General features: G+C 39.4%; 5 protein-coding genes and 1 long non-coding RNA gene across 15 annotated transcripts; 2 read left to right on the plus strand and 4 right to left on the minus strand.

Annotated features, from left to right (window-relative positions):
• Positions 1–2645: 2645 nt before the first annotated feature.
• Positions 2646–18997, minus strand: SLC40A1 (solute carrier family 40 member 1). The gene is made up of 8 exons (XM_018071853.3): positions 18808–18997; positions 18561–18628; positions 14200–14359; positions 13256–13371; positions 12802–12928; positions 9436–9678; positions 6933–7592; positions 2646–5935 (listed from the first exon to the last, which is right to left on the minus strand). The coding sequence occupies exons 1-8, from the start codon at positions 18845–18847 to the stop codon at positions 5616–5618; spliced, it is 1734 nt and encodes a 577-aa protein (XP_017927342.1). The 5' UTR covers positions 18848–18997; the 3' UTR covers positions 2646–5615.
• Positions 18998–36253: 17256 nt separating this feature from the next.
• On the minus strand, positions 36254–44232 carry LOC108639489. Its single transcript, XR_001920543.2, has 3 exons — positions 44158–44232; positions 39686–40007; positions 36254–36285 (listed from the first exon to the last, which is right to left on the minus strand). It is a non-coding gene; the product is annotated as an uncharacterized LOC108639489 (long non-coding RNA).
• A 4115-nt stretch (positions 44233–48347) lies between these two features.
• ASNSD1 (asparagine synthetase domain containing 1) lies at positions 48348–53104 on the plus strand. The gene is made up of 3 exons (XM_025895016.2): positions 48348–49854; positions 51463–51644; positions 52778–53104. Exons 1-3 carry the CDS (start codon positions 48373–48375, stop codon positions 53037–53039), a joined length of 1926 nt encoding a protein of 641 aa, XP_025750801.2. The 5' UTR covers positions 48348–48372; the 3' UTR covers positions 53040–53104.
• A 1371-nt stretch (positions 53105–54475) lies between these two features.
• OSGEPL1 (O-sialoglycoprotein endopeptidase like 1) lies at positions 54476–59490 on the minus strand. 2 transcript variants are annotated; one of them, XM_018071862.2, is made up of 8 exons: positions 59285–59490; positions 58886–59135; positions 57871–58258; positions 56809–57013; positions 56579–56727; positions 55888–56018; positions 55669–55740; positions 54476–54622 (listed from the first exon to the last, which is right to left on the minus strand). In XM_018071862.2, exons 2-8 carry the CDS (start codon positions 59095–59097, stop codon positions 54532–54534), a joined length of 1248 nt encoding a protein of 415 aa, XP_017927351.1. In that variant the 5' UTR covers positions 59098–59135; positions 59285–59490; the 3' UTR covers positions 54476–54531. The 2 variants fall into 2 exon arrangements, with proteins under 2 accessions (XP_017927351.1, XP_017927352.1); XM_018071863.1 differs by lacking the exon at positions 59285–59490 and having other exon boundaries at positions 57871–58253; positions 58886–59058.
• Positions 59491–60463: 973 nt separating this feature from the next.
• Positions 60464–66886, minus strand: ORMDL1 (ORMDL sphingolipid biosynthesis regulator 1). Of its 5 annotated transcripts, none has more exons than XM_018071828.1 (5): positions 66804–66886; positions 66547–66609; positions 65287–65480; positions 62812–62963; positions 60464–61379 (listed from the first exon to the last, which is right to left on the minus strand). In XM_018071828.1, the coding sequence occupies exons 3-5, from the start codon at positions 65458–65460 to the stop codon at positions 61244–61246; spliced, it is 462 nt and encodes a 153-aa protein (XP_017927317.1). In that variant the 5' UTR covers positions 65461–65480; positions 66547–66609; positions 66804–66886; the 3' UTR covers positions 60464–61243. The 5 variants fall into 5 exon arrangements, with proteins under 5 accessions (XP_017927317.1, XP_017927315.1, XP_008927244.2 ...); XM_018071826.1 differs by having other exon boundaries at positions 65287–65467; positions 66804–66884; XM_008928996.3 differs by lacking the exon at positions 66804–66886 and having other exon boundaries at positions 65287–65467; positions 66547–66672.
• Positions 66837–110374, plus strand: PMS1 (PMS1 homolog 1, mismatch repair system component). Of its 5 annotated transcripts, XM_018071819.1 has the most exons (14): positions 67102–67128; positions 68138–68281; positions 69103–69256; positions 71661–71843; positions 73829–73931; positions 75055–75218; positions 86319–86435; positions 90112–90234; positions 92114–92257; positions 93465–94363; positions 98844–99299; positions 99851–99981; positions 108208–108368; positions 109951–110374. In XM_018071819.1, the coding sequence occupies exons 3-14, from the start codon at positions 69125–69127 to the stop codon at positions 110137–110139; spliced, it is 2802 nt and encodes a 933-aa protein (XP_017927308.1). In that variant the 5' UTR covers positions 67102–67128; positions 68138–68281; positions 69103–69124; the 3' UTR covers positions 110140–110374. The 5 variants fall into 5 exon arrangements, with proteins under 5 accessions (XP_017927311.1, XP_017927309.1, XP_017927310.1 ...); XM_018071822.1 differs by lacking the exons at positions 67102–67128; positions 68138–68281 and adding an exon at positions 66837–66853; XM_018071820.2 differs by lacking the exon at positions 68138–68281 and having other exon boundaries at positions 67026–67128.
• Positions 110375–143215: the final 32841 nt, after the last annotated feature.

Raw genomic sequence — 143215 nt, forward strand, 5'->3', positions numbered from 1 at the left:
TCCCGTGTGCTGTTTGTCCTGTCAGGTGGCCCATCCGTCCCTGAGCACTCACGGGCCCAGAGCACACGTGTCGCCCCTGAGGACCAGGCAGAGCACGTGCTCTACTTTGCTCTGCTAACACAACAGGTGAGGGGGGAGCACTGCAGGACCACCTCCTGGAAGAGGCAGGATTACACAAGACAGGGGAGGGAGCTGCAGTTATTGCAGCTGGTGGTGTGTACAGACCAAGGACATGTAGATAGAGACCACCGCACTTCGTTAGTTCTGCTGCTCAAGGAGGAGCTTGTTTTCAGCCTCTGGCACGGGGTCACCGGGGTGCAGATTTCCTGTGTATTGACTCTCCCCTGACTGAAGCAGACAACAGCTTATCATGCACAAAGTGGGGGTGTTTCCTGAGCCAAACTTACAGCTTTAACACATTTTGCTCTCGTAGGTTTTTTGATCCTAATGTGTTATGCTTAGGTATCTACTGAAATTCTAATAGCAGCATCTACTGTACATTCCCTTACCCTTATCTGCCAAAGGAGGAGACTCAGATTTTCTAAACATAAGTAACTTCCCATGCATTTACAAAAGATTAAGAACTCTTAACTATGCACGTGTGAAAACAGATTGCTCCATCACTCTATATGAAGACTAAGAGTGGAAAGCACATAGCTGCATGCTTCTCTTGTGACCAAATACAATAAAGTTTAACTAGAAAGACATATTGACCCATACAAGGACAAGCTGAAGTATTTGAAAAAGCATTATTGAACAGCGTGCACTTTGTCCATGCTCTTTGCAAGCCTTTAAGCAAACATCCTTGTTCAGTTTTTTCTGCCCTTCAGTGTTGCAAAATATAGTGTCTTTTTTAAAGCAGAAGCTAAAGGTATAGTCTTATTCCAGGAATAAAATAATTCTTATTACATCATGCAGTTAAGAGCACCCACAAGCAGGAAAAAGAATGTGTGAGTACAGAGAGCAAGATAAAAAGGACTGTTACTCTAATCCTACCAGCTTCTCTGGTACTAACTACTTGAGAAAGACATGAATGCAGAGTACAGCACAATATATTCCTGGAGAATCTGAAAATAGCTCAGTCTTGAGGTGGTTGGAAAGGCATTAGCCCCTCCACAGTGCTAGACTTAGAAAAGCTATTAAGTTGCTCTCTCTTCTCTAACAGGAAGTCTTTACTCTAAACCACTTCATGTTTGCTGACCTGGGACATACACATCATATACTGCATAGAAGCAGATATAACAGTGACTGTAGTATTTTAAAACTACTAGATATGAACCTACTTACTCTTTTTCTAAGAGACAATTTTCTCAATAAAGAAACAGAAAATAGTTTAAATTGAAGGGACTGATTTCCTTTAACAAGATTCAACTTCCAAGCCCCATTATCAGTGCTCAGTTTATGCAAACGCTTTTGAAAACAAAAATCAATTAAATATTCAAGAGCAAAAATAACAAAATATCTTGCCTTCCACAGGTAGGGCTGATAAAGCAAAAGCAAAGCAGTGCAACAAGCAAACAGTGGTAGATACCTCCAATCATTCTACCTTTGGCTGCTGAGCCACTGAATTCCACAGGAGCTTAAAAATCCCTGAACTTTCCAAAATGTGAACTGAGTGAAGGAAAACAGTGAAACCACCAAAGGGTAAATTGTGAAGGGTTAAAAACGTGGGGTTTATCCACTTAGCATACTTCACAGTAGTCACAGTTCTTTTTCTTTGTACTTTTGTACCTACAGAAGTGGATACGTGTAACTATATTTCCAAGTCAATATTCCAACACTTGTCTTAGTTTGTAAGTGGTAGTGATGGGGGCAAACATTGCTAAAAATGAAACTTGGTAATCTGACTTTTACATTGACATTTAGGGTAACTCTTAGAGAAACATCACTTACCCTAATGCCACAATTCTGATACATGCAATGAAGCCTGTAGTTCTAACTCACCCCATTCTAATTTGCACATGGGAACAAACAATTACTACTACTAACTCTAATTCCCACAGAAAAATAACAAGGTAGTAACACAACCAGGGACAAACCATAAAGGTGTTTTTTTAGGCAAACCTCTAGTTCAAGGATGAATCAGTTCCAAGAAATCCTAGTGAATTAACACAGTATCCTTCTAAAGATCAATTCATCATGCAAACATATCCTAACTACACATAACCAGAAGCAGTCCTGTATTTAATTTTGAGTGTTAAAAAGTATTACATTTATCTGTGAGCACTCCTACACCTAGGGTTCTCTTCCCTACAGGTTGCTGCTACAGAAGGCCATTACCTCAAATTCAGTATGGGAAAAAGATGAGTGGGAAGGTAAAATCATTTGCTTTCTGTTGCTCTGCAGGCCAAGACACAAAACTGCACAATGACCAATGCAGGACCTGGGCCGCAGTTTCAATACCACAACTTCATCTCCAAATATTGTGCCTTACATTACCACTGTGATAAAAATAAAAAGCAATGCACTGAAGAGTTATAGGGCCATTGAAAGGTTTTGACTACACTTGACATTTGCTGCTTCCTCAGTGCTTTTTGTTTGTACTTCAAGGCTGTTCCATCCCATGATGCTGAAAACCTTCATCCACAGGACCAATGCTAAATGTAGCACACCAGCATCCCCCAAACTAAATGATACAGGACAAATAAGGTTTTATGCAAATTTATTCATTAGCTTTAACAATACATAAATCAATACTATGTCCAGCATAAGGTTGTATAATAAAATATTCTGGTAAGATTAATTTCTAGTGCGAACATTTTTAAGGGCAGTTTTCATCCAATTTGGACACATTTTTTAAAAAAATAAATAAATACAAGGCCAAAAATGCTTACTTTATGAAAGTCCTGCTAAGTAAGACTTCAGGCTCCACGTTGCTCCAAAGCACTAACAAGTACAGGTGTCTGTGTACATCTTAGACTCGCACACAAATGGGCTGTGCTCAAGCAGCAAACATTTTTTGACATCCAACTCAGACCAATACATACCAGATTTCTAAAGTAGACCTCCTTATTCCTCTTAAAGCTAGCATCCACTTTTTTACTGTAGGATTGTCTTGCCTTCCAGCTGTGATCTGCACATATGAATCCTAACATACAAAGGTCCACTCCCCTCGTAATATTATGTTTTTGGCTCGAGATCCTGACTGCACTCTCTAGTGGAACTATTTATGAAACAAATTGCTACTCAATTCAAGTACACCTTAAATTGCCCTTGGAAAAAACAAACAAACAAACAAACACTAAAACATTTTGAGAATAGGCAGGTACATTACATGCTCCCAGCTTTCTTTGTTATGCTTTTGGAGCTCTCTAAACTTCAGGAATACATCCCCTGATGGGATGTTTGATGCTTAGTGCTATGGCATTAAGTTTTAGGCACGCTGGGTTCTGTGGGCTGCAGACAGTCCAGGAAAGGCTGCATTTTCAGCTTTGTTTCCCTGGTGGTCAGGGAGTCCAATTATACACAGTGGCATTCAGATGTTCAAAGTGCAGTATAGAGGCATTCGCTGACATCTGGACTGCTTTGATTTATATTTAGCAATATTAAAATCTGGTCCCAATTTAAACTAGATACACATGAGAAAACATATTTGGCACATCAAAGGTGTTTTATTTACTAGTGTACTTATACTATATAGGCTATCCTTTGGGTATATTTGTTCTACAAATCTAGATAAGCTTGTTTTGTCTTCTGACAAATTCTCCTGATGGCAAAATTCCCTTTTCCTTAAGTTACACTCAGGATTGAGTCACAAATTTTAAACCTACTCTAAATTACACATTTTACTTCATTATATTAAAAAATCCTGCCAATGCTTGGTCAAAGTATAAACACTTACAAACCTAGTGAAAACATCCCTGAGAAACTTTCAGCAACATAGAGTAATTATTGGTTTTGGTCCACTAGAGAAAATTGTTACATCCAGGTATTGAAAAATGCGGGCTACAAGTCCATTAGTTGTACACTGGATTCCCATTAATTCACTTTCACTCCCCTTACAAAACATTGTATCTGAGACAAAGACCACTAGAGGTTCTTTACATTCTATTTAGTTTGATAGAGAATGTAATTGTTAAAAAAAATTGTGATGAATGGCCTAGATTCAGCCCTGGTGTAACGCCTTTAATTTCAATGGAGTTCACACACATTCCAGGGTTGAAGTCTGGCAACAATATGACTGTGAAGGACAGTACCTAAAGTAAAAAAAAAACCAACCTTAAAAGTTAGAGGATACTTTTCACAAGCTGCTGACATTTTTTTGCATACTACTTACTTTGCAAACAAACATTTTACCAATATTGAAGTTTAGAAGTCAGACTGCCATGCCATAGGAAAACTCAAAACACCACCTGGTTCAACTCTACTGAGAAAGCAAAGTGCACAGCTTCCACAAGAGTGCACATAGGGCTAATGGCTATGGAAATACTGTGTTAGCACACATGCAGGGTAAAGAAACGAGCAAAAATGCAAGAACTTCTTGAACAGAGGGATGTGTCAGCTTTAGAGGGTCACACAGTCCACCATCTCATTGGTTTAGCGATAGTTTAGAACAAAGCCAAAACTCAGATACACATTACATAAATGCAAGTAATCCACCTTCTTTTGCCTGAAATATTAAGTATTTTCAAATACAATTGTTTTCAGAAACTCTATTAAAGCCTGATATATTGGAAAATTTATTAAAGCTGCTTGTACTCTAAGGCAAAAAACTAAGTTAGCACTAGAATTTATCTTTCTGTACCAGTACTCCTGACCTTAGCACTTTCTGCTACAAGCCTGAGCAAACCTGCAATTTGCAATTAAAAAGCCATGCTCTGTAATGTTACATCAATAGCTTCTGCTAAATGAGGCTGTTTCACTCTATGAAGTGCAACAAAAGTGTAATACAATATCTTGTACCTAACACTTGTCTAATTTGTAAGGAAACATGCAAAAAAGCCTGCAAAGGTGTTTCCATAAAGTTAAACCAAAACAGATAAAATACTATAATGGTTTTGGGGAAAACATCAAAAACTTAAGAGTCCACTTCAGGAATCTACAAAAGATGACAGAATATTCTGAATTGGAAGGGACCCACAAGGACCATCAAAGTCCAACATTAATAAAGGACATTTATACCAATTTAAAGAAGGTAGGGGAGCAGAACCGTTCATGGTATGGGAATATTGGAGAAAAACTCCAAAAAAAACCCCAAATACTGTATAACAAGTTATTATGAAGCAACTGAAAAAACCCTTCATTTTACTCAGAGAACACAAGAACTGTTCAGAATTTATGAGCAAACTGAGTAATTATAACCACCCAACAGTATCACTGTGGGGGTCAGCAACACAACTTCAACATTATTTTTGAGATCAAACACTAGACATATGACTGCTGGGGACCCTTTGATACAACAGCTGTCAAGATCCAACTGGGCTGTCCTCTGCCAAAAGTGAAGCCTTTTTACAGAGTTGCTGTAATACGAATTTTCTCTCTTGGGACAGCTTCCCCAGACAGCTAAGTTATGCATTCAACTCTAGAGAAACACCTCAGACAGGGTCATAAAAAGGGAGTATACATGCTTAACCATGATATTTGTGCAGCAAAGTTAGTAAGTGAAGTGGATCCTTTCAGACAGTAGATGTATTACCAGGTGGTGAACTGTCAGGGGCTGTTTTGGGATCAGGAGTGCGACAAACAAACAGTTGTTTTCCCAAGGTTTTTTGGGCAAATCTGAAGTACATTATGTGGCCCATTGCAACAAAAGACACAGAAATAAGCACCAATAAGCCAAAAGCTTCAGGGTTTGGGGCCAAGATGACCATGATGAAGTGCAGCAAATCAAGAAGATAATTCATGGAGTTTTGGACACCATTTATGATGCCTCTTTCAGATTCTACCACATTTTCCTGGAGTAACTGTGTGACAGTCAAATCAAAGGACCAAAGGCCTATGGAGAGGAAAGAAAAAAGAAAAAAAAGAGTTATCCATGCAACTGGGATTCTCATGGTAAGCTCTCATCACTGGCACAGTACAATTCCTCCTTCCAAATGCTAATTTCTGCCAAAAATGCACAGGATAAGATATCCTCTTGTATGACTAGAATTGATTTCACACTCACAGTCAAGAGCAATTTACTTTCCTTTTACTAATATTTCCTGAAATAATACATACAACTGGACACATTAACTTGCCTGTCATATCTTGCTTCAACATGTCTATGAAGTTAACATTTCGCTCATCTTTTCCTTGTTTAAATAGCTGGTTTAAACAGCTATTTACTGTGTATTCATGCTAGCTACAACCACTGAGTTTTGCAAAAGATGTCTGCAAAAGAATTAAACATGTTTAAACTATGCAGAATACATAATTTAAAATGGTCTCAGTTGACACTAACTTCCATACTGTTTTAGTCCATTAATGATTCAGCTTTAAAAGTTTATCTTGCAAACAAACCTAAGACATGTGAATCAAGTATTTTATTCCTCCTCAATTCAGCAAAACCTGCAGAAATTAAGTACAAAGATTCTACAAATGACAGTTATTGTTCATTACATTCATGCATTTGACTGCTGCTATTGACAAATACTAATACTACGCTAACCAAGAGTTTGAAGGTTTTGACAGCAGACGTGTTTAGTTCTGTTTCCTAGTAACAGTTTCATTTGGCTGTGATAGAATATCATTGATATGAGCATTCCAAAAAACCAGTTACATTCATCTCCAAATGTGGTAACTTTTTCCCATTAGTGACATGCAATGTACAAGAAATTAGTACTTCATTCTTTGCCCCAGTGATCATTTTTATGTGAAGTATAAAACGTGATACAGCACTTCAACTATAGCCTAAATTCTAAATTAAAATTTGTATTTAGTTGACAGGCACTGCGATCTTTAAAATGAAAAGCAGTTAATAAACAAAATTTTAATAGAGACATAATACTCACCAACTCTAGCAGCAATGACTCCTGCAAACAGGAGACTGACAGAGATCAAAGGCACGGGCTCAGGACTCATCTCTGGGTCGCTGTTAGCAGGAGTAGTAGACCCGTTTAACAAGTTGGGCATTCCAGTTGCCAAAATCATTTCAGGTTCTGGAGATGCTATAGTAGGTAATGGCTCATTTTCAAATAGCCTGGCACTGATGTCAGCAAATGGGGAAACAGTCAAATCCATAGGACTTCCAGGCATAAATACAGAGATGACACATAAGATCAGACAAGCAAACTGAGTAACTCCAGAAATGAGGCCTGTGCGGATGAGGCCGCACTTGCGACGAAGCCAAGTGAAAGCTACTGTTCCCATGATTCCAGTGACTGCCGAGGCACCCATGAGGAGGCTTAGCACGGAGCCACTCAGCCCCTGAGTGTATGCATAGCCTGTAGTGATACAATCAAAGCCCAGAACAGTCATGTACAGAAATGCAAGACCCATGCCTGCGAGAAACACCGGCTGGTTGTAGTAGGCGACCCATCCGTCACGGAACGTTATGAAGGGCTCAGCAATGCGGGCAGCGCAGCCGACTTCCTTCTCCTGTGGGGGCTCAAAGCCAGTTACATCTTTCTCAACAATTAACTGCACTCCTTCAGCAGGTTTCATGTCACTCTCTGTGAACAGAAAGGCAGCTGTCAGATACACTCCTGCCTGGAAAGCGCACAGCGTAAACCGACAGGCAGCAAGTTCACTTCTGCAGAAGTGCATCAGTTAAACACCACGGCCAAGCTCTCTCTGAATTACCTAAATAATTTAAAAAGTGTCCTAAAAATCCCACCTGTAGGGAAGATCAAGTAAAATTTATCCCTATCAATTTCAACTCCTGCTTATTTAGTTAAACTGTGATAGAAGAAAGCACTGCCTGCTTCTAGACTTGCGACTGAATGCTCCATTTTCATAAAGAAATTATTTGTTTAACAAAAGCTAATGTTAGTCGACATTTTAACACAGCTTTGTATGCTTAAATACACTAATTGCAGAAAGAAGGGAATACTTAAACACCTGTCAATATCTCATGTCATGGTAGAAGAACTAAGGCTGAAGCCTATCCAGAGGCGAAAGTTTTCAAAGCTTGACTTAAAAAACCCCTTCAAACCAGGCTTTTCTACAATTTTATTTTCACTGTAATATAGGAAAAAGGCACCAAAAAAAAAATAAATCCAAAAACCCCATAGCAGTATTTACATTTAGTAATATGGATAGAAACTCCACAAATGTCTGGATGCCTGCGCAGTGTTTTTACACTGTTAAGCTTAAAACTAACTCCACATATAGTGAGAAAAGAAATATTCTTGATATTTTTAAAAATACAAGTCTCCTACTAAAAATCAGATACTGCAATAGCAAAGATTAAGAGGTGTTTCCTACATATTGACATTTGCTAAATGCTTCGTTTTTCAGAAGTCATTAAGAGCCAGTTCCAAAGCCATGGAGCCTTCTACACTCTATTTTGTTCCCCTACCCTGGACTGCCATCAGCCTAGTCCAAGAGCTTACTAGACCAGCCATTACCACAATGGATCTGATGGCTGGCAAGATATGTCTCTTCAGTACTTTTAATAGCAGCTTCCTATCTCACCTTATATTGAGCAAAAATTGCTAGCTAGCATTTAAACAAAAAGCAGGAATTCTTCATATTTCTTAAAAAAAACCCAAAATTGCAACCTATTGGTTTTTGGAGCCCATGAGATGAGCTTTCAGTAGCATTCACATACTGCAACCTTAAAAAATGAGAAAACACTTATGTTTGGTATTCCAGTATCTAACACTTCAAATAATTCATAGAAATAATTTGTGCTTCTGAAACAATTTTTATTGCTGATATTCAGTCTACCTGAAGTAATGTTAATACCAATTTTAAGGCTGCTTATAGGAATAGCCATAGTCATAGCCATCTACACTGTAAGCCTCATTAGCTCTGCTTGGCCAAGAAAGCAAAATTGAAGGTCAAAGTAGATTTTTTTATTCCTCCACCATTTCATGCAGCATAGCATTCAAGCCTGCCAGGCTAGACCACCTATTCTACAACCTCCTGAAAGCATGTTGGTACTATATATAAGTAGAAATGAGTTAGCAAGAAATAGTCTTACAGAGGTTGTTTTTCCCTTAGAAACTACAGAGCCAAGGGCTTTGTCCAGATTATTAGCTATGGTACAGATGAACAGGAGCATTCCTTACAATCAGTCCTAAGTTAGAGGGTATACCTACTCTAAAGGGTTAAATAAGAGGAGAGAGATCATTCTTTGGCTGTGTTTTATGGAATTCCTCCAACAGCTGCACTAAGTATTGTTACTTATATTAGAGTCTCTGGTATTTATGTCCAAAACCTGAAACCTCCAAGCTCTGAGTAGAAAGCTACATAGCCTCAAAACAGTGTCTGTAGAGAAGTCAACACTTCATTTGACTGATACAATTAATATACTGTAAATTTGAACAGTTACTTCTGTGTTTTCAGTACCTTTTGTTACATTCAGCTGTTTCAGTTCTGATTCTTCAACTTTGGCAGATTTGAGAGCCAGAGTAGGGGTTTTCTGATAAACCTTCCAGAGCAGCAGATATTCCACACACATTGACATCAGGTTCCAGCCAGAAATGAATCCACAGCCAATCATCGGGGAGCCAAACGTCATTATCTGACCAACCGCCATTGGGGCCAAGATGTTGGTCAACTGATCAATTCTTCTTATTGTGGCATTCATATCTGTCAGAAATTATGATGGCATAAAATAACTGTGGAACACTTACAGTTAAATATTCACTAGCATAAGAGTGGATTACACACGCACAAACATCAAGCTAAGTAGTCTTGCTCTGACTGTAAGTGGTTCCAACGGGAGAAACCAGAGGCACCTTCAGAGTGTTCAAGTGTTTAAGTTCACTGCCATCAACCAAGGTGTTTCTAAGCCAAATCCCTACTCCTGCCAGTTTTGCCTGCATGAGGTCTTCTAGATTAAGCATGCTGGGTTTACACTGAAAGTGTAATTCTGCAGGTAAAACTGCTGGTCCTGAGATCAGATCACCTTTACATATCACAACAATGATCTTGTGGACTCCTAAGTCTCTCTCTGTAACACTCAAACCTGCTGGAATTGTGCATGCTAATCTCATTAGGTGGAATTCTTTCCTGTAAAGATAGTAGTTGCTGAAACTATCTCCCAATACTGCAACACATATTTCTTAGTCTCCTTCACTTACTGCTAACAGCTGGTGACAACAGCACCACCACGATAGCAGCAGACCTTTGAAATGGCTTTACCTTTCCTTGTTGAGTCACACTGGTTGATGGCAGTTGTAGGCATTCTCAGATCTTACTGAGCAAAGTCCTCACTCCTTTCTGTTCCACACTTTGATGTTAACAGTCAAAACAAGCAGTCCATGCTTAGAACAAATGCATCTTCCATTTGCTGGGAGGGGATGCCTCACTCTCCTCAATCTTAGCCATTTCAGTGTCATTAAACCCTCCAGGTTCCTCTGAGTTCCCAGTTAGTAGTGCCATTGTTCCACTCCTACAAGTTGCTTGACACTCAAGGGTTTCACATATCAGGGCTTCTACACAGAAGTACATCTCAAGCCCATTTTAGAGTTCTACTATGAAATTAGAGCTTTTGAAGGACAAGTGAAACTGTACATCAGTACAAAGCTGCTTTACTGAACCTATAGAGAATTATTCCTCGCCATTCAAAGAAACATTTATGTTATTCTATTTAGAATTCTAAGTCAATTCAGTGTTAATGTAGTTAACCCTCAGTCAAATAATTTAGATGCTTGCATAATACTTTGCTTTAGAAATTCCAAGAACTGAGCTTTGTTTTTTGAGTATTTGAGGAAGGCTAATATTTCCACTCAGGAAAGGTACAAAGTAAGAGTGAATAGGAAAACTAATTAATGGCAATGAAGAAGGGGAAGCCAAGGGAATTTTTTATTTCCCTACTTCACTAACTTGCATAACTTAGGCTCCTCTTTGAGGAAAGGTAGCAGAGCAGACATGGACAACAGTATTTGCCACAAAGTCAATGCTGGCACTTCATTATTTTAAGTGAGGGAACTTCAAATCTCCAAGTTAAATCACGATTAAACGCAAAACAACCCTATTCAGCCTGGAAGGGATCTTTTAGATAAATCTGTTGAACTAAGGTGCTTAATTCAGTGGCTGTTTTTGAATGAGAATTTAGAGTAACCTCTTGCCTGATTTTTCAGTACAAAAATCTATGGGGTCATACAATTGTGCCCAGGACCATGAAGCAGTGAAGAGGCAGGACTGCCTCCCAGGCAGTTCTCTGCAGGTGTGGCCTGTGCCTTATCTCAGCTGTGGTATGCAGGACAGGCACTGGGGAGATGATTTGCTGAGTAAGATCTGACACAGGAAGAAAGGTTAATGAGAACTATTAAAACTAAGACTCTTACAGACAGCTGCTATTTTTCTACCTGTGATTCACATGCATGAAGAAAGTTCACCTGTACTGCTGCTCTACAAAAGGCATGACCTAGAAAGGGACAGCAAGGTCAGAATAAAAGACTACAGGGGAAAATTTCAATACTAAAAAATTAAAGTATGGCACTTCCAATGCATCTAAGAATTACCCTTTCCTGGATAAGATGGGTAAGTAATATTCCTTCACTGAAGATAAACATCAAGTAAAAAATCTGGAATACAGGATTCAAATCCCTAAAAGGATTCCAAAGTTTATGGGCAATTTAGCAGCTTCATACAAAATCAGAGTCCAGAAGCTGAAATGCTATCTAGGCCTGGAATTATTTCAACTGTGTCAGACTAACTTTAGTTGCAGAGCTAGTAAGCTATAAATGTCTTGGTAATGTTAAGCTGCTCTGCTCTGTGTTTGCAGTTCAGTATCAGTTCCTCTATGTGAGAAGGCTCAAGCCCCTTTATGGGGTTGATTCAGAGCCCATATAACCTGATCAAATTCACTGCAAAAGTGCTGCTTCCCTGTCTGTTACAGTCAGAGGAGCAACAGAGCCAAAGATCCATCATACACCCCTTGGGGTGATTTGTCTTGGGGCAAAGAGTACCCCCAGCAAAGGAGAGTCAGATTCAATGCATCCTTGGGCAGGTTTGGGCAGGTTCCCAAACTCCAACATCTAAGTACTGTCATGACTACCAAGCTGCAGTAGAATTTGAATGAGAACTCATTCCCTCTTCTAACAGTACCAGTGCTACTACACAAGAAAGGGTGGGAGGAAGGAAAAATATTTTCTAGGTAAAAAAAGATGATTAAGTCTGTGGTCAAAGATTAAAAGTATCAGATGGAATTGGAAGTTCTACTTTCCTTTGACAACTGAAGAAAGGTGTTCACAGCTCTGAGTTAGACATCTAATTCTAGAGAAATACAAGATTTCCAGTGTGTCTGCATGCACAGTGTTACCTACTGGCAATATCCTGATCCACCTACTTAACTGTTCTGGACTTCATTCTCATGTGCCTCTTGGATCCCTATGAGAGGAGCCCAGTTATGCAAGAGTTTTCTGTTTCATTCCAGGGACCTAAAAATAAAGTATTGCAACACTTGGCTTGTTCAGCAAGACTAGTTTTCCTGACAGATCTGCAGCAGGTCTAAAAAGAGGACAAAACAAGTTTAGGGATGCCTAAGTGAATTGTAATCACAACAGTAATTTCTGATCTCAGTCAGAGCAAAGAAGAGCAAAATAAAGGCTGCCCCTTGACTTGATGTTTTATCATAATATCTGGAACTCAAAGATGCACTAATATCTGTAAAACTCCAGTCTAGGAAAAAAAAACAACAACAAACAAAAAACCCAAGCTTGGAAAGTAAGACACGTAAAGTATTAAAAAAGCAACATATTTCACCTGCCAGTTTGCTTCTGTCTTCCCCTGCAACCACAACAATCCAGTCCCTCTGAATTGTGATTGCTGTGGCAGTGCTGGCCAAATTGGCAATATTTGCTATTGTGATAACCAGGATATAGCACACCGTCTAGAGAGGGGGGGAAAGAGTTACAACGTGAGAAAAATTCATGAAGAAAAATCTCCACCTCCTGCACAAGCAGAAAAGGATTTTACATTTGAATTCACACATTTTGGCATTATTATTCACACAAAACAAGATCAAGTCTACTTTACAATTCCTGGCAGAAAACAATCATGTCTGTTTATGCAACAAGCTCAATTTCATTTGCCAGTTTTAGCTCCCAGAAATGTCTAAACAGACTAGAGGAAAAAAAAAAATAAAAATTCATCCATCTCCCATGCTCCCCAAAGTTCTTTGTAAAATAATTTCTTATTAACAAGTTCAAGCACTCACAAGAAGCCATCCATGGTATAATGTCAAGAGTTGTGTCTTAAACAAGAAGATAACCATCAGGATAATACCACACAGGATGACAGATGCATTCTGTACGATCAAGGATGTCTGGGCCACTGTTTTAAATCAAAACAGAGAACAATAGTTATGAAATAAGAATGAGCTAACTATAACCTTAGGGAGGACATAATTAAGGAACATGCACAGTTTCCTTAAATAATTTTATTTTCCTAGTCTTCCCAAAATATGAGCAGCAAAAGTCTACTTCATATTGCATTTTAATCTTCCATTGTCTTAGAGAAACAAATTGATGTCTGATGTAACTTTGTAGCTCTTGATTCATAGTCCAAGTAGGTCTTTTCTCAATCAAAGTCTGTTTAAATGCTGATGTTATCTTTCCAGTAGTAAAAGCCTAGCTCAAACCTCTAAAACTTATCTTCAACCTACCATGGATGGATGGGATGCTATTTTGTAAACTTTTGGAAAGTAAAAACTCATATGAAGAACTTGATGCCATTTTCTTTATATAACAGGCTAGAGCATACATTTTTAAAATACATATTATGCAAATGCAGTGTGTGTTTACACTGAAGTGAAAGATGTTTGTATCCTGACAGAAGACAACAAATAATGCAAGTGTATGTTAGTGTAAGACTGTAAAGAGCCTGGTCATTAAAAGTTGTGGGCTTTTACCTTCTGCATTTCCAGGCATCTCTCCATACCACACAGGTTTAGCCTGAGTAACATAATCACCACCTAAAACTGTTTTCCTCCTGTCTTAGACAGTATCTTTGTGTAACCATCACCACTCAGACTCTACTCCACCCTTCTTGTAAAGAAATTAGCAAGCCCCATGCTCGTATGTGACTTGAGGAATTAACTCTATCAGCTTTAACATTAATTTGATCCATCCTTAAGCAAATAACCTGCTCTAGACATCTAACCTTTGAGCCTGGAGTTCTTGTCCACCCAGTCTCCAATCAGGGCCCCCAGGAGAAGAACAGATCCCGCCACAACCAGTCCATAGACCGCAGTCAGGAGTAAGCTGTTCCCATAAAGTTCCACCAGGAACACGGACACAGCAAAATGCCACATGCGATCTCCCTGTGAGAGTAACAGAGAACACACACATGCAGCATTACTGTTGGCACTCTGCAGGCACACAGGTTCACTGTTCTACTAACGCCCTGACAAAGAATCTGGATGAAAATAAAGGTTTGTTATGCATGCAAGGGTGGAGTGGGGGTGGTTGTTTTTGTTCTGGGTTTTTTTTATTAGTGTATCCTGTCACCATTGATTTTGTCCCAGTATCACTAAGATCATCTGTCCTAATCAAGTGAATCATTACAGTTTGTAACACCACATCCAAAAATCCCAGGTATTTTCTATTATAGTATTACAGGACCGAGTCTATTATCAGCCACATCCAAAAAGCCTCAAAAAGCTTACATAAATTCCCCAGCACAGATCAAATATTAACAACAGATTTACTGATTATTGACACTATTTAAATAACTTTGAGACAACAGTTTGCTCTTAGACGATCAAAGCTTAAGTGCTGCTTTAAAACACAAGAGTGAGTCGAGTGAAGGCAAGTCATACAATTTAGGGAGGACATGGAGAAATGTTAACTACAGTTTCCTAAGTCAATGGACTTCAGCTGTTTTCGTGTTAAGCATTGGCATATTACTCAGAGGTAGAATATCAGAGCTCATTTAATCTATTGTAAACTCATTGCTAGTTCAGCCTATTTAACTTATTGCTAGTTTAACCTAGTGCTTAGAATACATTTTCACATTCTGATACCACTTGCTGCAGGTACAAAAAGGGAGCCCAAATTGCTAAACATGTGCAAGTGAAGTAAATTCCATACTATTCAAAACATTTTCAGGTTTGCTAATGAATACATGGGGTTTTTCTGCTGTCACATGATGGGAGTCATATCTCACTTTATTATATTGCAAGAAATGAACGACAGAAAATGCTTTATGTAATTAGTAACAGAGCAGATGAATAGAAATCATTCATACTATTCTAAGGCACACAGGTTGTTTAATAAAGGTCCCCTTAACATTAGCCTTCTACAAACCAAACACAAAACTGTTTTCTTCTGCTGCCTTATCTTAAATAAACAATTGCTAGGTGATACAGCAAATAGTACAAATTTCTAAGGACCTCAAATATTCTTAAGGGCTGGGGGAGGTGTAAAAATACAAGTACTTTTAAAAAGCGAAGCCTGCCAAATCTAACTTACCACGTCCCACAGCAATCAAGACATACATAAAAAGCATGCTATTTGGAGAGTCAAAATAACTGCACTTTGATTAAAGTCTTCAATATAGTACAGACACAAAAAGCATTTGCCTTTTAATGTTATTCAAGTTCCCTGAAGGAGTTTTCTGTAAACATTGTAATGTGCAAACCTTCATATTTTTTTCCCTAACCGTAGGCAGAAAAAAATTATACTCCAATCATGTGGAAAGAGAAATTTCATCTGTTCAAAGCAAAACTCTGGGTATTATGTTTTTTAACTAAATCCAATGAGAAATCCTACTACAAGCATGATTATCTTTCATGTCCCCTCACACATATAATAAACCAATTTTCAGTTGAAATACACCTAAAGTCATCTGTAAATATATTCCACTTATATTCCATGGTTAGTTAGTACAAATATATAGAAAATATCCCAGCAATAAATCCACAGGGATATAATTTCCCAAGTCAGTCATTCACTTAATATAATCTGAGGTGGTACTTTAAAGTATTTCACTTAAAATACATGCAGGTGGATGAACTAAGTTTTGATCAGCCTGTATAACTGTTTATTAAGCTAGAAAAGTGAGCCAAAAATGTGCTTTCACAAGAACATTTCACAACAGAAGTTTGGGTTTTTTCTTTATGTAGAGATGTTTCAGCTGCCTAATTCTGAAAAGATGAAAAAGGCATTTAAAAAAAAAAATCTAAGCATGAGAAAGTCAGTGCCAGACACTACTGTCAGATTTAAAAACTGAATCTCACTTGAAATTCATGGGAAGGTTCCCTTGACTCCAGTGAAACCAGGATTTTTCTATACAGTTCATTTAAACATTGCTCAACCTTATCCAATTCATTTACTCAGAGTATTTTGATCAGGCCAATCCACAGAGACAATTCTTGGGGTAACCAAAGCTGTTCCAGCCTGGAAGCATGAGTTTCTTTCAAGAATTAAAAGCCATAAAGAGCAAGCAAAGATCAACAAGTGTCATAAAAGAACAATATTAGTGAATTACAGAGGCTTGAAGCAGGTACATAACCTCAAACTAGGCTCTATTGAAATTTAAACAGCAAACATTGTCCTCAGAATCAGGCAAATCCTTGATTATATATACTTAATCCCACTTCAAAATGTGGGTATTTCAAAACTTCTAAATGGCTACAGATGTTTAGCCTCACTATCCTTTTAAAGACAGCTCTTCCTCTTCTTTATTTATAATTATCCTTACAATCATCTCAAACGGAACGTTTCCAATCCCACCTCAGAACTGAAGCCAGCAAGTTCAGCAGGAGCCAGGCTACTACCTGCTGACAGGCCTCCTGATGTCTGAGGGGCACAGATAAGGCTGGGAAATTGCAACCAACTGACCTTCTGGGAAGCATTAGGCCTGGCAGCAACAAGGTAAACCCAGTTCCATCCTGTTCCCTCTTTACTGCTGAGGGATTGACAGCCATGGATTAAATGCAATAAGGTCTGAGACTCCAGCTCAGCAGAGCACATCCCTGAGGCCAAGCACAGCTCAAATGCTTTACTCAGCCAGAGCCTGACAGAGTCTAGACTTTGTTCAAGTCTCAACATTTGTTGAGCTGTGACATGTTTAATCATTTACAGGTTTTTCTTTTTATTTAGGAATAGTAACACAGAAACCTAATTAGCTCCCTCAGTTACAGTAAAACTCCATTTCTATCAGGTTTTGTATTGTGGGCAGAGCCATTCTAGAACAGAGATGACCTATTACTTGGAGTTCTAAAGATTTGGGTATTTGTTTATTTTTCCTAGTATCAAAAACCTCCAGAGTACAGGAATAGCAAAGTTTAGGAGATATAAAATAAGATGTATTTCTGTTATTTCAGCAGGTTGTTTCAGCAGGCTTGGTCAGGGGTTTTTGAATCAAGATTTTCAGCACAAAACCTACCAGACCATTACCAGGTGTACATTATTAATATTGCTAAACAGCTGAATAGATATTTTGCAGTCTAATGTTTGTTATGGTGTGCAACATTATTCTCAAACTCTGCTTTGTCACCTTTACTCATGTACTCTGAGAGCAACCCTACTGAAAAGCTTCGAAGCACTCCTCATAGAGCAGCAAGCAGGGTTCGTGGGCATGACTGACAAAAACTGCTGCAGGTAACAACCCTGACCTCTAAAAAGCAGCAAACCAAACAGAAACACTCAGCTCCTTCAGTAATATTAACAACTGCCAAAATACTGCACTTGTTTAAACATGTGTTTGATACCACTCAAAGTCTTCTTCCACCAACAGAAACATCAATAGGACCCTTTAGGTTAGTGAAAGCAAGAAGCTGCCAGAATCAGGCAGGCAGTGTTGTAACTGTAGATCAGCCATTTGCTCAATGCACACATCAAAAGAACCCAATGCAGGACTAAAAGGCAAAACAAGGAATATTAGGGGAGAATTTTTCACTTCTTTTTTTAATCAAGCCATTATATGGAGACTTAATGTTCTTAATTTTATTATATAGAATAGAACCACACTGTCTATTTTTTAATACATATTTTAAGGTGGTGTTTGGATTTTTGTAGTAGCCTTCAACTGAGTAAAAGCTGGTGAAGTGAGTTACTTTAGCACAGAAGGAAAGCATTTCAGAAGGCAAACGTTTTTACAGAAAAAGAGACATCTCCTGACAGTGTCATCAGGTTTGCTAAGAAGTAATGGGTCCATTGTAAACACTGAGTATTTCCCATTAGTAAATACAAGTCATTCAGATACATGGACTGTAATGGACTGTCTCTCTCTCTGCTCCTCTTTAAGGAGTCGCACTGGTTCTGTAGTTATTTAAAAAGTACAAAGAGGTACAGAGCCAGGCCCTCCAGAAAGCGAGTACTGCACTACTCTGCACTACACCTGAACCTACCACAATGTATCACATAAAGATTATGAAGACTTAACAGCGAGGTGTTGTAATCAGTCCTCTGTGTTTGTGCGATGTGTGTGAAGATTTTTTGGAAACTACCAGTAAAACTCAGGTAAGTCACGGACAAATTAATAAAATCCTACTTCTACCAGGCCGGTATTTTACTTACCCAAGTGGACAGTGCATGCCCAAGATAAAGAAGAAACTTTGCAGACGTAAAATAGGCAACCACAGATCCTAAACGAGAAACAAGAAACAGATGCTAAAGGAGATGCGGGCACATCCACCGCACTTCGGCACGCCCCGGGTGCACTTGGCTGCCGTGAGGGGGACCCGACGCGGTGCTCGGAGCGGGGCCGCCCCGGACACACGGCGCGGTGCGGAGCCCCCCCCCCGGCCCGAGGGAGCGCACTGACCGCCGCGCCGCCGGCCCTGCGGCTCCGCTGCCCGCGCCATGCCGGCCCGATCCGCCGCTGCCCGCTGCCGACAGGAGGGGGGGACGCGCGGCTCTCTCCGTGTTGCCTTCCCCGACTTAGCCAGCACTGTAGCTGAAGTCGGAAAGCCTTGGCCTTATGCGGCGCGGGCGCGGGGGACGCGCCGCCGCGGGCCGAGCGCCGACGACTTCTCGCTCGGGGGCCGAGATCTCGAGCGGGGGCGGCTCCGGCGCACCGCCCTTTGTATCGGCGGCGGGCGGCACGCCCCGCCCGGCCCTCCGGGCGGCCCGGCCCCGCCGCCCTGCCCGGGAGCGGGAGCGGCGCCTCGCGGCACCGCCGGGCCGGAGTGTTCGCGGCCTCGGCCGCGGCGGGGGGACCCGGCGGCCACCAGCGCCGCTCGGAAAGCGGCACAACGCCGAGGTGATATCTGCTGTGTGCTGGGCTCTCTGCTGTTGCCGCGGTGTTTACAGCGCTTCGGAAAACGTGACATTCGTGAATGGGCAGTTACGCCAAGAAGCCGGGGTTGTAAGGGAAGCGCCAAGTATCACGAGCCAGCCCTTGAAACACCTGCGAATGACAGTGCTTGCTCCCAATTTTTTTTTTTTTTCAAAAAAACCTAAGTAAAGTACCAAAATGTAAGCTATTTAACTGAAATAACATTCTGTTCTAATGAAGATGGTGCAGAATTCACTCCTTCGGTGCTGGCTCAGGCATATTTACGGCCCACCTTAAATACTTTTTTTTTGCGCACTATGTGACCTACTTTTGGTACTGACCACCACCAAAAACTGCATTTTTATAGAACTTAAAAACCAGTCGAAGTGTACAATAAGCTATTTTTTTCTTTCTTTTTCTTTTTTTCCCAGGATATACAAAAATATTTAAGAAGTATCTGTCCTTGTGCAGTTGAAAAGATAATGATTGCTCTCGGCTGCCAGATGATTTTTCATTGTGTAATACTGCAAAGTTGCCTCCTATATGTGTAAAATTGCTTTTGTTTTGGGTTGTTTTTTCGATCTTGTTTTGTTTTGGGATTTTTTTCCCCCAAGTATATAGGCCATCCCAGAAGCAAATGCCTGACATAACAGACCAAAAATCTGCTCTGGTGTTGCCATTCCTGTGATCTTGTTCAAAGTATTTCTTGCATCAATTAGATGATTTTCTATGCATGAATCATGGATTACCCTTTGCATAAAGGGAACTAGACCTTGGGAAAAAAAAATCAGAAATAAAAATTCATATAAACATGGGAAGCCTAAAATTGCTGTTTCAATGGGATTGGTTATCCTAGGTGAGTTAAGCGTTTTTTCTTACGGTATGTTTCTTAAAAAATGCAGAAAATTTTTTCTCAGATTGGCATCAACAGCAGAGAAAATTTTCTTGATGGCTTGTCTTACAAAGCCTTACTGCTTTACTAAAAGCTAAAATTATTTTTCCTAAACCGTAACATTTTTAATATTATTAGCCCATATTAAATAAAAAACCCGGCCGTGTGTCAAAATCAACTGATATTTAGTTGGTTTAAAGTCTATTAAGTGTCAGTGCTTGCATTTTTACTACAATTGCAGTGTAATCCACAAGCAGATACACTTGAATAACTCGGGTCTAACACCTGATTGTTACTCTTCTCTCAGCAGTAAGGCAGCACACAGCCTCGAGGAGCACGGTGAGATGGATGCCTGCTGTGGTCCAACACATCTGACTTGCATCTTTTCCACCCCTGTCCCTGGTGGCACTTGTGGCCACTGTTACAGTTTGGTTACTGGACTAGGTGGACCTGGGGTCTGATCTGGTCTGTCAGGTACCATACCTAATACAGCAGCACAACTGGATCCTACAGAGATTCACTGTCCACCCAGGAACACCTACCAGGACAGCACTGCTGGTTAGATCCTATTTTTATCAATAGAGAACAATGTGGATGAATTAGAGTTGAAATGATAATTTCCGATTGAATGCTCACTGAACTTTATACATGTGCATTGGATTATTTGGATGAAATCATCATCTCTGTCATTTTGTCTACTGGGTAATGATTTCTTATTTGGTGATATTTAAGGTATGAGAAAAGGCAATGAAAACATAGCTACCATCCTTCGAAATTTAAAAAGCAGTGGTTGCTATATCTCTCTGGGATTCCTTGTCACACGTCTCAGACACAAAGCCACTGCACACATGATGTAGGGTACCTACTACCTGCAGGTATCATCCAGAATTTCTTATATCCAAAGCCATATATATTATACCCTTTTCTAAGAATTTCTCTGCCGAATGCCCAGAGGTTTTAGACATAGAGCTAAAAGGCCGTTCTGGATTTATGAAGCATTTGTCTCCTTCTTAAAGCAGGGGAGTTGGCAGGTAGGGAAAATCCATAGTTATTCTCCTGAATTTGCCACCACTTTGCTGATAATCTTTCCCCACATGCTCATTAAAATAAGTCTGAGCTCAGGTCTCTTTCCCTGTCAAATAGGGGATAACAGATCATTTTTACAATACTGATGTTAAACCTAATACAGTAGCTTGAGCACTTTGATTTTTACACCTAAAAAAGTTGCCGCTAAAAAAGTCCCAAGTATTCTTATTAATACTCCACCTAAATCCAAGTTTTATTAGATTGCTTTGTGAAGCCCTTGTGAATATTTTTAAAGATGTAGCTCCTTTTTCAAGTTGACTGGCTCACCGGAGTCTTTTCACCACAACACTTACAGATTTCTGATGCATTTAGGGAGGTGTTTAATAGCTGGAAGCTACACAAGAGGAGTTACCAGTTTTACTTGGTGTAGCCCCGACTCAGCAGTCTTGCAACAATATTATACATAATGGGACAGCTACAGATTTGAGACCAGGCCTGACTAATGGTCACTGGCAGAGTGGAAATGGAGACCAAAAAGTGGGATTGGAACTAAAAAGGCATATATTTATGTTACAGTCTTCCTAGCCTAAATTTTTCAGTGGATAAATTCCATAAGCTTTCTAAGAAATATACTGTTAATGTCATCTCTCTAGTTATTATTTGAGTGAAGAAATATAACTACTGAATTAGGTTTGAGAATTGTTAAGTTTATGATTAAAATATAAAAAATCATTTCATTCGAAAAACAGAGACATTCTTCAAAATATTTCTAAAATGAGACAGCTGTCTAGAACCAAAAAAAGTTATAGTATATTCAATTTGTCAGGCAACAAGGGCAACAATTCAACTATAAGATGTAAACAACTGAAAATGTTTTAATTATTGGTAAATGCATAACTACGATGTGAAGAATATTCAAAGATACGCTTCCAGGAAAGAAATGTCTTAAAACATAAGAGAGGATATATTTTAGCTTTAAACAACTGCCCACATCAGTGGCAGGTTCTTTAAGCACTGTCCTTGTAATAGAGCTACTAAATGTAGAGCAATAGCAATTTTACAGAATAATACCCACATTTGTCATCGTGGTTTAAGCAAAGAGGTGCGAATCATAGTGAGACCTCATGCACGCTCAGATCTTACACTCAGCTGAGAGGTTTCATGAAGTTTAATTATCATGATGTTACCATTCTTCATTAAGATGCACCTCTTGGTGTGCAAAGTGGTTTTTTACTCATGTAGCTCACACAGGGCCTAGCAAAACTGGAAAGGATATATGTAATCTGTGCCTTTTGAAGGGTGAAGCACAAAAGCCCTTGCTGCACTGCCCCCTGCCATGACTCAGGCACAGAAAGCTGTGGCTCTGTTGCTCATAACCCCACACATTCGACTCTCAGAACTACCATCCCCACATCAGATGACACTCAGAGGTTGCAATGCTGTTGCAGAAAGAAACAGGCAGAGATGAGGTGGAGAAAGGTCTCCCAGGTTTTTTAGGATTACTGCTTCCTTTCAAAAGAGATGCTTTTTACTCCAAAACTGTTCATTTCACTTACATGTTAGCAATTTGAATATATATCTACTAATGGTCACTAAGCAAATGCCTACTCCCTCTCACTTGCTCTAAGATCCACAGTGTAATGCTCCTATTGGTTTTGTTTTGCTCAAAGTGACAGCCCCTGTCTCTCAGGGCTAGATGACTAGAGCACAGTCATTTTAACCTGAGCTTTTCAGGACCAGGGCTAGACTCCTGTGACAAACTCTTGTGAGAAAACCATCCAGAAGCTCTAGCAAATTCAGAATTGAGAGGTTTATTTGGAGAGGGTAAAATTACCTAGCTTATAATAAACTCCAGCTCAGGGGGGCTGACCCAGCTCTGTGCTTACATCTAAGATGTTTGTAACTGAACAGCAACAGCCTAACTAGTGAGCAACTGCTTAAAATCACATGTTCTGTGTGACTGCTTGATTCAAGAAGAGAATACTTTTGTCCAATCTTCCTCAGTCATAAGAAAACACTGTACCCTAAACAGAAATAAGGAAAACATCCTGTACCAAATGAGAAAAAAGTAATTAAAAGAAAAGAAGATACCATATCTACTTAGGGATAAGTGGATGTTTTGCACCCAAATGTCAGGAGTAACATTTCTGCAAACTCCCTATATCATATGGCACTTTCATTCTCAAGAGTGGGAATTATTTACTTGAACTGGAACACTGTGTTGAGGAAGGGGCTGAAATGAGTCTGGAGGGTCAGATAACAGTCTATCTGCAATTTGAGCTCATTTGGTTTGTTTTCTTCATTAGAACTTACTGCAGTTTGACTTCTACAGGGTGTCATTGTTCTGCTGCTAAAGAATACAACAATGCTTAATGAACAGAATTTTGTTTCCCGTGTGTATTTTAGTAAACATTATGAAAACACTGGGATTTGTTATTTTCCCCACAGTCATCTAATACCTATGAATTTTGCCTTTACTCCTTAATTCATTTTTCAGGGATTTTGGTACATACAATAAAATCAAATGTGAAAGCAAGTCAGATAGTATTTGTAACCCTTAAAGAAGAAACCCTGTTATAAGTAGTATGCATTCTTCTCTTGAACAACTCCTGTAGGAGATTATGGTTGACCTCTCTAACACAGACAGATTTTGACATCCCTGTTCACCTTTCTGCAATGTTTTATTCTGATTCTATGCCAAGAAAATACTTAAAACCACATTTTTAACTTCGGGCACATGTTTAGTTTCCATTGATTTCAATAAAATAAAAAACAAACAAAAAATTACTAGATTTAAGATACTGTTGAAAAACTTTTTTGAATAGAAGTGGACCAGGGAATAAAAGTTTCTTTTGACCTGCCCTTAGTTTGAACCGAACAATTTCTACTATCACTGGTCCCACAGCAGAAAAAAGGAAGAACTTCAGTTGCACTATCAATTTCTGTTTCTGGGTGTCTCCTAGAACAGTCTTCATAAAAACATGTTTGTCTTTGGAGACCAATATACACTTCTGTTCAAATTAGCCACAACTTGAAAGTAATGTTTTGGAAGGCACAGCATAAAGTATAGGAAGTACTTAGAATTACATGATGAAGTAAGTGTATGTCAGCAAATAAAATCATTAATTTGAACTGTTCTGCAGTTATAGAAACAACATCCACCTCAACAGCCATCAGTTTTGTAGTCCTTGGTCTTGCAGGTGGAACCCTGCACCCATAGACAGCAGGGCTCTGTGCTGGGGCAGGACACTTACCCAAATACATCTTTAGAAAACCTGCAGAGGTGATTCTGACACACAGTTATGAGTACAAGAAAAACCTCATACTGCCATCTGACTGTATTTGATGCTAGACAGTGATTAACTAGGTCGCCATATCCTATTAAGAAATAATAAGCCATCTTTTCTACTTCTGCAATATCATTAATATAATCTTTTGGTGTTAGCACTGTATTGATTATTCATAATAATAACAACAACAAAATAATCTAGTAATTAGCCATCATTGTACAATTACTTAGCTCTCAATTCTCATAAATTCTGGCCTTAGCTTTCAAAGAGTAGTTTAGCCATCAGACTCAGTCAGATACCTTCTTATAACCACTGCTATATGATTTCACTAACATAGTAAACATCAACTATTGTTTCAGCCAGGTAAACCTGTTCCCGTAGGAAGCTCTGTCCATCTTCAGGCTATTTGCTTAAAAGGTAGCAAGCATTAATAAGCAATTTAAAAATTAAAAAAAAAACAACAACACCAAACCTGAAAATTTAAGTTTGCACTGAAATTTCTTGTATAAAGGCTCTAATAAGAACTTTCATATTAGTATTGTGTTAATTTTTCGAACTTCTCTGAAGTGAAAGTTAAGGTAATACCACAGGAAGCATTCTCTCTGTTCCATTAATGACACCTGTTGGCCTGAATCATATTACAGAGATGCTGCTGAGGAGACCTCTCCAATGTCCAAAATGGTTCATGGAATCTATTTGCACCAGTATATTTATGCAGTGTGCTCCGGGACAACATACAAACTCCTCTGCCCCTGAAAGTTTTTCAAAGCCTTTGGCCACAGTGGTGCTCTCAGCCCTCACTTTCAGCTCTGTGCAAGCACTGCTCTATCAGAGATGCAAACATGGCTTACAGGTTTTTTTCACAGAGCTCTTTTTTTTTTTGTTTCCCAAAATCTTAAATACAGATCTACTCGGTACCTTAAATCGATGAACAAGAAAACACAAATATGACTGATAGCTTGCTGTTATCTAAAACTTCTCCGCCCTATTATTATGGCTAGCACTCCCAAATGGATGAAATGATCTGTTATCCTAACTCAGATAGTTGGCTAAAGTACAATTTTTCATGGAACAACCATGCTCAATGGCCTAAATCGTGATATATCTAAATAATTAGGGAAACCAGGTCCCAGTGTAAATGCCCTTTGAAAATTTTAAAAGCAAGAAGAAGTGGATCAGGGAAGGCTGCTGGACAACAAGTTGAGCATGGTCAGTTGGACATGAAACATGTCCTTGCAGCAAAGAAGGCCAAGTGACCCCTGAGCTGTTTTAACAACAGCATTGTTGGGAGGTCCAGGGAATTGACTCTTTCCCTCATCTGGCACCTGTGAGACTGCATCTGGAATACTGTGACCATTCCTCTGGACAAGAAGAACACTGAAATACTCAGTGAGTTTAGCAAAGGGTCACCAAGATAGTCAGGGAGCTGGAGCACATCATATAAGAGGAAAGGCTGAAAGAGCAGGGCCTGTCCATACTAGAGAAGGCTCAGGACATATCTTAATACTGTCAGAGGATACACAGAAGATGGAGCCTAATTCTCCTTGGAGGTGCAATAGGACAAGAGGAAACAGATCACACTAAAGATCCACCGAGCAGAGTCAGTGCATATAAGAAGAAATGGTCAAAAACTCATCCTGTTTGTTTGAGAAGACAATGTTGATTTGAATTTGGGAAGGGCTGTATATACCTAGATGTTACAGAAGAATTGCTCATGAGTCAACTCAATTTAAATCAAGGTTAAATTAATATAATAAACACAATCAGATCTCTAAGATGTTGCACATCAGGAGATCAAACATTAATAAATTAAGGGAACTGATATGGAAAGTTAGCAACATCATGGGGCCCTGGTCATATGAAGCCTGGCATGTGAGTCAAATGTGAGGTAGAAAGAATCCTTTCCTAGCATAGCAGTGTCAGGAAAAAGAGAAAATATTTTCAAACAACTTAAAACAACTATGAAGAGGGAAAAAATCTAACAAAGTCTGTATATTACTGGTACTGCAAATACCGGTGCCAGTACACTGTATATTAGGTATATTCTTAAACTACCCTGCATAGGTTCACACATAGAAAAAGTAAAACAATGGCAAGATCAATGGATTTTAAATTGTCTCTTAATGTAGTATAATGATTTTTTTTTCTGACCTCAGCTGGGGCTGAGGGAGGGCTCTTTCTTCACTGCAGAAGAGGTTGACTTAAGTTGCTTTTCAAGGTAAATTTCAAGTAAGTAGTCTTTTAAATCTATGGGCAGCTCACTAATTATGTCTTCAGTCCTATAAAACACATAATTGTCCATTACTGTATTCAGTAGAAATAGTCAAATGTTAATTATGCACGTGCTTCCAAGTGTTTTCAGGATGAGAGTCCATGCCAAAGTCAATTAAGTATAGGGCTCCAAAGTGGTTGGGAAATTACATAGGATAAACAGGCAGAGGATGTTTCTTAAGTGAAGGTGCAATTCTGGGTGTCAGACATGGTCAGGAGCATTGTTGTGATGTATTTAACCTTGCGAACAAACAGAAGAGTTGTTGTAACATATAATTATGAAAGACAACTTTGTCACAATTAAACCTCCAACTAATGTCTATTTACACAATATTGACATCCATCTTGAGGAGCACAGGTTTTTCATTTGTGAATTCCTTTCTTCTGTAGTCTTTCTGTTTTGACCACATTCTTATTGCCAGCAATCGATTTCGTGCCTCCCATTGCAAAACAAGTATTTTGTTTATGCTTTGCCAATAACAAGTTTCGAGACAGTGATTATTTTAGATGAAAAACTGCTCAGTGACTACATGTTACACAGGGTCAAAATAAACTCCTTAAACATGGGCATCTATTTCAAGAGACCTCTGTGAAACTACAACATCCAAATGGTAAATACAACATAGATCCTGAAAAGACACCTGGGCTCTTCTGAGGTGTAACTGGGTGGCAAACAGGATACCCTCTGTCATCTCAGATGACAATAGATGTCTAAATTTAGAAAAACAGAGCAAATTCTTACTCTCTGAAAACCTTACTGAGGCTGCTGGATCTTTAGGATGGCATGTGTTTATTAGTATGGTAGGTTTTTGGCTTTTTTGCAGAGTACTTTGCCAGTATTTCTATGCTGAGACTCAGCAGCACTTCTGCACTAGGTTTTACAGCGACACTGGAAAAGAGCTGAGGTTCAGGAAGATTGAGAGCCACATTCAGTTTTCCCAAACCTACTTCAGTCTTTGTGTCCAGCATTTTCCACTGGAAAACCCTACAGCTAACCAACAGAAACACTATGACTTAGTTGCAATTTGTATGGCCTGAGTTTGACCTTACACAGCTTTCTCCAACATGATCCCTTGGGGCCAGCAGAACCCTTGGATGGAGTCTTAATGGGGAACTTGTCCTGACTGATTTTTAGAAGGCACTCTGAAAGAAGAAAATGAGGTCTCTACAACATATGAGCTTTTGCTGTTGTAATGACTAACAGGTTGTAGTTGTAACTGAAGGAGCTACTCACTAGGAAGGTGAGAATCATTCCAAATTGTCCAAGGGAACATACCTGTCTTCACAATCATTATTCTTAGATAACTAAATACATGGATATGGGCTGTGGGAATCACTATTTGGAATAAAATAGCTCAGTTCCTTAGCATTTTGTATAGGTGCCTAGACTTGGTGATTTGCAGGAAGACATCAAAAGAAGTATTTCATTAACTCATTCAAGACATGAGATTCATTCTTGTGATTTGTTTGGTACAGCCATTCAATCAGCAAAATTACATAATTATGCTCTGATCTGTCAAATCAACAAATGGAAGATTCTGTCAATTCAAGGTTTATTACTTTCTCTAAAATGCAGAGGCCAAAGATAGTGGGACAAGAAGGCTGGGCATTTACTTAAGCAGGGAAGGATGAGGGAAGAAAGAAAATTCAAAACTGTACCTGCCAGTGAGCACATGATCTGATCTCCAGTGGGGCCTGCAAGAAGTAGAAGGCAAATGGGAAGAAAGCAAAGGGGAAAAAAATAAAAATTAAAGCTTGGGCACACGGGAAGACAAGACTGAGAAAGAGACTGAATGCAGCGACTGACCAGCAGCCCGGGTGCCAGGCCCTTCTGGATTTTGATCTTACTTTCCGTGCTGACTCACCACGTGGCCGCCAACCAATGGCTCCACCTTCATGCTTCAGTTTCTCATAAGCAGGCTGGCATTTATCTATTAGCCTTACGGACTGTCGTAAAGATAATTAATAAAGGTTTGGAAAGCGCTTTGAAGATGAAAGGCCAAATTCACAGTAGCAGGGCATGGAACTGAGTTGCTCATTCGTTTTCAGCAAAAGCAGTCTATTCTTACAGAAAGCACACAAAAAATTGCCATTTGCTATTGCCACCTACTCTCTTCTCTACCTGTTTTCACCTATTATTACACTCTGTGTTTAACTAATGTTTGATTCAAGCAAATCATATGTGTACAACTATTTATCATCTAAAGTTAATCATGTGCCCAACTGACTGTCAGATTAGATTCCAAGACTAAATGGTGTATAGAGGGCTGTCTATTATTGTGTATCTACAGAAACATCTGATAAACACTTTTTCAAGTACAAATAATAACAGCTGGCAAGTTATAAAAAAGTGACAAATACATTTAGCACTGGTCATCAGCTCTCTGAAGTTGGGACCATTTTTAAGGTCCATTTTTCTACCTTAGCATCAAAGTAAATGTTGATTCTGGGTGTTTGTTACAATTTTGTATTATTAAAATATACTTCTCAAAAGCACCTCAAACTGACCTTCCCTAATGATTCCTCTGCTCTAGGCTGAAGTCTTTCAGGTTGGCAAAACAGTCTTAGCTGTTAGGCCATTAGTGTTTTATGGGTGCCATAAACAAACTGTAATTTCTATCCAACTCAATATGTCTGTCTTTAATATGAGTCTATTTAAAGTTTTGTGTGTCAGGCTTTACAGATTCAACTATCTATGAAATCACAACAACTTGACCTGATTTGGTAATGTTGTGTCACAGAAGAAAGCTCAATTGAGAAAGCTCAGTAGCCATCCTGAAATAAAGTTTATTTGCAAACTATTCAAACAAATGATTTTATAAATAATTTTGAACTATATTTTTAGCATGTTGCCAATTAAGATTTGCTGTGTTTGGTCAGGCATTGGTACTGAATTATCATCACCTATTACAGCAATAGAAAAGATGGCTATTCAATGTGAATTAGTATATGAAATGTGCAATGAAGTGATTGGTCCACTTCTGCTTCTACTGTACATAATAAGTGAGTAAACTAGATTTTCATTCTAAGGAGAACTAGAAAACTCGCTGAAAGATAAAAATATTATTAAATTCTGGAAAAAAAATTGCTTTTAAGGCTTAATACGTTTGTAGTTTAGGAAAATCCAGTGCAAAATAATTTATCATCTCTGCACGGTGTTCGAATGGGAACATAACCAAGCACACAATAGGTTTTGTAAAAAAAGACAGCTAAGTTGTAATTATTTAACAGACAAAATAACAGCTAGTTTAAAAACAAACAGACTGTATCTCCAATTTCAAAACACCACATATAACATCACTTGAGAAGTTGCAAGAAGTGTCATTACATCCAAATATTCACATCTAAATAGGAAAGAAAAACAACAATGTTTTTGTGGCTTGAGTGGCTTAACTGAAAGTTGGATGGAACCACTGATAATTCACTGCTTTCTCCCTACTGATACCAAAATGAAACGATACAGCAGTTTGCTAACCAGTAATCTTGGATTCCTCCTGCCTGGGGCTCTGTCCCTGATGCAGGGGGCACCTACAATGCAGTCCCTCACACCAATCTACTTCTGGCAGCAGTGAGTTGAGCAGAAGCTACACAGCCTGGCTAGAAAATGGGGTATGTGCTCAGGCAGCCCACGTTGAGCTTTATGCTGCCATACCTACCAGTAATGCTGAACATGCTACTAACTCCAGGGAAAACATACCAATAGTATGTCACGTTTTCCTTTATCAGCAGCTCAGTGGTTGTAGAGGGAGAATCCACTGGTCAGACTCTATTTTTTGTTCTATCATGCAGGTTTTTTATGTCTTTCTAATCAAGTGCATATTTTGTCTTAGTTTCACGTGCTATAAAAAGAGAGATATTTTCTAAAGTCTCCTAAAATTTGTGAATGAATAGTGTCCTGCACAGTAAATTCACAGCACTGTCATATGCAGTCATGTCTGGTTTTATATCCTCATCTACAGAATGAGGATTATTTTATGTGTTACAATTAACAGGTCACTAAGAGGTTAAATTCCTGAATGTCAGTCAGCTATTCTGAAAACCTGAAAATGGAGACAGCATTCAACAAATCATTTTATTAGTTTCCCCACATGCACCCTGCATAAAGTTTAACTCTACAGAGAGGCCAGGGAGCAGGAGACAGGGAACAGTGATGTTATTGTGCCCAGGGTGGTATTAAACAATGACCATTATAAGGTGATGATAATTTATCAACTGAATGGAACAATAGCAGAGGCCTAGCACCCAGTACTCTATTAGTTGTGACATTATAAATCAGAGAGCTCACAAGAAGGAGGCCAGTTCTCTGGACTAATTGTGTTTGGCTATTTGTTGAGAATTGTTTTTGTAAGAAATGTGTAGTTCAGTTTACAGATCTAGTGTACTAAAAATTAGACAACCAAAAGGACTAAAACTCAGCTGAGCTCCTGTCCCAGTGGTACCAGTCAGGTTCCTTTGTGGCAGGATGCTGAGCACTTCTTAAAATCCAAGGGGAAAGCATGCAGTTTGCAGGATTCATGTGTCATGATTTGTTCTTTGTGAGGAGGAGTCACACTGTTAACATCTAAAACATGTTTCCACACTGTCCACAGTACTGGATGCTCTTCAGGAAACAAAGCAGTTGGACAAAGCTAAGTATTGGGTAATTCAAACACCATTTTTATATTTATTTATTCATATGTTTGTTTATAAAAAACTGGCTAACAGCACAGGAGCTTGTCACACTGAAAACTACTGACTAGTTAATATGCAGTGTGTCTGACCATACCATAGTTCTCCCAAGGAAAGAAGATCCTTATGCAGTGAACAAAGAGGTGCTAAGTTCAGGCAGACATCACTTTCCCTTCATAGCCCTCTCCGTGCCTTCCCACTGTGCTTTCCATGTTCTTTCTGATGTGCCACAGCTTTCTGGTGAGCAATCTGCACATGAATTGAGAGATAAAGTGAAGCCGTTAGAGCAGGGGCTGTGCAGCAGTACAGCAAAGCACGGAGCTGCAGGAGCAAAGGCTTATCTGCTGAACAGAGGGGACAAGAGGGACAGCAGGATGTGTAAAAGTCAAATCTGAAATGCAAGATGCAATTTTAGGTGTTAGAAAAAAAGGGAAATTAAAGAACTGGAGTAAAGTGGAGTAAAGTGGCTTGACTGGCCAGGTCAGAAAGTTTTTTCTATTGCAAACAGTGTGATAAAAGCATGAAAGATGGAAAACAGATTAACTGATCACACACAGTAGTACTGTCAGCATGAAAGAAGTAAGGAAATTAACTTCAGTACCTGAACATGCACAAGAAAATAAGGCTTCCTTCAAATACAGTGCAGATGGTGTATACTGTCCTTGTTCTCTCCTCTCTGCAGTGTTACTTCACACAAGTTCAACAGAAGTTCTGTTGCAGCCTTGGGGACAACTGCTAAGTACAATCTTTGTATTGGAGTCTGTGGCAGAGCAGTGAATATGGGAAATGGGGTTTAGGTAGCATCCCCCACAGATACAGATCATCTCACAGAGGCAGATGTGAGCAGGCTCACTGGGAAGAAGGGACACTGATTAAAGGAAGATGTTGCAGTTGAACATCAGGCCACATTGTGGTAGGTTTTATGGGCCTTGTGAGTTGTTAGACACCTTCAAGTTTTTTTTGATCTCAAAGATTTGAATACTAGGACAATTCATGCTGGAGAAGAGGTCAGAAGGTCTCTTGTCTAATATCCTGCTCCAAGCAAGGTCAGCAATGAGATAAAGTTACTCAAAGGTTTATCCAGTTAGGTCTTGAAAACCTCCAAGGCTGGAGACTGCAAAACATCCCTGGACAACCTGCTCCACTGCTCCACTGTTCTCATCTGCATCTTCTTCCATCTCATCTGAGAAATTAATTAATGCTTCCAGTTGCCAGATATCTCCTCTATCTGTTCCTGCTTCATCCTCATTGATAGTGGCACCCTGGAATTGCTGTGGCATTATGATGAAAATAAAACCCAAGGAAGATGATGCTGTGCTATAAACTTAACCCCCCATCCTTGTTCAGGGGGTCGTACAGCATTAGCTGATGGCACTGTCATGTTATGAACAGTCTCACAGCTGTTATATTGAAGTTCTGTAGGCTAAAAGGCTGAAGTCTAGTGATTTTAGGAGCATCCACCTGACTTCAGGACAATCTGAAAACATTCTCACTGTCATCAGAACAAGGATTTCAATCCCCAGGGATGTTTTGTGAAGGACAAGAAGCAGCTGTACAAGCATTCCTGCCAAAATAATCAACAAAACAGTAACTGGCAGTAACTGGAGTAACTGGATGCATATTTTGCACCCTGAGAACTGCAGGGAGCCAAAATAAGAGCAACTGCAATGGAAGAAGTATTTAAGTAGTCAGGGAGATAGAAAAGGACAGCAAGATACTCCATGATATGGATTTTTATTCATTTTGAGGTATGCCAATGGGCCTTCTGAGGCAGAGGTGAGGCTGCCCAGCACCTCAGCAAATTAAAAATCAGCAACGTCATTTGGGTCCCAAACAAAGCAATGATAAATGTTCTTCCCACACCTATGCACAGAGGTGTGGCACTCTAGTCTTTCATCAAATCTCTATTTGGAGGAAAACACCTTGCTAGATAAAGCTACTGCCTAGTAAGAGCCTTTCATGACGTACACTCTAAACCTGGCTGAGTAACCCAGGAGAGTTCCTCCAATTAATAATCCTCCCTGTCCCAAGTTGGTGTTTTTTAGATAATTCTGTGGACACTGCAGAGTGCTCAAGGGCAGAATATTGGCCTGATTACACCACACTCCCTCCTCAGACACAATGCAGAATTTTCAGTCAGGATGTTGCAGCTGTCCCACCGCTGTGCACTGCGGTGTTATGCAATAATTCAGGCCAGGAAATGGAGATTACTTCATACCTTTTGCAGAGTGGGTGAGGATTTATGAAAATTCTCAGAGGTAAAGTTTTATTTTACAATTAAACAATAGGCAAATAAACACATGAAGCAACGGCACTAAAGTCAATCAGGAAGCCTGCTTAATGACTTTCAAATATGAAGAACTAAAAGTACAGTCTAAGATAAAATGACAATAACATATGGAAGAAATAAAAATATCCTCAGCCTGTTCATCTCAGCTGCTGAGTTTACCAGAAATATTTTGCCTGCTATTGGATCACAGAGAAGATGCTCCACAGGCAGTAAGAACTACTTGATCCAAACACACAGGACACTCTGTTTGATGAGAAGCAAACTATAAAGAATTAAATAGTGAAATGCTGCTAAATCATTTTCTTATGGATGAGGTCATTTGAAGACAAATGCCACCTATTCTGCTAATCAGAAATTGACAGATATTTAATAAACAAACCCTTGCAAAAAGACCTATTTACTGTCTACATCTATGCTACAGTCTCACTTTTAAAGATTAACTAGTTAGAAAATCATTAAAAATTAATTGTATTAATACCTAAGGAGAATTGCTTTTAGTTGTATCTCTCAGCAAAAACTGTAGCAAATGCTTCAGTGGAAAAACAAACAAACAAAAATGTTCTAATGCTGAAATAAAAATGCAGAGAACTTCAGGGAATTCAGTTATCTTTAATTAATCGTGCTAATTAGCATAGTGGAAGCCTCAAAATTGAAGATGATAACCAAAGCTTAGCATTGCCAATTGCCTATCTTCTGATACAAGACAAGTCTGATTGCACTGGTATTTGTGAAATTGTTTTAATACTTAACAGCTAGCACAAGATACTGTGCCATTGTGTTGTTGCTGTTGATTTCTTAAAATGAACATTTGATCCTGCAGCATTTGATCCACTGCATTTATCTAAGTGCCTGACATTTTGGCCTTGCTCTGCAGCAGCCAGTACTACAGAGCAGATTCAGCAGATGTGCAACTCACTGTTGCTTTTGCACACACCAGTACAGGAGGAGACTGAGGGGCTTGAATCAGTTCCTTTCTGACACCTAATGAAGCATGAAATTTTGTTCTCCTTATTCTACTGTGCCCTATGACAAAAAATATCATTAGAGCTCAGAAAATTAGTCTGAAAAAAAAAATCAGCATTTAAAAAAAAATCAGTGTTTTAAAACTAGGAATTTCTGTGGCATTGCATTTCACCCACCGTGTGCAATACGAATATTTTCAGTTCTAAATATATTACGATCCCAGCACCCATCAGTTCTTTTTCTGCTATAAAATTAAAATTAAAAGAGGCAACAATCCCTACTATTTGGATGTCTCATTCAACCATTTTTCCAGGTCTGATACAGTTGTAAATAAATTCTCCCACACATCCAACATACACTACCAGTGAAGTGTTAGATCAGACAGATAATTACTGTCAACACTGTTAGCAATCATCTTGCCAATCATGTAGCAAGTATTTCCTCATTTATGTTCTGCATAGGGCTAGCAATGTCAGCAGAGTAGATGGTGTAACCTGTCATTAGAAGCTCTGTGGGGAAGAGGCTGAATACTACAAACCTTCTCTTCCCCCACTCCCTCAAATCACTTCCCTATCTGCATGTTAGAACACAAAACCCTTATCATCAGTAATCAGCTTTGTCCTCAGCATCAGAATATGAGACACTCACAACTTTGCAATGGCTAAAAACTGAATTGTCCAGTAACTGGAGTCAAATCTTCAGCTTTCTTCATCAGCTGTGTGCACGATGCAGCCTTGTCAAACAAAAATACCTTCAGCTTTGAAAATCTAAAAGCAGATTGAATAACACTGAGTATATTATCAAGATAACATATTGAGGTATACACTGAACACTGAACATGCTTACCAATGTAAATACTAAGACATTCTGCATGGTTTTGGAATGGAGTAGTGCCTGAAAGAAAACAGGAAACTGCAGTGATCCCAGATGCATGTTTAGGATGGATTCACTACATGTTGTATGGAAACTGCCCCCTTTGCTGTTCTGTTCATATGAGTGTTTTAATTCACCTGAGTCTGTGTTTTAATGACTTCTGCAAACTTGAAAAAACATTAGTTGAGGTATCCAAGATGATTTAAATATCCTTTTCAAAACAGCATCTGGCATCCTCAGAGGTCATCAAGTTTAAGAGAAAATTGTGTATCAGTAGGCAACACAGATCAGAAGTGGAGCAAGAGCAGCATCTTTTAAGCTAAAACTACTTATAATTCCTCCTGTTCTCCTGAAGTCTTTTTTTTAATTGTTTGTTTTTATGTTTTTTTTAAGTGCTTAGTATCACTTAACTTCCTTATTTGTCTTTATTTGACAGATACATACTTAAGAAATACGGAATTCTACAATATAAAGAAATGCTATCAACAATAAGTAGAATATCTAGGATTATTATCTAATACAGTATGCTTATGTGTATAGATATAAATTTGTATTTCAGTACTCACACACAAACTTGCACACATTTAAATTTATACAAATGAGACATTAAGTTCCATTAGAGCTAATGAAAATCCTCCAGCAGCAAGACTTTCAGGACTGTGCTGCTTATATTCCCCACAAGAAGAATGCAGTCACCCAAAAAGTTCTTCACCAGCTCCTCTTGCTTTGCAATCAACAGTCATTGAAGTTATCTACAAGAGGAAGGCAGCAGAATTTGGCTTTGTGGACTACTGTTGATTTAAACAAGAAAGATGCAGATTGCATGTCCAGGTTCTTATATAATAAGATGATAATGGCTTGAATTACAGTTCAAATACCAACTACTATAACAAACAAAAAATAAATCCTCTTACAATCCTTACTCAGAATGAGAAATGCATTTCATTTCCCAATGTCATGTATGAACAAAATTTTCCAATTTTTCAGGCATTCAAATATATATTTTATTCTCCAAGGTGTTAGCTGTTAACTCTTTCATTAAAAAAAAATAAAGCTAGAGCACTAAAGGAGGAATCATACAGTCTGCAGGAGTCTAGTCTAGTGCATTACTGAAAATAAGCCTGGCAATGTCTCCTGGCAACACTTAATAAACACAGAAAACAAGTAAGTTACATGCACAGTAACTGAATGCTAGAGCTTTCATTTCTTAGCCAAACATATTTTCAATAGTTCTATGCACTGTTGAGGAACTGTTGCACCCATTTCAGTAGCAGACAATCCATACTGGGCTATATAGTGGACTTATTTAATAGAGGATTAAACATCAATTGAATAAATCAGATAAAAAGTAAAATGAAAAACAAGAAAGAGCAATAATTGCCTTCCTCTGATTTTTAACTCCTCCTAATTAATACAATTTTTAATCAGATATCTTAATGTAATTTCTGCAGTAGGTGTATAACTAATAGAGTAAATCTGATAGCTGCAAGGGCTATGAGGCCTTTTCAGCAGGTATTGGCCAAACCTGTCTGCTCTGCTTTAATTTTGCTGGTTACTGTATAAATTCTATAACAGTTGTGACAGATTTATCACTTAAACTCTGCTCACCAATAAGCTAAACACAATCTCTGACACTACTGCTCAGGGGCTTGAATGTGGGGTTTTTTTCCTACTGGTACAGAGTGGTCAAGAACCTCTGCAGTCAAATCTTAACCCTTCTCTGTGTCTAACGGTTGCTTTAAATTTTGAATTGTCTTTTGAGCTCTGAACACTGTTCATAAGAGGATTTTGATCATTCATTATCTCCTTGATAATCATTTATAAGCATTTCATTGAGGATGGAAACCAGCAGAGAAGGCTAAGAAGATACAAAGGAAATGAAAAACCATTGCCTGTTTTCCCTTTTTTAGAGAGAACTTTCATCCTTTTGGACTGGAATAATTCTAGAAATGTATGTTCCTTCATTATAATTCATTGTCATGCCTCTATTTTTGTTCTGGTCTGGAGGGAATCAAATGTGGTCACCTCTTGCTCATGTTGCTTGCAATTTCACCAGGACTGGCTCCATAGTTTAGTTTCACATGCTCCATATGTTTAGTTTCATACTGGCCACTCCACATTTTCCTCCTTTATGCCATGTACACTGATGCTGACAGAACTGTCACTTCAACCTGTTGTGACTGTAAGGAAAATTTGGCAAGGGTTGCTTATTCTAAATTCAGTATTCTTATTTCTGACTTCCGCTGCTAACCAAGGTCACTACTTCTGAGTTTAGGTCTGTCAAGTTACCCTGATACTCTCACATTCTTTGTAAAAAGGTTTTAAAATTTTGCTTTAACAGTATTAACTGAACCTACATTGTGTGTAGGCTGAGACATTAACTTACAGGCATCTGATGTTAGCTTTGGGTTGTTTTGTTTTCCAGACAGCTACTACAGTGCCCTGATTTCAGAAGTGCTGAATACCAGTACCTTTCTTTAGAGAAATGTCAGAATATTTACAAAAAGGATGTTACTAGAATGTTCAGTGTTACAAAACTGTATGATTTATCTGTCACATATGATAATGTATGTCACTGGCAGAAAGACCTTTATTCTATTACCTAAGCTACTGGTAAATTCAGAGCCATGGGCAATGTTTTGATAGATATTCAACAACTAAAATACATGCCAGGACTTATGCAATGATACCTCTGCCTCCCTTGTGGTTATTCTTGCTGCAAACGATGAATTAACATTTTAAAAAATCAGCACTGTGAATACTAGGAAGGTAGACAAATTAGTGCATTTTCAGTTACTGTATGAGATACAGATAAGGCAAACATTCAAAGCCTATCAACAATTACATTGCTGGTTCCTATGTTTCTAGTGGTTCTGCCTTGGAAGAGAAGGAAACCTTTTGAGGGCATAAAACATGAGGTTCTTACACCTCACAGTAGTTATTGCCCACTCTTTTGTACTACTATACATCCTTCTTCCTTAATTCCAACAGCTGTAATTACTTCAAGAAGTGTGCTAAATGTAGGAAAGAGTATAGGATCAATGATGGTGTTCACAGGAGGATAGCTGGGGAGAGCAGTTAAATCCCAGTGATGTTTAGACTTCAAATACTATGACAATCATAGTAAAACTTAAGGCACAGGAACTTGTAACCAGTGAATTTTGCCTTTCCTCAGGTTTTATGTCAACATGGCAAACAGAAATGTTTTTGTTCTGTGATGAGTTAAAATAAACGTTTTATGAAATGTTTTCTGTGAGCTTTTTTGTCAGAGCTCACCCAGGTTTCCTCTCTGTGTTCATCTATCTCAGTCAGGCATTTTGAGTTCTGTGGACCCTTAAAGCACTAAGTATCATAAAAGGATGGTCAACAAGTATAACCCTCAAGACTGAAAGTTCTAGTAAGTATTCAGTTATCTGGGTATCAGGTTTTGGCCATGTGTGCAGGTTGATTTGTACAAAAGCTTCAAGCAGAGATAAAAAAAGAAGGAAAAAAAAAGCTAGAAAGGAATAATCACAATGGGTAATGGGGTAAATGGAAAGCCCTCACAGTAGCCTAAGACAGAAACAATGAAGTTTAAAAATAAGTGAAACCCAACAAGCCATTTGATAGCATGGCCTCTGGCACATTAGAACTTGAAAACCCAAGAGTTGCCTTTCAAATAACTCCCCTCTCCAAATATGGAAAAACAATCTCTATCCTTGGTGTCCAAGGTACTATATTTACTCACTAGCAAGAGCCAAGTCCAAATGTATATGACAATGAGAACAAAGGCACAAAAAGCACATGAGAGCAGCACACTTAATAAAACAATCCAGGCAAGGTCCTAATCCAGCAAGGTGTCTCAGAATGAACCTTCACTCTTGCCTTAGAGAGTCTTACAAACTTATTATGCATTTCCCTTTTCTCCAGCCTACTCAGACATGTTCTGGTCTGCTCAAGCTCACACTTAGGCAGGTCCATTTGGTGTCTGTGGAACATGCTTTATGGGACTGTAGCTGTCTCAGCTGAAATGACTAAGTCCCTGATTCCAGGAGACCCATACTTTAATAACCCATCCTGCTCAGGCCTGCCTCCTCCTTCAAAGCAATCTAATCTCTGTGCTTTATCTTCAAAAAAATATCAGTTGTACACAGTATTAAACACAATACTTACTGTCAGGGAGGCACTCCCAACAAGAAAGAGAAGCAAGCACATAATTATCTCTAGTCTTCTCCAGGCTTCCTAGCTCAGCTTCCAAAAAGAAGACTAACTGGGCAGGCTGATCTTCACTCAGAGTGTTTTTGGTGCCATTCTCTTTTCCTTTTCTCCCTAGCACTGATCTGATTTGTATCAAGATGCCCAATCCAAAGTAAAGCAAAGCAGGCATCAGTCCCTCCAGTGTCTCTGAGCAGTTCTAAGCCTCTCATATCCTTGCTCTTTGGTGGCATCAACAGAAGAGCTTCCAGCATCCAGGCACCAGCCTTCCATCTTCACACTGCAAACAAAATGTTCGTTGTTGTAAGACAGAGCATTTGATTTTTTAAGATCTCTGAACATTCACTGCCCAAAATATGTACCTGGAAATCTGATCCCATATTCAAACTAGACTGTTACTACAGTAAATGTGTGCATGGGTTCAAAAGCCTGTGAGGGACTGCCCTGCCAGGTTATAAAGTCTCTATATCAAAAGGGAGTTCATAAACAAGAGACAAATCCCCAAATCTTTTAGTTCTACTTTTCTAAGTGAAACTACCATTGATGTGAACTTAACGTTCTTTTACACTTTAACAAAGTGCACAAGTTGTTCTGCACTAAGGGAGGAAAAATTATGAAAATTAAAGGTCAAACTCTTCTCATCTACTGCAACACAGGACCTGGAGAAAGGCTCCTGTATTCATTAGAGTTACTTCAGATTTACATTGAAGAACACAGAGTGGACTTGGAAAAGTTTATTTTTAAATCCTCTCCTCATCACCAGAGGAAAGACTGATGGGAGTATTTTACAGACAAGCTGCTTGGTTCAGCACTTTTAGAAGCTTTAAGGAATGCAATCAGATTGTAAAAACTTATGAGAGACTGATGATAGTCCTCAGCTATTTTGACAAGAGCCTTGAGATGGTCCATGTGAAAGTGATGAAATTCTGCTTTTAATTAGAAAATTAAGAATTTTATGTGTGTGACCCACGCAGAAGTTTTGTGCGAAGGAGTTCTCAGGTTGCTTTAATAGTGTATCAGAACTGAATGCCGAAAAAAATGATTGTACTTCAAGCTCCTAAAAGTGCTCAGACTTCTTGTTTTACTTGCAGTGACAGGACTTTTAAAGTAGAATGATTATAGGGTTTGGAAGGTTTCTTGTGCAATTGAAAATCTAGATACTTAACCTAAGAAAACAAACCACAACTTTACCCAGATTCCAGGACACAGATACAAATCCCTGGCTGTGTAAATTAACCTAACTCCCTCCAAATCCTAACGTATCAGACAAATTAGCAGAAGGATTACCATAAAGTAAACCCAACTAATTTCAACGATTCAAGTTTTCTTAGACCAGTATGAGTTAGCAAATTATTAAAATATAGGTTCAGCTGAGAAATTAACAGGGATGGATGTTACATCTCAGAATCTGCTCACGTGGATTCTGATGTAACAACGCCTGGATACAAAACAACCCAGGATCAGAAACTGAAAATGTTCCAAAACAGGCAAAAACCTACACAAATTCAAATAACCTTTAACTGTGCTCTCCCCTTCCATTGACCTCATCCACCTGTGTTACATCCCTGGCTCCATTGTTTCTCGGACTGTCTCTGAGCAGCCAGCACAGTTCCGGCTTGCTCCCTTGTGGCCAGTGTTAGAGCTACAATTGTCCTGGTACTGCTCCGTTCCAGGGACCTCTGTGAGTGGTCCTTCTAAAGCTCGGCAGGTTTCCTCAGACTACAGTCACTTACAGCCGAGCCCATGGCTCAGATTTGAACACACAACCAGGTTGTTGTTGTTTAACATGTTACCGAGCAGGAGCTGAGGTACAGAACCGCGGCAAAGAACGGGAACCTGGCACTGCCAAGCCTCAAAGGCAACATCAGTCCTACCCTGTAGCTCTCACGTCTGTGAAGTCATCTGACACAAATGGATGGACCACAGCCTGAAAAGAGATCTTCAGGACTCGTGGTGTTTTTCAGAAGGATGGCCTCACATTTTCAGTGTGCTTTTAAAAGCCGCCTTTCAGAGCTTGCACTTGGTTATTTGAGGAAACCGTTCTGGCCGTGTGTTTGCTCACAGGTGACAGCACCTTCAAATACTTTCTGGCACTGGTGACTGTTTTGTAACTGTTTACACTGGTTGTTGGGCAATTTGTGCTATTTTATATATTTTTAAAGATGCCAGATGCTGAAAAGGTGAGGCCTTTAAAAGACTTGAAATATTCCTTGATCCTTTATTAACATTGCATCAGGCATCGTTAATCTCAAAAAAGGTAGTTTTATGGCAGTAAAAAGAAAAATAGTTCAGAACACCAGAGCTGGCACAAGAGCACAGACATAAGCAGATTGACCAGAGATGTATCCAGTACGACTGTAATTTCAGGAGTGATCTTGCTGCAGGAATCCATTCATTCTAAAAAGGACTTATCAAAAGCCCATTCCATATCAGTAGAAGAATCACCAATCTGTGGTAAGACCAGAAGCTGAAAACATTCCACATTTGCTGTTATGCCTCAAGACCATTATCAGCACTCTCCTGAAGAAATCAATAAAACTGAGTGATGGATTTTTGATTAATAAACATTAACTGCATTTATTACTGAACATAGGAAGGATAATCATTACAGACATTATACTTTGACTACTGGGTTACTTGATCATCAACCTTTGTAACATATCAGCAGCAAATAAAACACTCAGGCAGCAGAGGGTTGGGAGTTACTCAGATTAAACAAGTTACTCAACAGAACAGGAGTGACAAACTACAAAGCACACTGAACAATATCACCAGAACTGTTCTGTGTGACCCAGATATGTGTATTTCCTCTAGAATTTGAAGGACAAGCCTCAGAACCACTCCAGCCCCTGGGCAACAATTTCCCAGCAGCTTCAGTTCTTCTGCTTTTTGGGAGTGCCAGAATCACACAAGCACTGGTGCTCTGCAGAGAAAAAAGGATCAGCTCCCTGACCTGTCCCACCACACAGTCTCATACACAGCCATGGTCATGCAAGGCTGGAGGCACAAGTGTGTGGTTGCAGGTGGAGGGAAGAGCAAAGTTGACCTTTTCTGAAGATGTAACTGCAGTTTCTCTTTCTGTTAAAGGCAAATAAGCAAAGTTACTGTATTGTCAAATATTCTTATAGCCAAATTGTCTTTTTTCATGCTTCTACTAGGAGCCAAAATCTTTATTCTCCCTAAGCCGCTGTCAAAAATTTCAATCAACATCACAGACATTCCAACCAAGCTCGTGGATACCACCAAAACAAGGTATAATCTTGCCACAAGCTCTAAGAATTATCAAAATATATAATACGTATGCTTATGTGAGCCACAAAGCAGCAAAAGTCAACACTCCTACACCACTTATGAAAGTAGCAAATATTTTCAAATAATTGATCAAGATTTGAACTATATTTGCACTGCAGTTTTGGCACAAGGACTTGGGATAGATATCTCATAAAATCCTACAACTGAGCTATCGGTAGCAGTCTGTAAATTTGGAATTACTCTTGAGTGTTTAGAATAATTATACAACAATGTTTAAAAAGAAGGGATAAAAATGAGACAAAAACCCCAACTGGAATGTTCCTGCATTAGCTACCTTGACAAACTCTTACCCAAAACTCCCCACTGATATCCCCTGGTACTCATTAACAAATCTATAATCTATTTTGTGTGCAAATCAGCAGACTTCTGATTTCCTGAGATATGCATTCATTCACCAGTTGATTTAGTGATTAGAACATGTAATTCTTTTCGTAAGTAAGCCAATTTCTTAATTTTTTACTCCTCATTGGTGCGATGGGAAGATATTTTCAAAACCTTCTGGTCACAGTAATTGGCTCCTGATACCATTTCTCAACCTAAATTTATTTAGGATAGTGAATCATGATAATAGTATTTGTCCTGCTATTGTTGCTCTGTCACTTAAACTTGTCCCATGACGTGCTTATAAAGACAGGAAGAGAGATGCATCACTGTGATACAGTAGAGTGAAAGAGGCAGAGAAATGTTAAGGCCATCCTAGGCCTGAAACATCCACCTTATACAATAATAAAATCAGGTGTCTGGTTTGGGTTGGAAGGGAGCTTAAAGACCATCTCGTTCCAACCTCCTTGCCATGGGCAGGGACACCTCCCACTATCCCAGGTTCCTCAGAACTTCATCCAGCCTGGCCTTGAACACTGCCAGGGATGGGGCATCCACAGCTTCTCTGGGCAACCTGTGCCAGTGTCTCATCACCCTCCAAGGGAAGATTTCCTCCTAATATCCACTTTAAATCTGCCCTCTGTCAGTTTGAAGCCGTTCCCCTTGTCCTGTCACTACACGTCCACATAAAAAGTCCCTCTCCGTCTTCCTTGCAGGAACATATAATGATGAACATAATGAAACATATGATGCTAATATCTGTAAATAATATATCATTCATATCTCCCCTGGAATACCTTTAAGCAAACCGCCTAAAGGTGTTCGAGAGGCGGGATCAGCCCGGGGTCACACCACGCCGAGCCGTTCCTTTCCTCTTCCGGGTGTTCCCTCGCGCTCCACAAGGGACACAGTTTTCACCCAAAGCCATCAATTCCACACATACTTCCCACATTCGGCCTGTCCGAGCCCCCAGTTCGGACAAGCGGTGTGACACGAACTCCCGTGGATGTCTGTCCCGAGCGCGGGAGGACCGCGTACCGGCTGGGGGGCGCGGCGAGCGCCTCAGGGATCCTGCCAGCGGCGCGCCGCCCGGGCCGCGCGTGCTCGGGGCGCGCCCGCTGATTGGCTGTTTCTTGCGCGGCCACCGCCTTCCCGCGCCGGCGCTGTGTCGGGACCGGCCGCGCGCGCCGGGGTCCGAGTGTGTGGGGAGCCGTCGCCGCTGTCGTCGCTGTTCGACGCTGTCGCCAGCTGTCGCCGCTGTTCGCCGGCTGTCGCCGCTGTCGGTGTGAGCGGCCCCGTGCCGCGCCAGGGGGATGTCGGGCCCGCTGCCGCGGACAGGCAGGAACGGGGAGAGCGCGGCGCGGCGCCACAGGGAGGACTGAGCCGGCAGGTGAGCCTGTCCTGCGGGGAGCCGGAACCGGTCGCCCCGGTGGCGAGCAGCCCTGAGGGAGAGGGAGGGCGGGGGCTGCCGAGGGCTGCCGGGATCTGTGCCCGGCGCTGTTCGCTGTCGGGCCTCGGGAGCGCCCCCCGCTCGCGTGTAGCCAGCCCGTGTCACCTCGCTGGAAGCTTCTCGGGTTGTCACGTTGGGTCCTTCTGCTCCGAGCTGAGATCGAAGTGTTAGGTGAGGCGCAGTGAGGGTTTTCTCATAGAATCACAGAATCTCGTGAGTTGGAGGGATCCCACAAGGATCATCAGAGTCCAACTCCTGGCCCTGCACAGGACCATCCCGAAGAGTCACACCATGTGCCCGAGAGTATCATCCAAACACTCCTTGAATTCTGTCAGCCTTGGTGCTGTGCCCACTGCCCTGGGGAGCCTGTTCAGTGCCCGACCACCCTCTGGGGGAAGAATCTCTTTCTAATGTCCATCTAAACCTCCCCTGACACAGGTTCAGACCATTCCCTCGGGTCCTGTCACTGGTCCCCACAGAGCAGAACTCAGTGCCTGCCCCTCCTCTTCCCCTCCCGAGGAAGCTGTAGCTGCAGTGGGGTCTCCCCTATGTCTCCTCCAGGCTGAACAGACCAAGTGCCCTCAGCTGCTTCTCATATGGCTTCCCCATATGGTTTCTCTGTAGTACCAACTTCATCCTTACCTGCCCAAAAAGTCCCAAGAGATTCCAGCTGCAGAGCTTGGTGCTCCTATGAATTCACTCCCTCTTCTCTGGTGCCCACTATGGAATCTATCAAGCCCCATGAAACTGCTTACCCTCAAAAAAAAGCTCATTACAGCCTTCCAGTATCTGAAGGGGCCTACAGGGAAGCCAGAGAAGGGCTCTCCATCAGGAACTGTAGTGATAGGACAAGAAGTAATGGGTACAAATGGAAAGAGGGAAACTCTAGGTTAGATATTAGGAAGAAATTCCTTACTGTGAGGGTGGTGAGACACTGGCACAGGTTGCCCACGGAGGCTGTGGTTGGCACAACCCTGGTAGTGTTCAAAACCGGGTTGGACAGGGCTCTGAGCAACCTGGCCTAGTGGGGAGTGTCCCTGCCCGTAGCAGGTTTTTAATGTCCATTCCAACCCTTTAACATTCTATGATTCTGTAAAAAAATGACTTCTGAATGGCCATAATGTATAGAGCCAGTAGTGTTTTTGATTGCCTGGGAAGCTACAAAGCTGGGACATAACAGAGCTGCAGGTTGATGGTTTAGTCCTTAGCTAAGGATGGCAGTGCTGTTTTGCCTGTTGGTGTAGCTGCTGGAGAAGTGGTACTTTCAGTGTGCCATATTCAGTTTGGGTAACGTCCCTCTGCAGTAGCTTCCTACTGTGCCACCAATTCCAGGAGACACAAAGGAAAAAACCCTCAATCCGTATAGTTTGCTTCTAACAAAAACCGTTGTGTCCTCTGACCAGATTTTGTTCCAGTTTTTGGCTTTTATGACAGTCCTTCTTATTGCTTTTTGCCATTCAGAGCTGTCATAAAAGAAAATGGGAAAACCTGCCACATCTGTCAGTGCAGCATAGAGTGGAAAATCCCACTAAGGAAGTTAATGCAAAAATCCAGAGCAAGAGAAGGGCTCCCATTGTTCTTAATACAGTTTTAGTGTATTTGGATTTTCATTAATTGCATTTTGAATCTGGAGCATACCTGTGATTATAAAGTGTATTCTCGATATTATGCTAAATTTGTTTTCTAAAGTTATTTGATGTTTTATTAGTTGTGTACATGTTTTCTTTTCTTCTGGGGGAGAAAAATGTGCTCTCTGATAATAAATAGCTACAGGTACTCTGGCTTCCCAGTAACAATTGCTTTTGGGGGGAGGAGAAATACCAGTGGATGCAAGATAACCTGTTTCTAGAGCAGTTACTTTAAGTATTTCATTTTTGTATTTACTTTGTCTTCAGTGGTCCATTTGGAGAACAGCAGCTATATATGCATGTAGCTGTCTTAAAATATTGGTAAGAATGTTCACCACTAGGATTATAACACAGTGGTTTATTTTTAATAATTAAAGGGCATCTTTCATCTTTCAGATTAAAGAGCAGAAGGTTGTAGTAGATGAGCTTTCTAATTTGAAGAAGAACAGGGTAAGTATTTACAAATTTGCTTTTGACTGTTTTGTTTTAGAGGAGAAATAAGCATAGAGACAAGAGGGAAAACAAAACCAGAGCATGCTGTCTTTAATTTGTTTTAATACAGATTTTAATACACATGTGGTCTGCTGTCCTCACAATAACTTGTCCTGCAAATGATTTGGTTCTGTACCCTTGTGCAGTATCTGAGTTATTTCAGTGAGATGTTTGAGTCGATCAAAAGACTTTGTGAGGTATACTTACTTTTTCTATGCACGTGTTTAAATTAGAAAAGAGAAATGCAGAATAGTCATGGGTTGATCCTTAAATGTTTTTGATGGTACAGCATTAGAATGTTGGTGTTTTTAGGGCACAACTTGTATTTCTGGCATTAAAGTGAAGGCTTATCTTGGTAGACCCACACCAGCTTCTGCTGCAGTGTGGTTCACAGTCTGTTGCTGTGACTTAATACCTGGTTTTGTTTTGCAGAAACAAACCACTTAAAGCGTGGTTTTTGTTTTGCAGAGAGTTTATAAGCAGCAACCCAACAGCAACATATTCTTCCTTGTGGACCGAACAGAAACACTGTCTCAATGCAAAAGTAAGTTTGCAGTGTCAAAGTAAATCAAATGATTGAATATTTAAAAGCTGTATATTAAAATGAAAACCTGACAGCTGTATGTCAAATACAAAATAAACTTCAGACACCTGCTTGTTTTTCTGGACTGGATAAATGTGAAAATGTTTTCACTTGATATGGATGTGATAGAAGAGCAAGTGCTGAAGATAAAGATGGAGAACATCTGCTCCACAGAGGAGTCATTATTATCAGTGCCCTTTGGGCAGCTGTATAGCACTGTGTCCCTTAAAAAAAATTAAAATTGCACAGGATGAGGAGAAAGAAAATAACAAGTTTAAACTGGAGATTAAGTTAGAAATCTTTAGTTGAAAGAATGGGTCTATGGGATTATGAAGATAGGAGAATGGATAATAGAGGTGATGGTGGAAGAAATGTTAGAAATTTACAAACTTAGAAGTATAAATTTTATTTTCTGTATTGAACAATTGCTACTTTTGTTTTCTTTCCTTTGATTTGGGTTAATAGTGTTGACATTTTAATCAACAATCCCCTTTTCTTACTACAAATATATAAGTCATACTGATAGGATAGGCAATACTTGGCCTATGGTAACGTGGTTTTCTTTGGGAGAAAAAAATTATCAACTTTGTGTAATTAAGAGGAATAAGCTACAGTGAGCTATAGTAATGATGGTGTACAAACACAGCACTTTGGTTAATTAGCATTTCATTGAACAAGTGGCTGGAATTACTTATTTCTTAGTTTATTAAAATTACTTATTTTCTGTTTATGAAACTGATTATTTGTATAATACTCTCTTACACAGATACATTAGATGAATTAAAGAAGGCACAGCAGGAGATGGACAATTCAGAAAAAGCTAAAATGAAGAAATAGTTCATGTGAATCCCAGGTCACAATGTGTGGTATTTGTTGTGTTGTTACTTTGTGTAGCCAACGTGCTATTCCTGATTTCCTCAGCGAAGACACACTGCACCGTCTGAGAAGAAGAGGACCAGACAGTAGCCAACAGTTGATAAAAACTGTGTCAGATCTCTCTTACAGATGTCTGTTTTCTGGCCATGTACTTCACTTGAGGGGACTGGTGACTCCTCAGCCTCTAGAAGATGCCAATAACAATGTTTTTCTTTGGAATGGAGAAGTTTTCAATGGAGTGCATGTAGGAGATCTAGACAATGACACTCAAGTAATGTTTCATCATCTCACATTATGCAGGAGCAAAGAGGACATTTTGTCACTCTTTTCATCACTCCAGGGTCCCTGGTCTTTTATTTATTACCAAGCATCTAGACACAGTTTGTGGTTTGGCAGAGATTATTTTGGTCGTCGTAGTTTGCTTTGGCAGTTCAGTCCTGAGGCTGACAGTGCTTTCTGTCTCACATCTGTGAGTGGTTATTCTGAACCAGGCAACCAATGGCAAGAGGTCCCAACATCTGGAATTTTCAAAATTGATCTCAAAGCTTGTGCAGCAACTAAATCTTTGTCCTTAACATTGTTTCCATGGAAGTACTGGTACACAGAGAAAGCAGCAGAAGAAACATTCATTAATGTTCTTGACCAAGTGTCAAAAGATTTGCCAAGCCACGTACATCTTGTGATGAATGAATCAAAGCTATGTCTCAGAGCACCAGTTATCCCCTTAAATACAGCAATTTCTGAAGCTTCAGGTGAATGTCCAGGCACTAATAGTAGCAACATCATCCATGTGGTTTCTGTAGAAACCCTCCAAGGATTTCTCGCAGAGGAACACAAGAAAAAATTGGTGCGTCAGTTTATTGATGTTTTAAATGAAGCAGTCAAGAGACGAGTTTTATGTCTCTCTAGAGATCAAGATCAGGAAACCAGAGAAGTTCCAAGCATGTCTCATAAGAAAGCACATGTTGCAGTGCTCTTTTCTGGTGGCATTGATTCTATGGTTATTGCAGCCCTTGCTGATAAACATGTGCCTTTGGAGGAGCCAATTGATCTTCTCAATGTTGCTTTCATGATGAAAGAACAAGCTAAGCAGAAGGGTACCACTAAAAGACATCCCAACCATGAAGTACAGCTTGATTTGCTTTGTCCTCAAGAAACCTGCCAAGATCTTCATGCTAAAAGTGGTGCTCATTTATCTTGCTTTGATGTTCCTGACAGAATCACTGGTAGGGCAGGACTGAAGGAATTAGAAGCCATTAACCCTTCAAGAACCTGGAACTTTGTGGAAATTAATGTTACACTAGAGGAATTGACAAAGATGAGGAAACAGCACATTAATCACTTAATCTATCCACTGGACACAGTCTTGGATGACAGCATTGGCTGTGCAGTCTGGTTTGCTTCCAGAGGGGAGGGTTTTATTAGTAGCCAAGGAGAACTGAAACCATATAAAAGTCCTGCAAAGGTACTGATTTTTTGTTTGTTTATTTTCTGTCTTATGTTTGTAAAACATAAGTTATGACTTACAAATGTAAAAACAGTTCTGTTGATTCAGAAATCAGGTGGTATCTTTGCTATTCATAAGGTTTCTGAAATTCAGTGACAGAATGTAGAATAGTTCTGTAATTATAATCTTTTTGTAATTCTAGAGTTAAAAACTGCATTCAGTTCTTTTGTCATGTGATGTGGATGGCTTTCCAGAGAACTTGGATAAGCAACAACATGACTAGGAAAAAAATAATAACCATCATCTATAATTTTCAGTGTTTCAGTTCCAATAGTGGGTAACAGCTATTCAGTCCAAACTGTGTTAACAAATTTAGAGATAAATGTTAGTGAATTATTAAGTAATATTGTTTTGTGCCAGCATCCCACCACTTGTCAAAACATCTTCTTATTTAGGCATGCTATTGATGTGATAAAATAGCAAATAGCATGGGCAGAAAAGATCTTGGCATCTTTTGTCATTAGAGTCTGAATGACAGAAATACAAAAACTAGCTCTTTCCTTTTTGTAACTTATCTGCATGTATGTAGTATGAAGTAAAATATTTTTGGTAACTAGGTGATTTTCTGGGGAATTTGATTCTGATTTCTCACTTCCCTATTTCTGATGATTTTCGGAGGGAAGAATGAACTGTTTAATTTCAGGAATTTACAAGCCAACCACCACCTCTGCTTTTTGAGGCTCCTGTTACTTTTCTAATAATTGCTAGATGCTAAACCCATAAGAAATCCACCAACAACAGAAACCCAAACAAACGCAATAGTTTGCTTAAAAACTACTACTGTAGAACACAGCTGATACAGTTGGCAGATCTACTTAAGGATGTGCATCTCAGATTTGCAAAACATACAAATTCATCCTAGGTCCAGAATATGTTGAAATGGGTTAATAAAACATAAAGCAAAAGTGTCATTTTCCCATCAGTTATGTACTGCTGTGTTGGTAAAAATTTAGTTGACCCAGATTAGTAAAACACACTTGACTGTTTGTTAAAAGACTTCCACTTTTATAGTGAATTGCTGTTGAAGGCACAGCAATGGGCCAGATGTGGTAGTTGTTTTTGTACTTACTGAGGAGACAGAACATTATGAGCCATTTTTGTTTAGTGCAATGCAATGTACTAACCCAGTATCTGGTAAATTAATCTGGGTGTACATTCAGATAACTATTTAGAATATATGACATGATCTTTGGAAACAAATGTTTTTTATAAAGGCTGGTGTTTAACAAATGCTGTTTATTGTAATAGAAACTAACAAAGACATTCTTCAAAGATACTGGTGTGTTTGTGGTGCATAGGATGTTATTTTGATGTTTTTTCCTTGGATCAGTAGAAATGTTTGTGTGTACTTTTAGGTCTGATTGTGAGCCTATTGCAAGTTTCCAGTGATTTTTATTGGAAATTGTTTCAGACTTTGTAAATGTGTAAGGCAGGTCCCATTGTGATAAGTAATACCTTCAGAGGATGTGCATTAAAATGAATATCCTTAAGATGTAGTTAAACATTTAAGATTGTTACATATTAACTTGCCCAGACGCTAAGATTTGTTGTATCCTGTTTCCTTAGGTAGTGCTTACAGGAATTGGAGCAGATGAACAGCTTGCTGGGTACTCTCGACATCGTGTTTGCTTCAAGAAATACGGCTTAGAGGGTCTGAATAAAGAACTTGAAATGGAGTTGGGTCGCATTTCTTCCAGAAATCTGGGTAGAGATGACAGGATTATCGGTGATCACGGAAAAGAAGCCAGGTATTATTGTTCTAACATGAAGCAAAACTGGTTTTGCAGGTTAGATGCAGTTTCCAACACTCCAACAAAAAGCTTAATTGAAACTTCTGTGTGTTTTATTCTCTAGTTCTGTTGCAATTTTGCTAACATGGTGTATTGTGTTGTGGAGTTTTTTGGTTTTGTTTTTAAAAAGGCAGCCTGTAGTACTGTGGAAGGGTTTCTTAAGGAAATTTAGTAACTTGACTTCCATCCAGAAGTTTTAAGAAGCAGCAAAAGATTAAACAGGAGAAATCAAGTACGGTTTATCATTTTAAGTGGAAGAGTCTTGTGCACAACTTTGAGGTGTTCTTGTGTGGTCATTTAGGGATTGATTTTGGAGAATGACAACATAATGTAAAAGCTGGGTATTCTTGTCCATGCCATGACAATATCCACTGCGTTTCCTGGTGTTAAGTCTGAATAGTTAAAAAATCCTTTTATTTGTGTTTACTTCCTCCATGCTACCACAAACTTGCAAAAAATTCCCTAGTTGTTGTCCAGTAGCAGAGGCCACTTGGGTGCATGAAAGGTTTTTTCCTGTGATCTTAGTGCCAGTGTTTTTCCAAATCTGTTCTTAGTTGCACATTTTCAGTGTAGCACAAGAGCAGTTGCAGTGGTGGACAGGCAATGCTGTTAATCATGCATGGGATTAGGTATGAATGCCTGGAATTCAGAATGGTGTCAGAATTTGTTGTGTAAATATTTTTGTTTTGAAGTTACAGTGTAGCTTCACACAGTAGTTTTAAATACTTAGGAGTTATTTTGAGAAGTGTTACTTAAAGATTTGTCTTGCCCTTCCGTTGTAGTTTCTGATGTTCTTCATGATTTTTCTTCTGTATAAGCACACCATTTCTGATCCTTGTTTTTACTGTTCTCTTTGGTTGACTTTTGAAAACTTCCAGGCTTCTGAGTGTAAAATGATATATTATGAGGTTTCTTTCTCCAGGACAGTTTAACTGCTCTGGAGAACTGTCTCAGTACTGTTATACTAAGATTTAAGGTACATCTATAGTTAGGAATTGATACAGACTCTGAAATCTTTGCAGGTGGTAAAAGGGAAACCCAAAACCACTCGTATGAAATTTTTAAAGGGTCTTTCCCTATCTTTCTTTCAGGTTTCCTTTTCTTGATGAAGATGTTGTTTCATTCCTCAATTCTCTGCCTGTCTCAGAAAAAGCTGACTTGACTCTACCTCGAGGAATCGGTGAGAAGCTGCTCCTGCGCCTTGCAGCCAAGGAGTTGGGCCTCACAGCCTCCACTGTTCTGCCAAAAAGGGCCCTACAGTTTGGATCTCGGATTGCAAAACTGGAGAGCCACAGGGAAAAAGCATCTGACACGTGCAGCAGGCTGAAGTTATTTTCAGTAGGTGAATTATAGAACTACATCTTGAGATATATCTAGTCTATTTGCAAATGTAGTAAATCTTTGGAGTTTTCTTAGGATGTTTGGTCTGGTTTTTTTATGCACTTGGACATTATTATTATTAATCATCAAGCTAATACATGTAGATGTGTACTTTTACTAGAGACTCACTATGAATTCACTCCTGGAGGTGAATTCACCCCTGGAGGTGAATTCCTCTTTGGGGAAGAGGAAATAGCCAGAAGTTGGCTTTCCCACCCTTCCAGTGTTGCCAAAATGTTGAGTCCGTCCAATTTGTCACATATATTGAATTCAGTACATTGCTTCGTGGCAGAACAGGGCTGGTCCTGCAGCTGTGCTTTAGAAGAAGGTTTGGGTTATGGTTGTGGAAGGGAGGGCATGGTGAGGAGCTGGCCTGGGTTGCCAGAACCAAAAAGAGCTGAGGGTCTGGGGTCTTGTCAGCTCTTGGGAGATCTGCTCTCCAGGCATCATCAGACATCAGAAAACAGACATCACACACATCCCCTGGGTGTTTTGGGGCCATCCTGTACAACCTCCCAGAACTGTGGCCAGTTCTGCAGGGATGGGTTGTTGGCAGTCCCCAGCCCGGGGCTCCCTATGTTCCCAGAGAAACTGGGAAGTTCCCTCCAGGTTCTTCTTAGTCCATTGTTGACTCCCTAGCTTGCTCTGTCTCTTTTTAGCTTTAGCTCTGCCACTTTTGCTTTTGATTGTGTCCTTCAATGAAGATCTCTTTTAAACAAATCAAAAAAAGGTCCCCCTTGAAAAAAAAAAAAGGCACTCTGGGTGGGTATGTGGATGTAATCATGGGGTTGAAATAGCAATATGAATGGACTGCCTCTGAAGAAAAGCTCGAGTTAGCTTGTCTTTCTAATTGTGTATGGAAGGATTGCATTGTGATTAGCTTTACTGAACTTCTCTATTTAAAAAAAAGAAGAGAAATCTAAAAGGCACTATCTCTATACTCCGAAGTTTTAATTTTGTGTAAGAAAGAACAGGCTTCTTACACCAGCAGCAGAAAATTAGGTACTGCTGAAATTCAGTTGCACTGGCACAGCAAACACATTGAGATCTGTTTGAAGATCTGTGCAGTCAACTGTTCTTTGCAACCATGGAAGTGAGGATTTTTTTAACATGTAGTGTCAATTATAAACTTTATATGAATTATATATTATATTGATAAGTTATCATATATATTATAAATATATGAATTTATTATCAGTTATGAAGTGTAAACAATGGAGGTATTTTCATTTGTGTAAGTTCCTATTTATTAGAAAGTGCACTTTTAATTTTTTTTTCAGTTGTTTTAATACCAAGAACGCTTAGTTGTGGAATAGTAACTGGAATCACTTTGGTGATAGGACACAGCATTTGTTTCTCTGACAGGTGATTTTCAACACTGGTAAGCAAAGTACTGTCAGTAAACATAACAGCATTGAAACAGTTTTTATTGAACAATTTATATTTGCATTTACTAAGTTACTTTTTAAGATGCCAACCATCGTATCTGTTTTAATTTTGGCACCTTGATGGAATCTTCTTCAACTCTTTTGGAAATATCAATTCCAAGGGGAGCTCTAGAAAATAAAATTATGTAACTGTTAAAAATAACATCATTGCCATATCACACAGATGTACAGCTTCACAGACCCTTTTTACAATTACAGTATTTCTGCACGTTCCCTGCACCATTAAAATGGTCTGTCTGAAGCTGTACTTAGAAACATCTTTACACTGAAGAAATATTTGCATTTCTAGCGATGCCAAACTTGGGAAACACAGTTGTGGTTTCAAAGCCATCTTTTGGGGATGGGGATGTTGTTAGATTCTGATTTTAGTTGCTTTGCAACTAAACTGCATTTACATGCAACTGATGAATGCAAGATGCACTAGAGATCTACAGGCATCTCTTTATATGATAATCTTACATAATGTATTTTCTACAGCAAGTGAAACTTAGTATTTTATTCACTGATATGTATACAGCAAGTTATTTTTGAAGAAGAGTATCTTATAATTTTTCATGTGAAAATTATAATACTTTTTTTTTTTTTTTATTGAGACCGTCCAAGTCTGTTTTCCTGAAAATGTAAAGGGAAAAAAAAACTGAAAAAAAGCCCAAGTTTAAGACCAGCTGGTACTTTTGAAATATTAGAATTTTGTTTGGCCTTAAGTATAAGATCTATTTAAATCCATAGAGCAAGCATTACCTAACTAGTCGTTAAAAAAATCAGTATTATCAGTTAAAAAAAAAAAGTATTATCAGATGATATATGTTAAATTCTTTTTTTTAATTGATTGCTCATTATGAATACACAGTTGGACTTGGAGCATGTGGACTTATGCCTGTGGTGACTGAGAAGGTAAGGGAGAGTATTGCAGCTTAACTGGCTCCAGTTTTCCTGTACCACAGTGATAGCAGGAAAACACACAGAACTGTTGTGATGTGGGGTAATTTAAGTTTCTGAGCCAAACCGAACTTAAATGATCATTTGTATGTCACAACTACGTTGAACAGTAACTTTTATAAGTGTTGCAAAGATGCTCCTCAGCATCTTCTGCCACTTTTTAGTGTAACCTCCTTCCCCTTTCACTACCAGCCTGTGGCTGAGCAGTCACTTACTTGGGTTCGTAGCGGATGCCATCGGTCCCGTGTAGAACACCGAGTCCTGCACGTAACCTTTCAATGCCATTCCTGGGCAAGAAAGCAATTACATAAAATATTTGTCATAACCCTCTGAATATGGCACGTGGTTCAGTCCCCACAAACAGAAGTTCTTGACTCTGATGTCAGCTTTTAAACAACATTATAGAAGCACATGCAAAGAGAAACAGCTCTTACCATGCAATCATTACACCGTTATCAGTGCACAGTCTTGGAGGAGGACACAGTAAAGCAAAATCATTTGCTTCTGCCAAATTCTGTAAACCTTTTCGGATATACTGATTACTTGCAACTCCTCCTGATACAACCTGACAGCAGTGACAAAAAAAGGCATTAACTCAAAAGTACTGATGGGTCACACTCAACTAGCATCCTGTTTAAAAAAGAGGTTATCAGTTCTGAAGACAGCAATAAATAATGCATTTGAAGATTAAAACATATCAGAAAAGAGTATGCTAAGTGAGCTTGTTATGCTAAAAGACATTCCTGAATAAAAGCATGTCAGTCTAGTGGAAGGAAGGTTGGAACTAGATGATTTTAAAGGGCCCTTCCAACCCAAATCAGTCTATGGTTCCACTGGAGCTACAACAGCCATCAGTACTGTGGAGCACAAGGTCAAACTATGTGGTCTAGGGTGTTATGGGAGGTTAAATTAGATGGTAAGAAAATACCTTTCTAGCTTAAAACCCAACTGTGAAAGACTTCATTGTAAATATTTATATCACTATTACTTCAATCCTGATATTTTAACAGTGTAATGCATACTGAGATCTTCCTCACCTGTCAAGGCAGGAAGTACAACAAGGCATCTGCATCTTCAAATGATGTTACATAGTCAAACAGAAAAAGGAAGAAGAAGCATACCCACCAAGGTTGCATTTTTTGGTGGCAAGATGCTGTTTTTGGTGCAGAACAGCATGGCCCGGTAGGTGCGCTGGATGATGTGAACAGCCACTGCGTGCTGGACGGCAGCAGCGACATCCCCAACGCAGGACAGGATCTCACCTTCCTCAATACCTACAAAAATGTATGGTCAAAGGGGTTTTCCTGAGTCTGGGTCTTCAAAACCATGGTTTATACCTGACTGTTTAAAAATACCTTCTTCTTTTTCTTTTTGTGCAATGGCATTATTGACGAGGTTCAGGAGTCCAGAGAAAGAGAAGTTGCAGTTCCGATACTGGTTCATGGGCAGTCGGAACATGAGCTGTTCCTGGTTTCCAGTCTGAGCCAAGTGCTCTATGGCCTGCCCCCCAGCCATGCTGTGGCACTCTGGGTGCTTTCTTAAAGACAGTCTTCTTGCCACCTGAGGAGAGAATAAACAACAGACTTGAAATCAGTTCCTCCTGTAACTGCACCACTGCATAGGAGTCCATGGAATAAATCCAGACACCACAAAATCCGTCCAATGTGAAATTACAAACAGGGCACAGTAAGCACAAGACATAACACCAGCTGGATTTTTTTTTCCTGGAGTATTTAGAAATGCAATTCTAGAACAATTTGGGCAAACAAATTTTGTAGGAAACATTAATTACTCCATTTTCAAGCTATAGGAAACACACACAGACTGCCATACTGTACTACCAGATACACAGGAATAAAGTTGGTTTCAACTTTATACAGTCCCCTTTCTGACTCTCCCAATTTTTTACTTAGTATGCACAAATACTGTTTAAAACTCTGTGTTTGAGAACAAAACTGTAAGTGACCAATTTTACAGACTGTACTCAGTGACCCAGAAACTTACAATTCTGAAAGCCAAACCATGCTTTTCAAACTGTAAGCAATAAAACTAGTGTGAAATGTTTTAATATGTATTGTTTTAAACCTGACAGCATCCTTTAAAATAGCACTGTCAGTCTTCTCAAATTCATACAACTTGTTTGTATAATCAGTGTCAATGAAACTTCCAACACCAGTTTCAGTTGTTAGGCTGCCTATTTACTAAAAGTATAATCAATGTACATATGTTACAATTGATGTTATGTGTACATTTTTAACAGACTCTTGTGTCTGTTCAAAATAGAAAAAAATCCTGTTAAGTGAAGCTCATATTACACTGAATTACTATCCTTGGGCTGATGATAATACTACCATTACGTAGTATAAATGCAATAAAAAAAAGGGAAAACTAGGTTTACTTATGTCAGGAAATGTTACCTTATCCAGCATGTCACCTGGTGCAATATCTATGGACTGTCCAAGTAGAAGGAAATCTGACACTCCTTGTGCTACTGCCAAGATACAGTGGCCTCCAGAGACCAAAAGAACCAAGAAGGGAAATTCCAGGTGATGTGTGAGCCTGACGGTCAGCGCGTGAGCCTCCATGTGATGGATGGGTATGAATGGCTTCTGGTGCCTGTTCACCAAGGCCAGGCTGTACTCCAGCCCCACCCCAAGGCTTAGAGCAAGTCCAGGTTTCACTGTAGTTGCAACAGCTGCAAGCTCAGGTACAGAAACACCACTGACACGAAGCGCCTCTTCTACCACTTGCTCGATGTTTTCTCTGTGAAGCTGCTGTGCCACCACAGGAATTATTCCACCTGTTCTAGTAAAACCAAAGAATTACAATCCATTGGTGTTTTATAACAGATAGAATGGCGTAAAAATAGTTTTCAAGCACCTCTTAACCTTGCCATATCCTGCCTGTCTCCTTAGTGGATTCTGAAATGCCTTGTTTAGTGTAAAGGGCACTGAAGAGAGCTAAATTATCACTAGGAGGTCAGAAAATGATGTAACCTGCCCTTTTTGATACAGGTACTTCTTAACTGCATCTCAACACTGTTCCAAAACAATGTAATATCGTATTCACAACCCCTTGCTTATTAGTTCAGGTTCTTAGCCACCAATGCTTATATTTATTTTCACTTAAAAACACTGAGACATTTGGTGGTCTTAACAGTAACAGCGATTTCATCTTTACTTCAAGCTAGAAAGGTAATCTGTCCCCCTCTGAAAGAAAATAATAGAAGAAACTTTTGAAATGCACATTTCTTTCTTCCCCCTTAGTACTATCTCAAGCAGTAAGTATCGTAGCCCAAGGGATATGTCTTCCCACCCACCTACCTCTTACTGATTTTTATGGAGCAGGGAAGACTTCTGTGAATGATATTGCAAGTAATAATAAAAAAAAAAAGTTACTAAGGCAAAAGCCTTCAGAGAAGTATATTCTTACTGTAAATGGACTTCCTTCTGACAGTGCAGGGCTTCTCCCAGGACACAGCCGGCATCATCCACCACAGCGGCACCCGTGTCGTCACAGCTCGTCTCTATTCCCAAAACCAGCCTCCGAGAGCACTGTTTTCCAGGGCGAGCTGAGCTGCTTCTCAGCCACGCAGCTTGGCCGTGTTTAACCGATTTCAAAAGGCTTTTGGCAATACTGTTCATTGTTAAAAATCTACCTGGCAGTTATGTCTAGAAGAGAACTGTACAGTTTATTATTACTGGAGGGTTTTCAAGCATGTGCGCTGCTCTGATTTTCTGAAGAGGTGGCATTACTTTTACCGTTATGAATGGCCACACATCATATTTAAGGTACTAAGAAAAAAACCATCTGGGAGCAGTCTTGTTTTACCTTAAAGAGGGCAGAGTTCCTCACCAAGCTGGTTGTGTGCGGTGCTTCTGGCAGCCCTACGGGCGGGACCGAGCCCCCGCAGCAGCACCGCCGTGTGTCCGCGCCGCTGCCCGGGCAGCTCTGAGCCCTCCGCCGCTCCAGGGCCACGGGCTCGCCCGATCCCCGGAGGATGCTCCTCCCGCCCGGCGGCACCCCCGTGTCACGGCGCCCCCGCACTGTCCCCTGTCGCGCCCTGTCGCCGCCGCCGCCCCCGCTCTCCCCGGCGCTCGGCTCCGCCCCGCCGGGTCACAGGGCGGCGCTTCCCGGGCACGGCGCAGCCGCCCAGCTGCGATTCCCTATTCCAAGGGTTTTGTCCGGCCGCCCGGAGGCATCCCCGCCCCCTGACCCGCGCTCCCTAAGGTCGGTCCGTGTCTTAAAGTCCCTGCCACTTGTACAAGGCAGCGACCGTCAAAGGCAGCACAGCCTTGTGATGGCCACTACTTAAAAATCAGTTACCGCTTCCTGTCCAAATAACGCAAAGAACTCGTTACTAAATTGCTAAAGAAAATTTGTAACTCGTTGCCATTTCTTCACAGTACCTTTATCGGTAAAGTAAATAACCAGAAAATTTCCTCAGCAAGAAAAGAAGTACGCCACTGTGGGCTTGTCTTTTTTTATTTTTATTTTTAATTTTTTTTTCCAGCTCACTGGCTGTCACTGCAACCAAAATGTAAATCAAGTCTTAAATGGAGTCTTCTGTTAAATCTGAGCCAGTTTTGGCTGTCAGACAAACAGCAGACTTCAAAATTCATCCTTTTTCCAAGACAGAGAAATAAGTGCTCAGAGCTGCAGATGTACCTTCTTCACTCTAATTCCAGAGCAGATTACATACAAGAATACCCCGTACTACACGGTACCCCTAAAACACAGCATTCCTCCACATTTCCAAGACATGCAAGTTATCTTTTTCTGCAAAAGCATACAGTTAGTCCATGTGATTTGCCTACTCACCTACTTCTAGTTCAGCTTCTATTCTAACTTACAACCCACCCAGTTTCCCTTATGTGCTCTGACACAGCTGTAACAGAGCTGCTTCTCCTACACCACCAGCAACTCTTTCCCGACCCCATCACAGGCCTCTCAGCTACTGAAAAAAACCCCATCAGCCAATATCAGAGAAAATAGTCAAAAGTCCACACCTAAAAAGAAATTCCAATTTTTCAGGATGTCCCTTTTACACATAGAAAAATCAGTGTCCTGCTAAGCAAAATGAAAATAACACAACAGCGGCAATTTTCCAAAGCATACATAAACCGAGCTATCAAGTTGATGTGGAAATCCCCTGAGCTGGCAGTTAAGGACTTTCTTCGGTCATTGTGACAAAAAAAAAAAACCAAATCACAAGAACAGAGAAGGCAGGAATTACACCATCAGTTTATGCTCACTGTCACAGTACTTACTGTGAGACAAACTTTTACAATGCAATAACAAGCACAACCACCTACAATCCATACAGCAGGAACTAGCTACTTTCACTTAACCTAAGAATGCAGCCTCACCAGTCCCTGGCATTGAGGATCCTGGATTCATATGTAAAGTTACCATCTGCATTATGGATAATGGGCATTTGTGAAACACTGCTCTCCATTTCAGCTGTTACGTGCACCTTTCTTTACAAATCACCTGCTCAGCCACATGTTGAGTCTTAGTGGGGATTAGGCTTTAGAGCTGGGCCTGCCCAGCTCTTCATGGAAATCTCTCTTCTACAGGTTTCCAATTCACATTTAAGTATTTGAAGGCAGCTTCTTATAAATTCGACTTTCATCCCAGACAATGCTGCAGGAAGCAGGAATTGCATCTCAGATGTAAAGGCATCTCTGACTGACTATGACGAGATACTGGGCACAGCAGACTACTGGTTTCCTTCACCCAGGGAGCAGCAGGAGCCATGTCAGGGGTGGCCAGTGTGGAACCTTCTCCTTAGTATTTATTGATGCCAAAGATCCGAACACCATGCAGCTGTGGCAGCTTGGGGATGAGCACGGTCAGGAGAGAGGCTGTGTTCAGGATAAAGTGTGTTGGATCATACTTGGTGTAGAAACTCGTCAGGAAGTACCTGCAGGAGAAAAAGGAGCAAGCTTAGCTGATGGCACCCTGGTCTAAAAAATAAACAAACAAAGCAGAGTTGAAAAAAGTGCACTAGTAATCAGTAAGATTTTACTGATCTATTCCTGTATTAAATATCTCACCTGAGGTTCTAGAATATCTACAGCAAAATTATGGTCTAAGTCTCTTCTTCCCATACTTCTCAAGGTGTTAAAAAGCAACTCACCACTTATTTTCCTCCCCCACCTCTCCCTGCCCATTTGAGTCTGACTTCTGCAGCTACAAGTCTGATTTATGATTCAGATTTTAAATAGTGTAAGATCTGCTACCAAAATATTTGCAGTTCTGCTACCCTAGCAAACTCAGTGACAAAGCATTCGACATTTTTCAGTGCAAAAATTATTTATGCTGAGCACACCTGTGACTGGCGTGATTTTAAAGTGCTTCCCATCTGACAGATGTTTCCAGCACATTTTTCTTTAAAGCTGGTTCACAACCTGTTCATCTAGAATAAGGAAATATGCCTCAGAAAACCCAATTCACTACCAACTGCTTTGAGCCTGTAATTTCATCCTCATCATAGAAATGAGGCAATCAGATTATTGGGGTTTGGGGTTTTTTTCCCCAGCAAAACAGAGATGTTATTCAGCTACTTACACATTATTAGTGCATCAAGAGAACCATACACTAGTGTTATGAATACAAAACTCCTGCTGCAAAGTAGGGACCTAGCCTTGAAAATTTTTTTTGAGGAATTACATATATTTTTTTCAGTTTTTATCCTTTATGGACCAACTCTCTAAACATTACGCAGGATCGTGCCTCCCCCCCTCACTCTGCCATGCAAGTGGACAACTTTCTTTAGGGAAAAACAGAAAGACTTTTAGAGTTGGACATTTAATACATATCTGATTTCCTTTAGTTACTCAACCCTACTTTTGTTAACAGTGTGTAGAATTTCTAAGCCATTTACAGAACTAGTGTAAACAGAAGACAGTAGGTACAAAGCCAAACTGACACCGGACCCCATGCAGTGAGGACTGACACACTCCTCCAAACTCAGAAGTTGCAAAATGGTTAATAAATGCTGTTACAAAGACAGCTGGTTAAGATTTTCAATATTCATGACTTCACAATCTCTTAAAGAACTTCAAGAGTTACCAGTAAGTTTTCCTCACAACATTTCTAATCTTTAAAACCTGCCCCATAACTGTTTACAAACTTTGACTTCAATATGTGGAATGTCAAAAGCAGCAGGAAGAAAGATTGTTGATCACATGGCCTATAAATATGTACTCCCTACCTCTGTGATGCAGAAGTAAATTAACAAACAATTAAGCAAGAAAAGAGAGAAAATGCTTTCAGAATATGAATTGCAACCCATTATGTTGCAAATCATGGTTTTATGATTCAATTCATCCATAATACGGTTTTGAACTCACAGAATTATAGGAGAGATTGTGAAGAACTTTCTTGAAGATGTGAACTGTACTCCATAATCCAGTTGTTCCCAGTGTGTTAGTAGCCTAGCTTTCCCCTGATCAGGTGTTTCAAAAGGAGTTCCCTTTACTGCATGCAAAAACACATACATTCCCTGGGGAAAATAAAAAGTGAATACAGAGGCACTTTTAGTATATTTTTTTATAATTCTTACATTGTTCAATGCATTGTAAAAAAAAGAATATACGTGAATTCTCACCCAGAAGAGCTGCTGGCCTGTAACAAAATTATTGAGGAGCAAGGAAGGGACAAGAAGTGATTTGCCCAAGACTGTGCAGTGAGTGGCACAGTCAGAGTTAAAGCCAAAGTCTGTGTGACATCTGATCCACTCCCTTGTCCTCTATGTTAGATGGCAAAACTTCCATGAAATCAGTAGAATTTTAACAAGCACTGTAACAAGTTTGGGGTGGCTTATTTATATTACCACAGCGTTAAATGAGTGATGAGGTAGAGTCTGCACAAAGCAAACATCTACCTACGAATACTGGCAATATTACAAGACCTTCAGAAAGCCTTCTCAGCCCCCCACCACTTTCAAATCTCTAGAAGCTGACTACAGCAATCTGTTGAATACCATCTGTCCACCTCTTTGCTGCCTCTCCTTAACCACTCTGGACTTTCTACGTTCCTGTTCCTGTTTGATGGGATCATGCCATGCCTGGTCTGATCTGAAAGATCACTTTGGGCCTGGTTTCACACAGGGGAGTACGCCCTTTTCCAGTTCTAAAAAACATCTGTTTTCTATCAAAGAGAGCACACCAACTCCAAGCAAGACACTCTAACAGAAAATATCACAGACTGCCTTATACACATACAAAAAATTTTATAGAAAGCTTTATACAGAAACAAGATCACATGGAGGTGAAATTTCAGCAAGTCACTTCATGTGTCATTCCACTTTTTTTTGGAACAGCCTCCAGAATAGAGGCCTATGAACCTAAGACGACTGATTTGTTTAATTAATTTTTGGATTCCTGATGTTTGCACTGTCTCCATTTTAATAACCAAAAAGAGGCTTTTAGGACAGTTCCAAATGCTTACTACACATTTTATTTCACGCTGGTACTTGCAGAAAGGACCACCAAAAATGCTTTCAAGGTAAACTAAGAGTTTTCCATTAGTGGAAATACAAGATTTTTTTTTCTTTGTCAAACCATTCAAGGATTTGTTTCCAAAAGAAGTGCCATTTAAACGCTGAAATATCCAAAAAGTGCAATTTATACTTATCTTCTAGTGTTCCACTACCAAACTACTTGTCAGTGCATGCTCTCATCCCTGTTGTCATTACAGCTACTTGCAATGAATTCATTAAAGCATGTGGGAAATATTTAGTAATACTTTTCTCTGCCAACATCTTAAATGTCTGACATGTCTGATGGTGTCACAGATAACATACAAAATGCTCTAATGACACTTACAATTCCACCACTAGTTTTAAACCTATCTACAAAAAGCTCAACTAAAAAATTAAAATTTTACATGACTCAAGAGGATATTATCCATCCTCAGTCTTTACAGTGAACTATTACTGTTGTAAATGAGGAAGGAACTATCTTTTTGTCAAGACTTCTTTGCTGTTAATCTGAGAAAGCTGAGTTAGCAAACCTCAAGTATGATGTAAATTGCTGGATTATGGCCCTCTTTTCTCTAAGCCCAGAGGACCAATATACAGAGTTGCATTACTTTAAGTGATTATAACAAAATGGAGAAAGGAGCAGAAAGATTCTCAAGATCTTCAGCTTCCAAAATCTTTTGCATACAAAAGTCATCATGCAAATCATGATCCACTGAATAACAAATGGTTTCAGGGCTTGGGTCAAAGTAGTCCAGTTTTTCCCACTGCTGTCAAACAAGATTTCTCTTATGTCAAATATAGTTATAACCTTGTATGCTGAAGTCATTCTGAGCTACAGTTTACCTAGCTTGGCCAGAAATCAAAGCTAGAAGAAGCAGAACACAACTATTTCTGTCCAAGAAAAGAGGTAAGGTGCTGAAAGTAAACATTTTGGAATACTATCAGATTTAGGTAGAAAAATCAATAGATAATACCCAAGAATTAAAAATGTGATGTTTTATTGATTCAGCCCAGCTCTCTAATAATATACAGAACACTGTAAAAGTTGGTCGGCACGATGACTTTATGTTTGCAACCTTCTAGCTTAATTAAATGCCTTTCAAAAGAATACATAACTAAGGAATATTTCACGTCTTTCATGCCTAAATCAAAAGTGATCAACTATCACTCCTCTGTTCCCAAACAGCCAATTATCTGTGGATAAGCCAAGCAGAGGCGCTGTTTGGGCCAGCAGGATTTCATTATCCACACAGACTGCCTAATATCCTCTTCCCTAGGTACTGAAAACGAATACACATGAACAACTTCTCAAATTCTGTTGCACCAACGAGTGGTTACTTACCAGGTTGTGAATCACATTTGTTAAAGTCCAGGCAACAGGGACACTAAAGAAGGGAATGCTGAGCAGGACAATGTGCAGCATGCCCACTCCGAGCGCGTATGTCAGCCACATTCCACGGCTGTTCATCACCCGAGTGTTTGGATTCACCTCGCTGTGGGCAACTCCTACGTTCATTTTTACCCTACAAAACAGATCTGTTTGAAGATTGAGGCTGCTGTTACAGAGGAGTACTTAACATATGCCATTTTCAAATGTGGGAATAGGCTGTTTTAAATGATCAGGTCTGGAAAGAACACAGTGCATAAACCAAGATGTACCTCAAACTCTATGCTTCATACAGAAGTCAATGCAAAGGGGCAGTTAGGAACTGTTTGTTAAAAAAAAGAGCAAACAAATAAAACTTACAAGCCTGTTACAAAGGAACGTTTAAAAAAAATTGTAAGCTGTGCTGTTAGAGGCTGAAGTTGCAAACCTGCAAGAAACCAAGCTTATAACTTTCATCTTCTGAATTAGTTTCTCCATCCGTGACAATATCCAGAGTTGTTCTCCACTTCCCATATCAATTTTCCTCCTGTTTCTTGTTCATGTAATGGTTAGTAAAGAATTCTGCATATACCAGTTGCCCAGCCACCTACTGCTAGAAAGAACAACCAAGGACTAATTCATGCCTATTTTTCTTGCAGTAGAGTGCAGATTTCACATATTCCTCCCTCACCCATCTGTTATTTTTCAGACAGACATTTCCATCTTTCAAATGTGGCTGAAATCAGAGCACGGGTTCAAAAGTTTCTAAGCAACAGACACATGCAGACACACAGAACAACTTCATATGCTGATTTAGTAAAAAAATTGACAGAACTTAGGGATGGTGACACTCTCATCCTGTTGTAGTAAAATTTGTAACGATAATTTTAAAAAACCCAAACAAAACCATTGCTTACTTCATCCTCACATGATCTGTAGGACTATGTATATTCCTTTATGGGGCTGGGAAGGAGATATGTATTAACATTCATCCGAATCAGACTACAAAAGCACCGTTTAACCAGCAAAAGCAGCTTGCTTTTGGTAGGAAGTTTGTTTCTGACACCGGCTCAGTGCTGCAGAGAGTATAAAATAAACACAAAATACCCGAGTATTTCGCAGTATTAACCGCGGTAGAATAAAACCAGACGCGATGAACCCGAAAGCGAGCCGGGCGGTGCCGACATTAATCAATCCTTGTCGCAGGGCATTCGAACCGTGCGGGGGACACGTTACCTGGGATGGGCGACGCGAGGCCCTTCCTCCCTCCTGGGGATGCAGCGCCCGCCGAGCTCGTACCTAGAGAGACATCCTGGCGTGACCCACCGTCCCTTCCCATTTCCCCTCACCATTCCCGCCCGACCCGAGGGGCAGCTCGGCTGTTTTCCCTGCCATCGCTCCCCTCCCGGCCCGCCGCTGCCCCGCCCGGCCGTGCCCGTGCCTTCTCGGCGGCCCCGGCGCGCGTCCCTCCCTCCGCCCCCCGGCGGCCCCACCTTTCCGCAGCCCCGCGGAGCCGGAGCGGAGCGCGGGGCGCCGGGCGCAGGTAGAGCCCGCGGTGCCCTGGGCAGGGCCGGCCGGGGGCAGCGCAGGGGCCGGGCCAGGCCGCCCGCACCGCCCACGGCAGCGGCAGCGGGGCGGGCGCGCAGGTGGCGCAGCCGCGGGGCCGCCCGGGACGGCGGGGAAGCGCCGCCGCCCCCCGAGGCTGAGCCGGCCTGGGCCGAGGCCGCGCCAGGCCCCGGGAGCGGCGAGCGCCGGGTGGGAGCGGCCCCGCCTCTCGCAGCGAGAACCAGGAACTGCGGACGGCTCGTGTGGTTTGGGGTAAACTCGAGAGACCGCAGGGTTTGTCTGCAGCTTGTTGCCTTCCCACCCCCGTAAACCAGAGAGTTGCCTCGGTTGCTGGACCCCTGAGGAAGGCGGCTGTGTGAGGGGGCGGTCTGGGTGCAGCTCCAGACGTCTGTGGGGCGGGAGCCATGGAGTGTATGGAGGTTTTGTTCCCGGTTTTCCTGAGGGTGTGCAGCACCGCGGCTGTCGCTGGGGTGCCGCACTCGGTGCGAAGGGGTACAAGGGCTGCATCAGTGGTGGGGCCCACACACAGAAAATACGGAACCTGCCCACGGGTCACAGTGGTAACGTGTCGGTCGGTGGGAAGTACAGGAGCAGTGTGGCTTGAGCTGAAATGTGTGTCTCTTAGCTAAGTCATCGGAGGTTGGATGCATTTCCATGGGTGGGAAGGCCCCAGTGGTCCCTCCCTCACAGCAGCTGTTCCCGAGATGTGCCCAGCGCTGCATCCCTGGGTTTGGGCCCAGGAAAGGGAGGGCACACGAGAACGGGTTCCTCTCCCAAACTGCCTGCATCAGGCACACCTCATGGAAAATTTGTCGTTGGCATCTGCAGCGTTTCTGTTTTAATACCCTCCCGTGTCTTAGTCAGTGTGGTTTCATGGAGATATCCAGCTCCCATCTGGCAATTGTCATGAGCAAATCATGAAGCACTTGACACAGAAGTCCTGTACGATGTGTGAATGCGTGAGGGAACCTGCCTCAAAACCTGCCTCTCTGAACACATGTACAGAATTAATATTGGTCCGTCTTCAACAACACATGTCTTCTCATGCTCTTTTTCCAGTTTGTGGAAAACCAATTTGTTGGATCTTTTTACCACATACGAAAGGAAAACTTCCTTTGCAATGTAAATAGCAATATTAAGAGAAAACCTCTTTGTAGCTGTTCTTAGAAAAGTTTTAATGGTGCTTCCTCTTCATGGCACTGGTTTGCTTTTTTTTCCTCTCTAAGTAACCACATTTTTGCCTTGTCTTTTATGTTTGAAGAGTGTCAGTCTTTAGAAGGATGTTGAGGCAGAGAAGTGTCCTGTAATTGTTGTATCAGCTGCATATACCCTGCAGGGTAGTGGTGCCCAGGGGTGTTGGCTGCAATCCCTCACCATGTCCTGACTGTGTCAGGAGGAAATCTGAGTATGTTCCATTCCTCCACCTCTGCTCATATCCTTGGGATGGGTGCTGAGTGTGCGTTCTGTGTTCTTCAGCATGTACCTTGGACTGAATTGATGGGGAAGCCAGGACTGCCAGGATAACAGCGTAAATAACATTACATAACATAACCTAGAGGAGAGAAGAAGCCTGTTTGGACCATTCTTGAGGTTCAAAGAACTGTCTAGCAAGGATCTTCCCCCCCCTCTTTCTCATATGCATGAAAAACTGCGGCTGAGTTCTCTGTGTCAGGCTACAAGGATCAACAACAAGGATCGGGCTTGGTTAATTGTGTTGATTTGGGTGCTTAAACAGAAATATATACTAAAATTCAGAGATCCACTTATGATCTCTTCATGTTAGAGTGTCTCTATAATACAGCAAGAATTTTATAACCCTTTGGGTTCCAGTAATTAAAAAAAAAGAAATCTCCACTGGTTGATAATGTGAGAGATAGAAAAGAGTGACACAGAAATAAACTGACCTGCCTGAGGACACATGGTACATCAGATCAGAGAGGCAGGGTTGTAATTAAGAAGTTTTTTGGTTTGGTTTTTGTTTTTACTAGTAGATCACATTGCCATTGGATATGACTTTCCCCTCAGCACCACTTTGTTGCCTCCCCACTTCTTTCCTGACACTTACTGACTGCAGACAAAGCTGGGACCTACTATAACATGAAAATTTTACTCTCCAACCATAATGTTGTGGTTTGTCAACATTTACAAGTTGCTGTGAAATGGCTACTTAGAAATGTGTATTTGTAGTATTCCTGTTACACTCTTTTTCTTTTATTTTCTGTGCAGCTTCTCTGAATCTTATTCCACTATGAAGCAGCTGCCAGGAGAGACTATTCGTCTCCTTTCAAGTTCTCAGGTGATTACTTCAGTTGTCAGTGTGGTGAAGGAGCTGATAGAAAATTCCTTGGATGCCGGTGCCACAAGTATTGATGTTAAACTGGTAAATCCCCTTTCTTTCTCTTACAAAGAATTGGATGTAGAACAAGATGCAAGGAAAGTTGTTCCACTGCAAATGCATTTTTTAGGCCATTGTGATTTGGGGAATGACAAGGTATTAATAGTATTTATACATATATGTTTTTACCTCATGTAAAAATGATCCAAAATTAGTTTCCATTAATGTTTTTCAGGCCCTGCTGAAACAATAGAGCATATTTCTACTTCTGAGTGTATCTTAGGGAAAAACCTGTCAACTTCCTTAATATTTGTTTTCCTACTTAAAATTTAATTTTTGTGACTAATAGGTAGTTTTAAAAGATATTGAACTTAAGTTTACTGCTAGACTGACATATGTAATGCTCATTACAAAATATTGTAAGGAAGGTGAAAATGGAAACAGTGGAAAAGGTTGATGGCCATGCTAGAGTTTTTTGTAATATAAATTACCACATGGTCCCTAAATTAGCATGGTTAGCTCTTGCTACTTCTAGCACTTCCTTTTTATAAGTTGTTAAAAAAAGTTGGCATGTCACTGAAGGATAGTTTCTGACAATAGAAAATCTTACTTATAATAAAGAATTTGATTTTTTTCCCAAATGGGGCAAAATGGCCAACTGATCAGCTATTCTTGCTGTCATATCTCTGTTTTGGAGTGTTTTGTCAACAGCTGTATAGTAGCAGTGTCTCCTGCTTAGTAAGAGAGAAGTGTTGTAGCATCCTGTATAAATGGATGTATCCAGAACTCCATCCAATTTCCTTCAGTGCAAATAATTGTATAAGATATTATTGAATTAAGTGTTAGACAAGTGCTTTTCATTAGGAGGGCAATTCGGTTTCTGCTTGTTTCTTTGTCCATGTCTCTTCTACCTTTTTTGAATGAGTCTTGAGTGTCTTCCATCTGAGAATGGTTTCCTGCAGATGCTGAGAAACAGGCTTGTTTGCTACTGCTTCAAGTGAGCTGAAGTTACTCTGTCTTCGCTGTGCTCTGTCATGACCTCTATCTTCTCCCAATATTTAGATTTCATAGAATCTTGCTCATGAGTAGCCCCAAAGTGAGTAGTGTGTGCACAGTTATGGGAGTCAGGGTGTTGGAATCAGATCCTGTGATCTGATTGATTGATTTGACATTGATCAGGCAGTAACTGCAAGAAGTCAACAGAGGAGGTTTTGGAGCCTTCCAAAATGGGTAAAACAGACCTTGTCTCTTGTGCTGGTGTGCTGTTACAGATGTGCATTTAGCTGGAGGAGAAAGCTTCTCTCTAATCAGTGTGGCTTTCACGGCACAGCAACCACCTGTTTTCATAGTGATAAGTCCCAAATCAATTAAAGACAGCGTTTTCAACCATTTTCAGTGCATGAGTCATCTGCATAGCTACATTCTTTGTCAGTCGAGCCCAGTCCAAATCAGTGTAGTTCTAAAGAAACAAACCTGGCTTTACACAGGTTGTCAGTGAGTGAAAGAGATTTGCTGATTGTTCTTCTGTGGATACTAGGGGAGAAGCAAAATCCTGCACTCTCTGCAACTCTAGACAGTAATACTGTGAAAGAATGAATTTTTTTCTCGGTATTCTTTTATGTGAAATTTAAATAATTCTGACTGTGTAATAGAGGTCAGTGACCACATTAACTCTGGATTAGTTCAAAGTCATAACAGAGAAGAGAAACTTTGAAATTCCATTTTACAGCTTGATGGCTTTTGCGAAACTGCAGCATTTTCATTGATTTAACCTTTTTCAGATGGATTAGGAAGGCTAGTTGATTCCTTCAGTCTTCTTACCCAATTTGCCTGAACAAATATAGGAATGACTTTTGAGACAAACAGGCAGGAGTTAACTTGCAGATGGAATGGTTCTCAGATAGAAACCATGGCAGTGGTCAGCTGTAGTGGGAAGCTTTGGCTGGTGTTTTATTGTTGTTACCTTCTTGATTGACCAAATCCCATAGGTGATGTTATTGAGTGTCTTTGCACTGTGTATCAACATGAATCATACTGTTTGACATCAGTGATCTGGCAGAGCAACCTAAACATCTCATAGGATCATAACCTCAGTAGTATTTAGGTCATGGAGGAAGGTGTTGCAGAATACAGAGTTTGAGCACTGTAATATTTACGTAAAACGTGTGCAACTGAAAATTAATAACATTAGAAAAGAAATAGAGAATCATTCATGTTTCCAAACCACAATGTATGAATTACATTATTTGATTAGAGAAACCATCACTATTATCCTGCATGTTGTATTTTTCTTTTTTTTTTCCTTAAACAAGAGACATTTAATGTTTGCTCCCACTAAGCAAAACTCCTGCTTCTGTGTGGATGGCTGGAAGGTGTAACCTTGGCTGCTTCAAACTTGTGTCTTAATTCGATTGCTTTAATGCTCCACTCTGTTTTGTTCTCTTTTCAGGACAATTACGGGTTTAACAAAATAGAAGTAAGAGACAATGGCAGTGGAATCAAGGTTGAGGACGTTCCTGTTATGGCCATTAAACACTACACCTCAAAAATAAGCTCTTCTGAGGACCTTGAGAGGCTGACAACCTACGGTTTCCGTGGGGAAGCTTTGGGATCCATTTGCAGCATAGCGGAGGTGAGCGGTTGCTATAAATGTGTCTGGTCTCTGAGTTATGATTTCTTTTGTCTGTATGTGCTTGTGAAAGTTTTATTAAAATACCAGTGCAAAGACTTGAAATGTTCCAGCGGCCTGCTGGGGGTATGCTTTCCAAACCATGTGGCATGTGTATGCTGCCTTTCCCCCCAGCCCCAGAAGCCATGTCATAGGAATTTCTTGCCAGTGTCAGTCCTGCCCTTCTGTCACACTGGTCACAGCAATGCTCTTGTTTATTTTCCACAGTCAGAACAGGTCAGAGAGAGATTGGGTTGTATTTTCTTTTCCTTTGTATCAGAGAATATAACGTCAAAGAGTATGGCTGAATTTGCTACTTGAATTAGGGTAGATCAAAGTGAGGAGCAGCAGGTGGTGGCCAGGAGAAATAATTTCAGGGAACTGATGCCCCACATAGCTACCATTCCAGTAACCATTTCTGCCTTCTTATCTAGGTGATCAGCAGTCATGGGATCTTGCTGGGCTCCTTATTGCTCTTTGACATGTATGTGACTGCAGTTGCACAAACTTTGTCCCTATGAGTAAACAGGAACCTGCTACTTGGCATGTCTGAGTCTGATCCATATGTTTATGTTAAGAGGATTGGCACTGTACTGATACTTATGATTTAACTTGTTGGCTGAAAGTAAGTAAGTTTGTTCAGAACCATCTGAAAAGTGTTCAGGCTGTTAAAGGCACAGCATCTGGCAGTTCTGTTGTGCTCTGCCTTTCTGTATTCATACTGCACCAAGGTCAAGTTTGGATTCTTTGAATCTGCCAAGGATTAGATCCTGCAAGAAGATGCTGATTTCTGTGTCTGATTGGAACCATCAACTCTTGAGGTCAGGAGAGATGATGTTACAGCTTGACTCCTTGCTGCCTTGGGCTACATTCACATTGCACTAAGCAGAAGTGGGTTGTGTGTTTGGATAGAGATTTCCAAAGATGCTTTCAAAAGTGTTGGTGTTTTGATAGATGATGACAGACCTCAATCATTGGTTCCTTCCAATGAGTGGTCAGAGCAGAATGCCATCTGTTCTGAGCTTCTCATCAGCTCTATGGTACGTTTCATAAGAGATGGGAGGTGGCCTGAGTGTATGAAGTGCTTTAATAGGTATTACTTCAATCCTCGTATCAGTAATTATATTAATTAAACACTTCTGGCATTGATTGCATTCTGCCTACCCAAACTGCCCCCTGAAGTTTCGGTTTGGAGGTATTTAATATTTAAAGGAGGCCTTTAAGTAGATCTGTAATACTGTCATTTCCAATTAACCAATTGCTATTTTTCCTCTCTAGAGGCATGACTTAACTCTAAATGATTCATACAAGACACTAAAATAACCCAGAATATCCCGAAGCACTGTACGTGTGATAAACTTTGTCTTTCAGGTGGTTAAAGTGCAGTGGCTCTGCTGTTCAAAATGTTGGTGCCTGAACTCTGGTTTACAACTGCTCTTGCTAAAGCCATCTGTGTATTACCTTAATAGCTTACAAAACATGCAGTGAGTGATTGCCAGATATGTTTGGGTGTGGAGAGATAATACACAGAGAGTAGTCGTTAAGTTTGTTGGATCTCACATAAATTTAAGAAGTTGTCATAGGCTACCTTCTCTCTCACAGAGGATGAAAATGCCAAATTGTCAATTGATTTAGTTGTTTATTTAACCTGTGTTAGAATAGAAGTCAGAGCAGTGTGTGTTGTAGGAAGAGGGAATTGCTATGCTTTTTGTATTAGTGTGATAGAAAGGCTTTTAGTTAAATGGATGGAAACATGAATAATAAGTAATGCAGAATGTTTCTGTGCCTGTAAGAAACACCCCTAGAAGAAAAATTTTATAAACTAATTAAATGTAATCATGGAGACTAAAGTAATGCAGTGGTGAGAGTGGTAGCAAAGCTTGTCTGAGCTCATTCTGAACTTTGTCTACCTCTGATTAACTAAGTTTTTTTAAAATCACTCTCTTCAGGTTTTGGTCACAACCAAGACAGCTACTGATGATATCAGCACTCAGTATGCTTTGAATAGCAACGGGCATGTAACTTCTAAAAAGCCTTCCCATCTAGGACAAGGTAGGATATCACTGTTCTGGTGTTGCACTGTAACAGGAGTATTTTGTGTTTCTCTGAGGCTCTGTCTGATGTTGAAATACCTGTTCTGTACTTGAAGGCTGAGTATGAAATCTTTGCAACTGTAAACACTTCTTGCCTTATGTCTGTCAGCTGAGAATGTGTTGTCATATTGTAAGAAATAATATGGCTTGGAAGTTGTTCTAGATAGTAATTATAAACTAGTTTCTTCTTCTTTGACTCACTTCAAGCTGCCAGTGGAAATAAAAGCTATAAAAATTCAGTTCTTCAGGTCTATCTGAAAGGTTTCTTCAGGACCAAACTACAGAACTATGTTTCTGTACATAGCAAAATCCTTGCTTACAGGAGGAAGACTGTCCCTGCTGCTGTACAAAGGAATTGCTGGAAGCAGCCTGGCTGTAGGACCAGGCAAAGTCATAGTTCTTTATCACCTGTGGTAAGGGTGTGTAGCTGATTTTAACTAGGGATTCTTTTTAAGATTTAGACTAGGTTATTCCAGCCGTGGAAAATACTATATTTTGCATTACCTTCTCTTTTGTCAAAATTGTTGAATGATTGACTGCATTCTGTGACATATGTTTAACACTTTGCAATATCCTTGTGGGTTCAGAATTCATGTGATTGTGTTGGTAGGTGAATACTCCTCCTCCCTCTGTGTACTGTACCTTGAACGGAGGCTCTTCAGGAAATACCCTAAAGCAAATGCTTGTGAAGGCCCTTAATGAAGCACAGTGTTCCTTTGTCTCCAGATATGTGTGACTAGATTCTAGTCTGAAATTGTTTTACTAATGAAAGCTAACTTACTATGCACTGAAAGAGTCTTCAGCTTTATTTAGTGCTGAGTCTCACAATTGTCAATGTGTGTGAAAAAAAACTTAATGCTGCAGTCTCAGAGCTCTTGAGGTCTATAGATACCTTTTTGGGGAGGATGACTGTTGATTTGGTATATTTCTTCTCATGCTAATAACCTAATCTAGCATTACTTGAATTTATTTTGTATGCAGCAGCATACAAACAGGTCTCTAAGTAAAAATAAAGTTTCCTCCATATCCCGTGATGTGCTTTCAGTGTAATTTCTACTTATTTTTTTATCACCTGCTTGCAGGTACCACAGTAACAGTCCTAGATTTGTTCAAGAATCTTCCAGTAAGAAAGCAGTTTTACTCAACAAGTAGAAAATGTAAGGAAGAACTAAAAAAAGTCCAAGATCTGCTGACAGCATATGGTATCATAAAACCGGACCTGAGGGTAACATTAATACATAATAAGGTAATAATGAGTTTTTCTTCTATCAGGTGTCTTAAGGATGAGTTTCTGATGAATTTATGCAGTTCATCTTATATTTACATAAAATCTTTAATTCCTGGGAATTTTCTTGCATCATAGCTTTGTTTTGGACTTCCACTTATTTTTTCCATTCATAGTTGTGTATTTATAATGGCTACAGATTTTGATCTTAAACTTGTAAAACTCAGGCTCAGATATTTTTGGTGTCTTCTAACAGATGCCTGGTTAGATATATGAAGTATAAAAATTATTTTACATGCTAATGGTTAGTAAAGATGTTGGTGGTGTATTGCAGACAAAGAAGCAAAACCCTCCTAGACCATGGGGCCTGATCAAAGGTTAGCCAAAGCCAACTGAAAACACTTAGAAAACTTATTTCTTTAGGCTGTTTACCTGGATAGACACTATAGCTCATCCAGGTACCTTGTCATAAGAGCTCAATACATAACCATGATTTTATTTAAAAAGGCTAAAAAATTCCAAACAATTTGGTACCCAAGTGTAAGAACAGTAACATATGTTATAACAGAGAGCTTTAGTTAAGCTAGTTGTTCTGTGTTTGGATGTGGGGCAATGAATTCAGAGGCTACTTGGAGGCTGTTTTGACTTCACAGCATACTGAATGGTAATTCTACAGCACAGCTACAGAAAGCAGACACACAGCCACAGAAATGACGTGTTGAGCAGTTGCCTCTACCTGATCAAAATTTAACATAGTGAATTCCATTGGCCGTACCTTGGCTTTTGACACCTCAGAGAAGAAAGTTGTGCTAATTGATTTCCAAGCTGCCACAAAGCAGAGAGTGACATCTCGTGGCCAGATCCCTCAGAAATTCTATTTCTGTTCTAAAATAGTGTTATTTGTTGAAATGCGGCCCGTTCATTGAGCAGTTTTGATCAGTTATCAACCAAACATTCTCACTTCAATTCCTTTTCAGTGGGAATAATAAATGGCACTGTGTGCTTTCCTGAAATGAAAACATATTGCCCTTCCTTTTCTGGAGTTGTTTAACATGCTCTGATTATATTTATGTGTGTATTTCTAAATATAGCTGTGTAGATACTGTGAAAAACAAAAGCCAGCCTTTTGGCTGGCTACAGAATTAGTGTTTCAAAGCTGAGGAAGTGTAGCTGCTTGCAGTCTTATTTCATTGGGACCACTGAGAGTTTGAAACCAGAGATCTCCAGGGGTATCTGCTTCTAATATTGTGCTGAGCTCCATGACATATCTAGCAGTAGTTCGCAATATCGGTCTTAAATGTTGGTTAATAAAACTAATTGTGTCTTTATTGGTGGTTTGGTTTTGCCCTCTCTTGCAAGTTGCAAATGATTTTTTTTATAGTATTTTGATTTCATCACCTTTGAATAGACTGTTGCATATCTTGGGTTTTTTTTTCTCTGCTTATTTTAATACAGTGACAATGATGTGCAAGAAGGTGGTCACATGTCTTTTTCACAGTACTTACTGCAAAGATGGTGTGAAGAGTGGCGTGACAGTTGCCATTGCACGTTGCTTTTGACTGCCTGTCCTCCTGGCTTCAGAAATATGTTCTTCAATACCCAGTTCAGGCAGTATCATTCATTGTAATGGCAGAGATGGTGCTGATTTTTTAACTCTTTATTTTGCACCGCTGCCCTTTCGTTCATTTAATTTATGTAGGAAAAAAAAGGAAGGCGAGTGCGAAAGTGCTCAAATGTTTCATCACAAGAGGTCGCTCAGGAGCTATTGCTGCGATGGGAAAATTAAAGGCTTAAGAAGTCAGTCAGAAGGTGTAGTGTGTCTCTCTGGAGATGCTTTAAAATAGTCTGAAAATTAAAAACTGAACTGAACGTAAAAAAATTTGGGTGCAAATTCCTGGCTTGCTACTGATGTTGTCATTCCTTGTAAAATAAAAAGTTACCTGTTGTGTCATACCTTTTAGAAAATCTGAAATTCTGAATTTCCAATGTATAGCCACTTGCAGTAGGTCAATGTGCATTTGTTTTAGCTTATCACGAAACATGAATATTCTTTACCTTTTCCTTTACCTTTTCCTATTATTATCATTACAGTTATTAATTCCAGTCAGAAGGTGTTTTTTCTATACTGATTCTGCAGCATATCTGTGCTACAGTAATACTCTGCTGAATAGGGTTATTGCATGACTTTTTTTTTTTTTGGTGATGTCTTTTATATTTTTGTTTGAAATCTGCCAGTAGAAAGAATCAACTTCTTGGAATGGCTTTATTTTTCGTGTATCTCATAGATTACATATTCATTTAAAAGACAGTTTGTATATGCAATTATTCAGAGGAGTTCTTAGAATCCCAAATTCTTAAGGCTGAGCCAATGCTTTCTGTTGCAACGGAAGAAGATACACATTGGGAGTACAATCAGGTTCTGAGGCTTAAAAGAACAAGAAGATACAGATGAGCTACGACAGAAGGAGACAAGGAAAGATGGATTGAAAGACTAGAAAGGGTAGTAAGTGAAAAAGGTGTAAATGAAAGTGTATTTCAAAGAAATCTTCTCAATAAATTACAAAAACAGTACTTAAAAAAAAAAAGCCACACCAAAAAACAAAACCAAAAACACCCCTGCAAAAACAAACAAACAAACAAAAAACAACCAAAAAACCCAAACCAAAAGCAAATCCCCTCAGTTTTTAAAGTCCTGTATTTTATATGAAGGTAAAGGAGCATGGAAGGTTGGATGGAGCTTTGAGCAACCTGGTCTAGTGGAAGGTGTCCCTGCCCATGGCAGGGTGGTTGGAACTGGGTGATCTTAAAGGTCCCTTCCAACCCAAACCATTCTGTGAGTCTGTGAAGGCATAGCCCTCACTTTAGCAAGGAAGAGTTTAATGAGGCTGAAGCTGTCACAGAAATGTCTGTGCTTAGGCATCTGAAAATGGTTGCCTAATTGATTCCAGCAGAAACTCATTTTGACAAGTCAGGCCTCTTTATAGAGCTGTTGAATATATATATAATTTTATGATGCACGATACAGAGCATGTTTTATTTCCACCACATTTGGTTGGGTTTTTTTAAAAGGTGTGTATCTTATGCTTTTGAATGAAATTTCCAGAAATTTTTCTTCTTGTTCTGCTGCATTTCATATCTGTGTTTAGTTTGGAAAATATTACCATTAAGAGTGATTGTTCATAGAAAAGAAATCAGACAGTGCTCTTCCAGCCTTTATGTTGTTTTTTAGTAAGTAAGAAAATAGGTATTCTTTTATCAGTCCTCCTAGGGTTCATTTATTGTGTACTCTCCATCAGTGGGTTTCCAAGATAGGAAGTAATTGGTTGCTCTTTCTGCTCAGAATGTTTTGTTTGCATTAGCAATAAATAATGAATCACTTTGCAGATCAACCCTATGAAGTACTATTGCTATTTTGACAACTTGGATTAGCTAGTGCTCCTTCTTTTTATGAAGGTTTATCCTGCCAAGACATTCTTTGAATACTGATAATGTTGATCCTCTTGCCAGTATGGTTATGTTAGAAAGAGGTATTTTTCTTCTTTCATCACCATGTTCCTTGAAAGCATATTGAATAATGAGACAGCCAAATGGAAATAATTTACATGAGTATTCAGCAAGTTTATTTAAAGTTAATGTTATCTGAAGGCGTGCTAAGAACATTTCAAAGTCAGCCACTGCTTAAACTGCGTCAAACCCTTCAGCCCGAAATGCCGTATTCCTGCCACCTATGAGCTCTGGCTGTGTTGTACTCCAGATGGTAAAACACAGCTTTTAGGAGTTCCAGGGCTATTCCAAAAAACTTCTGGCAGCAAGTGGTTTAAATGGTGCCCATCAGCAGGTCATACCATGCCCAACTGGTCCCATGTCTTATGCAAAGTACGGGGCAGCCATAAGTAGGCTCAGTAAATTTTCCAGTTCCTGTTGAGGAAAACTCTGCATAAGGGAATATTTTTTTTCCCAGTGTTTTTCATGCATAACACTTTGTAGCCTTGGTCACACAGGGTTCTGCCTGGAACTGTGTATTGTTTGTTTCTTGAAAGAGTTGGGAGTCAGAACTTTGTGATAAACGGTCCGTTTAAAAACTTATAGATAACAGGGGATGGTATCCTTCCCCAAACCCCTTTGTTGGTGGTGTTGACTTAACAGATGCCATCTTCATTTTTTAATTTACAGTAAGTCTCCTCTTATTTACAAAGTTGCATAATCTTAACCAATAATTTGTATCAAATAATCCCAACCCAAGGGATTTTTCTGTGTCTCTGTCCTCTGTAGTAAGTGTGGATTTTTGAGACAGAGTGAGTGCGTTAGGGTAAATTTACCATTTTTAATAATGTCAGTATACTTTGCACTCGTTCATTGCGATTCCAAACTCTGCTGTAGCTGCATGTTGAAAATAAATCTGTATTGCGCAGAAATAGGAGCACATGAGCTCTGTCTTGAGTTGGAAAAGCCGCTCCATTTAATGATGATAAATTAAGTCCCTCCCTAATCTGCGTGTCTGAAAATATAAAGAGGAATTATGATTAAGAATCTGCAGTGCTCTGCAGCCAACATGCTTTCATGCTGACCTGGAATACAGCTCAGTCTTTGCTTCTATTCGTTGTTTAGTGGCTTTGCTGAGAAAGCCAAACAGAGAGTTAATTATGGTGTTTTTTTGTGCTGAGGACACCTGTCCACTAGGAAATGCGCTGAGACCCTCAACTCAATTTACATCAGCCAGAGAACAGCTGCCAGATGGTAACTACTTTTGGTCACTACCAACCTGGTTGAATTTGAACTGGTGACCTAGAGGTGAAATGCTTTATATCCTATTACTAATTCCTTGAGGTTTCCAGTTTCTCATCCATCACTTTTTTCAAATGACAGCCCAGTATATGTCAGAAATCTCAAAACAATTACTGTTTCACATATGCAGTGTGTGTTGCAGAATCTGAGATGTGCCTTTAGCTCTTGCAAAGCTTTTGCACTCACTTTGTACGCTTAAAAATGGTTAGTGGAAAAAGGATATTTCCAAAGCTGCATGGGAATTTTCCCTCTTCCTTAGCAATGTACTTAGTCATACTTAGGTATGTTATTTTTGTTAACTACTATTTTACAAAAGACTTTTAAACCTCCCATTTATTTAAATAGAATTCACTGTGATGTTGTACATCCTCTGAATGACATATTTGGATTGGAAACCGGTTTTTGGCAGTAGTTTAATTGTTTAGGAGGTTTTATTTTTTTTTTCCTCCTGCTATGGAAATGGATTTTAATAGAATTTTAGAATATCCTGAGTTAAATAGGACCCACAAGGATCATCGTGTTCAACTCCTGGTCCTGCACAGGAGAGCCCCAAGAATCCCTCCACATGCCTGAGAGCATTGTCCAAATGCTTCTTGAACTCTGTCAGGCTTGGTGTTGTGACTACTTCCCTGAGGAGCCTGTTCCAGTGCCCAACCACCCTCTGGGGGAAGAACCTTTTAATAGAATCATTAAGCTTGGAAAAGATCTCCAAGATCATGAAGTCCAACCTTTGACTGAAAACCACCATGCTGACTAAACCATATTGTGAGGCGCCATGTCTACTCAGTTTTTGAACACTTTCAGTGATGGTGATTCCACCACTTCCCAGGGGAGCTTGTTCCAATGCTCAACCACCCTTTAAGTGAAGAAATTTTTCCCAATATCCAACCTGAACCTCCCCTGGTGCAGCTTGAGGCCATTTCCCCTTGTCCTGTCTCTGGTTGCCTGGGAGGAGAGGCCGACCCCCACGGGTGGGGAGAGTGGTAAGTTGTAGAGAGTGATAAGGTAACCCCTGAGCCTCCTTTTCTCCAGGATAAACACCTTCAGCTCCCTCAGCTGCTCCTGATCACACTTGTGCTCCAGATGCTCCACCATCATCTTTGTCCTTCTCTCGACATGCTCCAGCACCTCAGTGTCTTTCTTGCGGTGAGGGGCCCAGAACTGGACACAGCACTCAAGGTGCCTCACCAGTGCCGAGTACAGAGGGACAATCACTTCCCGGGGCCTGCTGGCCACATTATTCCTGCTGCAAGCCAAGATGCCATTGACCTGTTTGGCCACCTGGGCACGCTGCTGGCACATATTCAGCTGCTGTCAACCAGCAACTTCAGGCCCTTTTCCACAGGGCACCTTAGTAGCCTCTTTTCCTCCAACCTGTAGCACTGCGGGGAGTTGTTGTGTCCCAAGGGCAGGACCCAGCATTTTGCCTGTGTTGAAGGTCACACAGTAGGCCTTGGCCCATCCAACCAGCCTGTCCAGAATCCTCTGCAGATCAACACTCCCACCCAACTTGGTTTTGCCTGCAAACTGACTGAGGGTGCACTTGAGGGTACACTTGATCTCCTCATTCAGATAATTGATAGAGATATTAAACCGGACTGGCCCCAATACTGATCCCTGGGGAACACCACTGGTGATCAGCTGCCAACTGGATTTAACTCTGTTCACCCCCACTCTCTGGGTTCAGCCATTCAGACAGTTTTTTACCCCACAAAGAGTGTACCTGTCCTAGCCATGGACTGCCAGTTTGTCCAGGAGAATGCTGTGGGAGACAGTGTCCAGGGCTTTACTGAAGTCTGGGTACACAAAATCCACAGCCTTTCCCTCATCCACTAGGTGGGTCACCTGATCATAAGAGGAGATAAGGTTCTCTGAACACCCACAGCGTGTGGTTAAAGCAGTCAAAAAACTTGTAACTCTGAGTAGTCTCTAATTCTTGAAAGGCTTTAAAGACAGGTGTTACCAGATGAAGATCCTTGGCTCCTTGTAATATCTGTTAGCTTCTCTCCTAACTTACCTCCCAGCTCTCAAATCCGAGCATTTCTCCACTGTGTCATGCTCAAGAAAGCCTTTTCATTGAGAAGGTGCTCTTGTATCACGACAGGGAAATCTGAGTAGCGAATACACTGGAATCTGTAGGATGAGCAGTGCTGTGGAACATGACTGTCTTTCAACAAATCCCCTTGATAGCTGTAATGTCTGATGCCCATGGGATAGACAGGTATGTCAGCTGCATCCAATGAGTGGAAAAGTGGTGTCTTGAGTTTCTTTACTGCATATCTTCACTAATAGTTGTCCCACCATCACTTACAGAATGGAGGGGACAACTGATTCCTTAGGGGCAAGTATAAAATATGTGGGGAAAATAGTTCTGATTAGTTGCATAATTGTTCTGTAAGCTAAATTGAAAAAAACCAGTTGTGATTTCTGTTTTCAAGAGAGGTTTATGTAAGGGCTCTCTTCTAGCGAGGTAACTTACCACTGGTTTTAAAACAGGATACCAATTATGGCATGGAGTTGAAAAACATTAACACTTTCAAGGCTGGGATTCTAAAGAATGTGGTTAAGACTTGATCTATTCTTGATCTTAGCTGATAGGTTTTCTTTCACAGCAGAGAATGTGCCAGCCCTAAAGACTAGGTGTCTGTGCATCATTAAGCTGAAGTGACTCTAGACATTGTACATGGACTGCTGTGTGATGTCTTTTGGTTTCCCTTGGGCTGAATTCAAACTTGAGATATTGCTGCCTGGCTTTGTTCCTGTTTGTTTACTCTCAACAGGTAGGCAACGTTGCTTTCATCTGAAGCCTAATAAGCTATTAGGTTTTAAGTCAAGAAGGCTAAGGAATGTACTGGCCCAAAGAGATGCCAGGGTGACAGGAATTTGGAAGCATGTAAAACAAAATTAGAGAGACTGTGAAATACAGTTCTCTTTTACAGAGCTAACCCAAGTTACATTACCAGCCTGCAGTTCATGTGCAACTGCTTGCTCACCTAGACTTTTACACCCTCAAGCTTTATTACAGGATATGACTGTCACAAAACAAATTAAGAAAATATGTGGTTTCTGGGTAGTAAAAGTCTACTTTGTTAAGTTACTACCATTAAGGAGTAATAATGGGATGAGTCAGTTTAACTTGTAGTGTCACAGTTGTACTGAAGTAGGTGCAGTTGGAAACAGCATCCAGTCCTCAGCTCTAATTAAGGTTTTCCTTTTGTCTGTGATTGAAAATCACTGTAGCTGCTGATAGAAGTTCTAAATATGAAGGATAGTTAGGGATGTGGAGTGGCTGCATTTTTTTCTCTGTCATTCCTTGGTGTCTTTGAGGAGAAAAATATTGAGCAGCTCTTAATTCTCCTTAGTGCCGTAATACCAGGGACCCCAGTGGGAAGAGGGTGAATCTTTCTCCACTCATGACACATTTTTCAAGGAATCCTTCTGGGCTCTATATATGCATCCTGAAACAATGGATGCCTACTCCATGTGTGCATGGAGTCATAGTATCATGTAGGTTGAAATGTATGTTGTCACCCTCCACAAAGCATGCACATCCTAGGGCTGCATGGGGTGGAGAGAAATAGGTACAAACAGACCTACTTATCTTCTGTACATGTGCAGTAGATTTTATACACCTGATGACATTTTGCAATATCTAGATCGTGCAATCCCCTTCAATGAAACAAGGAGAGAGGTGGGATATATTTGGCCAGCTCTACGAAACCCAAGATGGGGCATATGTAATAATATATCTTTGAGTGGGCTGTTTCTGCAGCGTCATCATACTGACTGGAGTCAGATTCTTCCTTGGCTCATCCTCGACACCCGCTTTATATGACCTAGAAAAAAAATTTCGGGGGTGTGTGGGGGGTGTATTTTTAGCTAAACTAAAGGGTATAAGTAAGGTTAAAAAAATAGGGTATTGCAGGAACCTCACGGAAACAGGCACTTTCTGAAATAAGTGGAACAGGCATTGTTTCACTTTTTTGATGCCTGTTGATACATCTGGAGAGTCTAGAAAAATAATTTTCTTTAAATTACTAGCTCTTCCTGTGTTGTTGCTCCATAATGTGCCGTCAGGGCTAAAAAGGAATACACACTGTATTCTGTGTTCCTATAATGTAGAAATGAGGAATACAGAAATTGGAAATTGCCTAGCCTCTTTAGTACGTAAGCTTTAATTTAATCTACAGTGGTAACTATTTTCTAAAAGTATGTCTGTAGTACTGAGTATTAATATCTGATAAATATATGACTAGTTGAAAAGCTAGTCTGAACTTATTACAGTATCTACTTTTAGCAAGTTTACATTTAATAAGTTCTCATTTTCCACCTTACTCAAGTGATCTTTTCACAGTTCTGAGTATCAGCCGTTTAGCGGGTCAAGCAGTGTAATAACCTTGCATTAATCAGCAGCTAAGATTTATATCTGTACCTGCAGCCTTACATTAGCATAATCTAAAATAAACAGCATGATGTTTATGTTAGTCATATAACAAGTGTCTTTCTCAGTTTGGTCACATGCATTTAATTTAAAATATATCCAGTAAAGAAAAAATCGCTTGGCACTTTGTGTTTCCATTTTAAGTAATCAATTTTAAAATAGAAGCAGTACAGGATATGTTTTATAAGAGGAGCTCTAAAGAAGAGGACAGATTCTTTCATCACTCCAAAATATCTTTGAGGAGCCTTAGAGCAGGTGTAGAGGAGAGAGGCTGAGAGGCAGCGTGCCTTGGGCAGCCCCGGGCTGTCCTTTCCCCCTCTCTGCTGCTGGAGCACGGTGGGGACTCCCTGCCAGAGCTGTGGACACCCAGCCCGTGGCTCTGCCTGCTCCTTTCTCCTTCTCCCCCTTGTCTATTTGCTGCCCTCCCTGACGTAAATGGGCCTTTATGTTTTAAGGGGTTCAGGCTCGCCCCAGGATGACTGAGCTGTGCTCCAGCATGTGCTAAGGGCTGTCAGGCCGGTGTCTAGGAGCTGAATTAGATTCAGGCAGGACTGCAGAGCCCCACTTCACAAATGCTGCAGAGTGTACGTGGAAATGGAAAATTAAAGATTTGGGGAATAGTTTAGGCTCAGCATTCTCAAAGCTTTACAATTCCACCTGTCCTGTAGGAGGGGAGTATCATTTTACAGGAGCACTGTGTTCTTCTGTGGAATTCACCCCTGAAGGCCAGCAAATATCCCACGGGACAGGTGGAATTTTAAGGCTATGTATTGCATTTCTTGAGATGGGTGCTTGTGTATTTTTTTTCTCCCACGACACTTTCAGTTAACATCCTGTATCAGAATACTGTGAACTCATTTTGAATTCATTGGACACCTAGCACCTATTGAAAACATAATTTTTAGCGGCACTGTAACATCTGATTTAAAGTACAACTTGCTGAATATTTTTTTCTTTTGTGTGTGAAGATTGCACATTGAAATGCACTCAGGCATCTAACAGTGACAGAAGTAAAGTGGACCTGAATGTAAGTCTGTTGCATAGAAGCAGAAAACCAACTAAGGAAATCATTTTTTATTGTTGAATCAGCATATTCAGCTAAATTTGTGACTGTGTGGTATAGGACTTGTCATTAGCAAGAGACAAAATTTCACCTTCCAAAGTAGCTAATACTTTTTGTATCCATGAGTGGACTTGACAGGTAACTTCTGTTGCAAGCTCAAGTTCACTTTGCCTTATTGTACTTATCAAGACTTTGCAATAGTATTCCAAGACATGTAGCAAATAGAGCAGTTGTTCCTTCATCCTTCTAACTTTTACAAAGTTTTCATTAGACAAATAACTGCTTTCCTTTCTAAACAGCAGGCTTGTCACAGACCTAGAGTATCCAGGTGAGGACTATGAGTGGACAGGTAATAGCCTGATCTCTACCAAAACAGCCTTTCTCTTCAGTATAAGTAACATAGGCATTGCAGTGCCCAACTTCAAATGTTGAGCACCATGTTAGAGACACATCATAAACCCTCAATTTATATGCTTGGTAAAAAAACAAAGCCTACTGTTGTGTACTGAAGAGGAGAAGTAGTGTTTGTATTGATTTGTGTTTAACAATTGCTTCAGGTACAGAAGTCCAGATTAGCCACATAACATCCATAAATACAAGCTTTGCTTAGTTTTCCAATTGCTTTGAGTCTAAATAAGTAATACAGTATGAGAAGACATGCCAAAAAGTACCCTCTCGAGTAGGTTAACACTGAAAGTTGTGATTTTCAGAGGGTCAAAGTACAGAATGTTACATATACAGTGTGTGTGCAGTTGCATATGCATGTTCATAGACATGACTTGAGTTCAACAAATATAATGTCAAAAATTTGACTCCGTGCCATTTGTTTCAGGCAGTTATTTGGCAGAAGACCAGGGTGTCAGATCACAAAATGGCCTGTATGTCAGTTCTGGGACCAGCCGTTATGGGCAGTATGGTACCTTTTCAGCACTGCTGTGAATATCCTGAGGTGAGTTTAAACTTCCTTCTCCCAAATTCACTTAAAGCCTGTCAATGAAGAGAGCTAAGTCAATATTCAAATAGAAGGAGACTTTGCAAAAGAGGATGTATCCCCAGACTGACATCTGATTAATGCATTTGCTTCTGTTACTGTCCTCTCCGTAAAATTAATTGGTTTGGTGATTGAAAATCCACTCCAAGAATCATCTCATCAGGACTCATGTGGCACTGATCAAATGGCAGTAAAAACAGTTGTGATGACAAATGCAGAATTGCTGATTGCTCAGAGCTGTCCAGGCTGGGATTCCTGGCCCACAGGCAGGTTGTGCTCTGATTAATATCTAAGCATTTAGATGGTTCTCATCTTCGTGGCCTCTTAGCCTTGCACTCTAAAGAGGATCCCTCAGTTTCAGTGAGAGGCACCTGAGAAGCAAAAGAAACACGTACTTAGAAGGCAAGTTATGCAAAATTTCCACCAAACGTGTATTTCAAGGAACTAACTTGCTAGTTTCCAGAAAATTCAGTGCACTTGGCTTCCTTTACCCTTGTTGAAAAAGAGGGAATTCCCCATGATACTCCCTTTTGTCCAATGTTTTCAAAAATTCTTTATTCACCTTCCATTTTTGTTGAAGACACTTTTATAAAGGGGAGTTTTGCTATTATGGAACCTTCTAAGTTGCATTTTTCTGTATCTTATAGTAATAAATCTTGACCAGTCACATAGATGAGATGAATCAGTGTAAAGTCACAATGGCTGTTAAACACAACTTAGGAAGGCTCCATTCAGCATGGTGTTTAACAGCATTATTCAGATTTTAATAAAAGTCTGACTACATATTGGTATTACAGTTTAATAGCATTATTCAGACTTAAATTTTGAGTTTTTCAGAATGCTTGTAGCAAAAATGCAGTGAAATGAGGGAGAAGAAAGCAAAGTCACTTCTTGTGACTTTAATTGCTTATGTCTGACAGAACATCCAGAGCTGTTCTTACCTGAATGTAGCTTGGATGTGCCCACAGGGCAAGTGCAGGGGGCTCCAAAGGGAAGACATGGGGGTATTTAGAAGGGACTAGCTTGAAGGAGGCACTCAGGTTCTCACATTACTTCTCTGCTATATCATGAGGCATCCATATTCCTTGAATAGAAGTGGGAGAACATTCCAGCTCTCCCTCTGTCTCTAAATAGTGTGTAAAATACCACGTGCATCATTTATAGGTGTATAAGTGATCCATGCATAATGCTCACGCACAAATTGACGTTCAGAAACCATGGACATTTCTAGACTAAGCAGCCAAACACTGTAAAATGACAGAATTAAGTTGCCTGTGTAGCCATTTCTTCCTCCCTTGTGTACAGGTATTGGAGTAGGTGTTTAAGGACAAGGCATAGTTTTCCTTCCCATTTAGATCCATGCCTCGTTCAGTGCACAGACCAGAGGGCAGCTCTTTCATTCTTTGAACTCCTACTTGTTCATTGTGTAGCTTCATATTCCTTTGTTGCAAAGTCTGCTCTGAAGACAAAACTAATTTTGCTGATCCAGGGATTTTAAAGACTGGTCTTCAAAAGATCTCCATTGTGAACACTGAAAGAAACAAGAACACATTTCAAGTTGACTCCAAAGCATGCAAACTCCAGAACTACTTGTAAAATTAAAAGAAAACTAAGAAAATAAAAAATTGGCACAACTTTTTACATGTACTAAACAGCATTTATGCTTTTCAAGGTCCCCTGTCTTGTAAATGGATAGATTTCTCTGGGCTGAAAACTTTCACACAGGAAATTTTCCTAGTATCTTCTTTTTCTATAAAGGTTAAGTTTAGCAGATACATGTGCCACAGGGAAAAAAATAACTGCTAAGAGCATTCTGCTGTCCACTCATCACAGATATATTTTGATACGTATATAAGTTGGTTTTTTTATTAAAACATTAATTTTGAAAACAGCTGGTCTAATTTGAAATCAAAGATTCTGTGGTATTTTTCAGTCTTTGTAATTTTGTCTTTATACTTCATATACTTTCATAGTTGAAAATTCTAATAAGACAAGTTTTATAAATTGTGGATAACTTTTCATACTGATACTCTGCATGGCTTTAAATAGTAACAGCAGTCAGCCATTTCTAAATCTGGCACCTTCTTAAATGAGTAATTCAGAGATTTTCAGTTTTGCTTTAATGTTTTCTGTATATAAAAATATTGTTCGAAGCGAAAGGCTTTTACAAATATTTGTGAATTAGAAAAGTAACTTGAAGCATAGAAGGGGAACATTCAGGGAGGATATGCTAAAGCTGCAGAATAAAATCTAGAAGTGCTGCATGTTGTTTTCTGATAATCACCCAACAGATATTTGAGACCTCTTCAACTTGACCAGTGGTGTTTGGTTCTGCACGACGTTGCTGACCTGAACACTCCAGCTTTAGCACAGAATGCTTGTGACAAGGTCAACAGGGAATAAGGGAGCACATGAACAGAGAGCTGCTGTGACGTAGATGAATGGGAAGGACAGGCCAAATCCCAGGGATTTTAAATTCCGTTTCAAAAGCATGATAATTTGGATTTTAGTAAATACAAGGGGTTCTGCCAAAAGCAGAGCTAATGAGGTCTCATTTCTGTGTTCAGTGATCCACCCTGCTACCAGAACATTCTCCAGACTTTCCCATATCTCCAAAATCTCCATCTTCATGATGCCTCAGTGGTCCTTCACTATCACTTTGGGCAGGTGGCCATGGGGTGATGTGTGGGGCTGGCCAGCATGTCACTTCTTGCATGCTGATGGGTCCTGGCTTTTGAAAAGTTGCAATTGCCTTTTCCTTAGTAAGGTCATTCTTCTGAGGCTGTCCTCTCCAAACAGCTGTAAGTTATCACAGGAATTGTGGAAATATGATATCTTTGGGATTTCTGCTTCTTTATCAGATTGATTTGAAATCGATCCAACAGTTTTAGAGTTGCTTGGTGAGGGAGAAGGGGAAGTGCTGGGACAGGCAGCACAAGTTGTTGGCTGTATTTTGACCTAAAAAACCCTGTTAAAGAATCTCGACAGAAAAATCTTAAAACTCAGAGTTCAAGTTAGGTACACAAATCATGTGTTGTTTCCAAGGTTCCCTGGCAGTGCTGTGTGCTCACAGGTTCTGCTGCAGCCTGTGAATCGTGGGTGCTCAGCACTCTTGAGAGTCAGATGATTTGGATACAGGTGGCGTAGGTAAATTTAGGTGCCCTGAATAAATGCCCTGTGACAGGCTATTTAAAGGTGCCCTGTGTGTAGAAAGGGGGGGATTGTGTGTTTTGGGCTTTCCCTGTAGGGGTAGTTCACTGCTTCCTGGGCCAGGTTGGGCAGCAGTGCGTGCCTTTAGCTTGTGCAGGGCAACCCCACAGCCAGCAAACCTAAAGCTGCTGGCCTGGCTCTCCACAGCCCTCAGCTGCAGGAAGCATCCTGCTGCAGCTGGCTGTCCAAATGGGAAATATCCCAGTCAATTGGTTGAGGAAAATAGATATGAACCCATCTTTCTCAACCTCTTTTTTTTTTTCTTTGAGTGTGTTTATTTTTTTATATTGTAACTTTCAAGAAGCAGTGCATGCATTTGAATGGCTTGGACTCCTGTACAATTGCCTTTTAAGATCTCACCTCTCAAAGAGCCTTTTTGGTTTCTCCAAAAGACTTTTGCAATGTATTTGTTTTGTCATTGCAGATAAATCTTTCTGGATTTCTCCCAAAAGCTGAATCAGATAGTTCTTTGACAAGTCTTTCAAGTTCAGAAAGGAGTTTCATTTTTATAAATAATCGTCCAGTTCTTCAGAAGGAAATACTTAAGGTAATATCTTTTATAGCTTTTAATTCAAGGAACAGAAATGTGATTTCTTGGAGGACAGAGACATATAGGCAATCTACAACCTTTTTCCCACATAAAATAGAGTGCTACAGGTGAAGATACTGGCCTTTACAACAGAAACTCCTTCCACAAATCCGATGCTGCTGGTGCCTCAGTTCTATTCCATTTGCTGCAGTCCCCATCACTGCAGGTTACATTCTTGGCTGTTTAAAAGAAAGGTTATTTCAGATGCTCTATGCAAGAGACCAGAACAGTTGATTCTTTCTTTGTATTAGCCTGCAGAAATCACCTGTGCAATTTCCCATAAGGGAACTTTATGTAGTTTCCTGTAAGAGAATTCTTCTGTAAAGTTTTTGTTTTGTCCACTTCTGTTGTGGGCTCGTCAAGCGAACACCCATCCTTTCCCTTTAAATTTGTGTATGCACTGGGTAGAAATGAAAGTGATAGTGCAGCAGCATTGGCTGCAGCTGAGCATTGTGTAGGCAGAATTTGATACTCTTGGGTTTCTGTCACTACTGAACCTTGCAGCACTTCACTTGGAGCAGCCTTGCTGTCCTAATCCTTGCCATCGCCAGGAAAGAAAATCACGTTCATGCCAAAGTGTCCGTGTAGCTTTTAAGGTGGAGACAATGAAGTTATTTTCAGTTGGCAAGCAAAGCTTTGTAGGTGTAAACCCTGAACCTGTGTTGGTATGTTAAGAGCCAAAGAAGGCTAATCCATCTCCACACAAAATATGATGTGCTTGTTTCTTCTGGGAGTTCAAAGCTCAGCTTGAATCCCGTGACAGATGAGGTTCTTTTAACCAGAGCATAAAAACTTGGATTCGAGGTGGGATTCAGCATACTACCATACAAAGTAAAACTACAATGACCTACATGGAAAACAAGCTACACATCACTTTTAGCTCCGTGCTATGTATGGGGAAGAAGTGCTGGTGGACCTCTTGTTACTACAGTTCAGTGCCAGCTGAGGACAGACTGTGGGAATATTAAGGTTAAAATAACCTGAAAATATTTCAATAAATTCAATGTTATTTAAATAATATTTATGAATGAAAAATTAAGTTTTAATCATTTTTTACACCTTCAATTTTTTTTTGGTCTTGTTAACATATTCTTTTCTCCAGTATGTATGTCTGTGGGAGGAAGGATCCAGGATACTAGAGGGGAATGCAAGGATCTTTTATTTGGTCCTTGTAGTTAACACCACCAAAATTCTGAAACAACTGAATATTTTTGTAGTCTTTTGGAGGAGTTTTTAGGAGTATTATAGAGAAAATAGTAAGAACAAGAAGAGTTTGAGAAAAGCTGTAAATTTATAACTGGGTTAATAAAAGGAACAAATTGGTCTTGTTTTGGGAAAAGAGCAGGTCTGTAGTCCAAGTGCTACTTTCTCAAACAGACTTTATTTGGACTGAAAGAGACAGCAGTGTGGTTGTATGCTGTATGAGTCAGTTTTCTTTAAAAAACAACAAGTAGTATTGCTGGTGATGGAGGAAAGAAACATCAGAATTGAAGTCCATCCATTGCATTGCATCCCAGTTGAATCCATTGGGCATACCAATATCTTTTCTTCCAGGTGCAATCAATACATTCATTCAGAACATCCATTAGTATCTTGGAATTGTTCCTTTTTTTTTTTTAAAATTTATCTGTGCAGACATGGAAACCACCAGCAACTGCCCTTTTGGTGATTTTTCTGGCGTACATGTATATAATAACCTTTTTAGCATTCCTTTAACTTAACAAAAGCAACAAAACCAACAAACCAGTTATCCTTTTATAATGTCAGATTTTGTTTCTGTGCCTTTTTGTCTATTTTATTGCCTTTACTGACACCTCTCTATTAAATCAATCTGTAGTTAATTCGACAATACTACAGTATGATGACACACAAGGACTGTGCTCGTTTATATCCTGTTTTCTTTTTGAATATTACTGTACCTGCCTCTGCTGTGGATGTGAATGTAACACCTGATAAAACTCAAGTTCTGCTGCATTATAAGGTAACTAAGATTTTTACCCTGTTTTTGAGTTGTCAACCTTTTACTTATGTAAACATAATAAGGGCTTTGGGGACTACAAAAGAGTTGGAAGGTAAACAGTGCCTCTGGGGTTTTTTTGTTTTGGGTTTTTTTTAGTTACTTGATAGCTTGCCTTTGTCACAGGACTGTTTTGATCAAAAAGTACTGAACAGCATAAGTGGAGAATTATTCAAAATTAATTTCCCAGTTGATTTCAGATTTTTATGCTGTCAGATATATGTGTGTAGCACTTTGTTTTCAGACACCTTTATAGTGAGGGTAGCTAAATAGAATCATGATACATGTCCCTACATAAATCTCATACTTCATATCTACACTAAGTAATCACTATTTAAACACTACATACATTAAGGGGGGGTGGACAGGAGGGGCATTGATTTCTCATCAAACCACTGTTTTGCCATTATGTGTATAGATTATTAATGACATCAATTAAGTGCCAGAGAAATTAGGAAGACTACATTAGTAATAAGGTGCTTATTCAAAGTTAATGTAGGTAGTCACACCAGTATGTTAACAGTGTTCACAAAAAACCTTTTGTATTTGCCTATGTCAGTCTTGTAAATGTGCTGCCTGTTAAGTGCCACTTGTATGAAAATTAACACAGCATTCTCACATTTGATCTAGTTTTCCTTTGGCATTAGAAAAAGGGTTGGGTTTTCTTTTTCCCTTTTTGTTTTTAAATTTATTTCTATTTTGTACGGTTTTGGGTGGTTTTTTTCCTTCTTAATTTCCATCACTTGGTGCAAAGCTGTTTTGGAAACATGTACAATAGAAGCACCTACACAGACACACTTGCATGGAATGGGATGTTGCTGGTGCACCTGTTTTGACTGTAAGCTTCTAATTCCATAGGAATTAGGAATAGCTTTACCTGATAGTGGTTTAATCAGTCAGTACCCTGTTGTAAAGAAAGCAATTAAGTGATTTTGTGATATCAGAGTAAACTAGTGAAGCAGAATACCTATCACAAAATATTTGGTCCTGGAGGTGTCCAGTTGAGTTTTTTTGAGTGTGTGTAAACAACTGAAACGCAATAATCTGTCCAGATAATAATCTGAATAAGATCACTTTTTAAATATTTTTCTGTATTCTCAGCATCTGTCAGTTACATTTTCAGGTGCACTTGTGTGTATTTTCTGTTTTGTTTCTTTTTTTTTTTTCCTAGGAATCTGTCTTACTTGCAGTTGAAAATGTGTTGAAATCGCTGTATGGGCCACTACCTGCTGCAGTCCCTGGTGAAAGTAATAAAACAGATGTTACCTCAGCAGACATGTTTGTTCACAGAACAGAACAAACAGATGTGGTTGGTAATGAAATGGGACCATCTGGAAACGATGAGCTACATGCTCATACTTCATTCCTTTCACTCAGCAGTGATGTGCAAAACTGTCAAGCAGTAAAAAACACAGAGATCTGCTTAAATCATCAGACTCCTTGTGCTGATAATGTACAGAGTCACCTGGACGAGAGAGGGCCTTCTAAGAGTGATGCCTTTCCAGACAGTTCCTTAAATTTATTGGGTGAGGAGGAACAGAATGGACAAAATAGGACTGATATTCAAAGGAACAGTGTTCCTGTGGACCCCAAGTCTAAAAAGGCCGACGATGAGCATCTTTTGAGTTTTGACAATACTGATCAAATAGATAAAAATGAGGAAGCCTCAGTCCCTAAAGACTTACCTGAAATCTCTGCTGATAGTTGGAGTATGGGAAGTGCGTTTAAAGACAGTCTGGGAGACAAACTGGAACCTGTCAAGATTTTGATGCCTGAAGTTGGAGGAACAATTAGTAAGCAAAAAGAATGCACTGCTCAACAAAGCAATGATCCACAAATCTCAAATCAAAGCATAAAGAAAAAAAATTTGATAAGTGAAAAATTCGGCCATCTGACAGCTTATGACTTAATTAATAGGAGAATAATAAAGAAAGCAAAGTCTGCATTTGAAATTTTCACTAGTGAATGTCGTCCAAAATTGATAAGTGATAATCCAAAGACCAGCATGGCAGACATTCTGCTGAAGATTGAAGAGCAGTGGAAGAATTTGAGTGAAGAGGAAAAAAAGAAGTAAGTATTCAGACTGTGACTTGCTTCTAAATATGGAAGCTACCAAAGAGTCCCTTGTAATGACTTAAAAAAATTGTAAATTTCCAGTTATTTATGAAAAAAAAAAACCGAACAGAAAAAGATTTTTGACTTTTTAAAATCAGCATCAGTGTTGTGAGTTGCCATCTTTTGCTGTGTGCAGTTGTTCACTGCTGATTTGAGTTACTCATTTTGCCCCTGTGCCATGGAGCAGTTGGGTAGGACAGTTTTGCTGAGTGGTTATTTAGAGATGACAGGCAATAAAGCATACTGTGTGAATCCTGCAGACTTCTGTTTTCTGAGGGCTGCCTTTGCTTTGTCACTCCTCATGATTTGTTCTTGAAAACCAGCACGGTGATGGAGATATATATATATATATATATATGTAGTTCCTCCAGAGGTTTTCCAACTTTACTGCTAGAAAGTGAGAATTCTTTTTTAGGATCTTTAGTCCTCGAACATTTGGTAAAGTCCTTTCCTCTAAATTTAGTACATCTCCCAACCCAGGCTACCTCAGAATTGTATTTGTAAAACCCAGTCAAATGACAGAAGGAATTACCTTTTCCCCTAAAGAGCTATTCTAGTGCTGGTTCAGAGAATACAGTACAATTTGCATTTTAATCTGTTTCAAACAAGTCGCTTTCTACATTACAATGTGAACAGGTAAACTCCATAGTTTTTCTAAAACAAAATGTCACTCAGTTTTTGAAAACCATCTGCCAGAAAGGAAAATATTTTAGGCTAATTTGGGATTGAGGTTGGGTTAGTTAAAATATTAGGTAATGTTGTCCTCCATATGGAACTTACCTTATGGTAAAAGATGAATTAATAACAGATTTTGAGACATTTTAAGACAGTTAAAAAAAAAAGAAACACAAAACCTTCAACATTTTGTTTGTAACTTTTTAAAATGTAAAACACTGTAGGGCATCATACCAATGAGGAAAAACAGAAGTTGTTCTTCAGTAGTTTTGCATGTAATTGATTTGAGTGCATATCATGATTTGTAGCAGAAAGTTTGGGAGATGAAAATTTGATTCTGAAGAACAAACTCATTGGAAGTGGTGTGAAAATATGTTTTCTTCATATTGTGGGAGCAAGGAGAAGGGAATTAAAGACCATTGAAAACTGTACTAGCTAAACAAGTGAAATTTTAACACCAATGAGAGATTTGATTAGGAGAATGTTAAGAAAGAGAAGCCATACCTGTTGAATTACTGTTATATATCTTTTTCCTTGACTTCTTGACTTTCTTTCAAAACATCTGCTTTGTTCTGAATACCAGCTATATCAGAGCTCAGTAAAACCTTTTTTTCTAGCTTCTGATTTACTTAATTTAAAGCTGACTAAGCAAGCAACATACTGTGGTCACAAAGCCATACATGTGACAACGTATTTTGTCCATCTCTGCATAAGCAGAAATATTAATTTAATAGTAGAAATCTACTCTAATTATGTTCACACTTTTAATGAAATGAAACAAAAGATTCTGCCAGCTGTTTCAGAAAATTTTAATTTGCTCTGCTTTAGCTTTTGGGATTTCATGGTTGCTTTCCTGGTACAACTGTTATGTTAAAGAGTGTGCCTACAGATTAACTCTGCATTAGTTCAGGAAGGAGACCTCTCTGGTAATGAAGTTTTCCTTATATGTAGGACTGAATGTAGTTTAGTCTCTCTCTATATATTTTCCTTATGCATAGGATTGAATGCCATGATTGTTGAAGCAAATGAAAAATTTACCCCTAGTTGTATCCATACATTTCAGCTTTGATTCTTTCAGCTTCTTTCCACTTTTAATCCCTTAAAATTGCCTCAGGGAATATCAAATAGGAAGAGACACGCAGACAACTTCTCCTGCAAAGCAGCAGTCCAGAAGGACTTGTGGCAGAGAACATTGCCTACCAGGTACTCTGGATAAATTGGGCCACCTAGAGGTAACAGCAAATGTCTATAATCAGGGCAGCCCAAGTGCCAGTGCTCTGCTGAGCACACTGTACCTCCAGCTTCGTGCATCCTGGCTGGCACAACACCACATTTCCTGGGCTCCAGCCCTCCATCCTTCTGTGATAAAGTCATGCCTTTTGCAATGGGTGTGCATGGTTTCAGCATCCCTGTTTCTCTCTGTGGCCCCTCCAGCAGGTCTAAATTAATTTAAATCCCTTTTGGGAATAGTACAAGCAACAGATGTCTCGTAGTGACACAGGATGGCCTTTTCAAAACAAGCCAGCGTTTATTACACAACCGGAATGTAAAATGTTATGGTCTTTAGGTTATAATAGAAGGGGAAAGCTCCCATGCATGTCCATGTTGGCAGCATCACATATCCCCCTGCTTTGCAAAGCCAGGATTTAATTTCTTGCACTCACTCTGCTCTTACTTAATACAGCTGGCCTTAATGCTTCTTGCATATCAGGCTCAGGTAAGAGTGGGAGAAATCCCTCCAAGTGCCATAACAGTGGCAGGAAGGTGTAGGAAAAGTTCAAAGCTACACACACTTTATCATGGGACTAACAAATCGCCTTGTCAGCACTCTGCAGTAATTCTTCATGAGTATATTTGTGCCTTGGGAGAAATATTATTTTAGGTAGCGTGGTCTTTGCTGTCAGAGTTTGCTCCAAATACTCAAATTCAGATTATTTGTCTTATAAGGTCTGAGACATTTTATATTAAGAGTTTTGTTATATGCTAAATATTTTGTTTGGGATTAAGATGCAAGGGGAAAAGAATATATTGTGGATCCATTTTTTTTAGTTAAAGCAAAGCTGCCTTTTAAACTAGACTTCATTCTAGTCTTCCACTCTGTCCTTACACACATTTTTGCAAATTTCCTTGGCTTTAGGTTTTGTAGCTTCAGAAAAGGATCCTGAATTTACAGTCTTAATTCCCAAAGCAGAGGAGAAACTATTCTTGTTAACACTTGTTGATTTTACTTGCCTCTATGGAAGGATTTTTAAAAAGGCAAAGGTGTTCCCTCATAGTTTGTAAACCTGCAGTTTTTCCTTGATTCTCAGCAAATCACTGGTAGTGATGTGTATGAATCTGCAAGACCCTCACAATCAGAGTTTGTAAGGCTGGAATTTTTCTGGTAGCCTAAAATGACAGGCAAGTTGGAGTTTGTTTGGAAGTGCTTTCATTTTGGATTATCAGTGTATCACTGAAAGCTCAGTTCTCTTACAGTTAAATATTTTCCTGCGTTACAATTGGGTCTATTCAAAACAAAGTATTTATTGATCTGGTCAAAGCTATAAATGAATTTGGGATTTTAAAAATATTCTGTTCAAGTGATTTCGTCCATTCATTTTAAAAGGAGCAGATGTTTTTTATCTTAATGTTTGCTCCATATTTTCTAGGACATGATTTATTGCAAGAAACTATTTAAGCTGACTTTTTTAGTTAACTAAATATTGGTACCATATGTGAATGCTAGCACATCATAATTAATTGCAAATGGTGACCCTTTTGTTGACCTTAATTTTCCAGCATGCATACACATAATTGAATCAAACTGTTCTAGCAAGTAGCAATAAATAAGTATGACCAGCTAAAGTACTTATTTCCAATACTTATATATGATAGTACTATCTTTTTTAAATTAAGATCAGGCTGGTTTGAATTGCCTTCTAGAATTCAGAATATCAAATAAGGGCAAAAAGAAGTTCAGCAAATCACATCTTTTTCTTTCAAAAAGTAAGATTCATATGCTGTAGACAAGCATAGACCTGGCATCTATAAAAGTTTAGCTATCTTCCTGACATTTATCAACTCATTAAGAATCCATTCATGTTGTAGAGGCTTAGTAAGTAATGATGTTTTAACCATTTAGACAGCATTTAGGAGTAGTTTGTTATTGAGTGCTTTTTGAAAAATCTGTAAGTTTATTAGTTACAGGCTTCTGTGATAGTAGTACATATTCTGTATTCTTACACTTTATGTGGTTAATTTTAGTCCATTTGTAATCAATCAATACTTTTATTAAGTAAAGCTTGAGGCTTGTGAAATTATTCAAGCTCCAAACTCCTGCCTGGCCATGTGGAATCCCCTGGAAGTCTGTGGAGCTCTAGAAGCTTAAGTGACTTTGTGAATTGAACTGGATGTGCCTGTGACACAAAACTCCTTCCAAAACTCTATATTTGATTGCAACAGGGGACTGAGGTGAAGAGCAACTTGCTGTATGTAGATCTTTATATGATGAAGTCTACACCTCCCCCTTCAGTAATTCACATTTTGCTGGCTGTCATGATGAAGGAAAATTTGCAACTTGTCTTCAAAGTGTAACATAATACAGGCACAGGCCCCGTTGTCCTACCATCCCTGTCAGGGTGGAAAGCTTATTGGTGTGGATGCTTGAAGGAACCATGGACATTGTTCCTGCTTACCTTACCTTCTGGTTCAAGGTGTTAGCAGTTAGTTGGGGTTTGGGGCTTTTTATCTGATTCTTTCCTGGTTTGTTTTCTCTTTTAAGTTATGAAATAAAAGCCGCCAAGGACCTGGAACGGTACAACAGAGAGGTCAAGAAAGTTAGTGCCCAGGCAGTGCACCGGCCAGCAAAGGAGACAGGAAAACAGAAAGCCAAGCTAAAGAGTTCTGCATCTGACCAGCAGAAGCTTGACAAGATATTCCATGATCAGATTGAAAAGAAGGGGAAACTTGAACAGCCTGTGAAAATTGTGACAGTGCCTTTTTCTCTGAGTTCCTGTAGACGTCACCTTCAGAGACAGGAGAAAAATGTTTCAGACAAACAAGAGCTTTTCCTGATCCGTCGCCAGAGTTGTCCTGATGTCTGGATATTTGCTACTGAAAAAAAGCTGAAGTTACTGAATCCATATAGATTGGAAGAAGCCCTGCTATGTAAAAGGTTACTGATGAACCATAAGTTGCCAGTAGAGAAACTGGATGAGCCAATTATGTTAACAGACAGGTACTGTACAAATATATACTGAGCAAAAATTTGTATGTTATTTGAAGTATCATTTGATAATTATTCACAGTAAACTCTGGCAAGGCCCTCTTTGCTAATTCTGTCATTATTTGTGCATTCATTTATCTGTAGGAACAGATTTTTGGGTTTTATACTTTTACCTTGAAGTAATGAGCACACTCGGTCTTGTGCCAGTTGAAATAAGTATGATTTTTGAACAGTTTCACTGGTAGTGCAGCAAAGACAAATGTATTTCCCCCTGAAGACAATTAGATGCTCCACATTTTCACAATGTCACTGTAGCTGACTTTCATCCATGGATTAAGGAATGGATGATATAATTATTATTACTATATACCTAAGCTTGGTCACTCACTAAGATATGTGAATAGTTCTGATTTTGTTTCTGTAAACAAATTGCTTTTTCAAAATACTTTTAAAAGTCTTGATCATTCCTTATCACTTGCTACCTTTTTCTGTGTCTTTTTTGCACAATTTTAATTTTCACATTAAGGATTTTGTTTTTAACACTTTGGGGATTCTTTTTGCAGTCTTATTGGTGGATCTCAGTACATGGCTGCTCTTTATAAAATGCAGAAGAATTACCAGAGTTTCCATGGATCAGGTTATTTATCAGATCCAAGGCTTGTAGCAAATGGATTCCAGATAAAAGTGATAGAAGGTATGATGGTTTTAAAATCTTTTAGTCGTATTTGAGCTTGTTTCTTATGATATAATGATTTAAGTTATTGTTAATTTAGATCATGTTATTCTACATCACTTTGCCTTTTAAAGCACTAACATTCTGCTTTCCTTAACACTGAGATTTTATTCCTTGGCAAAGAATGTAATCTTCTACGCAGAACATTGAGTAATGGATAACTGAACTGAAAGCTTTAATAGAATTTTGAAGAATGCTTTTAAATCCATGGTTTCCTCACTTTCAATTCTTTTCTCAAAATGCTCGATGCTCATATCCTTTATTGCCATTCTGACAATTTAGATTAAACTGATGAGAATTCCCTAGTCCTGGCATCTTCTTCCATGGTGTTACTTGCAGAAGCTTCTGCTTTAGCTGACCATTCCTCTGCTGTTGAGCAGTTGAGGAGGTCCAGTGAGGAGCTGGATCTGGTTAATGATGTACTTTCCTATTGCAGCTGTGACACAGAGCCCAAAGGGGCCAGCAAAGAGAGGTGGTCACAGGATCACCACACTTTTCCATGGAGTTTGATCTGGACTTGTTTTTGAGGGAGCATGCTTTTCAATACCTCTGTGTTGATCACAGAATAAATGTGTTTCGTATAAGATCCTTTAACCTTAGCAAGAGAGCTCAAATATTTATGCATTTTTCTGAAGAACAATTTATAGGGATGCTGTTGGAAACCCAGGGGCAACCCACCCAGTGTTGGTTCTGCAGATCACAAATTCTCCAGCAGAATTCCAAGAAAAGGGAGCGTCTTTGGGGGTAGTACCTAGCTGACAGCTCACAGAAAAGATTCACCATAAGAGCTGTTAGAAATGCTATAGCTTCATGTGTTACAGATCCCCACATATGTACAGTGATGACAGATGTACTGTAACATATGGGATCTTTTAAGGGTAGGTACAAAAAAGGGATGTAGACCAACTTCTTCACTCAGAGGCTGGCTCTTGGGAAGTACAGAGCCTAAGCTGTTTTCCTTACTGAATCATGCACAGCAAAACCAAGGAAACTTCTTTCTGACTGACTAAATCTCTACATAAATAGCAAAACCTTTGTGGAAGAGGTGTTCATGGTAATAATCCTAGAGTGAATGATTAGGGAAATGAAGTGTGTACTGTAAGAGACAGCTCTTACAAGGTTTATTCAGTCTAGCAAATTAAAGCTGAGGAGGTCTGTGATGTGGTCCTAGACACATATGGGAGAGAGGGATTGTGTCTTAGCACTTTTGCTCACATACTTTTTTTTTCCTACCTCCTGATATTGTAAATTTGCTCAAAATCTAATTAATGTAAACTGGATGTGAATAAATTGAATGTGAAGATTTGAAGACAGTTTGTAGGCAACAGCAGAAGAGGGTTGTTGACCGATCTTGTGGCACTGGAGATGTGTCATGGTGTAACCCCAGCCTGCAGCTCAGCCCCACACAGCCACTCACTCACTACCCCCACAGTGGGGTGGGGGAGAGAATTGGGAGGGTAAAAGTGAGAAAACCCATGGGTTGAGCTGCAACAGGCAAAGCAAAGTTGTGTACAGAAGCAAAACAAACCAAGGAATTAATTCCCTGCCTCCCAGGGGCAGGCAGGTGTTGAACCCTCCCCAGGGAAGCTGAGCTCCATCACAGGTAGCGGTGATTTGCGAAGACAAACAGCGTCACACTGAATGTCCCCCTCGTCCTTCTTCTTCCCCCAGCCTTCTGTGCTGAGCATGATGCCAAAGGTGTGAATGTCCCTGTAGTCAGTTGGGGTCAGCAGTCTGGCTGTGTCCCCTCCCAAATCCTTGTGCACACCCAGCCCTCTCGCTGGTGGTGTGGGGTGAGGAGCAAAAAAGGGCTTGACTCCGCGCAAGCTGTGCTCAGCAATAACAAAAATGTCCCTGTTTTACCAACAGTTTGCAGCACAAATCCAAAGCACAGCCCCACACTGGCTACTGTGAACAAAATTGACTATCTTGGCCAAAACCAGCACAAATGGGAAACTACTTCTAAGACAGCTTGATTAGTTTAAAGCGGAATTGTACACTATAATAGCAAGGAACTCGACACAGTAACTGGGAAGTAGTAACTGTCTTCCACTCCAGTGTTCCTAAGATGTAAATTTAAGGAAGTCTTGTGAGGAAACTGCTCTTGCACTGTACAGGTTGATGAACCATGGTCATGGACTTGATTAGTACCATGCAGATAGCCCAGTGAAGAATGGGAATCTAATTCAGTTCTTTGTCCCAGTCTTCTATTTTAACTACTCAAGTGAAATGTTAATAACATCTGAGTCTTGTCAGTCATGTTTATAAGCTTCTGCTGATGACATTATAGCAGTTACAGCCTCTTGTATAAAAAGAGCTTACCACTGCAGATGAAGGTAGAAATACCAGCAAACAAATGGAATTTCTCCCAGCTTTTTTTCCAGCTGACCCAAGGATTTTTATTAATACTTCATCAGTCCCTCCTTTTTCTTTTTTTTATTTAATCTTGTCCCTGAAATACACTATCTTCTACAAATACTTATTAAAGCTGATTTTTAGAAACACAGGTATTAATTACTAACATTCCTTATATGTCCTTCTCAGGGAATTCCACTATGCATTTGGGTTCTTTAGTTCATAGATTCTTGTTGTATAATCTTTACAGAAAGTGACCTGCAGACCAGGAGTGATTTGTCCCACTTAGACCTGAGTATTCTGTAGGATTTCTCAGCTCTGAAAGAACAAGTTTGTCTCACAAAACCTTCTTCACTATCCTTATAGAAGCATTATTTTTTTTGCTGTCTGAATTCAGTGTTTATTTTTGTGGTTTTTTTGAAATTCAGACACATCCTGAAAGCAGGGAATTCAAATGTTGTTGAACTAGAAGTTGCTTCAGAAAGATTTTTTTTCTTCAGGATATATTGTTAATTTTTGGGGCCAGAGGTTCTGCTTTGCATGGTGAATGATTGCTATGGAGAGGTGTCCATAGCACAGCTTGCTGTGGAGAGGCTTCCAGAATAAAAATGTGCACTTAACCCATGACAACTGGAGAGTTTCACCTTGGCAGCATTCACAGGAGCACACTGGAACCCCTTTCTCTGTGCACATACCTTTGTAACTCAATTTTTCCCAACTTTTTTGGTTAATTGGATCAGCCCTAGTATTTGCTGTTTCTCAACTGAACTATCAACTCTTTCTTGCTGTCAGGGTCCACTGTAGTATGTTTGAAGGTCAGTACTTTCCTTTAGGACTTCATCCATGACATAGTCACATTAGTGTTCCTCTCTGACTGCTGGTTAATTTTTTTATTAATAGCCACTAGTGCATGGCTCCCTTTTTCATCCTGGGCAAAGAGTTTCATTTTCTGTGGTAGAAAGTTTCCTTTTTCTGAGACAGATCCTTTTTTTATGTTACAAGCAAAAGATCTGTTCTTTACCTTGGAATCTGAATGGGAAAGTGGTATTTCTGATAATTTCCTCTTGCTAAATAATAAGCCTTTCTGTTGTTCCATATGAATAAGTCTGTGATACCATTGGTAGCTCTAAAATACCTTCCAAAGCAAGAACAAAAGAAACTTAGCTCCTCCAGTTTGGTGTTCAGCAATTTTAATCACAGAAGAGGCTTTCCTTGACCCCTGGTGGTCTTTGAAGAGGACTGTTAGTCTGGTAGGTTGCCCTGATTATTTGTTTAAATTTCCACACATATTCTGCCAAAGAAGAGAAGGACCCAGACAGTTGCTGCCCACTGCCATATATTAAGTGATTCGTAATACTCAGATACTAATTTGGAATGCCAGACCCCTTGCTTTGGTATTGTGCATCTCATAGGACAGTTTCATAGATTAAAATAATTACTTAAATATAGGACCATGTATTCATTCCTTATTTCCTTTCGGTTTTGGGGTGTTTTACAGAACTGACTGTTTATTTAATAGCAAGAAAATCTGAGCAGCTGCCTTAATTTGGAAGGTGACTTTGGTAATTCCCATGTTGGATTGGGTGTGCATCTCCACTGATCTTTGTTAAAGATAATTCTTTGCAGTTCAAATTCCTACTTTTCAGCAACTCTCAGCACAGAGGGGCTTTTTTATAAGGATTTTGATTCTGACAGTTGCTTGCTTGAAAAAAACCCCACCCACATAATATTGGTTTTTTCTTATTTGGATGACTTGTCTGTAAGGGGCAACATCAGTCATAGGATAAAAGAATTGTAATGCATTAGTCTTGCACTAAATTTGTCAGGTCTTGGGATTAATAGTCAAAAATTGAATCTTATTCCCTCACAGTGCTTTTCATTCATAGAAATCCAACTATACACTTTAATGGCCAAGACCTTTTAGCTCGTGGGGTGGTTCTGAGGTTAGTTAGTTACTCCAGTAACTTTCCAGGAGTCTTCCTCACAGGCCTACCATGGACATGCCTTGCTCTGAACCCCATGGCACTACATGGCACCAGATGCACTACTCCTAGTGGGTTTTTGAAAGGTCTAATTAGGTGTTTTCTTTCTAGCAAGAACTCAGTGGCACATGGAGTTTTGTTCTTGTGCTGTCATTTTGGTGGGAAAACTGTTTGCACTTCCAGCGATGTTTTCCTTTTTCACAAATGCACCTTTGGATATTTATTTTTACAAGAGTGTGGGAGTTCCAGGCCTTACTTGCCTATTGTTTTATTTGACAATAAGTCTACCCTTTCAATGTGTTCTTGTTATAAGACAGAAAGGTAATTTACATTTACTCCACATTGTTCAGAGACTGTCTATGACTGCAGCCGAAGTTGTTCCAAGTATCCTAGATTTTGGAAGTGCCCTATCTTCTTCATGGTTTTGGTAGACTAAGATCTTTTGTGTTGTCTCCCCATTTCTCTTTATATTAATTGCTCAGCAGTCTAAGGAGTTTTCAACTAGATTTTTCTCTGGATAGCTGACAGTGAAAAACATGTTGTGAAATAGCCCAGAAAATGCTTCTTGCTGTCAGTATGTCAGTTAGGCAAAATCAATGATTTCTTTGTGGAATGTGCCAGTTGTTGTAATTTGCAAAGCTGTGACGCTGAGCTCCAGTCTGTCTTCCACTGCCCTCCCACCCCCTCATGTTCTGGCTTTACTGGGCGTCCAAGTGATGCTACCTTGGGGAGAGCAATCTGTTTGCTTTTACTTAGTAAAGCAAATTACTTAATACTCAGTGTTCTGGGATCTGCCAGGCATTTGTTTGCTCACAGTGACATCGACGTGCAGAGAAGCATTTCAAGAAGTAAGAAGGATTACTTTCTGTCCAGTTCTTCTTAAGAGGTGTTTGTCTTATGTACCTTCACTGCACATCTGTCCATCTGCCCTTGTGAAAGTCCTGGAATTGTGAATTCTTGGCTGGAGAGGCACTGAGAGCAAGGAACACCTTACCTGCTTTTGTAACAATGGTGGGCCTTGGGCCATGCTCTGGGGCAGGCTTTTAGGGTAGAATTGTCTGCCTGAGTATGAGTAGCCAACATATCCATATACAAAGAATGTGCTTATGAGCCTTCAAAGAGCAATAATAGGTAAATAACCAATCATTCTTGATAATAACAGCTGCCTCAGCTCTTGTAACCCACCAGTGGAAAATCATGCTGCTACTTAATTTCACTTTGATTTTGACCATAGACTGGAAGATAGACAGTGTTATAGTGTCACCTAATCTAGGTGGCAGCTGCAAAGGAACAGTTTTTCCTGGCCATCTAGAAGGAATTATCCAAAGATGATTGTAAATGCTTTGTTTGAAAAGAGAAAGGGGAAATTCGTAGCAATGAGAAATCCACATTTTTAGTCATGTGAAAGCTAGTTTATTTGTTCATGGAAATATGTTCTTTGGAAGTTGCAAAGTATTTAATAGAAACTGCCATGGAAACTGCTTGAAGACTGCTGTTTGAATACTCAAAAATCTTAATGTATATTTTGTCAAAAATTTACAAGTACATCGAGGCTTGGACGTCTGCTTATATCATCAAATGTTGCCAGTATGAGAGTTCCTGCAAAGGCTTGCAGATAACTAGTTGTTAATCAGCATGCAGTGGGCTACTTTGCAGTTTAAAGGCTGTAAGCAGAAAAGGAGAATGGCACACAAACAGAAATACCCAAGAAGACAACTTCCCTTAGCCGGGATTTGTACTGTTAGTTCTTATGTTAAACTCTTTAAAGCCCCCTCTGCCTTTCAGATTAATGAGCAGAATGGTGAAGTCAAATCTGGCTGTCAAAATTTGCAGATGGAACGATGGCTGTTGGTGAAACTGAAGAGTATGTATAGGAAATGTTTTGCAAATCCAGAACTTCACTGTCATAAAATTTTAAAAGGAAGCACTGGAAATACAATAATAAATAATAAATAAATAAATAAACTGAAAATCTGAACACTTGAAACCTCACAAAATTTTGTGTCTTGTGTTTGGTAGCATATAGAGAGGTAACTATTGAGAGGTTGTCAAGTAGATTGAGTTCTAATTTTAGAGAGAAAGTAACATAAACAGCCTGGAACAATTACTCAAATCTAAACTTTCATTAAAGCAAAAATGGGACAAAAATGAGAGAAAAGAGCTGAAGGAAATTAAAAAGACTTCATCTTTTCCTCCTGTCTCTTGCTGGCAGGCTTTCCCATGGGGAAACACTGGCATAGTACATCATCTTATCTCACCTCTAATAACTGGTGAACTTTCAGATAATTTAACATTTTGCTTTAAGCTGAATCTGATCACAAGTTTACAGCAGTGCATAAAAATATGTCTGTGCTTGCTGGTCGTGGTTAGGAAGAGGCAGCTTGGGAAAGAGAAGGAAGACAGGGCTAGGTGAAAAACAAAAAAAAAGTTTCAGGTGTAAAGCAATGTTAAATATGTAGCTGTAAGAAAGGTCTGTGATTTTTTGGAGGGTTGGGGTGTTGTTCACTATATTGAATTCCCATTCTGGTCAAAGTGTCTCATGCCATGAAGCTTAAAAAGGCCTAACAGCATTATTTACCTGGTGACACACCCATATTAAGGAGTAGTTTCAATCTGCACAGTCTTCCTGTTCATCTCTGCTCTTATTTAATGACTGTCAAAAAAACAGTACCTGGGCATGGATAACAGCCTTGTTCTACTACCTAATAAAAGTACCTTGTGGTGACATGTATACTTTCACTTCTGAAATATTTCACATTGTTGTTTGGATTAGGAACAGGAATTATCCCTTATCACAGTTTGTTAGTTTAATCCACCTTGGATCAATCTATTTGTCTCCAGCTCTTTTGACTTTACAAAAAGCATTCGTGACTCGTGCTGAATGTAATTTATCCTACCTGGGGCTGTTACACAAGAGTGGGTTTATTTTCATTATGAATTGTCTTTTTCCATGCTCTCCTTGTGAAATTCTTTACTTGTTAGACTTGTAGTGGTGGGAAAGGGAAGGTGGCTGTGCAGGGTTGAGGTTTCTGTGCACCCAGTGTGAATAAGAGGAGGGGTCTGAAGATCTGCATGAGAATATGTGAGCCCGACCAGCAGAGAACTTGCTCTTGATTGGGAGTGGGAGAAAATTCAGCTGTGCAGGAGCACTTCATTCAATTTTTTGGCAAGTCATGTGAAAAAGAAAGTGAAGTGAAATCACTTAATCTTCAAAGCTTGAAGATTTGTTAGGAAGGCTGTTTAAATGTTTTATTCATCATTCCTACTCAGAGTGGTACCTGCTGCAGCAGTGATATGATATAAATGATAATATGAAGTCAATCACAGACCCTTTAGGTTTTTCCTCAGCTGTGGTAGGAGAAAAAAATGCTTTTCATTTCAGTAGAAGCTGAATGTGTTATGATAACATTTGAACTCTACAGATGTTTAAACCAATTACATAGGAAATAGTGCCAACATTCTGTTTCAATTTTTTTCAAACTAAATTGTGTTTTATTGCTGGCTTCTACTTTAATTTCATGTATGTTTAATTAAAGTCACAGAAGCTTTAATTAAAGCTGTGCTCAAGACTGGGAATGCTGCAAAATGTTTTAAGCATTAAACAGTGCCAGCTAGGATTTGAATTAGTGTGAGCTGAGATGTTTGTGATGTGAATAAGCACAGATCATCATAAGGAAACATTGTACAAATAAATACTTTTCATTCCAAGGGAGGAGCAAATAAAGTTTTCTAATTGTATTGAATTTGTGAGACTAATTTACTAAGTAGCTTTATGTCAATTTTCTATTAATTGCTCCAGAATAGAAGTTTAAGCAGTGCATGAATTACTGCTTTGTTTTTGTATTTTCAGGTGTTTCAGCTGCAGAAAGTCATCTGGAAATAGAAGGGATGGCAAATTGTCTGCCATATTATGGTATTTCTGATTTGAAAGAAATTCTGAGTGCAGTAGTTAATGGAAATGCAAAGGAAGTATATGAATGTAGGCCTCTCAAAGTGGTAAATTACTTGGAGGTAAGACAGAAACTTGCTTTGAAGTATTAGCCAGCTATACTTATACTTTCTTCAACAGGTTGAAAATCTTTCTCCAGCTTTCTGTTTTAATTAATGTCATTGCGTTCTAAACAGAAGTTACTTTTGAAAAGGAGGATGTCATATCCTCTCTGAGGTTTATGGGTTGTGCATTGCTTACCAAAATACTTCCATTAGACTTATCCAGTGTGATGTAATACATGCTGAAAGCTGATGTTCACAAAGTGATTCTTCTACACAGGCGGTTTTCAGACTAGAAATGCATTTCTCTGTGTTAGAATACAAAACTGCCACAGAATTGCTTTACAAAGTCTAGAAGGCAGTTGAATCCAGAATAGTCATCCAAATTTATGTCTTATGTAAATAAATCTATGAAGTAGTTATAAAATGATTTAAGGTAATAGTTTATGAAAAGTAGGTGTTAATTGAAGCTTAATTTTCATGTAAATCTCAATGGGACATGTACTGTGAAAATTGGAAAGTGCACCTTTTCCACTTAAAGAAGAAAAATTCCTATGATTCATTCAGAGAAAGGGCAGAGATACATAAGTGGCTATTACTTTTGCCAGAAAAACAAGCTGTCACTGGAATTAAGACATTGAAACAAAAACTCAAGTCCCACATGCAGTGAACCCCATATGCCTCTGCAAATGCTTGTATTTAGTTAACACCAGTAAGTTCTGTGGTTAACAGAGACACATACTGACAACCAACAGTCTTGTAAGTCCACACTGTTCAGTGCAGAAGAAAGAACAGGGTAATGGTTAAAGAATCAGCCTTCCAGGGTACAGAATATTCCACAGTGATCTTTTTCCCACTTGGAAGAGGAGGGGAAAATTTCAGACAAACCAAATGGGAAGATTCAGATTAAATCACTATGAATGCTGCTCAGTTTTGTACAACACGAGGGGAGATTTTATGCTGCATCCATTTTTGTCTAAGCAACACGACTAAAGTATAGAAGAGAAGGCAATGGCAGGAAGGCCCATCTTGAAGGAGGAAACAAAAAACCTGACAACTTCTTTTTGAAGTTGCTTAATTACTTGAGGGTGTGTGCTTTAGCAGTCACCTCTGCTTTACAGTACAGTGAGATAACTGGATGCAACAGACAATAGTAAATACAACATTAATCTAAGGTTTCACTATAGTATTTTTCAAAATTTGTTTAGCTGACTGACTGAATTTATGTTAGTTCAAGTGGTGTAGGACGTGTCTTGTGAACTGGTAAACATCTTCAGCTGATGCTGAAAGTGAATGATGCCAACAGGAAATAAGATCTTTAGAAACACAAAGCATCTTGCAGAAGTGGACTCCAAAAGCAAAAGGTTGCAAAAATGACCAGGAGACTGTGCATGGCTCCATTGTAGAAGCGTCATGAACTGACCAGTAAGGTATGTTTAGAGTTTCATTTAGGTTTTTGGGATTCAGAGTATTTATCAGCAGAAAAGAATGACCTTTAAACAGTGAGTGCTTAATGCCTGCTTTCTGATAGCCCCAGGTTAATGTGCTAAAAAGTGATACTTTAAAACTCTTGGGGTTTTGTTTTTGTTTTTCCTTTCCACAGGGAGAAGCAGTACGTTTAGCTCGGCAGCTGCCCTTACATTTGTCAAAAGAAGATGTACAAAACACAATTTACAGGATGAAGCAACAGCTTGGAAAGGAAAATAAAGGCTGTGTTCATGGTCGCCCTTTTTTTCATCACTTAACAGATATTCCAGAAGTTGACAAGCACAACTCCATGGAAATTACTTAGTAAATGGAACATTTTGTTTGGGGTCATACTTCTCTTGCTTAATTTTTATCATTACTCTGTGATTTCAGTATGTTTTGTGCAAAGCTTTTGTTATAATGACTTTTCATTGTCATATGTTCACCTCCTAGAGACTTGTTTTATTTAAGTGCTACTTGTAAATTGGAAATAAATACTGTAGAGAAACTGCTTATCACTGTTTTTAAAAAGAATTAATTAAAGAAATGTTCTCAGCTGGTTTCATCCTTTTCTTATTGCTGCAGGTTTAGAAAATACCAGTATGTCAAAATTTTTTAGATGTGAAGTGGTTAGAAGTTGCTTTCAACAGAGCATGGCAAAGTTTGCTGTACTAAGGGCATCAGATGTTAATTTTCAAAGGAATTCCGGATAGCTGTAAGTATTTAAATATGGCACTGGAATATGCAGTTATTATAGTTATACATCTATGGTGTTGTATTTCTATTTGGAAATTCTTAGCTCTTGTAAATAAGTATTGAAGTCCTAGAGTCCAAGCTCCAAAAGTTATACACTTTAAAAATGATTTTTTAACAGTATAGTACTCTTTAAAAACTTTAGATCAACAAAAACCGGCCAGTGACCTGAAAGGATCAGTCACAGGAGCCCAGGTTAGCACTGAAATCAGATGCCCATGGATGTATGTTGGTTCAGTGATATACACCACACAAACTGCTTGGGGGTGGGAAACATAAACTGTCCTCACTTGGGGAGAATGTGGCATAACCAGGGCATAGTCTGCTAGAGAGAGAGAGACTGATTGTGGGAAACTGGTTCAGAACACAGTATTTACTCCTCTATTTTAAGTAGGAGCCTACTTCCATAAAGCTGCCCTGTTAGGCCTTCTGTGTATAGCAGATGCAGTGTCTCTGGAAGAGTATGTTTCAAAAGTTTCAGGAAAGCTCACCTGAAAATTCCTGTCCATCCCCAGCTTTCCAGTCGTTAGCATATCTTGGCACTGGAAAATGTGGGGTTTCTGTGGCTGCTGGGTAAGTGGTTGAAGGTTGCTGAAAGGCCTGAGTTCAAGCTGCTTGGTGGACAGGAGTATGGAACCAGACAAGCAAATGTACAGTCTGAAAATGTGAGTCACTGATGTATTGCCCTTTATCAAAGAGTGCTGAACTGGTGAACTAAGGAATCACATCACAGCAATACGTGACAACATAAAATTCTAATCTGAAAGGTAATGATTGTCTTTTTAGCAGGGCCTGTTGCAATAGGACAAGGAGTAATGGTTTTAAATGAAAGGAGAGTCAATATAGATTAGATATAAGAAAGTAGTTTTTTCAATGATGGTGGTGAAACACTGGAAGAAATTGCCCAGAGAGGTGGTGGATGCCCCATCCCTGGAAATATTCAAAGTCTGGTTGGATGGGGCTCTGAGCAACCTGATCTAGTTGAAGATGTTCCTGCTCACTGCAGGGGGGTTGGATTAGGTGACCTTTGAAAGGTCCAACTCAAACTATTCTGTGATTCTATGATTATGTCTTTATGCCATTAAAGTAGGTTTATCCTTTTCATAAAGAGCAAGGGCACAAGCAAGATATCTTTCCAAGCTCAACAGTGAGCAAGGCACAAGATGAGAATGTCACTGACAAACTGAACACTTGTTGGCTGTAAATGTCACTCAGTGCAGAAGATGTGAATTTTTAGAATCGAAGTGAGAAGGTGGATGGAGACAGAGGAAGGAGGACGTGACTCTTGGCTCCGATGGGGAAACAGGATCCCAGCCGTGCAGTGGATACAGAAGGTTATAGTTTGTTTATTTTTATTCTTGTTGGAATATAAACTGTTAGAGTTTAGAGAGTAGCCATTACAGTGAGAAAAGCCAAAGGCAAGCTGGAGAAGTGAAATTTATCTCTAGTCTAATTTTGCTGGAACTTAAAAGAATATGTGCACCAATTCTAGTCAGTTGGGAATATAACATGTATAATAATGATTGCTGATTCCTTTCCAAAATATAGGTAAGATAGATGTATCCTAATTATACTGATGCAAATGCTAGTATCTTTGATAACACGTGGGTCTACATCAAGTCCCTTCATGTAATGGTAGCATCGCAGAGGACAAGTTGTTTTAACAGGTTTTCAGGCCATAGATTGAGGACAAAGTGGTTGGGAAATGAGTATTCACAGGTGCCATGGTGGGTTTAGTTGCTGTGAAATCAAATTAGCATCAGGATTTTCAGTAGGTACAGGTGTGCCAGGTTAGATAATTAGGAGGTGGGTCTTCCCTAACTTCATTCTTTCCTGGGTGTGTTTGCTGTCCTTTACCTCAAGAGAGTTGCTGTGGATTTTTCCCTTAGGTAGGTGTACATACAGTTTGTTTCTGTCTCTGTGGGGTCAGATGGATTGTTGTGTGGCTGGGTATCAGCAGTGAGTGCTGTAACATGGCTTGGGAGTGGTAGGTTGGGGTGTCTTCCCCACCATGGTAAAGGTGGTTGGGAGTGCAAGCTGAAATTGTGAGTTAAACAGGTACTCTGCTGATGGGAGATGGCTTTAGAGATGATGGGTCTCTCCTCACTTTATTCAGTGTGGACAAAAAGAAATGTTACTATTTCCAGAGGTGCTCTCACTGATGCCTCTACTGATGCATCCGTTTTATGTTCCTTGTTTAAACAATAGAAGTACCCCAGTTCTAGGTTTACAAGGTTAAGTCAAGTGGTGCATCTGCTGTAACATTTCTCAAAAGAAAGGCACATCAACTTCCTGCCCCTGAATCAGCACGGGGTGCTACTGGGATGTGTCATTAGGTGGTGAACCCCACGAGGCTCCCAGGGGAGCACACAGAGGCTGCCTGTCCCTGCAGACAGAGAGTCAGTCTGTCCCCAGCTCCGTGGGCTGTTTGAAAGGAAGAGGAAAACCTGAAAAGTTCAATGCTCAGTGGACTGGATTATTGTGGTAGTTGACCTTTTTTCCTCAGAGGAAGGAGCAGCAGGGTAGGCCGTGGTGGGTGCGTTCCCAGCCATGAGCGAGTGGCAGCCACCTCGTTGTGCCCCACGCTGTGCGCCCACACAGCTGCTTCCCCACGAGGGGCCGGGCCGGGGCATTTCAGGGACTTCTCGTATTTGCGCTGCCCTCTGCTGGCATTTCAGTTTTGTACGATTTTGACTAAAATGAGGGTAGACGGGTCTGAGTCTGACGGTAGATGAGCATCCTTCTTTCCTCCCTTTGTGTCACCAGCAGGCCAAAGTGTTATTATTTACGATGCTTCTCGTGGAAGCATGTTCGCTTTCCTAAACTGTGCCTACTGCAGGTATGAGTGTTCCCTAGGGGAGAATCTGGAGCTTTCCAACTAAAGCATGATCTCATCATAAAACTTACAAACCTTTTGGTTGTATGTTAGCTTTGCCTTTTTCAGAGGGTTGATTGTATGGTAGGTTCAGTTCTGGTGGTGTGTTTGCAGCTCTGGTGTCTGTCTCGCCCAAAGTATGAAAAGTTGCTTATTATTTTAATGGGAAACCATTGAGTATCAATTTTGTTTAAAAATACAGGAAATTCTCATTGAAAAAATATTTTTCTTTAAGTACAATACGAGTATAAACATGAAATAGAGGTAGCACCTCTTATGTTTCTTTTCTGAGTGTAGTAGGAATCTAAATAATCAAGTTTCTGTTTCCTCTCAGTTAAGAAGTGGTGTGTGTAAAGGGATTTGGAGTATTTGTTTGTTTGTTTTTTCCCTTTAGTATGAGTAATAGCAGTTCAGAAAATAATAATAAAACTAGAGAAACACTTAACTTATTTCAGGAGCACTTAGCAGTCATTGGCAACACTAAAATCTATATGATGTAATTTTTAATTTGTTAAAATGGATTCTTCTTCTCTATTTCCATATTCTGGTGTGGGCTATATAAAATATCTAGCAATAGCATCAATACTCATAAGCAAAACTCTCTTTAGTTATAAAAGCACACGTTCCTTGATCTCAAGAGATCAGTGCTTTTTTTTTTCCTACAAACATTCTGGTATTACTTTTGTGAAAATAAGCATCAATTTTTGAAAGGGTTATAATATTTGGTCTTCAGGGTTTGTTTTATTTTCTGTAAGGCAGGTCAGGTTTTTATTTTGTAATGGGGTTTGGTTTCTTTTGTTAAATGAACTTCCAGTTCTGATTCAATTATTTGGCTGCAATAGCAATATGGAAGGATTCTTGAGAGTTTTGTTTGTTTTGTACCCAGCATCTTAACAGGCTGGGTTAGCAATTCCAAAAAACCTAAGATACATTCATTTAATTTTACAAATGGAAAGCTACCAGAACTTGCTCTTATTCCCCCCCCCCCATAAGTATGGAGTATCATATCTGAAATTATGGAGAGTATAAATGTGGAAATGTTAAATCTTTTGTTAATGGTTTCGAATTAAGCACACATTGTTGCAGATGATTTGGAGGACTTATTTAAAGTAAATATACAATTTCAAGCTCAATTATCATTCATAGTTTAACTGAACATAGTGAGATATTAGGTCTGTGAATTTGATACAGTGTTGCTTCGTAATTATGATGCTTTTTTACAGTAAATTTGATATAGAACAGTTGCTAAAGGAAAGCTGCTGAATAGTGTGACCAACCGTTTTATGGGACACATCTGGTGCATTAGTTCAGGATGTGCAGTGCAGGAGAACAGAGCCTTTTGCCCAGAGTGAGAAGGAAGCTAACTCCACATGTATACGTTTTGTGGACATGCAGAGAGGTTGAACAATTATGAGTTAATTGTGTAAGCTAATAGGAGGGGTGTTTGTAATGTCATTTCAGAATAGCTAAGGAGGAAACGGAGGAGAATTATTGTTTTAAAATCTCAAATGAACGGTTTACACCTGTTAATGTTACATTTAGAACAGCTGTTTCTTTTATTATCAGTAAACAGATGCAGAAAGTAATGGAATGTTTTAAAGCAATATGTTAATCCTGTGTTCCACTACCTAACATTTCCCAATATCATGATTAACTGTAATGCTGCTGTCATCTGCAGTTAAAGATTATTTACTTATTATTTTAATCACATTTTTATCTGAAGTCATAAATGTTTATCTCAAGTTACTGTAATTTTTCATCAACCCAGGCTAAGTCTTTTTGCACATCAGTAATTTTATTGATGATTTCACTGGGCTGAATTACTCAGCAAAGCAACCCCCAACTTTGGTTTTGCCCAAAGGTTGTTCTTGTATTTATAATTTCACCCCGAAATGAAACAAGCTATGTTTTTAAAGGGAGAAAAAAATTGCTCTTGAGGGCCCAGGGGAACATGCATTTTAGATGAACTCCATATGAAGTTGATTACAGGTGAAGCTTTGCCAGAACATGCTCAGTTAGGTCAAGCATAGTAATTGGGATAGTGCCAATCAGGTGGTATAGAAGAGGTTCTTCTTTAGTGCACTTTGTGAGAAAGTGTTCACTTATTTTCTTATGAGAAATGTGTTGTGCTACCAAGGCTTTGAAATAAAGAACAGCTACGAGTCTGACAGCCTTGTGGAAAAAAAAATCTCAAAACTGCAGATACAATCCCATGTGTACTTAGGAAAAAACCCCAAAACTAGTATTTCAAGATATTTAAAAATTACTACCTAAACAGACATGAAGTTTTCTAGAAACCTGTACCTGCCACTCAGATGCTCGAAGGTAGTTTTTCAACTGAAAAATGTATCTGCCTTAATTTTACAATTAGAGTATTTGTAAATGTTATAAAACATGTAGCATTTCAGTGAGGTGACGTGCGATTCTGGAGCGTTACTGACTCACGCTCCAGGAACGGAAGCGCAGAAGATTAATACTGTATAACTGGTTTGGCAGATTAGTTTTCAGGAAATGTAGAGACCAGTAAATATGGCAGCTGCATTATTAAAATACTGTATTCAAGCCCAGGTTAAATTGTTCAGTCATGCATGGAGTAACTCAGCATTAATTGAATCATTACATTTTTTAGATATTTTAGATCACCGATATTCTTTGCTTCAGCTCTTGAAATGCCTGATAAATTACAATATTCACAAGGAGCAAGCATTTTGACAGAGGAATGCTTTATAAAGTATTTATATGTGAGTGTTCACTTGTCAGGTCAATGCAGTAATAAAATTGCACTGGTAGAACTAAGATCCTGTCTTAATTCTAATGTCAGGCAGCCTGTTTGTGCAGGATTTTAAAGATGCTTAGTCAGGTAAAACTATCTAAGATGATATAAAATAATGAAGAGGTTATGTCTTTTTTTTGTTCTTGTTAGCCTGGTACTTCTTATGTTAGATAAATGAGAGATGTTCACAATGAAAGGTAAGAGAGTTTATTAAAAAGAGGAAAAGGGAGAAACCTGCTCATATTCATTAAGTAGCATTACAAGAGTCCCGTCATCTCATTTCAAGAGAAGGGAAATAATTTTTGAAATAATTTGAATTTTTCATATAAAATGGTTTTTGAAAGGCAAATAGTTCCAGCTGTGAGGAGGGAATTGAGGTGTGATTCTTGTTAGAGCTGGGCAAAACAGACTAGTAGTAAATTGATTATTTCAAAGGAATATGCTGTTGGATTTCTGTTCTTCACTTAAGCAGAGTTTGACTATTTAGTGGGTTAACATTCCTGACATTCCCTGACACCTTAGGTGTGCATAATTTAGAAACCTGTTAATAATTACTAAGACAAATGAAACTGCGGAAAACTGTTCCCACATCAGAGAAATTCATATAGTTGCTTCTCCCACAAGGTAGCCTTCTCTGTTGCAGAACCTTTTCATAAAGCTTCACATTCAGCTTCAAAATACCCTTTTCCAAAGTGGCTTGCCCCAGATCCCATTGCCATTTAGGAGAGCCATACCTCTATGCTTTATTTACAATGACCTTTGAACAACTGAAAATGCTGCCAACTCCTTTAGGAAGTGTGGCTTTGAAACTTCAGTTTTGATCTATGTCTGCAGATAAGTAAATGTGATTATGCATCAATTATAACAGCAATAAAATGGATACTGACCTTTTAGAATAATTGTGTTTTATACTCTTAGTGAGCTTCACTGTAGAACCTGAAAACTCACCACCTGAAAGTGCACCAGCCACTTGTAGATTATAGAAACTGAAGAAACAGCTCAATCAGCCTTAAACTGGATGCAGAGTTTACAGGGGGGAAAAACCCCAATTCTGCAATTCAGCTTACACTGTTGTATTTTTACTGTGATGAGCATGAATCTAATGGTTAATGGTTGTGTGCAGTTCATTCTTGTCTAATTGTGAACTTCTTGTGGAGTCCTCGGGACTGTATAATTTCTGACTGTATTACTCCAAATCATCAGCATTTCATTATTTTCATTATTGTTGTGTCCTGCTTCTTATGAGTTTATTTAGGTACCATGTAGCAACAAACTGTTGTGTTGAATTCTTTAGTCAGAGAAAGTAATGAGGGTTTCAAGCACAACTGGATTTTTTTTTGTTGTTTTTTTTTTAAACCTGTGTGGATGCAGGTTTAAAATCAAGTCCATCTAAGGAAAGGCTTAAATGATAAAATATGTTGCAATAATGGTCTTGCCAGTCTTCTGGTTGCCTGTCTAAGTCTTTTCGCTGAAAAATCTGGAGCAAGTATTTTGGCATAGCAGTTTGTTGTAAGGAAGATTTAATAGCTTGTTATGTCCTATTTCTATAAACAGAAGTCATTTAGAGTTCAGCAGATATATTTAGAATCAGCATTTGTGCTGGTAGTTGCAAGCTAAATAAAATAATCTTTGAAAAGATCAATATACAAAAGGGAATATGCAGGTTCAATTTTACCTCACAGCTAATGCTCTTTTAAGAGACTTAGACATTTTCACAAATAGGAACCCACAATATTTGGTACAAATCTTTTTAATAATGAGTTTGTGTTGTGTGCAAATGTTAATAGGTTTAAGAGAACTCTGTGGTTACTGCTGTACAATAGGTCTGTTCCTGCTCTCTTTACTTTGGCAAAATTCCCTCATCTTCCTAGAGGGAGATTTCACTGACTCAAGGAGTGCAATATAAGGCCCAATGAAATGGACAGCCAGAAGCTCTGGAGAGGTCTTCTCTACTTTCAGCTGGTTGGAGACAAAATATCAGTAGAAGTTTACATTGAGTGATTTGTAATCTAATCTCTGATTTGTTGACTTCAAGGTATGTGTGATATCTGAGAAACATGCACCAAGTCAGTTTAAGTTATGAGTTTTATAGCAAATAGTAAATGAAAACCATAGTGACCTTTTAGTCTTGCTGATCATGTGTAACATCATGAAGATGTTCATCTGTTGACCTGTACTAATCACAGTAACAGGGCTTTTGCTCAGGGAATAGCAGGCACAAACTCTTGTATATTTGTTCTTCTACTCTGTCTTTTTATTGAAAAATATCTGCAATATAGTGCAATTTTTGCATATTCTGTTTTGGAAAAGATAAAAGTTCTTTTCTTACAAGAAAGGTTTTACTTAGTGGTACAAATAGACATCAGTACCCTAGTTCAAGTTTCAGTTGTTTTTGTGGCCCTGATCACTGGCTCTGACCATGTTTGGTGTGAAGTCTAATAATTTTTGTTATATGATATCTGGTATAGATTTTCCCAAACACTCAGGAGTTTGAAATCTACTAAATAAAACCATAGTAGATGTTGCACTTAAATATATTTTTCCTCCTGTAATTTAACTGTTGTAATTTCTTTTATATTGAGTGTCCATGCTTTCAGCATCACAAAAAAAAGTCATCCAATCACGTGATCACACCACCCTTAAAGAAGTATCTTGCAAAGATTGTTTTGCAAATGACTAAAACCTTTGTTTTCTCTTCTCATGTCTAACCAGATCATTATTCAGTTTTTACCATGTTTGAATTCTGATGGTTTCAGTGAGCCTAAGAGAAGTTTCCATGTAGGTATGTTTTTTTTAAAATGTCAGTAGTGAAAAGGGAAAACATGAGCACATTTTTTTTTTCTCATTACTTACAGAGATCATAAAATCATACTTTACAGTGTTGGTACCTGTTCATCCAAGTGTGTGAAGCATGAAGTTTTATACACAAATGAGTCCTGTGATGCCCCTTTGTCCCCTCATCAAACTGGAGTGTTGAAAAGAGGGCTGGCCATGTGGCTGGCTGTTGGCAAATCTGGGAGCAGAACCGAACATGCTGATAGAGTTTCCCCACTTTAACTGCACTGGGACTCTACTTGTGGAGAAAATGATATGCTGGTACCAAATGATGCATATGATGTGCAACACAAAAGTTTTCCTGTTTTCGTTTTATATGACATGACCTGTGGGCTAACTGAAGAAAACATCTCTGAGAAAGTGCTACATCTACAGATACAAGTGTTCCTATTGATACGTTATTTTTCTAAGATTTTGCTGAGTAAAGCTATTTCCATACATAAGCTTGTTGGCCATCTGCAACTGCTTGTCAGTGAGCCTGGTTTGAGAACACTGGCCGTAATTGTAACCTCAGGAATGTGTGACCAGCTCGCAGCCAGCTGTGCATGCCCTGACTTTTCCCAGGTGTTAAGATACATGGCCACTTTTGTTCGCCTTAACCAAAGGGGAAAATACAGCCCTTGTTTTTCCCCACCTTGTATTAAGCACAAAAACTGCTGGGTTTTGTTATTTTTTAATAGGTCATAGCAAACAACTACGTCAAGTTGTCCATGCTGTTTAATTATTGGACATATGTGACACAGGACGTTGCATCTGTATGATAGCATGTATTTAGAGAAATACAAAAAGAGTACTCAGAGCACCATGGCCTGGCTATAAATTAACAGGGCTGACCCTGCAAATCATGTAACTGCTCTTTTTTTTTATTGTTGTTGTTTGAAAAAGATTTTACTTCTGTTTCGATAGCATAGATATTTCTGCAGTTCTCACTCTTTGACCAGAGTGAGTTTTGCTGCGTTTTCTTATTGATTTTATTTTAATGTTCCATTTCATGTTCATAGGAACACTTACTAGCTGCCTTTGCATGGGAACTCCTCCTAAAACCAAAGCAGAGTTGTCTGCATAGGGTGTTCTGCATTTTGTCTTTATCTGTGAAGCACTTTCTTTACTCGTGTAGCGTTTCCTGTATTCAAGGTGAGGAATGAATAGCTTGAAAGCAATATGTATGAGCACAGGTCTCCTCCTTAGAGGTGCTGGAGTGGGAGAGCATTTCTAGTAGTCATGAGGACAAAATTTGCTCCATAGCCTGTGACACTTGTTTAATCAAGTAAAAAGCAAAAACATGGCAATAAGTTATGGACGTGATTTGCACAGTGTCAATGTTCTAGAGGAATAAATACATGTCTCAAGTCACTGGTGTTGGCTCTAATTTGCCAACAAGCTGACATGATCTCCACGTGGTAGATATGGAAAAGGAGTTAGTTTTTAACTTAGACCAATTCTTTATATGGTCAAAATGACACAGGTTATCCCTAAAAGTAACCTACCTCTGGGGATCCGTTTCTATGTCCGTGGAATGAATTCAAGCCTCAGAGCAGGTCTGTCTTCTGCAACACATTCTAAGTTTTTGAAGTATGAATTTCTGCCTTTTATGGCTGTTCAAAGCCTGCACTATTGGATTTGATCATCTTTGAACAAAGGAAGCGTACACATATTCTAAACCAATACTGGGCTTTTCCTAAATGCTCAGAAGTCAGGAAGGAGCACGTGTGAAAACTTTGCATGTGCCTAAATGCTTTTAAGAATCTAGTTCTTTAGAGACTCAAAACCACTCGTTGCTTAAGCCTTGAGAAATGTGCCAGAACTGTTTGGGGAGGAGGTGAGGAACATGCCAATCCAGTGCTGGGACCTGCTTAAACGTGAACTTTTAACAAAGCAAGTTCTCCCTTACAACTGCAGTGCTATGGATCAATCTTGTGTGATGGTCTTCCATGAAAGACTGAATTATGTGCTTTTTCAAGGGTGTTTTTGCAGTTAAAGTCCTGGTCTGAGAATCCTCTTTAGAAGGCAGAGACTGTCCACTCTTCCCCAGAGCACATGGAAGAGCTGATAAGTCCTGGAATAAAACTACATGATACAAATCACTCATGATTTGTGCCTCTGACTGACGTCTCTCCAGTGAGGACTCCCAGATATGTACCAGCATTGTGAGATTCCTGTAACCACTGGTCTTCGGTATTTCCTGTGAAACTTAAAACTAATGTTCAAAATCTGCATCAGCACTGAACTATTCTGTCCTTTGTTTTCTGTTCGTCAAGGTGGCTTTTCTCATTAGCATAAATCACAGAGCTCCTGCAGCAGGAGTGTTGTCCACTGCTGTGGCCAAGGAGTATTTACAGCCAAAAGATACTGCTTTGCTTCAATTGGTGAAGCCTTTCCTTGCTTCTTCTTTCAGTTTGTCATTATAAGATGAAAGAAACAAGGGGCTTTAAGAGAAAATAATGTACAATACCATGATACTTTTACTATAATGCATGTCAAAGGCAAATTAAATGCATCCCTATGGACATTCAGAAGTTAAAAAACAATGGAGGAACAATATCTCTGGTGCATTACATTAGACTATAATAAAGAGCCTAAATGACTCTAAATTGTGTGTAACCTAATTGAAGAAATAAGACAATTTTGTGGGGTATGGATAGATAAGGTAAACAATTTCAAAGAGTATTTGGCAGTCTCCTGGAATTTGCTCCAAATGCTTTTGGTTCAATGGGAGTGAAAAGCTATGCTCCACTATGGCCTCACTTGGTATTTTATTTTGGAGGAAGGAGACTTGGAAACAAGTCGACTTTTTTCTTTTTTAAGCTGCTTAAAGCTAACAGTGGAAAAAAAAAAAAGTAAGATGAGCTGCATGCTTATGTTTCTTCTTCCTACTCATCTTTCTTATATTCATTGTTGCCTTGAATTTGGTTTTACTTAAGCCAAAAGAATTAAAATGCACATGCATATATATATATATATATCTACTATCATAAGATATATTAGTAAGAGTAATTGGTGACAACTGCTCACTTCATGAATGAAACAAGTGCTGTAGTTTCCTGCTCTTTCTCAGAGCCTGATGCTGGAGAAGCAATAGGTATTTCTGATGTCTTCCTGTCTGTGTATCCTTATAGTATTTATTGTTAGACTGGCTGAGATGATCTTGAGCACTTTTGTGTGAGGACTTTCCTACTCACTGGAGCAGGAAACATTTTCTTCCTCTGTGGCTTTTGAAAGATCAGTAAGAATTGCTCCGATTCTGTGCAGCTTTCAATCATGTTGCCTTGTGCAATGTTTTCATCAGAAGTTGCAGACTAAGTATTATTAATCTGCTTAGTAGTTGGGTGGAAGCAGGGAACAACTAGGAGCTGATTTTTCCCCTCTTCCCGCAGCAGCGTACAGGCCAGTTGAGTGGAGCAGTTTAGCCTTGCTCCTCAGGGCTAATATAAATTAAAGGTCCTGAGCACTAGGGGTTGTTAAAATTCTCAGAGGGCTCTTTATAACATGTTAACCCCCGTGGTCTGGCCAGGCTCCAAATGGGGTAATTACATTCTTCCTACCTAAATTCCCCCTGCAATTGCAATTTGATGTGCTGGTATTCCTCACTTCCTCTCCTATGCCGTGCCCCGTGGAACAGTTGTTGCATTTCATCCCAGAGGTACTTGCTTTCGGTGACTGATGGAGTGGATAGAGCCCATAAAGCATTTTAAAAGCCTTTTGGATGAAATGTAATTTATGATGCTTAATTTTTTTTTTTAATTATCTGCTGTTTAAAATGAACTGGGTTAATCTGAGCCCTGAATGCGTGTGAACTGCGTGCAACAGACCTGGAATGAGAGAGTCTCAACAACTGTTCTCATTCCTTGTTGAAGTTCTTCCCAGGATTTTTTTAGCCTGAAGGAGTAACAGATCAAGCTAAAAATATAGGAAGGTTTTCTAAAGGGTTCATTACAAAGTAGGAAGAATATGAGCTATATAATAAGGTAATGTGATTTTTGCCTCAATTGAAGTACAAATTGAAGTGAATATATAACATCCCTTCTGCTTAGGGATTCTGTTGTAGGCTTAAGAGCAGTGTCTAAAAACTTATGTTTTAGAAGTTACTTTTTTTCTACCCCTTTTTGTACCAGAGAAGCTTTTTATTATAAAGACACTATAATTTTTACTAAGGTATTACATCCTAGTTTTAAGTAGAGTCACTGTGTATAAATTGAAATGTTGCCTATAAGGAGACAGACATGTAGTTAGCACTCAATGTTTAACAAAACAGTAGGGAATATCTGGATGTGCCAAATAGATGGAGACTTCAAATACAGTCTTCTCTAAATATGGGATCTACTTGTCGTGTATCTTCAATGTAAATAGGATAAAACCGTGCTGGGGGACATCTTTCTGTTTAATTTAACATTAAATCTCTTCACTCTTGGAGTGTTTCATGCTAAGCCTGACTGTACTACATAGGAAATCTTTGTACAGACACTAGTCTGAAGGAGCTAAACTCTTGTTTCATGAGGTCACTTAGTCTGGTCTGTTGTGTATGACAGGCCATAGCATTTCACATGGTATTAGTATCAAGCCTGAACAGTTGCTTATGTCAGATATTTCTCTCCTAGAACATCAACAAAGAAGCTACAGGTAGAAACAAAAGATCACTGTTGATCTGTGCCATAATGTCCTCACTAATTAAGGTGAGCTACTCATTGTACTGCAGGGGAAGTTGAAGATTTTGAAGGTGACTTGTCCCTAGCACAAGAAGTGTATTTCCAGTCCCAGATGGGAAAAATCAATGTATGACCCTGTGCAGGTGAATGTGATGCGCTGAGCTCCTTGAGGGGATTCTTTGTGTTACCTTCTGAGTCAGTGCAGATCTCCAAGCATCCTGAGCCCTGTATCAGCCAGTCATTTTCTGGTGCTTCTGAGCAAAATTAAAAAAGTAAAAATAATCAATAAACAAACTGAAAAAAACTTTTTTACATTAAAGAAAAAATATATGTCTAATACCTAATATATGTCTAATACAGGAAGTTTGAAAGCCTGAAGCTTAAAATGTCCTTGCAGGGTCTTCCATTGTGTGTCAGTGAAAAACTACACTATTACAAACATAAGGTATCTTTCTCTCTGATCTGTGATGGAAGCTGGAATAAATTTAAATATTTGACACCAAATTTAACTTGATGTGCTCTACTGTTTGTTGCTTATAAAGAAGCCTACACCACCTACATAGCCAGATGTTCATATGAGCTATACCTATATAATTCTGCTTAGTGTGGCTTTGGTGGATTTTAACTTGGAATGAGAAATTTTCTCTCACCTATGATCAATTCAGACATATTCTTACTTAAAAATGGTTTGCCATTTAGAATTGAAATAAACCACTTATATAGTTTTAGTACTGTAACCTTTAAGAATGCTCATTTTTAATTGCAATGCTTGATAGTAAATATCTGCATAAAATGCAGCTGGGCTCAGAAGCATTTCTCTTATGATCATTTACAGTTACCAGTACCAATGCAGTTTAAAAGTACATTTAATTTGTAATTGTATTGCAGAAGGAAACTTGTTATTTTTAATTAGTTTCTGTGTAAATAGGTAATCTGATAGAATAAAGCAGTAAAGACTTTATTTAAATGGAAGATGATTAATAGCTAGATATTGTAGAGATGCATACCCCGTAATTTTGTGCATCTGTGATCTTTCTAGCTCTTCTTGTTTGCATATTTTCTCCTTGCCTGACACAGTGATGTAACTTTTTAGGCATCTGTTTTCCATTAGTTTAAGTATCAAATTTAATTTTTCAGAAATTAATGTCAAAATCCAATGTATTAAATTTGTCTGTATTTTGAACTATTTTTATTCCTGATTTTCTCTTCTTTCAGCAGATAGTCTCTGCTGTTTGTGCTTTCCCCCCTCAAAGCTATCACACTTTATTCTTCTCCAGTAAATTCTCTCCTTTCCTTCCTTGCATCCTGCTTCTTGCATCTTCTCCCTCTGAAAAGGAGGAATGTGTTCTTTTCTTGTACTCATTCCTAACTTTCTCACTGTCTCTTGCTCTTTCTTTTTGTTACCCACAACTTTTTGTTACCCACAACTTTCTTTTTGTTTGGGTGTTCTTTTTAATCTCTCCATTTACAGCTTCTTTCCCCTGTAGCACTCTCTGCTTTAATGTACTTTAATTAGAAATGCCTTTTGTTGGACTGTGAATTCAATTTAGAAGAACCTTTTGTATGTAAGATTAAAAGAAAAAGGTTTTCTTCCTATTTCACCAGTTTCCTACCTATTTCTTCTCTTTTTTTTCCTCATTGATACCATTTTCTTCCTCAACTTGTCTCTTTAGTACTCCAAACTCAGATATCCTTCTGTGACTGTATGTAATTAAAGATATATTCTTAAAGATATATTCTAATGATAATATTCTAATAATATGTACAGAATTCAGTGAATTTATATTAAGTTTTTTTTAAGTAATTTTCAGTACTAGTGTCCTGTTCATTGTGGGAAACATGCTCCAGAAATTTCAAAAAAAGCATTAAAGCGACTTTTCTCAGAGCCCCATCTCATATATAGGAGATTGTGTTGTCTCTCCAGGATAATAAATTATTATTGCAATTCATTGGAGTGAAACTGTAGTAGTATCTGTACCTTCTCCAAAAATTGGTCATTGTGGGATATTGTCTTTAATGACTGCTCTAAATTCCATTTCTTTACAAGTATTTGTTTAACTTGGTTGTGGAGACAGGTGGATATTTACACAAAAATTTTGTTGTGCTCTTTGGGAAACCAGCCATACCAGGAATAGTCACTTGAACTGAAATTGGGAGAAATAATTTGAGGGTGACTTACTTAAGGTTTGAAACAGTTAACGCTCTCTTAGGAGTAGATGAGGAGTAGATAAATGGTGAACAACTGGGAAGCTGGCTCTGAAGGACATGCTCGTGAATTTGGACACCGACTAATCTGTTTTGGCTGTTGCTGGCACAGCAAATAACAGCATAATGCAAAACCTTCCTGTTTCTTCCCACTCTTGTTTTAACTTTCCACCGAGGGCAAGCAGCGGCCACGGGCCGAGCCCTCAGCGGCAGAAGTGGGAGCAGCAGCCTCCCTCTCTTCCCTGTGACTCTTCTGGCTCTTGTGCTGACTGATGCACAACAAGAACACACATTTGGGAGGTTTTACCACCTCCTGGCCAGCCTGGGGTCAGTCTGTGACATCAGATGGAGCATATGACCCGTGAAGGGATGTAAGCTACAGCCACAGGGCTCGTGTGTGCCCAGGAGCAAAACTAGGTACCTGTAACTGTGTTAGGTTGTACCATCGTCCCTGTTTGCCTTGGCAGAGCTGTTGGACTAATAAAATTCCCTAAAGAGAATTGCTAATGTGGAGGTGTTACTATTCAGGATTGTCTCCTGCTCTTTTCCTACTAGCTTTTCACACTATTAAGTGCTGTCAGATTTGGGGTTTTTTTTCCTGCCTTTTGATTATGTATAAAGATGATGAGCTATATATGTGACTTCCTCAAAATGTTCTAAATGACCTTTAAATTACCTATGTTGATTCTCTTAGAAACCTGACCCTTTGCTTTGTTTTGGAAAGAAGCCACACTCCTCAGAACTTGCCATGAATTTAGTGATACCAAGTAAAAATTAGCCTATAGTTTCATCATCTGGTTCAAAAGTTATTCTAGCACTCCATCTCCTTTGAAGTATCTTTTTTTCTTAACTGATCTAAAGTGAGTTAAATGTAGCCTTGACTACTTCTTTTTTTTTTTTTTTTAAGGCATCAATAAAGAGGAATTTATCCTCTACTTGCTCCTCTCAGATGTCCCAGTTGTCCATTTTGCTGTAGGTTGTAAATATGTGGTAAATCACTCAGTTGCTGAAGTATTTTATTTGCTCTCTATTTGGTTCCTGAAACTAAAGAGTGGTTTGTTGTTGAGGTGTATATTTGAAAGGTAATACCACCCTGTTCCTTGCATCTTCTTGAGATTCCAGTTTACATGTGGCTTCAAGGTGATGTGGAAAGTCTGTGACTCGAGTGTGTTGTGATGCTCTTGGAAAATATGAAATAAGTAAAAAATATGCAGAGAACTTAATAAATATAATGTATATAATATAACAACACACACTTCATCCTGGAAATATGGAATTTCTTGTGTTAGTGTATGTGCTAATATAGTTTTGGGTATGTGAGTCCTGCAGATGTAGGGTGTAATGCTGCCACCACCTGCCCTGTGGGTACCCTCTTCACTTCTGTAGCTGAAGAACTAAAGGTAAGTAGGATCAATGCCATCACCTTCCCCTCCTCCAAACCACTTTTGAGTATTTCATGTTCCAGACTAGAAAGAATATTATGGCTGCCTTGCCCTCAGGTCTGGTCATCTCCTTAACAGTCCCATTCTTGCTTTCATCGGCTGTTCTGGCTCCAAATCCCTTTTTAGCATTTCTAACTCTCTTGACTCTGTCCCACAAAGCATCTGAAGGAAATGTTCCCTCAACAGCATCTTGTCTTCCATTCAGCCTGGTGTGGTGGGGTTTTTCCTGTTCTATTCAGTGTAGGTATAGGACAGAGTCCCTGCTGTCCATGTCCTTTCTGGGTGCTTTGGCAGTGCACCATCCTGTGCTTCCCATGGCTACCCTCTGGGAAGCCACAGCTCCACCTGAGTGGAGCCTCTCTTGTCTGTTGTATCCTTGGACCCACAATGAGGAAACACCTGCTCAGTACTGGGAATTGTAAATCAATAAAGCCTTTTGTATGGCTATTGCTTCAACTGGAAGAGGTCATATGGAAAGGATCTTGTGGAGAGTACCTTGTATCCTATGTTGCAGTAAGATTTAGGTATGTTCTTGAGTTTCTGTAAAAGGTGATTTTAGACTTTCAGTGTAACCAAATGATTTATTTTGTTTTTCTCCTCAAAGCCCATGTTTTATTCTGAACCATGCTAAATTTCACACTGTATGGAAGGATATTTGTGGTTCAATGTAGAGAAAAATGAATTGTTTTCATTGTTTCCTAGAACTTTTTCATACCCTCCATGTCTTTGTGCCTGCTTCATAAAAGTTTTAGGTTTTAGCAATCCTGCCTTAATAAATTCAGCCTTCATCTATTTCAGACTCTTCTAACTATATTAAGACTAGCTATCAAATAACGAGGAACATGTTGAAGACCTGTTCCTCTGAGGCTCAGACAGTCTATACTGCTTCCCTGGGACCTTTTAGCAGTTCCTTGGGGTTTTTTGGGTGTTGATATTTAGAGTTAGGTTTGTGCATCAGTTTTTTATGTCTTGATGCAGAACTGTAGAAGGGATTGGTAGTCTGCTTTCCTCAGTCTTCAAATAGCACTTTTCTATCTAAAGCTCAACACAGATTACTTTTGAATGCCACAGATGAGAGTTTTTGGGCAATTATTTGGGGAATAAAATTAATTTATGCTGAAACATGTATGTACCTTCTAAAGTAAATTTATGTATAGTTGCAATGATTGTTATTCTGTCACTCTTCCTGCTCCCCACCATCCCAATTAGCTGAAGAAATACAAATTAAAACTAAAGTCTAAAAAAAGTCTGTCTTGTTAAAAACCAACCAACCCTGCTGACACGCAGTTAAGGCTCTGCTACCCTTATAAAGTAATAAGGAGAGCAAACAATGTACAGTCACACCTAAAGGAACATACCTGCCAAGAAAATCCAGTTGCATATAGCAAATATGCAACTTACTCAGATGACTGTGGGCTAAACATTTTCAAGATATATTTCTCTGTAAGTATTTTTTTATCACATTCCCTAAGAACAGGAGACAGTCTGATAAGGGAAAATAGATTAACCATAGCTGGTAATTGGTGACTGGAATTAATCAGTCTTGGGCTGAAATTCATACATTTTCCTTATGGTCCTATTTGCTTCTCAAACAACCTCCTGTATTTTTTTGTTTTAGCAGTGATGTCCAAGATTCTGGCAAAGTTTAACGAAAGAACTGTAATAATTTTAAATTTTAAATTTTAAATTTTCCCAGTAGTTCCTTACATCATATTATGGCTCTAAAATAACTAAATATTGTCATCATGTTTGGTTTGTGCTTTTGATTTCAATTCCCATGTTGCATAACTCTCAAAATGGTTCAAGCCTGACTCAAACTCCTGGAGCAACTGGAATACAAAAAATGACAAGAGGGATTGGTGAGTGTTTTCATAAATAAAAATGCCCTTTGCTTCCACTGCTGTACTTGGAAGGATGCTTGTGTAAGTTACTGAAGCTGAGGAGTAAGATCAGAAGCAAAAGACAGTCTTCAGTGATGAGGTGTCTGTTGGAAAGGGGCATCTAAGAGGAGTTTGCTTATGTCTGTTTGGTGCAGGTCAGCAGATGGGTGGCTTCAGAGATCTTCAAGGAAATGTTGAATGAAGGATTTCTTTAAATCACAGAAGATTTGGTTTGCATGGCAAGGTTTTGGTAGTGGGGGTGCTACAGGGGTGGCTTCTGTGAGAAGCTGGTGAGACCTTCCCCTGTGTCTGAGAAAGCCAAGATGGACCCACCATTGGCCAAGGCTGAGCCCATCAGCAGAGGTGGTTGTACTGCTGGGATAAAGTATTTAAGAAAGGGAGGAAAAAAACCTGTGCAATTGCGGCTGGAGAAGAGCAGAGTGAGAATGTGTGAGAGAAACAACTCTGCAGACACCAGGTCAGTGAGGGAGGAGGAGGTTTTCCAGGTTCCTGAGCAGAGATTCCCCTGCAGCCCATGGCGAAGACCCTGGTGAGGCAGGATGTTGAAGTTGAGCCCTGGAAAGAAGGGAGGGCTGAGAAAAGGTGGTTTTAGGATTTGATTTTATTTCTCATTATCCTGCTCTGATGTGATTGGTAATAAATTAAACTCATTTCCCCAGGTCCAGCCTGTTTTGCTGGTTACAGTAATGGATGAGTGGTAGCTCCCTGTCCTTATTCCAACCCATGAACCTTTCATTACGTTTTCCCTCCCATGTCCAGTTGAGGGAGGGGAGTGATAGGGTGGCTTTGGTGGGCATCTGGCATCCAGCCAGGGTCAGCCTTCCACACTGATGCAGGAAGGCAAAATGGCAAGTGCCTTTGGAGTTCCCTGTCATTTACAAAGTAAAGACTTAGAGTGTAAGAGGGCACTGAAGCAGGCATAAAGTCTTGCATGAATGTATTTAGTCAGATGTAGAATCAAGGTAATGATGGATAATGACTAAATACATTTGTAAACAGGTGCAAAACACTTTTTTCCCCTGCCTGGAGAGCTGCCACTGTTATGTGATAGCTTAATATTTCAGCTAGAGCTGCAGCTGGAAAGGCAATGATATTGAATGATTTTCATTATCCATTCTGTGCTGCTGAAATGAGCATAGCCATGTAAAATAATACTAAAATAAACTCATCAAATAGACTTTGCAAAAAGCTTTACAAAACTGGATTTTTGTTTTTCTGTAAGTAACTGTATATTTGTGGAAACCCTTCGAAAGAGCTGTGGGCTGCTGACTGAATTTTCAGGTAGTTTTTTTAAACCTGTGTTACTTAAGACTGAGCTACAACTATAAAAGACCTTACCCCTGACTTTGTCACTGCTGCTGCTCTCTCATGTGTTGAGTGATGTTTGAAAGTGGATCCCACTTGGACAGTCTGGTAGCAGCTTCTGATAGTGTTCCAGTATTACTGTTACAGCACTAGGACTCTGGAGATGCTGCATGAACTTGCAGCAGAGCTGCTATCCCTAATCCAGGACAGCTAGTGACAGTTGCTAGACTAACAGTAATTAGAAAACTAGCAGTAATTTGTTTTCAAACTGCATTTCTTGGCTTCACTGGGTTCATGCTATAGATGTTCGATTTTGGTGCAATCATAATGTGACTTGATTTTTTTAATGTACTGCCTTATATTCAGAGCATTTATGTTTATGCATCTAGCATCTATATGTCTTATAAAAACCTGCACAGCAAAGATTGTAATATTCCTTAGGCTACAAGGAGAGCAAGAAAGGAAAGGATCACTGGCTAACTGATGGTTGTTATTTTAAATTCAGTATGGCTTGCATAAGCAAACTCGAACAGGACCATTTGGCTTAAAAGTCCAAGTAAAGAAAGGTTCTTAGTAATAAACATTTCTTCTAGCCTTGGACTTTTGGACTTGCAAAAGAGATGAATGTGCAGCTGCTAAATACATAATGTAGTTTAACTTTCCACCAATTTTTTTGTTTCCTAGCTGTTTTTAAATGTTTGGCTCAACATGTTATAATGTGAACATATCAAACGTAAACAGCATCTTTAAAGTGCAGTATATTATCTTGCCTTAACTGTGTTGTCTTTCTACTTGAGTAGTATAATAATACAGAGAAAGCAGGATACCAAAATGCAACTGACCAATTATCCAAGTATTTAGAAAGCTCTAAATTTTGTAACAAAAAATGTATCCAAAAAGCTTGTGTCAATAACAGCCATAATTTATTAGAAAACCCTAAATTTTGTAACAAAAAATGTATCCAAAAAGCTTGTGTCAATAACAGCCATAATTTATTAGAAAACCCTAAATTTTGTAACAAAAAATGTATCCAAAAAGCTTGTGTCAATAACAGCCATAATTTATTACCTTGGAAAATCCATTCTGTATTTTAAATGGGATTACCACTGGATTCAGAAGGATGAAAACCACTGCTGAAATGTATCACATTATTCATGGCCCATAAGAGAGCTGTGCACTATGGAAAAGCAGGTGTCTCCTTTCACTAGGAAGGCTTCCCATTACAGGAATAGGATTCAGAAGGACACATGGATGCCTGCAGAATCCTAAAAATTTCTGCTTCCTTCCTCAACAACCATTTGGCAAGATGAGGCAAATTTGTGTTTACCTGAGTTTTGTACTTGCATAGCAAAATTGCATTCTCTTTCAAGCAATTTTATTTGAGGAGGCTGCCCCTTGCCATTGGCAACTTAAAAACTAATGCGTTTTGTTTTTTTTTTTTACTATCACTTCATTAATGCACAGAGTGTAGTGATAAAACCATGCAAATTCTTCCAAGTTAACCATATTCAAATAATTTCTGCAACCACTGTAGGTATTATATGAAAAAAAGCTAAAAGCAGCACATCACTGTTGAGTGCCCATCGGTGCTCAACATAAAACAAATTGCAGGTGTCTTTATGGAAAGGCAGGAATTACCAAAATCTGAAGGTCCTGGAGGAAGGCTAAGAAGCTGGCAGCTGTCCAAATCATACCTCGTGTTGCACGGCTGCTCTTCGTGAAGGTCATGGGGGTCATGGCATATTATCCATCCTTGTCTCATCAAGGAATGATTCATATTTTCTAAATATTTTCCCCTTTCTTCTTTTTTTTCTGTTTCAGAATTAACGTGCATTTTGCCCTAAATGTGAGTGTTCACCTGCAGAGCATAGCTCTTAGCTAATGTTTTGTTCTGAAGTGTTTGCAGTGGGTGTTCTGCTATTAGTAGGCCACTGGTGACAGTGTCCTTCAAACAGTGGGTTGCTTTTTATCACCTGGTAGGTTTTTAGCTCTAGGGGTGGAAATTGAATTTCCAGTTGAATGTAGGATGGTGATCACCTGGTGACAAAGAGCTGCAGAAAACAGGATAGATTGTAAAATGTTTGGCACTCTGTGCTATAAGATTAGGTGTTGACAGCATTCTTTTGAGGTGATGTGGAGTCTCAGTGAAAACACCCTGGCAGCTTTTTATCCAGATCACAAAGGAGTGAAAATCCTGGAGGAATCTTTGCCACAGTATGCTCAGAGTAGATGTATCACTTCAAGGTATGGTATTGGGCTTGCCCCTGCTGTGATTTAGTTACTTGTTTTGGAAGTTGGACTTCCACAGCTGGGGTTCCTGTTGCACACCAGTACATTGGCACTACAGAATAGGCTGTTGTAAACCATATTGATGGTGGAGAAAGGAGGGTGGGGGGAAAAAAAAAGGAAAAAAAAAAGAAATGTTTTAGAGTACTGCAGTTTCCTACTGCTTCTTGAGTCTGTTCACCTTCTGGAATAGTACTTTCAAAAGCAAACACTGTATTCCCATTATTGATGTATCCTCACTGAAACACTTAAGATATTCTAAGTTTCTCATTCAGTAGGGATTTTTTTTTTTCTCAAAGGCATTCAGTGATGTAGGATCCTTCTGCTATAGCAGTGTGTGCATCCAGTAGAATGAACCTAATTTAGTGAAGTAGAGAGCTAGTCAAAGCTCACAAATCTTAAATATTCTCTAAGTGCACTTAGGAGTTGGAGAAATTATTTAATTTTTATTTCTCTAGAGTTGTATAAATTTTGTGGTGTTATTAAGTTATACTGTGTGAGTGTGGTGGGTTGACCCTGGCTGGACAGCAGGTGCCCATCAAAGCTGCTCTGTCACTGCCCTCCTCAGCTGGACAGGGGAGAGAAAATATAACAAAAGGCTCGTGGATCAAGATAAGGACAGGGAGAGATCACTCACCTGTTATTGCAAACCAGATTGGACTTGAGGAAATGAGGTTTTAATTTATGACCAATCAAATCAAAGTAGGATAATGAGAAATTAGAATCAAATCCTACAAACACCTTCCCCCAGCCCTCCCTTCTTCCCAGGCTTAGCTTCTCTCATGATTTTATGTCCCTCCTCCCCCTGGCAGTGCAGGGAATGGGGGTTATAATCAGTTCATCACCTGTTGTCTCAGGGAAACACTGAGTGTGTTACCACAAAATGTGGGAAGATGAGAGGCTGCTTGTGTATGCCCAGTGTCACACAAAAAGCAAGTCTGGAGCATGGATTATCTTCTAACCTACCTTTCACCATCCTATGGTCACGACAGTTTCAAATGTTTTTGTGATTTAGTCTTGAAGGAAGACTTTTGCATAGTTTTGTTTTAAAAGTTAGCTAGGAATCAAAGTGTGAATTAGGGTAACACAAAGGTTGCTGTTTCAAATTTCATAACTCCACTGGTGGGGTTAAGAACAGCTGCCATAGCCAGAGGTACATTTCCAGATCTCAGCATTTCGTGCTGGGTTTCCTGAAAAGAGTGATGGAAAAATCTGTCGGTGACTGTACCATTAGTATAGGGTTGTCCTAATTTCATTGTGAAATCTTCAGCTGGATACAGGAGCTCTTTTACACTTCACTTTTTCATTAAGGTTATTTTTGTTAGTGCCATCTTGTGATGGTGATGCATACTTGTATCTACAGTACACATTTAGTGAGGATGGACTTTCTAATTTCTGAACCAAAATCTATGTATCTAATATTTTTTGTTTTCAGCGGGGAAATGGATTATTATTGTCAAATCAGCTCTTTTAAATTATGTTTATATTTCTTTGTACAGTACTTCGTGTGGCTCTACTGTCATTAGTACAAACCATCCTTTAGCATCTGGCAACAATCTGGAGGTTTTGAGCAGTGGCACAGAAGATAACAGGGTATCCCTTTGTCAGAGTGCATGTGTATCCCAGTCTGTGGCAGTCAGAGTTCATGCTCACAATGATCTGAAAAATATATCCTTGAAATACACAACTAATTATGGTTTTGATTAAGGAGTAATCATTCTGCTATGTGATAGACAGTTTTAGTGCAAACGAGAGTTGTGAGTGACAAATGCACATTATCCTAATTTTCTCACAATGTTTATTTATCTGATAAGATGTGTCTTTCTCATTTCTTTGTTTGTGTAGCACTAGTTAGGGTAACAGGAACATGGGTTTGTTGTGCTGCCCTTTTGAGAGCAAGCCTGCCCTGCACTGCTGAGTGAGGCCATGCATTAGCTGAGAAAAATCTGCTGCACTTCTCAAGGGTGCCAGGTCAACAGCCTCATGATAAGGTCACTTAGTGCATTGAACAACACAGGAGTAAAACTGTCAGAATTCTGTAGTCTTAAGTGTGATTTACTATAAATTATAGCCTGCTCTGTTGAACTCTTAAGCAGGAATGAGGCCATAGAATAATGCTGAAGTCAAAGTTTTATGTTAAAGCCACTTCCTCACCTAAAGGTTTATGCGCAGTCAGATTGTCCTTTAATCACAAATATGTGAAATATAAAGGAGTATTAAAAATTTCTAACTAAAAATTTGAACTTCGAGCAGCCAAATTCCACTCTCTTCATAAGAGTGAGAGGGAAACTTCTGTTGTTAACATATATAGCCAAAGGAAAAATGGGTAAGAACATGTATACAAAGAACTCAAACCAGAAATCTAGACTTCAGGTTTCTGAATAGCAGTTCAAATAAATGTTTGTCTTTCCATCCATTTGCTCATGTAGGTTTCCTGGTATTCCTAACTAAATTCCTGGGATAAAATACATCTATTTGTAGTAATCTCTGTAGTGTGTTAAAGCAAACCATCATAATGGCAATATTCTCTTACATTCTTTCCACATGTATAGAATAAAGATGGCTTTGAGTATTTTAGCACAACTGAAATCTGGAATTGAAGACTTCTGTCTCACTTACAAAATAATGGTCATGAAATTCAGATTCCAGTCCAGGATTTTGTTATTGAGTCCAACGGGATTTTATTCATTGTTTTATTCTTTGCTTATATATGACCATCTGGGCAGAGGGGAAAAAAGATAATATTTCTGTGACTTTTTTTTAGAATAATAATGCCAATAATTCTTCCAGTTATTCATGCTGGTCAACCAGTATTGTAAAAGGTTAAATATTTTTTAAAAAACCAGCAACAACCAAAGAAAAAATGATTGAAGAACATAGTTAAGACTTCAAAAAATTCACTGAAGCATTTCAGTGGGTTTTTAAAAAAAAAAATTATGTAATTTTCTTTATTGTCTGAAGTCCACACAGCTCACAGAGCTGGGGGACTTGTTGGGAATCTCATGACTTGCACCACTGATGAATGGCGAGAGAAGACTTAAAAATTAACTTGAACAAAAGATGAAAATAAGATTCCTCCTGCTAGCTGGTGAATGAGGTTATACCATTCTCTCATTACCCCAATTAGTATGTAATTATTTATTCATATTAGGTAGTAGTACTTTATCAGGAGAGTTATCCCATAGCTTGAGAGTGCATTCTTCCAGGAGAAAAGAAATACAGAATTTAGAAGGCTTCCCCATTTTTTTTTTAAATAACAAAAATGCAAACACATGCAAAAGAAAAATCAATCAAACAAACAAAAGCCCCAAACCAAAACAAAAACCAGCAGTACAGCATAGTTAAGTAAAAGGGAAGAAGGACCAAGAGAATTTTGTGTTGGGTAGTTATTCCTTTGTAGAACAGATTTGATGTTGTGGTTTCTGACACAGAGATGTAGTTGCTTCTGACTGGCATCTATGTGTTAGACTTAACTATCTAAAATGTCTGTTTTCAATTTATTCAACATTTGGGTTGAAGAGGGTGCTTTCATGGGTGCCTTTTTGAAAACATTAATGCACTGTACCTCTTTCCTGTAGTTTACAATAGAGAGTATTAATGCCAGGAGAGTTTAAAAGATGCTGTTCCATCTATATGTCACCTTCTCAAGTCCCAGAGGAAAAGTTACCAAGTTATTGGTGTTAGTCTTCAAAATATCATCCTGTTGGAGATAGTATGTGCCTGATTTTAGAGAAATAATAATTTTAGGTGCAAGGTGGAGATTGGTTTTCCCATTGATTGATTATACTTTTTTCATATGACCTTCTGGATATTATCTGTAGGATGCTTACAACTTACATTTTGTGTAGAATGTAAAATCTATTTCTCTATTGAATACAAGTTTAAAGACAGATGCTTCAATGCAGTAGGAGAACCAGTGGAACAGGGGCTTTTCAGATCCAGTAAAAACTTATTTTTCTGTCATCATTGCAGTAATAATCAAAAACATTGGCAATTCAAGGTGCCTGATTCTGATTTCCATCTTAATGCTACATAACCTTGATTTTTGCCAAAGCTCTACAACCCTTTAGGAAAGCAAGGGTTGATTATGCTGTGCTTTGATTTGGGTGTTGATGTGGGTTGGGATTTTTTTTCCCCTTGTTGTTATGGTGTTTTTCAATTACAGAAGAAAAATTCACCTTTATTTTCCCACAAAACTGGCTATAAGTGTCTACATACCTTGTGATTTGTGAAATAAAAGGTCTGATGGTGGTGAAGGTTATAAAGGCAATACTGTGAAGTTGAAGGGATGCTTTCATGGAATGAGAACTGTGGGATTTGGTGTTCTGATATCGTCCTGTCATACTTGCATGGATGGATGGGAACTGCTCTAGACATGAAAACTTCATGCTTTGGCTCAAGGAAGGGACAGAAGGTTGTCCTTAAAATTATTCCCTTTGAACTTATCTGTTTCTAGCTGAATTTTCCAGTTTCATTCTTGTTTCAATTTGTATGGCACTCTTGAACAGGTGAAGCACATACAAAACAATACTCTAACAGAAAAGTTTTAAAATCATTTCACTGACTTCAAACATCAGTTTTGCCTCCTTGAGTTTGCAAGAAAGAACCCAGAAATTTTGCAGCCAAAGAAACAGCTGTCAAAATATCAAGTTGCCTTGTTTGTTATGTGGTTAATTTCTGTTTTACTGTCCAACACTGATAGTAGTAACTCTTACCTTATAGAAGATTCTCTTTCTGCAAACTAGGTGGGATAATTTGCAGGTTGTGCAGAGATTGTCCTCAGGGATCAGTGAGTTCTCTTGGGTCCCTTCCCCTATGAGGGCACCGTTACACCATGGTCCCACCAGTCCATTGATGAAACAAGCCCAAAGCCCAGGGCTGCTCTTCTCTGTTGTTTTGCTTCCCTTGTTCCCCTTGCCCTACTGTCTCATAGCCATAGGATCATAGAATGGTTTGGGTTAGAACAAAACAGTTATACTGGGTCATCCCACTCCTATCCAGGTGTGAGTAGCAGAGCCAGTGAAAAGTCTCTTGTGTTGCACATCCCACCCCTGCCTCTGCCATCCTCCAGAAATCTCTAGGATTGCTGGTGCCCTTCTAGCAGGTGCTGAGGGTGGTTAAAGTCCCCATAACAACCTGGGATCGTGAAGTTTCATCTAGTTCTTTAAACAAGGCTTCCTCATTTCTTGGTTCTGTGTTCCTCCCTTAGTGGGAGACATCAGTTTCATCCCAGTGGCTTTGCAAATGCCTGGAGAATCCTAATTCCTCCTGCATGTTTTGCACTAGATATGGCTTTGTGTTGAGGCACTTTTTATTGTGAAAATGCAGTATCAGGTATAGTTGCAAGAACTGTCCCAAGTGGCACAGCATCCCACCCTCCCTGACATTGTAAAGAGCAGGATCTAATATGGATAACTCGCAAACTGTGGTATAAGCAAGCTGTGGGTGAGCCAGAGACATTGGTGTTTGCTGTAAGCTGGTGGAGAATGTGTTGCTAAATCTCTGAGTGAGATCCATGGCAACACTGCCAAGGAACAATTGGCTTCCAAACCAGAATTAGGGTCCGTGGGAGCGGATCTGGAAAAGCCTTGCGAAGGCTGCGTAGCCAAAACTGAGTAATTGCATTTTGTTGTAACTAAGCTCCTTCTTAATCACAGTCAAGAGAAATTCGTGGAACCAATTTTTGGTTGTTTTTCAGCTAAAGGTCCGAAGTTTAGCCATATCTAATCCAGACAAAGGATGCTGAGGATTGTACTGTACCTTCTATAGGTATAATTTTTTTTGGAGATGCACTCAAAATGAGGGGGGGGAAAAAAAGATGATTGTCATCTGTGTTCATGTGGTAGTAACAATTACTGCAGCTCTAGTCAGATGAGATGTTGTACAAGTGCAGTGGGAGATGTAAAGAAGGGGGCAGTCAAGGACAGCTACAGATTTCTGAAGCGTTTTATAAGGACCAGTGGTCTTCACACAAGCCCACTAAAAGAAATGAGGTATGAGGAATCTCAGTGTGGTGAGAAGAAAGTTGTGGTAAAAGGCAGCAGTTGGTGTGGGATCTGTTCACAGACCAATACCTTGCTAAAAATTGTGGTTAAGATGGAAAAATTCTTTTACTGAAAAATACCTTTTCAGATTTTTTATAAAATGTTCCTAAGACTGCTATTTTAAAATATGAATCAGTAAATCCCTTCAGAAGTTATTTTTTTATGAGGATAAAGTACTAAAACACTATGTTTTTTTTCATGAATGCTCTTTTCCTTGGAATCCAAAAATCTCTGTGCACTATTTTAACTTTATCGTCAAAGTTTTCATGAAAAAAAGTAGGAGCTTTTAAACTCTTTTTCCTTCTTTTTTTTTTCTTTTTTTTTAAAATAACAGAATTAATTTCTGACAAGCACAGAAAGCTAAGGTGATAGTCACCTTTGGGCTTAGTATTTGATGGCAACTAGAGCTTGAGTCTGAGTTGATAAGGAAAGTTGAGACAGTTGTTTGGGAACAAGAAGAGTAAGATGCTCTTAGAAACCAAAAGAGTTCTGTGAGGATGCTTTAATAATATTTTCAGTTTTGATAAGGTATTGTAGAACTGAAAATACATCAGTATGAAATAGTGGATTAATAACTGAATAAGCCACAAGCTATACATAAAAGGTAACAAAGAAAAGGTGAGGCGAGTATCCTGAGATTATGTCAAAGACAACACAGTGGCCTCAGAAGAAAATATTTTGGGTAGCTGCCTTTTCTATCTCCCTAGGAAAATGGTGTAACTGTAAATGGGATGTGCTGTCTGAATGGGTGCCAGGTAGCAAAAACCAGGTTAAATAAATATTATTAGTTTGATGTATCAAGTTTGTTGGCAGCTGCTGATATATAGTGTTGTGAGGACTCAGATCCATGAGATCTGACTGCAGGTATGTGTATAAAACTCCGATGCTGTGGCTGCAGGTTGTGATGTGGTGAGAGGGAGGCTTCTGCATTGGGGAAAAGCCCAGTTTTGATGTGTTCTGAGAATAATCTCTCTCTAGAAGACTCAACTATGATCAGTTTATGCTCCTGTCAGTTGGAATAACCCATGCTCTTGGTACCTCTGGACACACAGTGGTATGAGATTGTTGTCCCGCCCTGTGATGGGTGAACAGCACATCAAAACAGAAACCTGTGGCCAACCAGCAACAAACTGTGGTAGGTGTCACCTACAGCAGTGAAGCGATGGGCGTTTTTCCCTGGGCTAATACCTAGGCTGTGCCCTGCACATGCAGCACATCCAGTGGGCAGCTGAGCTCAGCCCGAAGGCATGTGTGTGACGTGCCTTCCGCTCCTCCGACCACCTGGCGCTGGGCGCCAGGCGAAGCTGCAACCTGATGCCATAATGTGTGACAGCCAGGTGTTCAGCTTTGCTCTTTCCTATGTCAGCGTGGCCAAATTGGATGAATAACAAAACATGAAAAGTGATGATGATGATGATGATGATGATGAAAATGCTAGTAGGAGAGCAGATTGCTGTTTGACTGAAATCAGAATAAATCTCTTAGTCGAATGCACTGATGCTAAAGCCTAATGAAAGTCTTTGCTCTTTATGCTCTGGTGTGTGATCCTTAAGAAAGAGCATTATTTCAGGGTGCTTTATGGCATTGAATTGGCAGTGCTATCTCCCTAGTACTATTGCTTGGTTGGGAAGATAATTGCTTCTCTCCTAAATGAAAAGTTGATAAAGATTTCTGCAGAAGGAGTTCATGAATCATGAACCTTAACTGCAACCTATTAGCCAAATCATGAGCAATTATATTTTGGATTGCTACATATTCAGATTATGATGCAATATCTTATGCTTAAATTAGGTTTACTTTAAAACATCTTTTAATTTTGGCAAAGAGCAGAACTTTTAAGGTTAAGCATTCTGAAGGTAGAGGAAGTAAAAGTTCAGCAAATGCCTCCAGTATCATCCTGGGTTTGGGAAGATAAAATCTTTCTTGCTGCCTTGGTTTCATCCTATCAATTATTTAACTCCTTTAAGTTTTAATTTTTATATTATACTGGTCTCCTTGGAACACATAGAAGCAGACCATCCTTTGCATAACTACTTTAAAATGAATGTTATACCTTACATGATTTCACTATATTTCACCCTCTTGAAGAGGGTTTGGCTTTACTTTTACAGGCTCATGGTAGTATGATAAATATAAAAGAAAAGCAACAGGTTTGAAATTAAACTTGGTTATTGACTTGTAAGTGAAAGACATTTCTAGAGGGAGAAAAGGTAATAGCTTTAAGGGTTGCTGGTTACTTTTGATGCATAATTAGATACAGAGCTTGGAGAGCCTCTAGGTTAAGAACTGATGCATCACAGGTTGACTCATGGACACTAAGCTATTTTACTTTCTCTGAAAAGTATTATATTGAAAGCATATGCAGTGTGAATTATGCTGACTTCTGAAGAACAGGAACAGTCTTTTCTGTAGCCTCAGAAAGCCTCAGTGGCTAATGCTGGTGAAAATCACCCAGATTTACGCCAACTGCGAAGCTTGTTGCTGATCTTGACACCTCATCTACAGAGAGCTTCAGGGTTTGTTGTCATCTATACTTCTAGAGCACTGAGAACAGACAGTAGAATACCCCCTGTAGTAGTTCTTCATCCCTTAAGTTCACCCTGTCCAACCACTGAAGAGATTGATTCTGCTTAATTTATCAGTACACCTAGTGATTAATTGGAGTAGTTCACTGTTGAATCAACTGCATGTTTGCACTTCTCCATTTCTTGTTTTCTGGAAGATTGCTACAACAGATGTTAGCACTATCACTTGTTTTGATTATTTAGAAGGAGCCAAGAGTGAACAGAGCTGTACTTCTGCCTATTCAGATTCAGAAGTTGGCCTGCAGACTTAAGTTTTTCTTTTGTATCTCATCAGGGCTTTTGTAAACTAGATAGGAGAGAGAATTTGTGCTTTAGTGTTTCTAGAGCTTGTTAACATCTTATTTTTATGACTTTAAATGTGTTACACTTGCATTTCCAGGGAGAGTTATGGTCTTAGTTCTTACAGGGGAGGACTGCACAGAAAAGCAAATGCATTTGCATTATAATTTACTGAGTGGCTCTTTGCCAAGATCAATGTATAGGTATCTACTTTCTGTAGATAACATAGTTGGGAGAAAGCTAAAGTGCAAACACGCAGCTAACTTAGGTCAATTAAAGCAGATAACTAAGGTTTTTCATTACATTTTTGCTGAATTACATAGGTAAATTGATGTTTTGAAAGACACTTGTTATGTAAAACTTCTAATTAGTGCCTTCTGTAATATGCTAATTATTAACTTTTTTTTAATTAATATTCACTGAATTTATAAGTTGAGGTGGGATAATTTGGTTATTAAGTTTGTCCATCCAGCACTTCAGATTATAATACTCTGCTCTGGTTTGCTGTAGCTTTAACAAAATATCTCTGCCTGGACTGAAGTGTCCAAGCTTAGTCCCAGGGAGATTTATTTTTTGAGACATTTAGCCAAAAGAGATCATTCAGATCCAAGAATGAGTCAATTCAATAACCCTTCTGATTAAAAAAGAAACCACCCGAAAAACCCTTCAAAAAAACCCCAAACCCCTGAAGAACAACCACAAACCCCAAACCTAGACTCTACAGAATTGAGGAAAAACTACCTACAGCTATGAATGAATTTGGCCTTTGGTTCTTCCTTTTGAAATCTGTTCATGTTTAGCAAAGCAGTACATCTGTGAAAAATTGCAGTGCACTTAAGCTTAGTGGTGATGACTTCTGTGTTCTGCTGTTAAATTCCCCAAAGGCTGCATTGAGCATATTGGAAGGTTTCCCCTTTAACCACAGCATCCAGCAGAAGCAGGATGCTTTGGATCTAATTAAAGGGCAGGAGAGCAATGCTGCAGGGGGGCTGTGGGGCAGAGCGTGGAGCGTGCTGGGGACGGACATTGGCTGGGATGGGGTGGGATGGGATGGGAAATGCCGTGAAAAATGGGAGGGAAATGCTGCTTGAACCACAGTGTAACTGGGACTGGGTAAGAGATAGGGGTAGAAGAGCACTGGAAAAGAATTGGCTTATGTTGGGAGGGAATGAACTGCGCAGTAGAGACAAGAGGAAGAGCATAAGCAAAATCGAGATAAGGGGCTGCCCTGCTGCAGGTGTGCATATGCATCCTGGGGCAGTTGAACACTGCCTTGAAAAGCTGGATTCTACCTGGTTCATTCCTGTGGGATTCTTAGGATGCCAGGCAAGGACATGATGCTGTTTATTTCTCAGAAATTATCCTTATTGCCTACTTTAATTATTCTGAATACAGAGCCTAACAGTGAGATTTGAGAGCCACATGAAGCACTCACAGATGCAGCTGAAGTTTCTGGGACCAGAGCCTTGGAAATA

Source organism: Manacus vitellinus, unplaced genomic scaffold, assembly GCF_001715985.3.
Source record: "Manacus vitellinus isolate BGI_N305 unplaced genomic scaffold, ASM171598v3 scaffold_20_pilon, whole genome shotgun sequence".
Lineage (NCBI taxonomy): Eukaryota > Metazoa > Chordata > Aves > Passeriformes > Pipridae > Manacus > Manacus vitellinus.

What these genes read in the sequence shown, in the direction of transcription:
- ASNSD1 (XM_025895016.2), top strand. Translation starts at nt 48,373, where the DNA reads ATGTGTGGTATTTGTTGTGTTGTTACTTTGTGTAGCCAACGTGCTATT. An exon ending in CATATAAAAGTCCTGCAAAG is followed by an intron (nt 49,855 to 51,462) that starts GTACTGATTTTT and finishes CTGTTTCCTTAG; the next exon opens with GTAGTGCTTACAGGAATTGG. An exon ending in GATCACGGAAAAGAAGCCAG is followed by an intron (nt 51,645 to 52,777) that starts GTATTATTGTTC and finishes TCTTTCTTTCAG; the next exon opens with GTTTCCTTTTCTTGATGAAG.
- ORMDL1 (XM_008928996.3), bottom strand. Translation starts at nt 66,662, where the DNA reads ATGGTGAGGGGAAATGGGAAGGGACGGTGGGTCACGCCAGGATGTCTC. An exon ending in CAAATGTGATTCACAACCTG is followed by an intron (nt 62,964 to 65,286) that starts GTAAGTAACCAC and finishes TATTTTCCCCAG; the next exon opens with GGAATGTATGTGTTTTTGCA. An exon ending in ACAATCTCTCCTATAATTCT is followed by an intron (nt 61,380 to 62,811) that starts GTGAGTTCAAAA and finishes TTTCTCCTGCAG; the next exon opens with GTACTTCCTGACGAGTTTCT.
- SLC40A1 (XM_018071853.3), bottom strand. Translation starts at nt 18,847, where the DNA reads ATGGCGCGGGCAGCGGAGCCGCAGGGCCGGCGGCGCGGCG. An exon ending in AGACAGAAGCAAACTGGCAG is followed by an intron (nt 9,679 to 12,801) that starts GTGAAATATGTT and finishes AATTTCTGACAG; the next exon opens with ATATGAATGCCACAATAAGA. An exon ending in ACAGCTGAATGTAACAAAAG is followed by an intron (nt 7,593 to 9,435) that starts GTACTGAAAACA and finishes TTCTGTTCACAG; the next exon opens with AGAGTGACATGAAACCTGCT.
- PMS1 (XM_018071822.1), top strand. Translation starts at nt 69,125, where the DNA reads ATGAAGCAGCTGCCAGGAGAGACTATTCGTCTCCTTTCAAGTTCTCAG. An exon ending in TAACATTAATACATAATAAG is followed by an intron (nt 75,219 to 86,318) that starts GTAATAATGAGT and finishes CATTTGTTTCAG; the next exon opens with GCAGTTATTTGGCAGAAGAC. An exon ending in AAGTTCTGCTGCATTATAAG is followed by an intron (nt 92,258 to 93,464) that starts GTAACTAAGATT and finishes TTTTTTTCCTAG; the next exon opens with GAATCTGTCTTACTTGCAGT.
- OSGEPL1 (XM_018071862.2), bottom strand. Translation starts at nt 59,097, where the DNA reads ATGAACAGTATTGCCAAAAGCCTTTTGAAATCGGTTAAACACGGCCAA. An exon ending in CACCAAAAAATGCAACCTTG is followed by an intron (nt 56,019 to 56,578) that starts GTGGGTATGCTT and finishes CACTGCTGTCAG; the next exon opens with GTTGTATCAGGAGGAGTTGC. An exon ending in GGCATCCGCTACGAACCCAA is followed by an intron (nt 54,623 to 55,668) that starts GTAAGTGACTGC and finishes TTTATTTTCTAG; the next exon opens with AGCTCCCCTTGGAATTGATA.